We start from the raw sequence: 142,504 nt of genomic DNA, 5'->3' as shown, positions 1-142,504 counted from the left end.
TTCCAGCGTCTGTGGAAGGCTGACACCCACCCCCTCCTCGGGGAGCGTGCACTTGCCGGCACTGGTCTACACCTGCCTCACAGGCCACCGCTTCCCAGTCTCTGGGTGTTTCTCTCCCACCAGGCCCCAGGCTCCCCCGTATCAGCCTTGGGTGAGCTCACCTGCCCTCACCGCGTGCGAGGCCCCCTGTCCTCTGATGGCATTAGTGCCCCAGAGCTGACCGCTTCCTGGGCCCCGGGCTCACATACTCCCTGTCCGCGTGTGATCTCCAGTTCCATCTGTCATGCGTCTCACACTTAGCCTGGCTGTGAGAACAAGTCAGAAGTATCAGGCTCCCCCGCCTTGGACCCCGTCCCCCCCAGGCCTGCCCTTCGCAGGAAACCACCACTCACCCCGCCGTTCAGGCCAGAGACCTCGGAGCTCTTGATTCCCCCTCCCGGAAATCTGGCCTCAGGACGGTTTGCCCGGTCCCCAAATCCGTGACTCTTGCGGGTGCCAAGGGCAGGAGAAGGCGGAGGCTCCTATCCAAGCGGGGAGCAAATTCGCCTTTCGTCTGCCTTCTTGTTCTGGTCACGATGGATGATCGCTCACCTTGGTGCCGTGACCCCCTTTACTCAGTCAGCTGGTCCAAACGTCGTCTCTCCTGAAACACCCTCAAGGACACGCCCGGTGATGTCGTAGAAGCTGGCCGGGCACCCCTTAGCTCAGTCCCACTGACAGAAAACTAAGCATCATGCCCTGCCACGTGCAGTCACAGGAGTCAGGGGTCACCCGTAAGGAGCCACCTGTGCAACGGGGCTATAAAATACTCATGATCATGTTCTTACCGCTTGAATACTGCTTATTCACTGAGACAACATACGAATGGGGGGCCCAGAACGGGGTGTACGACAGGAATGACACGGAAGGAATGACGGAATGTTGGCCCAGCCCACTCCCGGGGGCATGGATAGATTGTGCACACGTGTCAGTGACCGCGAGGGAGGTTCATAAACAAGGCATGTTCAGAGGTGCTGCTGTGATGGAATCTTCCAGGTGAGCGGGCTCCTGCTTCTGACCTAAGCAGGTCCTTCCTTCCTTCTTTCCTTTCCTCCCTCCCTCCCTCCCTCCCTCTCTCTCTCTCTTTCTTTTCTTTCTTTCTTTCTTTCTTTCTTTCTTTCTTTCTTTCTTTCTTTCACAGTATGATCAGAAACCACTAACCAGCTCACAGTTGTGAGCAAGGCAAGTATAAGGAAGAAAGTTATACTTTTCTGGAATTTCTCTGCCCCAGGACCACTGCCGGACACATAATTTATATCATATATGTATAGAGATGTTTGTGTGTGTGTTTATATGTGTATATGTGTGTGTATATATATGTATATATATATATATATATATACCATTACATCATATATTCTATGTATATTTATATATTTATGCTATGTATTTATACTCTATACTATATATTTATACATAGTATATATACTATGTATGCTATCTATACTATATATTTGTGCTATATATTATACTCTATACTGTATACTTACATCTTTATAAATAACATAGATATATTATATATGTATACTATATATCTATATATTTATGCTATATATTTATATATTTACACATAGTGTATATATTTTATATATTTACACTATATATGCTCTATATATTTGCTCTATATATTTATAAATAGTATATATATATACTGTATATTTATAGTATATATACTATATATTTATGCTATATATTTATACTGTTTTTATACTATATATACATAGTATATTATGTAGTATTATAGTAAACTCTATTTTTATATTCTCTCTCTCTCTCTATATATATATATATATATATATATATCTTCACACAATATCAGTTGTGTTGGTATAATAATAAATGAAACAAAAAGGCTTCCAAATAGCATGTCACTTCTAATGTTTGGAAACACATAGATTTACTTGCTCATCACAATATCTACCCCTCCCTCTCACCCTTTCCCTGAACTGACATTAAATTAATAACCTCCTAAGTATCTTTTCATGATTTCCTCTGCTCATATAGTTATTTGCAAGCAAGGATACAGATCTACACATACACATAACACACACGTAATTTCTAAAATTTTTAATGAGCTTTACTTTTGAACAGTTGCACATGCATAAAAAAACGTGCCGTGACAGTTCAGAGGTTCCGCATAAACCCCAGTCCCACTTTGCTCTGAATTAACACGTCCTGTCCGTGGCTCATGTGACATCCCGTCCTCGCGGCTGCTTAGCCTCCGCGCGCTATGACGGTTCTCAGCTTGTGCTGCTTTTGAAAGACTTGATAGTTCTGAGGAGCACTTGTTGGTGTTCTCTAAAATATTCTTCTGTTTGGCTTTGTCTCACTTTTATTTTTCAGGAGTAGACTGGATCAATCTAACGTTAGCCCTGGATCGTTATTCCCATGTTGCCTGTAACTTTTGTGAGGAACGATTGCTAAATTTTACCTTTTAGCATCGACATAATCACATGATTTTTCTGTCTTAATTGAATGCCAAAAGTTTACTATTTTTTAAGTTTATTTATTTATTTATTGAGAGAGAGAATGAGAGAGAGAACGTGCGTGAGGGGGAGAGGCAGAGAGAGAGAGAGAGAAAAAGAGAGAGAATCCCAAGCAGGTTCCACACTGTCAGCACAGAGCCCAACATAGAGCTCGAACTCAGGAACCATGAGATCATGACCTGAGCCGAAGTCAAGAGTTTGATGCTTAACTGACTGAGCCACTCAGGTACCCCAAAAGTTTACTATTTTTGAACCACCCTTCTATAATAGATTGTTCCTGAAGTTATCTTGAATCGCTTTTAAAGATATTTCTGGGCTCGGTTTTGCAGCATTGTATTCATGATCGGGATTAACATGATTCTTTTTGAAATTGTATTAATGTAAATAACTGAGAACACTAGATTCTCTGATAAACTGAGTTACTTTACAAGTTTTTTTTTTTTTAATCCTGTGTCCTAGAATACTTTAAATACCACACCAATAACCAATTATTTAAAGATCAGGTAGAGGGCACCTGAGGGCTCAGTCTGTTGAGCGTCCAACTCTTGATTTTGGCTCAGGTCATGATCCCGGGGTCATGGCATCGAGCCCTGAGTTGGGCTCCGTGCTGGGTGTGGAGCCTGCGTGGGATTCTCATTCTCTCTCTCACTCTCCCCTCCCCTCCCCCCTCTTTCTCAAAAATAATTAAATTAAATTAAGTTAAATTAAATTAAATTAAATTAAATTAAATTAAAATTGTAAAAAGACCAGGTAGCCCTCTGAAGATTGTCTTTTCAAAACTGTGATGAATGTCAATCATATTCTGATCCTTCTATGCCAATTCTTATATTTTCTTCTTCTGATTTGCATTTTGATAGGAAGTTGTCTGTGCATCGCCAACTTTCAGTTCTCCTGGTACCATTTTTTTTATTTCAAATTTATTAATTTCAGCTTCTCTTGTGATGAAATCTCTCCCCTGAGTCATATTTTTCCTCTAATTTTTTATGTCCAGATTTTTATATTCTTTGGATAAGTACTGATTTCCTGTATGTTTAACCGTTTGTTTTTAGTAATGGAGGTGTGTAAGATTATGCACTTTCCCTGGAGTATAGTTTTCACACACTTTGATGTAAAATTTCCCCTTTTATTGCTTTCTGGTCTTTGTGGAGCCTCGGTTCCTTGTGGGACTGTGGATCCCCGTTTGGAAATCCCTGCACATCAGCAGGGACCCAGGAGGGAGAGTCACACACACCCTTAGGAACCAGCAGCTTCTGCAAGGATGTGTTTTGGGCTGATGTGTTTTGGTCCCTGCATTTTAGAGACACTCACCCATTTCCCTTGAATTGATGTTTTCTTTTTTTTTTTTTTAACTCCCTTTCTTTCTTTCTTTCTTTCTTTCTTTCTTTCTAGAGAGAGTACGTGCATGAGCTGGGGAGGGACAGAGGGAGGGAGAGAGGGAGATGATCTCAAGCACGCTCCACACTTAGCTCAGAACCCGATGCGGGGCACGATCCCACGACCCTGGGATCACAATCTGAGCTGAAACCAAGAGTCAGACGCTCAACTGAGACACCCAGGCGCCCCTAAACTCAGACAGTTTTGAATCTCACTCTTGCAAGCTTATGCAAATCGTATCAGAAGAGAACACTCTAAAAGCCAGTCCACAGGGACTGCCTGTCAAAGAACTTCCAGAAAACACGTGTGATAGGAGATTCACTGTACATTTATATTTGCACACCTTGGCGACTGCTACCTCTTTGACTCAAGTAAAGACTCCGTTAAATACAAAGTTAGTTCCTTCTCTATTTTTCCCAAAAGAGACCCGTTTGTATACTCCCTGCATTGTCTCCTTCCTCAGAAGCATTCCTTTAAGGATAACTCAGGGTTTTTTTAACCCCATCACCTAGCAGTTAAGGAAGAAATACTCCCAACTGTTCCATTCTATGTAACTTGAAAAAATAGACTGATGGCAACATCATGTGAGAATTCATGCCGTGTGATACATGACTTACAAAAAATAGCTGCATTAACGATACTGAGCTTTGGGGTGCCAGCCAGTGGAGCGTCTGACTCTCGCTTTCGCTCAGGTCATGATCTCGTGGTTCGTGAGTTCGAGCCCCAAGTCGGGCTCTGTGCCGACAGCACAGCTCCTGCTTGGGATGCTCTCCCCCTCTCTCTCTCTGGCCCTCCCCCGGCCAAATAAATAATTTTTTTTTTTAAATACTGGTTTCAAGAACATATCAGGAGAGGCACGCATCGGTGCTCTCCCTGTTCACTCTCTCACCTACCGTGAAAAGATTCTAACTTGTCTGGATATAGCAAAATATTGGGCAAGAAATTTTCAGCCCACGTCGCTCCTGCCGTGATAAGGAAGTTCGGGCTGCCGCGAACACAGGAATAAGATGACGAAGGGGTGATTAATGAGTTGCCACCCGGCTGTGCGCTGCAAAAAAGATGGTTTCCAGAAACTCCTGAATCTGGCCTGCAGGAGAGGTCTCTAAGGAACAAAGCCGTGGAGCAGGATGCCACAACACATTTATTTAAATGTCACTTATGCAGCGGGTAATGACAAATAAAGGAGTTCCCTTTGAGATAATAAAGCGATTTTTGAGAGAGAAGATGAAGCGATTAATTATTCAAGGGCAAGGATTTCTCCCTCTCTTCATGTCCCCAGCCCACACTCCCGCTTGGCGGCTTGCACAAGAAACAGGCTGCAGGCTGCACCCCGAAGCACCTCCTGAAGTCAGAAGCCCACTGCGCAGCCCCGGACGCGGGGGCCCCCTTGGCCCCGTCCTCTCCCGGAGTCTGGCACGGTCCTCACCGTCCTGAGGGGCTTCCCCGCATGCACGTGACTTCCTCCCCTCAGCTCCCAGCAAACCTAGGGACAAAAATGAATGACTGCCAAGTTCAGTTCCAAGAATCCTCCCTTGCAGCAACGTCTTCCTCAGGAGAATATGCCAAAGCAAGGGATCCTCGGGTGGGACGCGGGCGGGACGCTTCCCTATGCTGAACGGGGGGTTCCGCCCTCGGCCGTTCACTCTGCCCATCCAGCCACCGCCACGGTGCCAGTGGGCCATGTGCCTTCTGCAAAGAGAGATACCTGATGATTTCCATGTCCTCTTTAGTTCCAAACATAGGAGTTGGGGTGATGTGAAAGATAAACCTTTTATTTTTTTTTTAATTTAGGTTTTTATTTGGGGTGATGTGAAAGATAAACCTTTTATTTTTTTATTTAGGTTTTTATTTTAATTTATCTTGAGAGAAAGAGCGTGTGCACGAGCAGAGGAGGGGCAGAGAGAGAGAGAGGGAGAGAGAGAGAGAGAGAGAGAATCCCAAGCAGGCTCCGCACTATCAGCACAGAGCCCAGCTAGGGGCTCGACCCCACAAATCGTGAGATCGTGACCCGAGCCGAAATCAAGAGTCGAACATGCAACCGGCTAAGCTGCCCAGGCGCCCCAAGGTAAGGCTTTGACCTAATAAACAGCTTTTACCCAAACATGTTTTTCTCCTAAAATCTTACGTTATTAGTCAGGGTTCTGCAGAGAACTAGAACCAAAGATGTGTGTGTGTGTGTGTGTGTGTGTGTGTGTGTGTGTGTGTTTATTGTAAGGCATGGGCTCCCGCAATTACGGAGGCTGACAAGTCCCAGGTCTGCGCTATGGGAGTATGAGGCCCAGGATGACCTGAAGGCCGGCAGCCTCTAGACCCAAAAGGACACATTGTTTCTGTTTGAGTCCCAAGGCAGGAAAAAGCTGACGTCCTGATAGGAAGGCAGTCGGGTGAGAGAAATCCCCTTTCTCCAGGGGGCGGGTCATTGACCACGGGAGGACCCCCGGATCAGGTTCAGTGGTCCGCTTTACCCGGTCTACTGAGTCGGATAAGAATCCCATTCAGACACGCCCTCGCCGAAACGCCCAGAACAATCCTTGACCAACTGCCTGGGCCCATGAAATTACCCGCAGTAAGAAAGGACAAAGAGAGAGTGGGGGAGACCAGAGGGCAGGCCGGGAGACGGGCCTGGGTGACCCGGCGCAGACGGGATCCCCAAGGGGGTGGCTGCAGCCCCGAGCCGACCCCTGGGTACGGAGGGAGAGTGGGTGCGCGGAGAACCCCAAACCCAAAGGACGAACTACAAGAGTGAGAAATGCTGTCTGCCGCTGGTCGGAGGGAGGAGACCTGCCCCGTGTTCAGGCAACGTGGAACCACGGGAGGAAAAGGAAGAAACAGCCGCTGAAGAGGCGCAACGCTGTTCCTGGAAGGGGACTGGAGTCGGGGGGCAGGTGCCCCGGGGTAGCCTCCTCCTGGAGTGGGGCCCAGGGTCCGGGAGCCGCACCCAGCTCTGCTCCGCAGGGGAAGCCCACACAGCCCGGAAAACCACAGGAAGTGCCCGCCTTGATCGACCGAGGCTCCCACTAATCAGAACGATGGCTCCGCCAGAAACACGTCTAGACGTCAGCCCAGGAGCACGGGACACTGGGGGATCGCTGTCGGGAGGTGGGTCTCCGCCTGGTGACTGTCCAACTCTGTCCCAGGCACAGATGGCCGCCCACACGCGTCTGCGTGGTGACTCTGGCTGCCGTCACATCACGTCCTGAGAATTCGCTTGTTTCCCGTCTGCTGGGGGGGGAGGGGGGTGTGAGCGTCGGGGCAGGCGCCCGGCTCCTGGTCCTGCTTCCGGGCAGCTCCCCTTTGTATCCTGGCCTTGGCCACGGCCGTCCCTCCCGCCCCTGTCCCTCGGGCTTTTTGTTCCACTTGACCCATCCCGTCGGCCCACCTCATCCTCCTTCCCCGGGGCACCGGTGTGCCTCGACACCCTCTCTGCCTGGGCCACCCGGGGCTCCCTGTGCCTCCTGGGCCACCCGATTTTCAGGCAGGGAGAGGTCTCCTGCCCAGCCCACCAGTCTAACCTCGGCAGTCGAGGCCTAGCTGCAGCCCAGAGCTCAGAAAGCGCTCAGCGTCGGCCGGGCTGGGCGCTGCGTTGTGTACATTCTTTGACTGTCGTATTTGTGCGACGCCCCTGCAACCACACGCAGACAGCTCACGGTTACTTCCGAATAACGCTCCTCTCCCAGCATTTGGATTGCTTCTGTTTACTATCGTTACTTTTTGCCATTTCAAACAAGGACTGTGCGGACATTTGTAATATATGGCACCTTCGGGGAGCCTGGGGGGCTCAGTCGGTTGAGTGTCCGACTTCGGCTCAGGTTATGATCTCACGGTTCATGGGTTCGAGACCCACATCGGGCTCTGTGCTGCCAGCTCAGAGCCTGGAGCCTGCTTCGGATTCTGTGTCTCCCTCTCTCTCTGCCCCTCCCCCGCTAGCGCTCTCTCTCTCTCTCTCTCTCTCTCTCTCAAGAATAAGTAAACATTAAACATTTTTTAAAATATATTGCATTTTCCTAGTTGTTAAGACACTAGGGAAGGCAGTGGATGTTCCGTATTCCTTATTGGTCTGCTGTTCCAGTTAGTAGAAAGGCTCGTGTCTGCCCCCGTCCTGAGTGCCGGCCGATGGCCCAGAGATGCGGCTGCGGCCCGGACAAGAACGTGCTGTCCGCATCAGGGCTTAGGTTAGGGCGCATGGTGGCATTAACTCTCAAGTAACATTCTCATTCTCAGCAATAAAAATCGACCTATCTTCTCGCTGACCGATTTGCTCTACGGAGTCGGGGAAATAGAAATAGACAACCGTGGCCCGATCTCTTCAATGCGAGGGACATTTTCGGTTTGTTTATGGTATATCTGGGAGACTCCTCCTGATGGGCAAGAGTGAGGCCACTTAATAAACAAAACTAGCTCACGCTTTCCACAGGTGACTGCTCTGTGATGCTACGTGTCCCTTCCCTCTGCACCCCTGCCCGGGGGAAATAGACTTAATAGGAGAGTCGTAACAACTGCGAGATGAATCCCTGTATCTCTGGCGTCTTCTGCGCACGTCTTGACCCCCTTGTTCACCGGGCCTCCCTGAGAGGCTCGCTTCTGCTCCCGGACCCTTCGAACTGCCCACAGTTTCCTCGTCTCTTCCCCTGCCTTGCAGCTCACAGGTGCGGGAGGAGCTTAGGGAAACCGATGTTTCTGAAGGCCACTTGTGCCGGAGGAAGATCAAACGTGCTTCGGGGACATCTCCGCACGGCAGTAGGCTCTGTCCCTGGAGAGCCTGGTGGCTCTGGGCAAATTACCCAACCTCTCTGCACCGGGTTTCCTTGTCAATCAACCGGGAGCGGGGTGACAGGGTCCTCCCAGGGCCCTGGAGAACCTGAAATGCGGCGACACAAATGCTTACCACGAGGCGCGTGCAGAGGAGGGGTGGGCAAGACGGCTTTTCTCTTCCCACCGGCCTCCCACCAGCTGCCGCCCATGAAGGATTTTCTGAAGCAGCGACAGTTAGCACGGGACCCTTTCTCCAGGCTCCTCGTCTACTGACCGGGGCGCGGCGTACTTAAGAGGGTCGCTAGTGAGGCCGGATGCCTCTGGGGTGCAGGGAAGGAGGGGGAGGCCGTGGCGGGCGGCCGTCTCTCTTCCGTACCCGAGCACTGCTGAAGGGTATCACCACGGGATGACTGCGTGCTCCCTTAGGCCCGAGAAGGCTCACAAGGCCACCTATTCAGAGACGACTTGGGACCTGAAAAGCCTCAGAACACAAAATGGTCACCACAGGGAAAGGCCAGACGCCGCACGAGTGACCCCCGTGAACAGGAAAACGTGGACGAAACCCAACGTTGGGACGAAACCCACCTTTCCAGGTCCTGGGACCGCTGGCTGGTGCATGCTTTCTGCCAAGGCGACTGCCTGCCACTCGTCAGAGGGCGGCTGGCTTCTGTGATTCAAGGCGTTTCCATGAATGCGGAGTTTCCATGCTAATGAGGTTAAAAAAAAAATTCTTGTTTTTCAAAGCAGAGTTGAAAAAAAAGTGTGAAATCTGGGCTATTAATAAGACGGTCATGAGGCGCTCCTTACTTGTGCAAAACCGCCGACAAAATGTTAACCGAGAAACTCTGAACGCCAAGGGTGGGGCTCTCGGCCGAGGGGTCAAGGGCAGCGGTGTTGACCTTTGTGAGCCCAAGCAGGCTGTGGCTGGGACGTGTGCAGGCGAACAGGAACCTGGCTCCAGAACGCCAGTACTCAGAGCCGGCAAACGTGTCGCACCCCAGAGTCGGCCGCCCCCGGCCAAGACAGCGTCCCCCCCGCCCCCGCTTCCACCAGTGGACATTCTTTCGTTTCAGACCTTTGGTCTTTAAAGCAGTAGCACAGATCACCATCACTGCTGCTCACCCACCAGCGTGGGCTCTCCGGCGACAAACGAGGCCTCACCTCCGTTTATTCCGTGACTGCTACGCGTGTTCTCCGTGCAGAAACTCGGGAAGGAAACGGGGATGCGTGTCGTGGGCCATTAGGACTAAATGAGGGAAAAGCGATCTAATGTGCACGCTTGCAGCCCGGGGGGTTTGTGTGTGCGTGCATGCGTGCGTGTGTGTGTGTCCACTCTGCGTGTGCCTCTTACACAGATCTCTGCACACCCGGCTGGCGATGCCTGCTCCAGCCTACAGGGCAGCACCTTCAGGCAAGCCGCGTCTCTTCCCCTCCCTGGCCTCAGTTTTCTCTTTGCAGAGTAAGAATTGGGTGGATTCTAAGGCCCCTGGAGCCCCCGAGCCCATCTTTGCAAAACCTCCTTCAGGCCCACACATTGCACGAAAGCTGAGACCCACCCCCCCACAGCCACTGGGGAGAGCCACCCCATCTTAAGCCTGTCTGCACTCTAAAGGGCTTCTGGGTTTTTAATGGTTTTATTATTCATTTTTGAGAGTGAGAGACAGAGCGTGAGCAGGGGAGGGGCACAGAGAACGGGGGAGACACAGAATCCGAAGCAGGCTCCAGGCTCCGAGCTGTCAGCACAGAGCCCGACGCGGGGCTCGAACTCACGAACTGCAAGATCATGACCCAGCCGAAGGCAGATGCTTACTGACGAAGCCACCCAGGCTCCCCGAAACGGTTTCTGTATCAAAATCGTAGCTTCGCAGTGCGTTTCCTCTCAGCCAAAGCTTCCCCCCCAAACTGACATGGGTGTTCATGTAGTTTAGCAAAGGATCCCGTCACTGAGGTTTCAATGAGGAGGGGAAGTGACGAGCAAAAGTGACTGAGGCTAGATCCTGGATAACAGAGCGCCCGATGACTCAAACTCACAGGTGGCGGTTTTAAGGCAGAGCCGGGCACCCTGCAGCTGGCCTCAGTTTTCTCCCCTGGAAAGGGTGTAGGCGTGGCCTTCTGACCCGGCCAGTCCCTGGACGACGCCTCTGCTCTGGAACAGGTTGTGGCCCGGGGACCATGCCTGCTTAGTGCCTGGAGAGACATCCATCAGTAAAGTCTTGCTTTACCTGATAAAAGACCACTACCCCTGAGAAGTAGATACGGGAGTTTCCCCGGAACCCTCCCCACCAAACCCAACTCCTTCCATTAAGCCACCAACTTGATTCCTTCCATCGTGAGCCAGCAGCTCCGGCCCAGGGAGGGGACTTCAAATCCCCCGCAGCAGCCATTAGCTTACCCTTCGTGTGTCCGGCTTTCATCCCATGCTCCGTATTCTGTGCGCAAATATCCGCTGAGCGATGAGCCCTCCCGCTTTGCCTTCTTCGCCGTCCTGCCTCGATGGCCACCTTGCTGGCCACCTGCGACCTTGAGCATGGCCGGCTTGTGCGTGTCCGCTCACCCTCGTGCTCTTAGCCTCTGGGGCGTAGACGGCACACGGCTGCTTTGTCTTTCTTACTCGGTTTGAACAATTTTTGAAAGGGAATAGGTTCCCTTTATATTTTATATCTTTATATTTCATTGCATCTATTTTTATTCATTCACCCGACAAGTATGCTTAACGTCAGTCCCACCGTTTCGTGCTACGATTTTTGTCTTCAAGCTTCCACTTCTATGTTTTTGCTGTTTGATCTGTATTTTTTTTTTTTCATAGATGTTTACCTGGGTCTGACTTTCCGAGAACTGGAGTCATCGGTCGGCCGGCCGTCTTTCTCTTGGTTCCCTGGCTACGGTCACAAAACCCATGTCTCAGTTTCTTGAGGGGTCACTCGAGATATGTCTGCTGACTATAAACGATGACAGTTTCTCTCCCCCTCACTTCTGCATTTTCATTAACTCTGGGACGGTTGATGCACGATGCTCTTTTATAACATTTACTTTTCATTCCGTAACCATAGTTTCCACACAATGTAGCCTCAGTCTATTGTCCCAGGCTTTTTGCCAGTCTTTCCTCTTTCCTGTTTATCCCTTGGTTTCCTGGAGCTCCCCTTATCTTCCCCCCCCCACCCCCACCTCAACATTTCACGCTTGCTAGTATTTGAAATTAAAATAAACAAATTATTTAATCTTTATTTTTGAAAGAGAGAGAGAAACAGAGACAGAGCGCCAGGTGGGGTGAGGCAGAGAGAGAGGAGGGCACAGAATCTGAAGCAGGCTCCAGGCTTTGGGGGTGTCAGCACAGAGCCCGATGCGGGGCTCGAACTCATGAACTGTGAGTTCCTGACTTGAGCCGGAGTTGGACGCTTAGCCGGCTGAACCACCCAGGCGCCCCTGAAAAATTTTTTTTAAGTGTATTTATTTATTTTTGAGAGAGGGACAGAGAGAGTGAGCAGGGGAGGGGCAGAGAGAGAGGGAGAGAGAGAATCTCAAGCAGGTTCTGCACTGCCAGTGCAAAGCCCGATGTGGGGCTCAAACTCACAAACCGTGAGATCATGAGATCATGACCAGAGCTGAAACCAAGAGTGGGACATTTAACCGGCTGAGTCACCCAGGCACCCCTGCTTGTTAGTATTTGAATTTTCATCTGTGTAAAAAGTTGGTTTGGGTTATGTGTGTGTGTGTGTGTGTGTGTGTGAGTTAACGACCAGAGATACGGGTAATATTCTCGGTCAAAGTTTTCTTTTCCTAAAACGTGCCAAGAATGTTTCCATCTCCTTATCGGATGTCACTGTGGAGAAAGTTCGCAGCCGACCGAGCTTCACTCCAGGTGATGCCATCCCTCAGGAGGGAGGAGAGCCAGGTGCTAATCGGTCATCACACTCTTTCCGTGTACTGAAAAGGCAGTCAATGTTAAAGTTCACGGTGTGGGCTAGCCATTCTGTGTCTGCCCTTCCCAGGACACACTGTGCTGCTTCAGACTCTTGGCTTCGGAGAAGATGGTTCTCGTGGCATCTTTAATAGTTGTTGCTTTCTGTTCAGTTGTTCTAGGACACGATTACACTCGTGGTGGCGTTCCTTTGCCTGTCTTCCAGACTTGCCCTCTTCTGTCTATAGACTGCTGCACATGCTTTCAGTGGCAAGAGAAAGAAAACCAACAGAAAGTGAGTACGGTAACCCACAGGGGGACCCCGAGCTCTTCAGATCGCATCCACCGCTGTGCCCCGGCTCCCCCTCCCCTTCCCCCCTGTCGCCCCAGCCCCAGTGCCGTCCAGGTCCCGTCCTGCTTTCTCACCCCCCTCCAGTGCAGAGCAGCTGCCAATGGGCTGAGAAACTGAATCTGGAAGGAGAAAGGACTGATCCTGCAGAGACGGACCCTCCCTGTCCACCTCCCGTGTGCACACGGGCACAGCCCAGTGGGTTCTCAGACCCAGGGTAACAGAGGACCGAATGGAACAGAGATTCTCCATTTTTTTTCCCAGGGCTTCTTCTTCCCAAAGCTGGGGAAGCTGATTCTAACAATCGCACCAACTCAAATTATTCAGTCACGTATGGTTATCAAAGCGCCCTTTCTGTGGAATCCTATCCTAGAATTCTGGGTGTATTATCACTTAGAAATAGCCTGAGAAGCATTGTGATTGTAACCCTAGCACGTTATGTAAAATACGTTAAACTGCGAGGGCCATCGCTCAGGTACAAATTGACAAGTTGGACTGGGGCATCACCGACTTAGGAATAAACATTGGCAGCCCATCGATCACATGATGGATACAACCTGCATCTCCAGATACTTAGCAAACCCCTGAACCTTGATTTCAGCAACCGATACAGGCACTGGAGTCACACAAGGTGGATGGCCGATGCTGGCATTTTTCTAAGCACAGTCATGAAGACAGCACCTGGTTTCTAGAACTCTTTTTAAAGTTGATGCTAAGTTTAATCCGGGGTATGCTTGAGCGTTGTCACAACAGCTAAGATTCCTCTTCACAGTCTCTAGAATGTTGTTCAGAAAGAATATATTCAGGCCATTTCCTAGGGAAAACTGATCTTGATCTCAAGTAGCCTTAAGTAAGCACCTACTTACGTTCAGTTTTGCCATTAGACCGGTGCCATGCAGTCCTGGGAATGCTGTCCACTTGGAGGACAGGTGCTATCAGGGAAGGCCCTCTAGCACCTTCCCTCCCCAGCTGCCAGAATTAGAGCCCTCACTTCCAGCCTCCTCTACGTTTCTGATTCTACCTCCTTGTTTCTATCCTTACTTCTCTGCTTCATGAGGTTTTTCAAAAGTCCTTAATGTTAAAAAGTTAAGGGAATTTCCTCAACTTGGTAAAGAATATCTACAAAATCTTACAGCTAATGTCATACATAACAGTGAGAAACTTGAAGCTTTCCCACTAAGGCGAGGATACGCTCTCTCATCACTCCTTTTCAAAACTATGCTAATAGTTCTAGCTAATGCAATAAGATAAGAAAAGGAAATAAAAGGAATACTGATTGGAAATGTGGAAATAAAACTGTCTTTGTTCACTGGTGACGTGATCATCTATGTGGAAGATCTTTTAAAAACTCCTGGAACGAATAAGCAATGACAGCAAGGTTACAGAATACAAGGTTCATATAAAAAGTCGACTGCCTTCTTATATATCAGCAGTGAACGACTGGAATTAGAGATTTAAAACACAATACCTTAAAAGAAAAACAAAGCTGAAGGCATCAAGCTCCCTAATTGCAAATTATATTACAAAGCTATAATAATCAAACCAATGTGGTGTTGGCATAAAAACAGACACACGGGTCAATGGAACAGAATGGAGAGCTGCCCACAGATGAACCCACACATATATGATCAGTTCATGTATGGCAAAGAAGCCAAGAAAACACAATGGGGAAAAGAAATTCTCTTTAATAAGTGGTGCGGAGAAAATGGGCAGCTATACACAAAGGAATGAAACTATACCTTTGTCTTCCACCATACATAAAATGGATTAAAGACTTGAATGTAAGACCTGAAACCAGAAAACTCCTGGAAGAAAGCAGGGGGTAAGCTCTTTGACATCAGCCCTGCTGATGAATTCTTTGACATCGGTCGTGGTGATGAAGTTTTGATTTGATGTGAAGAGCAGAGGCAACAAAGCAAAAATAAATAAGGGAACTACATCACACTGAAAACCTCCTTCACAGCAAAGGCCATCATCGACAAAATGAGAAGAGGAAATAATTGCCAATCATACAGCGAACAAGGAGTTTGTATCCAAAATATACAAAGAAGTCATACAACTCAATAGCCAAAAAAAAAAAAAAATCCAATTAAAATACGGGTAGAAGGTCTGAATAGACTTTTTGTTTCCCAGAAAACACATAGAGATGACCAACAGGTACATGAAAAGATACTCAACATCACGAATCATCAGGGAAACACAAATCAAAACTATAATGAGATATCACCTCACATCTGTTAGAATGGCTATGGTCAGAAAGACAAGAAATAATGAGGGTCGGGGAGGATGTGGAGAAAAGGGGACTGTCCAGTCCTATTGGTGGGAAGGTAACTGGTGCAGCCACTGTGGAAAGCAGTATGGAGTTTCCTCAAAAACCTAAAAATAGAGCTACTGTATAACCCAGGAATTTTCCTTCGGGGTATTTGCCCAAAGAAAACGAACATACTAACTCAAAAGATATGCTCACCATGTTTGCTGCAGCATTATTTGCAATCGCCAAGATATGGGAACAACCTAAGTGTTCGTCATTGGATGAACGGGTAGAGAAAATGTGGCACATATATAAACACATGCAATGGAATATTACTCAACCACAAAAAAGAATGAGATCTTGCCATCGGCAATCACATGGGCGGATCTAGAGGGTATGATGCTAAGTGAACTAAGTCAGATGGAGAAAGACAGACATATGATTTCACCAATATGTGAATCTAAAAAAATAAAACAAATGAACAAACAAAACAAAACAGAAGCAGCCTCATAAAAACAGAGAACAAACTGGCAGTTGCCAGAAGGGAGGGGGGTGAGAAGATGAGTGAAAAAAATAAAGGGGATTAAGAAGTACCAACTCCCAATAACGTTGTTTAAAAAAAAAGGATGAACTCCCAATTATAAAGTCTGTAAGCTCTGGGGATGAAAAATACAGCATAGGGAAAACAGTCATTCACACTGTAATAACTTTACATGGTGACAGATGATAAGTAGGATTATTGTGATAATCATTTAGTGTGTATACAAATGTCAAATCACTGTATGGTACACCTGAAACTAACACAACATTGTAGGCCAACTGTACTTCAATTAAAAAAAAGATCAGCTCGGATTCCTTGGGAACAGAATATGTGTTAACTAACCCTTTGCTAAATGTAATTCGATTCAACTACCTGTCTACTCCACAAGCCAAGTAGTTGGGGAGATATTATGGGCTGAATTGTACAGAAGTCCTAACCCCCTGGTATCTCAGAATGTGACTGGAGATGGGGCCTTTTTTAAAGAGGTGATTAAGTTAAAAGAAGCTTGTGTGTGTGAACCCTAATCTAACATGGCTGATGTCAGGACACAGACAGAAGGAAGACCACACGAAGACACAGAGAGAAGACGGCCACCTGCAAGCCCAGAGGAGCTGACACCTTAGGAGAAATGAATCTTGTCGACACCATAACCTTGAACTTCCAGCCTCCAGAATTGTGGGAAAACAAATGTCTGTTGTATAATCTATTTCAATCCTCCACGGTTCATAATGGTGTATTTCAAATACACATCTTGATTTCAAAGATATGTGCTCTTGAGGGACATGTGTGTATTTCAAAGGCAGAACATTTGAAGAAAATCTGCATTGCAAAGTTGTGAGCTCTATATGTGTGTGTACATGTCAAAAACATGAGCATCGCTTACGTAAATCTTAGGGCACAGTCCAGTAAGAAAGACTGATGGGGGCGCCTGCGTGGCTCTGTTGGTTAAGCATTGGACTTCAGCTCAGGTCAAGATCTCGTGGTTCGCGGGCTCGAGCCCCATGTCAGGTTCTGCACCGGTGTTGGTTCTGCACTGGTCTTGCGGAGCCTGCTTGGGATTTTCGAGGAAGGAAGGAAGGAAGGAAGGAAGGACGGCCGATGAGCCCACAGTTGCTCTGGTGGAAGTAGGTGTAGCAGCCTGGAACTCAGTCCTTCGCACGATGCATCCTCCACCCACAGGGCCAGTGCTCTCACTGAACACCTGTGCTCCTACAGCACTCGAGAGCCATGAATCCACCGAGGTCTTCTCTTTCCCCAGGGATAAACCCCTTTCTCGAAGTCCCCAGGGAGCTTCGCCTTAGCCCTCTGACCACAACCTGGATCTGCCAATGACTAGTTCAGCTTGTCTTTGTGGAGTTGGGTCTTGCAGACTTCTTGTGTTCCAAAGGTCATGGGGTGTCCGGATGGAACTCTCAAGAGTGGATCTGGTGATACAGAAGAGATGCTCAGGAGACAGGTCAGGGCTGAGGCCACATCTGGAAGTCAAAATCGTGCATGTGCCAGTTGAAGTCATGGAGTGATGGGGGAAATGAGCTCTCTGAGGAGATCGAGCACAGCCTGAGGTCTGGATGCTGAATCACCCCCCACATTTAGCGTTGCCATAACGGTGTTAGGAGAAAGGTCACGGTAGGCAAGAGTCATGGAAACCAGACACGAATTGCTTTTCATAGAAAATGCTCAACAACATCCGAAGTGTGTTACCAGTAAGTGGCTGAATGAATCTGATTCCTGGGAGCTGGACTAAAGCTACCTTTGGCGGGATAACAGATTTCTTGGTTTATTCATACAATTGCGTGTGTAACATCGTAGGTAGCGGGTAGCAAGATATTCAGTAGCTCCCTTTCAGGCTCCCTCCTGTGGTTTCCCCTCGAGTTCAAAATCCCAAGATTGGGTTGGTTTTGGACATACTCAGTCCAAAGGGGAGAGAGACCTATGTCCAATGCCAAGTTTGGAGGGAGAACTCAACGCACCCCACCCACCGTCCCTCAGCTTCTGTCACTGCAAATGGCCGTCCCTGCACAGACCCGCAACCCTTGCTCACTGCTGTGGGGTCGTGTTGTCCGAGACCCCAGGCTTAGATTTCAGGTCATGATCTCACAGTTTGTGAGTTCGAGCCCTGTGTTGGGCTCTGCACAGACAGTGCGGAGCCTGCTTGGGATTCTCTCTCGTGCTTTCTGCCCCTCCCCTGGCCACACACACTCTCTCTCTCTCTCTCTCAAAATAAGTAAATAAACCTAAAAACTTAAAAAAGAAAAGAAAAGAATAAAAACAATTTAAAGACACAACAGATACCTGATAGAAGAGACTGTAAGACAGGTGTCACTCTTACTGCTTCCTCTGTCGTCTCCCTTTGAACACCTGCTGTACTTACCCTGTGTCTAAATTACCTTTACAGGACCACCAGCAATAGTCCACCAAGTTAAAGCCCTTGCAGACACACCCACATCTACCTTTAAAAGAAGCCCTTGTGAGCCCCTCTGGGAGTTGACAGGATTCTGAGGAATTCTCTAGTAAACTATTTTTTTTAACGTTTATTTATTTTTGAGACAGAGAGAGACAGAGCATGAATGGGGGAGGGGCAGAGAGAGAGGGAGACACAGAATCGGAAGCAGGCTCCAGGCTCTGAGCCATCAGCCCAGAGCCCGACGCGGGGCTCGAACTCACCGACCGTGAGATCGTGACCTGAGCTGAAGTTGGACGCTTAACCGACTGAGCCACCCAGGCGCCCCAAGTAGTAAACTACTATTTATTCCCTTTAGCAGCCAAGGGAAAACTAAAATTAAGACACAAAAACAAATCCGACAGAGAGGGGATGTATATCAGTCCTGTAACGTTTGCACTAGAGTCGAATTCTTTGAGGAAATAGAAGCATATTATCTTACAAATCTTTACCAAACTAGAAATGCCGCTGGAGAGGCCATTCAAAGTTGACCTATCTCTTTTACCCATCCCCAAACCTCTCCTATTTGTCTCAAAAAGCTTGTCAATGATTGGCCTTAAGAAACCAAAGTCCTTCTCAGAGGAATTCACATTCCTTCCCGGTGCCTTGGAGATAAAAATATTAAAAGCACCAATCTCAGGGAGGTAATTCTTATCAGAAGTTGAACAGAAGGGGGAAAGTTTATTTGAGACGGAGACAAACGAAAAATCTGATATCTTCTCCACAAATATTACTGGAAAAAAATTTAGCCACCTCCACAGGTAACCTTAACTTACTCCATCTGCGAGAAAAATAGGTTGGATCCAACTGTTTTTTTGTGAACCGGTGAGTTTTGCATTATCACATCCATCTCAACGCTGAAATGTTTGAAACAGTAACTGTAAGTCCGATGACACGTTTTTGTACGTTTATTGTAACCTGTGGCACTTTCTACCCCCGGATGGTTATTGCCAAAATTAACGTGTAGAAGAGCTCTGTTCCATGGGCTTAAAGAAAATCAAGTGTTTCTACAAATTTGGCACTTGAGAATAAAAATTCTCAAGAATAAAATAGGAATTTAATCCAAATGAATCCCAGGTTCACATGATCTGGGACATAGTTGGTATTAAAGCTAATTTAAGGTCACTGGTTTGATTGAAATAGGCATGTATGTCTTAGACTCATCAACTTTGAGTATTATGCATACACACACCTTTTGGTTCTACCGGGTTTATTAGCCAAATGAGTTCATGTTCTCTGTATTGCAAAATTTGTCAGCCAAAAAATAACTTAGAATGATGGGTGATTTTGTCTGATGTCTTCTATAGTTTTCGCGAGTAATTCAAATATAATCGCTGGAAGCAAATGGTCTTCATCGACGCACGTGAGGTAAGAGTTTTTAGGTGAACTTTTTAGCAGCGATTATGTTTTGTGGTATGCATCTTTGAAGATAGTCTCCAGGATCTTTTTGGTAATCTTAGCTTTGCTAAGTTAAATGATGGAAATTCGTTCTGTGTCTAGATTATTTCCAAGTAGGATTAAATGAAGAAATGGTAATTACTGAACACAGATTTTTCTACTTTGGGCTTCCTTGTTACAGAGAAACTAAAGATACATTTGGGTCTGTTAGTAAACATTGTTTTGTGCTTTATTGAAAGATTGTGCTAGGAAGAAGCATATGTTTCTAGAAATTAGAAAACGTATTTACAGATTTCCCAGCCTAAGGAATGCTGGTATAAAAGACAGTTCACAACTGCTTACTATTTCATTTTCACTGGGATTAGCTGCTGAGGGTTAAAAATTCTAATTTCTATATGTGGCTAAACTTAATAGAAATAATAAGCGAAACAGCAGTGGACTGGAAGGACTGAAGGAAAATAGGATATGTTTTGGGTCATAAAAGCTACGAGGTATGGAGAGGTTTTATTAACAGAAAAAGGAAATAATGTTGTCCTAGAGAGAGGCTGGTTATTTAAAGAGAGAAAATGGGGGTGGGGGTGGGGTATCCGAATGCAGAAAGAAAAAAAAATGTTGTAGAAGGTTTGTGCAAAAGAAATCTTTGAAAAGAAATTTTTTTTTAACGTTTTATTTATTTTTGAGACAGAGAGAGACAGAGCATGAACGGGGGAGGGGCAGAGAGAGAGGGAGACACAGAATCGGAAACAGGCTCCGGGCTCGGGCTCTGAGCCGTCAGCCCAGAGCCCGACGCGGGGCTCGAACTCACGGACCGCGAGATCGTGACCTGAGCTGAAGTCGGATGCTTAACCGACTGAGCCACCCAGGTGCCCCTGAAAAGAAATTTTAACGGATGGTAAAGTTAGCTAAAATTAAAATGAGTTTATTTAAAAATGAGTTTTAATGTCCAAAGAACATTCATACAAAATTAGAATTTGGCTTTTGTCTCTGCTAAAAGGACAGCGTTTTTTGGATTCATTGGTCAACTCTTGATAAGAAATTGTAAACCAAAATTTTTCTTTACCTTTAATTTAATCTGCATGGAAAGACCAAGATTCTTTTTATGCTATTTAACTTCCTATATTTGCCTGAAAAGTCATTAATTGTCACTTTGGTTAGATGGGTAATGAAGTATCGTGTCACGGCGACCTATGATCCTGTTTAACCAAGTGCTTAAAAAAGGTAGTTTTGACAAACTTTCAAAAACCTGAATTCTAGGGGCGCCTGGGTGGCGCAGTCGGTTAAGCATCCGACTTCAGCCAGGTCACGATCTCGCGGTCCGGGAGTTCGAGCCCCGCGTCGGGCTCTGGGCTGATGATGGCTCAGAGCCTGGAGCCTGTTTCCGATTCTGTGTCTCGCTCTCTCTCTGCCCCTCCCCCGTTCATGCTCTGTCTCTCTCTGTCCCAAAAATAAATAAATGTCGAAAAAAAAAATTTAAAAAAAAAAGAAAAACCTGAATTCTAAATAAAGTCTTTTTGACCCTCAACTTTGAGCTTTTCCAGGGAATTCCTACAGCATTTCAAAGATTTGTTTTGGCTCCTTATAAAAAGGAAGATATTAAACTAGTTAGGCATATTCAATACGTTAAATTACATGGAAAGGATGATCAAATAAGAGGTCATTCTAAGCCTTCTTTGTACTGTGTGTGTATAAGTGTTCCAGAAATCATGAAAGCTTTCTGGGAATCCGATATGTCCTGATAGAACGTCAACACTTGTAATTCTAGGTACGGTCTTAAAATGCGTGTCTCCCAAAATAGCCAAATTTCCTTGTCCATGGCATTATAACGAACTCTCATCAGATCTCTATCCATGTCCATTTTTTAAAGTCTTTTGTCATATCCGGATGGCTATTGTTTTACTCTGATGCTTTCACAGAAGCTTCCTGCAAATGTGTTTCTTTTTTTTTTTTTTAATTTTTTTTTCAACGTTTTTATTTATTTTTGCGACAGAGAGAGACAGAGCATGAACGCGGGAGGGGCAGAGAGAGAGGGAGACACAGAATCGGAAACAGGCTCCAGGCTCCGAGCCATCAGCCCAGAGCCCCACGCGGGGCTCGAACTCACGGACCGCGAGATCGTGACCTGGCTGAAGTCGGACGCTTAACCGACTGCGCCACCCAGGCGCCCCAAGCAAATGTGTTTCATGTTGAGAGAAATCCAGGGAAGGAGTCTGGCATGTACTCTAGAATACAGATGTCTGATACCTGTCAGACCACACAACTGAGCTGGTAAGAGCAAAGACTTCCTGGAGTGTCCCTGGAAGGCACTATACCAGTCCTCCTCACTCACCAGACAGCAGCCAGCCTTGAACCTGACAGCTGAAGGAGGCTGGAGGTCTTCAAGTCAAATTGACGAGGAAGAGACGTAGTTGACATCAAGGTAGATGGCTCTCTCCCCAGACACTGGATCAAGTGTGAAACGTTTTCCTCTTCTCTTCCTTTCTTTTGCCCTGACGTTGGCTTGGAAAATCGATGCCATCACCTGTACCTCCCAGACCATTACTACCAAGGGGGTAACTTGGCCTTTCAGACCCTTGGGTGGCTGTTCAAAAACTCCCATCTGTCCGTGAACAGTGCCACCTAGTGGACGTAGAATGTGTCCCAACAAGGTCTGTCTGTTTGTCATGGTCATCACCCTCCCTTGCACCTTCGAATGCCTAAGGCTGGCACACGACCGGGCAATGCCTCTTACGTTATCTAAGTGTGCCCTTGACTTTTCACAACAGATATAAGACATCTCATTGGCCGAGTCCCCTGGATTTACATCACTGAATTAGAAAAAAATGGAAATGAATGCTGGAAGACATTCACGACTTAGAATCCACTTCCTTTGGCCATACTTCCCTGATGAGAAATAAATAGAAGTAAGGGCACCTGGGTGGCTCAGTCGGTCAAGCGCCCAACTCCATGTCCCTTCAGGTTGTGATCTCGGTCCTGAGATGCAGCCCTACATTGGGCTCTGAGCTAACATGGAGCCTACTTGGGATTCTCTCTCTCTCTCTCTCTCTGCTCTTCCCTTGCTCATTCTCTCCCCCCCCCCCAAAATAAATAAACCTTTAGAAATAAATAGAAATCAGAATGTGACCAGAAACCCCTCTCTAACTCTTAAGGAGACTGCAGAAGTCGCTGCTAAGACCACAGCTGCCCAACAAAGACCTTAGACCCTGGCCAAAGTTGTTCTTAACAACGGGACAGCGCCTGATTACTTTCGAGCCCAGCACGGACATACCTGGGTCCTGGCCAACACCACCTCCTGTGCCTGGATTAACACTTCTGGGAAGGTTGAATCTCAGTTACGTAAGATCACTGAGCGAGCCACCTGGCTCTCAAAAGTGACTCCTTCAGCAAAGTCTTTCTGCCACTGATTCGATTGTGATGGGCTTGGGTCTCGGGGACCATGGCTCCAAAGTGCACCCCAGACGCTGGGGGTTAGCCTGCTTCCAACAATCATAACAATCTCCCTGGGGCACTGTATTTTCTCAAAAGCTTTAAATGCATGTTCGTGGCCACTAACCACCAAGCAGATGACAACCCGGAGACTGGACCGTCAGGAAAAGAACAAAGATGACAGGTAAAACGAACAACTTAACAGTCCGAACCTTAACAGTCCTGAGCGGTGAATATCGCCGGGAGTGAACAAAATGTCCCGTCCTGGGAATGCCACGCAAGGGAAGGACAGAAGCTTCAAGAACCACAGAGCATAGGAGGGAGTGGCACTAATGCCTTAAATCTGATCACCTCTCGGGTAGGCCGACAGTCCGATCACAAGCGGGGATTATTAAAAAGCAAACCGTGGGCCCAGAATAGAGGCACTCATGCCAGAGACAGTCTGGCGGCCTCCCCCCAGAAAGGTGACCTTTAACCAGCCAAGCTGGAATTACCTGCTGGGCCCTGGGAGGTGATCCACTGATCGACCCCTTCTAGTGACCTTGCCCGACACAGTCAGTTCTGTGCTAATAACTTCCTTTGTTCCCACCTCCTCTCCACCTTTGAAAGCCTTCCTTTTTGTACAGCTGGGAGGGGCTCCCCTCTACTGGCCAAGATGGGAGGATGCTGCCCGGTTCGTGAACCATTTAATAAACCCAGTTAGATCTGCAGGTTGACTTGCTTGAATTCTGTGTGTTAACGGTTGTAACTCTTCTCGGTCACACTTCGGGGGAGGCGTCCCACCAACGGATGTCAGGGCACCAGTGGCCGGTGTTAGATGTCCACACGGCAGTGGAAGGTCCACCTACTGTCACTGCGGACACTTCCGTCCCTGGAGCTCTGCTGGGGGTTGTGGGGGGGGGGGGGGACGTTCCCTCTGCTCACCGCACGGAGCACGTCCCTGAGTCCCCGAAGCGATGTGAAGATCATTCAACCAGCCCCTGCTGCCCTGCAAGAATGAGGACGGGGGCCACGAGCCACGGACACCGGCCACTCCTGGAATGACACAGAGACGCCGGAAGGCAATGCCGTCTTGCCCACGCTTGGCTTTCAGCTTTAGTGAGACCCATGTCAGATCTCTGAACTTCAGAACTGTAAGCCCTGCCGGTGCTCATTTAAGCCCCTAAATTTGTAGCAATTTATTGCAGCAGCCGTAGGAAATGAGGGTACCTCATCTTTGCATAATTAAGCGGCTGCAGCACACGGTGTTCCAAAGTGCCCCTCCCCCTCTGCCTCCTCCGACAGAGACTGGAAAGGAGCCCCCGGTCGAAATTTGGATGCCCAGTGGCCACTTTCACCGGCGAACACAGCTTCTGGTTTCCACACAGGGGCACACAGGCTTATGTTGGGATGATCGCATTATTTTTGTGTGTGTGTGTGTGTTTTTTTTTAACGAAGGCTTGAAAAATAAATAAATAAAACAGTTTAGAGATGAAGTCCCCAGATCTTGCTAAAAACCAGAACTGAATTTTGCCTCCGGGGATCGCGTGCTTCTGCTGGACCTGTGTCTCACCGTGACCGCGGCCCCGCCCTTCAGGGAGGGTTTGTTCTGAAACCGGGCCGGCGTGGAGTCCACGGCCAACCTAGGCAACCTAGTCAAGCAGCCTGCGTCTCTGTGAGTCAAATCCTCCCACCAGAGAGGGCGCAGGCAGAGAGGAAGCCTTTACCCGGCCAAAGTGGGAAAACGTTGCACAGTCAAGGGGCAGCAGGCTTCTTATGACCAGAACAGTGTGGATGGTTCTAAGGAGCGTGGAGTGGTGGAGAAGCAGTGTCCGCAGTCTGAAAGGGGCCCTTGCCACGCTCAATACGAGAACTCGGCAGGCTTGGGGGGGGGGGGCGGGGAACAGGAAGTCGCTTCTTACAAGAAATGTAGTTTGCCTGAGACACCGAGGGACTTCTCCCCAAACGTTTTGAGTGCAAAGGGTAATGGACAGCGATGAGTCCCTACCTGAGTTAGAATGCAGGACGTGGGGAACATTGGGGAACATTGGCTGCGGAGGGTATTTCTAGACGCTCTCACGGCGGGGGGGGGGGGCTCTGCTGTGGTTGTTTTATTGGGATAATGATGTTGAGTACAGAGTGATCCGTGTGAGGTCTGGGGAGGGGGGGGGTGGTCAGTGTGCCTGTGTTAGAGTGACGCGCCCAGTCATCTCAGGGAGGACGCATCGGGGAGGAGGGGTAGTGTTGTCGCTGGAGAGAGGGCTGTCTGAGGATGCCGGGAGGAGCTGGACACGTGGGCTCAGGACAGAGGCCCCCTCCTCGGGGAGGCTCCCGGTGTCTTCATCGCCCAGAACAAGGACAGCTTCTAGAGAGAGGAGACATCTGTGAGGGCAAGTCCTTTGCACCCCATGCATGGCTCACCTGTGTGGCTCACCTGCCCCCTGCCCAGCCTGCACTTGGGCGCTTTAAAAGAAAAGGACAAAGAGGTCCCCGATCTGGGGACATCCAAAGGGACAAGGTGATCACCGGGGACCGACAAACAGCATCCTTCCCTCAGAGGCTTTGGAAGTTCCCTTTGTCTTTTTCTCTCCAACCCCGAATTTCTCTCCAACCCCCCGAATTTTCTCTCCAACCCCCGAATTTCTCTTCTTGTGGATTAGAGACCCTCCAGGTGGCCTTAGTCTCTGCCGTAGGGAGGCTGTGGACAAACTGAGTCAGGACTCGGCCTCTGGTCGGCCCAGCCGAGCCCCACTCTTCATTCATGTGACAAGGAACAGCTTGAATTTAAGGTGTTCCCCTACAAAATGGTTTACAGGGTTAAAAGAAGGGACGTACATAAACCGCCCCAGGAGGCTTAGTTCTGGTATAAGTCTCCTGTCATTGCCAAAACAGACTATCACACACAAAATGTATCACCGTAGAGTTCTGGAGGTTGGAGATCTGGCGTGAGTCCCCCAGGGTCCAAAGCAAGGCATCGGCAGGGCTGTGGCCTTCCGGAGCCTCCAGGGAGAGGCTGTTTGCGCCTTTCTGCCTTCTGGAGCCTGCTTGCTGTCCTGGCTTCTGGCCCCATACCACCTGCCCCTCGCTCACGTCTGTCCTTTCCTGCCCCTGAGGGTCCCGCCTCCTCCTTCCCCCATCAGGACCCACGCCCCATCCCACACACGTTCTGAGAATTCACGTGGACGCTGTCGGGGCCACTGTTCTGTCTTCAACAAGGTAAGGAAGTAAAATGCAAGCGTCCTGGGTCTTGATAAAGTGGAAGAAAGGAGGAGTTGGGAGGAAACGGCACGGGATTGAAGGAGCAGGGCTCGGTGCTGCGTGAGGGCAGGGGGCACGTGTGCGGGGCACCTGGGCCACATCTAAACGGACCAAACAAGACCTCTACTGGAACCAGTAGAGGAACTGAAGGATTTCTGTCAAAATGGGAAGGCAGTGAGAACAAGCAAGTAACAGGTTAAAAAAAAGGGGGGGGGGAGCTGAGACACGATTAGGACTGGGCAGTCCGTGGGGTCTGAAGGAACAAAGTGGGGGATTCGAGAAAGAGGGCAAAACGTGTTCAAAGCTATGGACATAACCACTCGCAGATTTTTTTTTAACTATTTATTTGTTTTGAGAGAGAGAGAGAGAGAAAACAAAACCATGAGTTGGGGAGGGGCAGACAGAGACAGAGAGAGAGAGAGAGAGAGAGAGGGAGAATCCCAAGCAGGCTCTACACTGTTAGTACAGAGCACGACGTGGGGGCTCAAACCCACAATACGTGAGATCATGACCCGCACCGAAACCGAGAGCCGGATGCTCAACGGACTGAGGCACCCAGACGGCCCAACCACTGGCAGAATTAAAAATAACCCTCCTGTATCACAAAATCCCTCCCCGCCTCCCTTCCTCCCATCCTGTTTGCGTGTTGGCTTGCTCGCACTTTCCTTCTGCTGGAGGAAAACCTCCAGAGACAGGAGGCATCTTTTCGGGCCACTGCTCCTCGGGAATTACCTTTTCTTTGTCTCTGCCAGAGCCAGGCTGCATCTGTTGGAGACCAGAGAAGCTCCGCTGTGCGGATGACGCTGTCCCGGGGTCCCTGCCGAGCTGTTGGGGGTCCGCCCTTCCCGTCCCCGTCCCGTCAGCAGCGTCTTTGCCCGGAGGCCGTTAGGCACTCGTGCTCAGACACCTGCACTGAACCAGAGGTTCTGGGGGCGCCCCTGTGCACGCCTGCTCGGCTGTCCCGAAACCGAGGGCGTGAACCTTGTGACAGCAGCTGCTGCGGTCACCTCCACGCCCCATACTCTTGGGGAGCGCTCAAGGACCAGCTCAAGGAAGCAGACCCTGAGGCTACGCTTTTAAAAAAAATTGTCACCGTATGCATCGATTGGCTTTTCTAAAACTGTGAGGCACAGGTGTCTTAGTGGAGAAAGAACATGTAAAGGACACTGTCGGTGGTGTTACTGGAAAGGGGTCAAGCGTGAACAAGAAAAGAGGAAGTGGGAGTCTCTTCTGCCTTCTGTAATACTCCAGTCATCGGACGCTGTGACCGAGCAGGTGGCCTGGGAGCCGTCGCGCGCCCCGCGTCCGTGCGTGCGGCCCAGTGGGCACGACACGCGCGGCAATCAGCGGTGAGCAAAGCACTTAGGATGATGCCCGGTGCGCGGGAGACAGCCAGTGCCCCCTGGCAGAGGGACGGCGGCTCGGACTCGGTGAAGGAACTGTCACCTAAACAGCTGTGCGGCCCCGGGGCAGAAAAGTCACCCTGAAGGGAACACGCTTTTCAGTTCTGAATCCAAGCGGGAGGGGCTCTTCCCCCCCAGACTGTGGAACCGTCCCCACACGTCCCCACATCTGGGAACCGTGTCCGGGGTCGGGAAGAGGGGGCCACAGTGGTGAGAACGGGGACGCGTGTGGATCCAGAATCAGGCGCTGACCTTGAAGGTGGGCAAGCCAGGCCGACGACCACAAGGTCCCTAGGGCCTACGGGACAGGGTCCCGAGTGAAGTGACCCGGATCCCCACCCCTATCCACTGCAACAGGGGAGAAAGCACCAGCTTCCCGCCAGCGGCTCCGGAGATGCTGTTTACCCTCTTGGGACTGTTATTTCTACTAGTGCGTGTTTAACTGATGCTAGCTCTCCTTCCAGAAGGTGAATTAAGCATTCCCGACGAGTCCTCTGCCGTCTTCGGAAAGCCCCACGTTACCGTGAGATGCGGAGACGCTTCCAAAGCACATCCAGAGACGAGACCCCGGGGGAGGGGGTCGTCACCAGGCTGTTGATTCCCGGGCGTTCAGACCTCACGGACGTGGACAGGGAGGCCCTCCTGAGGTTTACGACCTGATTCTCGGGCAACGAGGAAAATGCAGGTAGAATCAGGGCAGAGCCCAGAGGCCAGACGGCTGTGTTGGTGACTCTCCAACAGCTTCCGCCACGTTGACATTTCGGGAGCAGCTTCTGGAACCCACCAAAGGCAGGTCCAGGTAAAGACCGTCCCTCCCGGTAGGCGGCCTCGACCAAGCGAGCCTCCGAGGGCTCGCTGTCGCTGACACCGCGGGCAGTGGGAGCAGGGACCGAGAGCCAGGCCCTGCCGGCAGACGGTCTGGGCCTGAGCCCCTGCTCTGCCGCCTACGAGCTCTGTGATCTCCAGCAAGTCACTTAGCATCGCTGGGCCTCACTTTTCCCCTCTATACAATGGGGATGATGCTAACACTTCCCTAGGAAAGCTGTTGTGAGTGTGTCACATGTTCACATAGAGAAAGCACTTAGCGAGCACGCAGACATCTCCTATTCTCACCTTTTGCGAGTTGCTTTGGTTTATAAAGGCTCTGACAGCGTGGGTGCTCAAAGGTGTTAATGATAACGTATTCGCTATAACCAACCAACCAACCAACCAACCGTGGACGGAGGTGTTAGGCTGGGAATGAAAACGGGGCACTCAGGAGCTTGTCTCCGGAGAACCAGGGATGCGCGTGCATGTGTGTGCGTGTACGTGTGTGTGGGGCCCATGAGCTGGCCGTGCAAGCCACTGGTCGCCCAGAGAGCCCCCTCTGACTTTATTCTGATCTCTGACCTTCAGTTCTGAATGCTAGTAGCCTGTAGATACAAATGAAAATAATCTGCACACACACACAAAAATAATAATAAGGTTTGAGAAAACAGCCCGTGACATGCGTAAATTCTTTACATTGGATTCCGAGACATTTGGCCGTGTCTAATGCCTGTGCTCTGTCACTGTGCTGTCCTCGCTCCTGTGATGGCGACCCCCCTTGTATGGCCGGCATGTTAATAACCTCTGTAAACAGAGGTGAAGGGAAGAACAAAACCTTGGCCTTTTTTCATGCATGGAATAAAACAAGAACTCTGGGGTCTTGTTTGTGTGTGTGTGTTTGTGTGTGTGTGTGTGTGTGTGTGTGTGTGTGTTTTAATGTCTTTCTAACGCCTTCTAAGAAACAATGTTCAAATTGTGCCTCCCTCCTAACAAGATGGGATTTCGTCTGAATCCACTGACGGGCACACTTCCATATCCTCTCCAGACTCAGCCCTTTGCAGCTGACGACTGGTTTTTGCTGGAAGCCGTTGGGTTGGATGCTCGCTGTTAAGCGCGGGCGTGAGCCTGCACTGCCCTCTGCTGGACGACAGAGGCCAGGTCAGGCAGGGAAATTCCTCATTCTCTGGGAGTCCGTGAAAAGTATCCAGGAGCTTTGCGTGCAGAGCAAAGTGAGGCTGTTACGAAGTCTCATAGTCTTAAAGGGCAAATGTAGGAGGGCACTGGTGCATTTGGAGCCGGAGGGACCGGAGGGGCTGCAAAGACAGCCAGGTTCCAGCTAGACCAGTCCCAGCTGGGGCACATTGGTCAACCCCTCTAAGTCTCAGGTTCCTCATCTTGGGAAATGGGATAATCCATAAGGAGGCCCCAGGATTGCAGAAGAAAATGCGTGCAGGGTCGTCCGTTACCAGAGTGTTTTTCACTAAACGTTGGTTATCACTCAACCTCCTCTGTAAACAGAAACTTGGAGGACTTGACTGAGGGTCCCAAGGCCCTTTGTCTGCTTAGGGACAGAGGAGGGCGTAATCCAGGCGAGAGCCTCCACCTTCCCCCTGATCTCCAGGCCTGGGCTCCAGTGACCTCTTTTTGTTCCCCAATTGCTGCCTCGGTGGACAGCTGGCCTCGACTCTCTGCCTGAGCAACCCCATCTCCCCAACAAGGAAATGTGGTCTCTCCTCGGCCGAGCAGTGTGCTCGTGGGTGCTACGGGCTACGCAGGGGCCAGTGTGAGGTTAGCACAGCTCTCAAGGGACGGACACAATCCCACGCGCCGAGAGCCGTCGGGTTGGGGCAGTGGGGTCCGAGAGCAGGGACTGAACTTACCGAAGCATACAGAAGGTCATGTATTCACTGTATATTCATTTATTCGCCAGTATTTATATTAACACTCGCCGAGCAAATCTGGGCACTCACGTTGATGGGGCGCCAGATGGCCTCTGGCACGCCCTCGCGCACCTTGGGGGTGGACCGCTTCCCCTTTCGTGTGGTTTGTCACGCCCCCAGGACTGTGTCTGAAACCCCCGCCCCGACATGCTCAGAAGATCTGCAAAGGGAACAGCCCCTCTGTGAATGTGAGCAGGTGTGGGGGTCACGGTGACGTGACGGTGGGCCACCCGAGCTGCCTATGTGCTGGCGGGGGCCATCCGTGCATCGTCCCAACCCCAGGGACACGCTTTCAGCAGATCTCACGGGCACAGACCCCCTGCCCATCAGGACCCCACAACACCCGACGCTTAAACCAGGATGGCTCAAAATCACCACCACTCATGGTTTGGGTTGGAATTTCAGAAATAATCCCAACTGGGCCACCTTCGGTGGAGTTCAGTCTTCCTTGTCTCTGACTTCTCATTGGATCACAAGAACGATAATTTCTATCTTGCCAACTGGTTGAAAGATCTAGAGACAGTAAACTGCAAACTCCTGGCTCCTACCTAGAGTGGGCACTAAGTCAAGGGTAGCCATTGTTTTATTTTTACACCTAAACAAAATACACGTAGGCACCATGTGCACATAAGGTTACATGCACACACTGGCACGGATAAAAATATACGTGTTGGTTTCTGATTTTTTTAAATAAAATATTTTACTGACACCAGAGAAGAGGAAAGAGAATGCACTCCTGAAATTAGAAGGGGTGGCTAAGTTGACTTAGCCAAATGAAAAAACTTAAAAGACACTGCTCTGGGTCGTGAAGTCAGCCGCTTTCTCATCTCTGGAGGGAAGGGAAACATATTTTATGGAAAGAGCTAAGGAGAGAGCCACTAAATAAAAATGAGATTTAAACTCGTTCTAAGGAATGAAATCAGTGTTACTCCTCATTTGCCTTCTTAAATATCTTGAGGAAATAAAAGAGAAGTCTCACCTCTGGGTACGTATTCTAGGCTGACTTACTCACACTTTTGCAATGCAGGAAGTTATAATCGTGCTGTAGAAATGTACTGTTCCCGATGCACTTAGCAGTCCTTGCTCCCCTCCCCCCAAAGAAGGTTCTGTGCAGGCACATCAGCTATTTTCGGACCCACAAGTGAAGGGAGAGAGTCACAGTGAACCACAACTCCATGCATGAGGTCCCAGGGGCAGCCAGCCTATGGTCTCCAGAGCCAGACTGTATGGTTCTAGCATTTCCTAGCTGTCTGACCTTGGGAAAACTGCCCACCAACCTGTGCCTCAGTTTCATCTACTGTAAAATGGATGGAGACAATAACACCCCAACCGTATTTCTTCTTTTATTTATTTTTAAATATTTTTAAAAGTTCATTTATTTTGAGAGAGAGAGAGAGAGAGAGAGAGAGAGAATCCTAAGCAGGGTCCCCGCTGTCACCACAGAGCCTGATGTGGGGCTTGAACTCACAAACCGCAAGATCATGACCTGAGCCAAAATCAAAAGTTAGATGCTTAACCCACTGAGCCACCCACGTTGCCCACACCAACCGTATTTCACAATTGAATCTGTCAGTACCTAGAGAATAGCACATCAATACTGCTGTTTGTGAAATAATGCTTTTGACTTTACTGGTATTTTAAAACCCCTTCAACTCAAAATAGATGCCAGCGCCTCTTGGAGAAGTTACTCCTGACAATAATAAGGAAACTATCTCCATCAAGAACATCTATGGAAAACGTAGCTAACATCATACTTCATGGTAACATAAGGAATGTTTGTCCCCTAACACTAGGAAGGAAACAGGAATGTTCACACTCACCAATTCTATTCACTGTTATATTAGAGGTCGTAAGCATTGCAATAAAGTAGAAAGAAAGGAATAAAATGTATTTTTAAAAAGCATAAAGAAAGAGAAAAATAAAATTGCCTCCGTTTGCACGTGATATAATTGTTTACATCAAAAATCTTAAGGACTCTATAATGAAACTACCATAGCACACAAGTGAATTCACTAAGGTTTCAGGACTCAAAGTAAATGTACAAATTTCAATCATATACCTATATACCATTAACAAAACCCGAGCAATAAAACTTAGAAAACCTATACCATTTTACAATACTACAAAATGCTTAGAAACATATAAAGTTGTGCAAGACCTGTTCATTGAAAACTACATACGCTGCTGAAAGAAATTAAAGAGGAGTAAATTAATAGAAAGATATACCATGTTAATGGATTGGGAGGTTCAATATTGTTAAGGTGTCATTTTTTCCCCATATTGTTCTACAGAGTCATTTCAATACCAATCAAAATCCATGGGGGAAAAACAAGGAAATTTTTTATATTTATATGGAAATGAAAACAACCTAGAGTAAACCAAACAATCTCAAAAAAAGAAAAGAAAAGAAAATCCAAGTGAAGAAATCACAGTACATGCTTTTTTCTTACTGTTATACAGTAAATGTGTAGCATGGTATTTATTTAAGGATAACTAGATCATTAAAACAAAATAGAAAGTCTAGATACATACAGTTAAGTAATTTTTTATGAAGGCATCAAAGCAACTCAAAGGGGAATAAGAAAGTTCTTTCCAGAATGATACTGAAACAACTGAATATTTGCACAGGGGGAAAAAAACTACCTCAACTGCTATTTTATAGCATACACAAAAATTATTTCCAGATGGATCAGAGTTTCATTAAGCCCAAAGCTATAAAGTTTCCATCAAAAAATCTAAGAGAATATCTCATGAGGTCACAGAGTTCTTATACCAAAGAAAGCACTAACCTTAAAATAAGAAAGTTGCCCAATTTGACTTAAAACTAACAGTCTGCTCTTTTAAAAGACAACAATAAGAAGATAAAAGGGGAGAATTTTTGCCACATGTATATATGACAGCAGACTTGAATCCAGAATATATTTAAAAAACTCTCACAAGTCAATAATTTCAAGCTTTAAAAAAATTAAAAATAAAGATGAATATTCTAATGTTTTTAATGGGCAAAATATTGAACAAGCACCTTATAAAAAAATAATGGAAGCATCAATAAGCACCTAAAAGTGTGTTCAACAACCATTGGTGGTCAAAGTGACTAAAATCACAGTGAGATACCCCCACGTCCCCACAGGAATAGTTAAAAGGTAGTCAGATAACATCAACTGTTGGCAAGGATAGGAGGCAAATGGAACGTTGCACAAATCTTGTGCATGAAATGGAACCATCTTGAACCTTTATTGGAAGTTTCCCTTAAAGTTCAACAAATTCTGATCCGGCAATTTCACTCTAGATCCTAGAGATTTACCCATGATGAATAAAAATGTAAGTCCACAAAAAAGACTACAAGAATGCTCGTGGCAGCTTTATTCAGCACAACCCCAAACTGGAAACAACTCAAACATCCATCAGTAAAAAGTGGACAAACAAATATGTAGCTAATAAAGTAAATGGAAAAGCAGCAGGGGCGCAATTTTAAGAATCTGACAGACACTAGGGAAGCAAAGCCAGACACACACGAATATATAAATGTATGATTTTATTTCAATAAAGATCAAAATCAGAATTTTAGTGGACTCTGGGAGAGTGGAGGCTGGCCACAATGGGGCAATTTCTTGGTGATGGAAATTCTCTATGTCCTTATTGTGGTGGCCATTTCCTAACTATACACATTTTCATATGTCTGTCAAAACCAAAGCATACGCATCATGTTTGTGTGTTTATTACATGTGAATTATGCCTTGATTTTTAAAAAATCGTCATTATGGACATATAGCTGATAGAATATTGTATTTATCTCAGGGGCCCGGCATAGTGATTTACAACTCTACACGTTATTCAAAGCTCACCATGGTAAGTGTGCTCACCATCTGTCGCCATATGGCATTAAAACAATATTATGGGCTATATTCCCCACACTGCACTTTTCCAGCTCTGTGACTTACTTATTTTACAACTAGAAGATTATACCTCTTAATCCCCTTCACCCGTTTGGGGTCTTTTGTGACTCCATACAAATTTTAGTATGATTTTTTTCTAGTTCTGTGAAAAATGCTGTTGGTATTTTGGTAGGGATCGCATTGGATCTCTGGATGGGTTTAGACAGTAGCACCTTCTGTTCACAATACACCACGAGCATCGTAGATCTTTCCGTTTGCTTGTGTCCTCTTTAACTTCGTTCATCGATGTCTTTTTTTTTTTTTTTTTTTAAATTTTTTTTTCAACTTTTTTTTTTTTTTATTTATTTTTGGGACAGAGAGAGACAGAGCATGAACGGGGGAGGGGCAGAGAGAGAGGGAGACACAGAATCGGAAACAGGCTCCAGGCTCCGAGCCATCAGCCCAGAGCCTGACGCGGGGCTCGAACTCACGGACGGCGAGATCGTGACCTGGCTGAAGTCGGACGCTTAACCGACTGCGCCACCCAGGCGCCCCGTTCATCGATGTCTTAATGCTTTCCAAAGTATAGGTCTTCACCTACTCCGTTAAATTTTTTCCTAGGAACTTTATTCTTCCTTGGTGCAGTTGCAAATGGGATTTTTTTCCCCCTAAATTTCTCATTCTGCTATTTAGTGTACAGAATGCCAAAGAATTCATAGATTAATTTCGCATCTTACAACTTTACTAAATTCCTCTTTAGCTCTTATAGATTTTGGTGGAGTCTCTGGGGTTTTCTATATATTGTATCATGTCATCTGCAAACAGTGACAGTTTGATTTCTTCCTTCCCAATTTGGATGTCTTTTATTTTTTTCTTGTCTGATTGCTGTGGCTAAGACTTCCAGTTGAATTAACTATGTTAAATAAAAGCAGGGAGAGTAGACACGCTTGTTTTGTTCCTCATCTTAGAGAAGCTCTTAGTTTTTTACCTTTGAGTAGAATGTTGGCTGTGGGTTCATAGGTGGGCTTTATCATGTTGAGGGGAATTCCCTCTAACCCAGATTTGTTGAGAGTTTTTAGCGTGAGCAGATGTTGTATCTGTCAAATGCTTTTTCTGCACCTATTGAGATAATCATATGATTTTATCCTTTCTCTGCTAATGTGATATATATCACATTGGTTGATTTGTGAATATGAAACCACTGTCCTTACCATCCCTGTAATAAATCCCAGCTTGAGGGGCACCTGGGTGGCGCAGTCGCTTAAGTGTCCGACTTCAGCCAGGTCACGATCTCGCGGTCCGTGAGTTCGAGCCCCGTGTCGGGCTCTGGGCTGATGGCTCGGAGCCTGGAGCCTGTTTCCGATTCTGTGTCTCCCTCTCTCTCTGCCCCTCCCCCATTCGTGCTCTGTCTCTCTCTGTCCCAAAAATAAATAAAGGTTGAAAAAAAAAAATTAAAAAAAAAAATCCCAGCTTGATTGCGGTGAAAGATCCTTTGAAAGTATTGTTCAATTCAGTTTGCTAACACCTTGTTGCGGGTTTTCGCGTCAATATTCATCACGGATATTGTGTGTTTGTTTGTTTTTATAGTATCTGTGTCGGGTGTTGATATCAGGGTAATGCTGGCCTTGTGGAATGCATCGGAAAGACACTGGCCTAGGCTGGAGCTGCTTTGGAGAGGCAGAAGTGCCCCAAGTCAGGCAGATCAGATGGGGCGGGCCTGCTGGGGAACACGGGGTGGGCACAGGGCCCAAGTGGGTCAGCACTGGCTCCAGCTATCCAGGCTGGCGTCCAGCTATCAGGCTGGCGGAGGGCGAGAAAAACGACGCCCGCCAGCGACTTTGTTCCCGGAGAAATCTCCCGCAGATCCCCGCCCCTCCATCACACATGCTAAGATTAGTCAATAAATCTGCGTCGTGTTCGTTCCCCATGTGCTTCTCAAACTGCTGCTTCTGCGCTGCGGCTCAGGCCGAGGTATTTAGTGTGCCGGCCTGTTAAGGGCGGGGACTCAGCTCCTACCACCCTCTGGCTCTCCCCATGCTAAGCGCAGCTGGTTTTGAAAGCTCCCAGGGTTAAGTTTCACGGGTTTGCAAAGGCAGACATTATGAGGATTCCTCTTCCCGGTGAGGGTCCCCAGGGTTGGGGCACCTGGTGTGGGGTCTGACCTCGCTGTTATTCTGTGCTCGTGATGTCCCCTCTGCTCGTGGTTAGTGGGGCTGGAGGGTTGGTTCCTGACCACATCCCCGCCGTCCCACCTTGCCCAGGAGGCCTCCTCTCTACCAGCAGCTGTGAAAGGCCGGCTCTGCCAGGACGGCTGCAGAGTGTTGTGTCCGAGGGTCAGGTGAGGTCAGGATCCTTCTACTCTGCCCCCTTCGCTCTCCTCCAAAGATGCCAATTTTACAAGGGGATCAAGGCCAGCCCCGTTGAGATCAGAATTTTATAAGGCTTCCTGGGTCCGACGGTTTAAAAATTAATCAGACGAAGCCCCTCCCCTTATCTAAATCTTCCTACGCTTTCTCCTTGGCTTTACAACAAAATCGTGTTCGCTGTGATTTACACGGTGGGCCTGATCTGGCGTCTGGCCCCTCTACGCTCATCGCCTGCCCCTCACCCTCCCGCTCTCTCTCCATCCTGGACAGCCTGGCTTCGATGTCCCAGGTGCTTGCACGCACACACCCCCAACACACACTTGCCCCACACTGTCCCCCAGATCTGTACCTCACCAGTCTCTTCGGCCGTTCACACCGCAGACGTCTTTGCCTCCAAGATACCTCCTCTTTGCCGCGGTCTATCATTCCCAGAGCCCGAATCTTACCCGAAGTTCAACACTGTGTTTATCAGCTCACTGGCCGCGCGTCCACCTGCCCACGGAACCGTTAGCTTCTGGAGACAGAGACCTTGCTGTCTTGCGCCCCCAGAGCTTAGAACCCGGTAGACGTGGCCTAGACACACGGAACCGTAGATGCCGAGCGTCCGTTCATCTGGGTGGCTGGCGAGGTGCCCCGGAGGCCAGTCGGTGAGCTCATCAAGCGTGCATCAGTAGTAACGCCCCTTGTCGGCAACACCCAGGACGGTCCCAAGGCCGACGTTCTCAGATTTCACAAAGAGCAGTGGTGCTTTCCAATCACAGTCCCAGTGCTTAGTAAGTGGATCCGAAAATGTAATTCCCAGGCGCGAGTCTGAACAGCTGTGTGAAAACAGCCGTGGACTTCCAAGTGTGAACGTGAGCGTTATTCTAATCTGGGTGCGTCTTTGGTCCCACAAGAGGGAGGACAGTGGCCCCACTCGCCTAGACCACCCTGCGCCCCAGGGAGCACTTCTGGTTTGGGACGAGGGGGGTCACCAGCTCTGGACCGGGGCGGCCTGCCCCAGGCGAGAACGGCACCTGCCTGCGGGAGTGACCGCACGGAGGAGGAGCCATCACAGGGGACACTTACCTTTCCTCCCGTGTCTGGGGTTGCAATAGCATCCCTATCACTTGTGGAACTGACACGAAGGGATTAATCTGTGTTTTGAACCGTAAGGACACGTGACAGGTGTACCGGGATGACCGACCGCTCGCTCCGAACGCTGTCCTCCGGGTTGGCATGAACACACTCACGGGCCCCAGGACATTAAGTAACAAAATCGGGAGCAGGAGCTCTGGGTTCGGATCCCGGTCCTCCAACCTCCCGCCTGTGCGGCCTTGGGCACCCCACCCCGCCTCTCCTCTGCGGCATCTTCACCTATAAAACGTTGATAATAACGGTGTCTGCCTCAACAGGCAGCGTGGAAGGAAGGATCACATACCGCGTGCCAAGATTTTACCGAAATGCCCAGACCTTTGAACAATATTTATTTGGTGTCTTTTGGAAGCAAAGGGCCGTGGCCATGCTCCAAGTTCAGCGAGAAGAGGGATGTGCCCTGTCTTGAGTCAAAGAAGCTATAGACGTTGTTACGTATGCTAGAAATAAGGAAGTGGGGGGTATCAACAGAGTTAATATTCATGGATGTCAGGGGCTTACGCACACTATCTCCCTCAGCTTTCACAACAGTGCGACAACAGCATACGGCTCAGGACAGACGCTGCCAGACTACAAGGGATGTCAACCTAGCTCAAAAGGAAGAAAGGGCAGGGAGGGAGAAAGTGAGAGAGAGAGAGAGCCAGAAAGGAGGAAGAGAGAGAGAGGGCGAGAAAGAGAGGGGGAGGGAGAGACAGAGGGAGAGAGGAAGAGGGAGAAAGGGAGGGGAGGTTTGGAATGAGGGGAGAAGGGGGGAGGAGGGAGGGAAAGAGAAGGAGGGGGAGAGGGAGAGATGGAGGGAGGGGGAGGTTTGGAGGGAGAAGGAGGAAGGGAGGGAGAGACACGCGGGGCAGGGGGCGGGGGGGATGAGGTGTTGGCTTCCACAACTGGAACAGCTGCAAGCCCCCAACCTCAGCGCCTGTGAGGGGTCCCCCTCTTCCTCGTGCACCCCAGCTGTATTCTCCCCTCTCCCTCCTGTTTGCTGGCCTCCTTCCCTCCTTCTTCAGCCGGGCTTTCTCTGTGAGCCAGGGAACGGGGTTCTGGAAGCCCAGGGCCGAGTGCGCCCCAGCAGCCCCCGTGGGAGGCGGGGCCCCCGGGTCCGGTCTCCAGGAAGTGCACAGGGGGGGCCTGAGTTATATGCCCACCAGGGGCCCCGCCACCGCACAGGGTGCCCCCGACCAGCCCCAGACAAAGAAGAAAAGAGAGAACAAGTAAATGAAAGAAGAGGTATTAATTGCCACTGAAGCCAAAGACACATAACCAGCAGTGGGGACGCCTCCAGGCCCCGTGTTGCGACAGGGGAGGGTTAGGTCTCAGCCCCAGCAGGGCCCCGGAGGACAGAAGTCTTAGGAAGTGAAAGCGTTCATCAGTGGAAGAAAGAACTCTATACAAATTGGAGTTCCCCCAAACCGGAACAGGGTTCTAGAGCTTCTCAGATTCTGGAAAGTGCTGGATGCACTTCTGCCTGTGTGTGAACCGGCCCCACACAGACACAGGGGGGAGGGTGTCCCCAGAGAGCCCAGGCCAGCCCGGGGGAGCCCTTTGAAGGCAGAGCCGGGGCGGTGTGGGGCTCCCCCCACAGGCACACTGGCATCTCCCCGGACCCTGCGGGGCTGGCTGCCCCCAAGGTCACGGACAGAGTGATGCTTTCCGGAAACTGCATGTGCTGTCTTCAAACCCAGCTTCCCCCCACTGATACAAAAAGGGAAACAATTTTAAATATAAAAGCACATGTTCAATGTGAAGGTTTAGCGGGCACAAGGAAGCTGATGTGTTCTCTGCGGTGTAACGGCCACTTTTTCTGAGAGGTCTTTTTTGGGGGATTTTTTGACAAGCTTTTAGGTTCTGGGATCCCGACTTCAATTTCCAGGCATCTGCGGCTAAACCAGGTCCAATGTTATCCACACTGCGTGAGGCTGATCTGAGCAGAGACGCCCCCAGCCTCAGGCCTCCCTCCGACTCGCACAGCAAGCAGAAGGGTGTCCTGGAGAAGCCAGCCCCCCCCACCACCCCAGACCTCACCGTCTCTCCTGCCACAGCTGGAGACCACCCGCCTGTGGTCCTCGCCCTCTCCTCCGATGGCCACCAAGCTCCCCGCCAGGTCCCTGACCCTCAGGACAGGTCAAGCCACACCCACGATTACATTTTTAATTTTTACCACGGCCACAGAAAGGACTTAATTTGGAATGTAGGAAGAACTTTCCAGTTACAGGAGTTCTGCATCTCTAAGAAAGATAGCTAAGGGTTTCCTTCTGTCGGTATGGGCTGGACGTCCGGCGATCCCTGGTTACTTAAAAGCTCTTTAACATAAGCAGGGGAAATTTTCGTCTCTTTCTCTCATGTAGTCTTTCTGTATTAGAATCAAAGAAAATCAGATTGGAAAGGGAGCTTCAAATGCAGGAGGTCAGTCTTCCTGCTTCAAACCCCAAGCGTGAAGATGCTATTGTCATTGGTGCAGTTGAACATGAAGGGGACTCTGAGTGACCGTGGGGTCCTGCACTGGACGCTGAGACAGGAGAAGAGCATCCGTGGAGAAGCCGGGGACGTCTGAACAAAGGCCGTAGAGTAGTTCACAGAGCTTAGTTACCACGACAACGTTCGGGGATCAAGGCGCCGTGGTTATAAGGGGCTAATGTCAGGGAAAGCCAGGACAAGGAGGCACGGCCATGGTCCAAACGATCTTTGTAACTTTTCCACAAATACAATTATTCCAGAAGGAAAAGTTTATTATAAATAAAGTACAGATGGGCACCTGGCTGGCTCAGCCAGTGGAGCATGTGACTTTTGATCTCTGGGTTGTGAGTTCGAGCCCCACGTTGGGTGCAGAGATTACTTAAAAATAAAATTTTGGGGCGCCTGGGTGGCTTAGTCGGTTAGGCATCCAACTCTTGGTTTTGGCTCACGTCATGATCTCACGATTTGTGAGTCTGAGCCCCACATCGGGCTTTGTGCTAACAGTGCAGAGCCTCCTTGGGATTCTCTCTCTCCCTCTCTCGCTCTCTGCCCCTCCCCTGCTCACACACATTGGGCGCGTGCACGCTCTCTCTCAGAATACATAAACGTTTAAAATGAATAAATAAAATCTTAAAAATAAATAAAGGACGGATTTCCATTTATTTCTGTATTTCTGAGTCAAATTTGTTTTGTGTACTGAGTATTAATGCATTTTTAATCCCTTCGTGTGTACTCAAATCCAGATCCCCGTTCGAGACGCCCAAAGATGAAACAAATCGACAAACCTCCTTCTCATTGCCATCCGTGAGAGAAAATGGACAATTTCAAAACCATTAAAACCTTAACATAATTTTGAGAACTTAAAGTGAGCACCACACATCGAAACTAAGGGTTTGGATGTTTGAACCGAATACCGCTAGGTAAGCACGTAACGTTTTTGAATAGACTCATCCTTTTACAAAGTTCATGTAGTAGCATTCTTTCCAGTGAGAGAAAAATAGAACCGTTTGCCTTTTATGGTTTTTGTTTCCTTCCTTTCATTATTCTATAGAAAAGAGGAAGAGTGGGCAAGGTTGTGACAAATAGCTCATATTTAACCTGAGATTTAATTTTTTTAACGTTTATTCACCTTTGAGAGGCAGAGAGAGACAGAGCATGAGTGGGGAGGGGGCAGAGAGAGGGGGAGGCACAGAATCCGAAGCAGGCTCCAGGCTCCGAGCTGTCAGCACAGAGCCCGACGCGGGGCTCGAACTCACGGACCGCGAGATCATGACCTGAGCCGAAGTCGGACGCTCAACTGACTGAGCCACCCAGGTGCCCCTAACCTGAGATTTAATATAAGCCCAGACCTAATCGCTGGCTGCCCGGAGGAGGTGTGGATGGCAGAAGGTAGCAGGCGTCTGACCGCAGGCAGCCTCAGTGGGCCCTGAGGGTCTGGAGACCCGTATTTCTTTTCCCTAAGACCTGGGTAGCTCAGCTCCCCATAGCTGCTCAGTCCTATGACTCCACCGTGCTTTCCAACCTCCAATCACATCGTTACTATCATTTTCCTTAATGAGGAAGGCTGCACTCTCGTCCTGCTCTGACTTGGCAAGGAATTCAGGTAGAGGACGATGCACGATGCTGGCACTCTTACTTGGTAAGCTCCTTGAATAATGTAGACTTTCTACGACACAGACCAGCACACTTTTTCTGCATGGAAACAGATGCAAAACTGGGAGGTTTGGGGGGCCATGTAGGATTTCTGGAGCACGGCCTACTTTGTTCAGTGTGTGTGTGTGTGTGTGTGTGTGTGTTTAACAACCCTTTGAAAATGTAAAAACAGGGCACCTGGGTGGCTCAGTCAGTTGAGCGTCCGACTTCGGCTCAGGTCATGACCTCACGGTTCGTGGGTTCGAATCCGCATCCGGCTCTGTGCTGACAGCTCGGAGCCTGGGGCCTGCTTCGGATTCTGTCTCCCTCTCTTTCTGCCCCTCCCCTGCTCGCGTTCTCTTTGTCTCTCTCTCAAAAATAAATAAACTTCAAAAAAATGTATAAACTGATAATAATAAAAATGTAAAAGCCATTCTTGCCACGAGAGGTTGGGTAAGGGAGGCCACCGGCCAGATCTGACCTGTACCTGTCTTTTGTCAATCCCGGATGCCGTTGACAGTGTCTTTAAATGTCTAAGAGGAAAAAAAAAATAAGCAAAAGCTCCTGTTAAAAACCTTTCCCTGAGACGACCAAACATTTCTAGATGTGGGGGCCACCTCACGGGGCCGGGCTTGTTCTGACCCAGGCCTCTGAGTTCCGGGGCGGGGAGGCGGCGGGTTTGTGGGGTCGGTACAGACAGCCGGAGGCTCACGCAACCTCTGGTCAAGGCCCAGAGGGAGCCGAGTGCTCTCCGGGCTTTGGGGCTGGAGGACCCACCACCTCCTATCTCAGCTGCTGCTATGAGTCTGCAGGTGCCCATCTGATGCCGGCTCCCCTGAGCCCAACGGCCGGCTGGCCGCCTCCTCATCTCCCTGCCTTTCTTACCACCTCCCCTCTGACCCCCTCCACTCCCGCAGCTGCACACCCAGGAATGGCCTTGGAGCTCTCATTGCCGCTTGTCCGCTGAGACCCACTTGGAGAGCAGAGATGCCGAGGCCGGTGGACAGCAGGGGACCGTCCAGTCCGATGGAAACGTGGCTCTTCTCCCTGATCTCTGATGCTGAGGTATTCTTGTGCTCGGGTGCTCAGGACGTCTTCAGCCCTCCATGCAGCTCTGACAAGTAGGGAGAGTGCAGAATGAGGGACGCCTCTGGGATGTCCCAAACCACACCCTCCTGGTCACCAGGGCTGATGCCCAGGCAGCTCCCAGGAGCAGGGCGGGAACACAGGACACAGATGCACCCTCTGTGTCCTGCCGCCCCAAGCTGCCTGTCCTCCGGGTGCGATCCCGTCTAAATCCTCAAGGGTCCAAGCATGCTGCAAAACGTACCTTCTCTAATACAGAAGGTCAGAGCAGAGAACGTGTTTATACGTTGCCTCGCAAGCCGCGGTCCTCGTAACAGCGGGCAAGGTAAACAGGATCGGTTCCGTGTGGTCGGTGCATCTGTTTCGTTTCACAGAAACGTCGCTCCGATGTACAGTTCCTATCAAGGGGTCTCTAGAATGTCAAACACCGAAAGGAGGAAAGCGAGTGAAATCTGTTACTCAAACGACAACACCCACTGGCCACCGACATAAACACATCCTACGTCACAAATTACGGTTTAACACACTTCTAATACGCACGCGTGCCCAGCAGGGTCTATGCGAAGACGCAGAGTGTAGAGCGGTCTGTCCTCATTGTTCAGCCACACGCCCTCCTGTAGGACCGGAAACATCAGGAAAACGCAACACTCGAAGCAGATCTCCATTAGAGAATGGCGGGGTGTCCACACCGGCCCCACTTCTCTGCTCGACAGCCGTGAACTGGAGGACAACGTCCCTCCCTCACCCTCCTTCGTGTCCTCCATGCCGAACCGGAGAATCTGAGACCTGAGAATCCACGAAGGAAACAGGACAGAAAGGCCAGAAATAGACCCCAGTGTTAATGCAGTGTGATGCTCGATCAACAAGGTATCTTCTTCTCTGTCTGACTTACCTCACTCAACATGACGCCCCCGAGGTCCGTCCATGCCATTGCAAATGGCAAGGTTCCATTATTTTTTATGGCGGAGTAATATTCCTTTCTTTGTACTATCTTGGCCACAGTAAAGCATGCTGCAATAAACAGGGGGTGCACCTATCTTTTCGAGATGGTGTTTTCGTGTGCTTTGGATAGATACCCAGAAGCAGAATTGCAGGATCATAGGGTAGTTCTCCTTTTCATTTTTTGAGGAACCTCTCCAATGTTTTCCAGAGCGGCTGCACCAGTTTGCATTCCCACCAACAGTGCACGAGGGTTCCCCTTTCTCCACCTCCTCGCCGACATCTGTTGTTTCCTGAGTTGTTAATTTTAGCCATTCTGACAGGTGTGTGGTGGTATCTCATCGTGGTTCGATTGACATTTCCCTGGTGACGAGTGATGTTGAGCATCTCTCCGTGTGTCTGTTGGCCATCTGCATAAATGAAAACACGAAAAGTTTTCATTCGTAGCTGAGTTTCAGTGTAGCGACCTCAACCCCAGGTGAGATCTGAAAATACCTATCTGTCAAGTTTTCAAACATTATCAATCAATAGGCTAGACGTACGAGCAAGCAGGGAATGCCCATTCGTGGAGCTGAAACATATTTTGAACTAGAAAATGTCATTTCTGTTGTTTGTTTCTAGGCATATTATTTTCTATTTTCTATTTTCATTAAAATAGATTATGATTCCCAGAGCAGTAATATTTAATAGGATTACGTGCCAACACAGTTAATGCTTTGCATTGGAAGACTATCCTAAAATAATGTCATATTGCTCGAGTTAGTTGCTTTATACTTAACTAAGTTGACTTGCAATTGAGTTCCAATTAAGTAATTATATTTTTAAAGGGTAACCTTTCAGGCAAATACATTGTCACCTGTTGAGATATTTGATCTTTTTCATTTTTTTATTATTTTTAAAGTGTTTACTTAGTTTTGAGAGAGAGAGAAAGAAGGAGCAGGGAGGGGCAGAGAAAGAGGGAGACACAGAATCCAAAGCAGGCTCCAGGCTCTGAGCTGTCAGCACAGAGCCCGACACGGGGCTCGAACTCGCAGACCTCGAGATCATGACCTGAGCCGAAGTCAGTGGCTTAACCAACTGAGCCACCCAGGAGCCCCAAGATATTGATCCTCTTTAATCTCCAGTGCTTAGCATCATGTCTGGCAATAAGAGGCACACAGTAATTGTTTGTTGATTTGAATTTCACTAAAAATAAGAAGTCAGAGGTGCCCAGAGAAGCCACACATATGCCCGGGAAAGCCTCGGAACGATGCCTGTGCTTTCTCGCCCCCACCGGTGTTATCACCACTGTGTATAAACCCACGCAATCCAAGTTCAAGTGCTCTCCTTAGTCCTTAAGTTACTTTTCTCTTTTTTTTAATTATCTTATTATTTATTTATTTCATTATTTCATTATTTTGTTGTTGTTGTTCGAAACCTCACCGACAACAGAATAAAGGAGGAAGCCCGCCATTTGCAGGTAAAAGGTCACTTTCCCACCCCAGTTGAATTGGTGGAGGAAATCCAGCAGGAGGAGGCTTTCTCTCCAGGTTCCGTGGTATTCTCGCTGATAGAGGTGACCAGTGGGGGGCATCCCTGAGATTCAGCAGCGCTGGCCTGTCAAAATTAGCTTGCTTCAAAGGACAAATAGGGTTGGGTTGTTCCCTTTGAAAAAGCTATCCCTACCCTTTAAAACAGTTAAAATGGTGAATTTCGCGTTTTGTGACTTTTATTCCAAGTCAAAATAGTTTGTATCAAAATGCACTAAATGCTGTCCTACCTCTGGAGTTGACTCCTTCCTGTGCCAATAAAATTTTACCATGTCAATAGGTGCAGTTGAATAGTCTTTTTGCTTGCAAGCTAAAGCATCCTGATAGGCGGATCACGCGTAACTTGTGTTTTTTAACTTGAAAGAGATGAAAAATGTGAAGCCTGCATTCTAAATATTAAAACGTACGGTGTATATTCTACACATTCAATACATCTACCTAAAGTTGAAAAATGTGTGTCATTAGGGGCCCCCCGGGGGGGCTCAGTCAGTTAAGCGTCCGACTTCAGCTCAGGTCACGATCTCGCGGTTTGTGGGTTCGAGCCCCGCGTCGGGCTCTGTGCTGACAGCTCAGAGCCTGGAGCCTGCTTCCGATTCTGTGTCTCCCTCTCTCTCTGCCCCTCCTTAGCTCACGCTCGCTCTCTGTGTCAAAAATAAATAAACTTAAAAAAAAAATGTGTGTCATTAAATTCCGGATAAAGGTGGTAAAATCTTCAGGGCCCCACTATCGAGAAAAAGGAAAAAGAAACTTCCCTCTCCCTCTCACGTCTCCCCCTCTCACGTCTCCCCAAGAAAAAGAGGGAGCGGCGGAAAACAAAAATGTAAAAGTTACTAACAGCGACCAAACAAGAAAAGGAGAACCACTCAACGAGATGAACTTGGAAAAGTGCTAGCTCATAAGAAAAACAGAAGTTGGAGAGGATCACGGTGAGGTCAGGCCTCCAGCTCCCAGAAACCGCATCTGGTGAGCCTACAAAATCCTGGCAGTTCTCGCTCAAATCTTGAGAGGATAAAAGGGAGTAATTGCGTGTTTCTTAGTGTTGACCATGGGGCAGTGAAAAGGGCTGAGGTGGGGATGAGGGGTCACAGGGAACCATCAGCATCCGGGCATGGCTTCGTGTCACCAGCGGGAAGCCTCGGGGCCCATGCTGATTGGGGAACGGAGCTGACACCCAATGGCGCTCCAAGGAGTGGGGAAGCTCTTCCCTTTCCCTCTGCCGGGGAGGAGCGGGGCCTCCTGCCTCCGACCCGGGGTCCTGCGGGACAGAGGAGCCCAGCCGGTGCCCCTGACCTTCAGCTAAGCCCACCCCCTGCACCGTGCTCAAAGACGATAGCAAATTAGGCATAAAAGGAACATGAGGCCAGGGAGAAAGGACCTGCTGTAGGAATCCAGGAGCTGTCTCCCGCAGAAGAGCAGAGCGAAACAGAAGTTCCGGAGAAACACTGCCAAATTAGCGCAAGGTGACGGCACTGAAGCAGCCACCCTGCTAAAGACCATAGAGAATCGGAATAAGAAGAAAAAGGGTGAAGGACAAAGGATCAGGATGGCTTGGATTTCTCGACATAAGGACTGAAAGCAGGAAAGCGATAGAACGATGACTTCAAAATTGTAAACAAAAGTCATTTCCGAACCAGAATTCTTTACAGTTCAAACCATCAAACTTGACGGTAGAAACTTTATGGCTACAGAAGTTCTTTATAACACCTACTTCCGGGGCGCCTGGGGGGCTCGGTCAGTTAAGCGTCCGACTTCGGCTCAGGTCATGATCTCGTAGTCCGTGAGTTCGAGCCACTTGTCTGGCTCTGTGCTGATGGCTTGGAGCCTGGAACCTGCCTCAGATTGTGTCCCCCTCTCTCTCTCTCTGCACCTCCCCCACTCATACTCTGTCTCTCTCTCTCTCTCTCTCTCTCTAAATAAAATAAAATAAATAAAATAAAATAAAATAAAATAAAATAAAATAAAATAAAGTAAAGTAAAGTAAAGTAAAATCAAATCAAATCCCTGCTTCCAAGGGCGCCTGGGTGGTTTAGTTGGTTGACTGCCCAATTCCTAATTTCCGCTCGGGTCACGATCTCACAGTTTGGGATGGAGCCCGGAGTCAGGCTCCACACTGACACTACAGAGTCTGCTTGGGACTGTCTCTTGTCTCTCTGTCTCTCCCACACTCTCCCTCCCTCCTTCTCAAAAGAAATAAATAAACACTTAAAAATCTTTCAGAAAAAAACACATACTTCCATATATCTAAGGAAACAAACGGACAGCTGGTTCCACCAAAGCAATGGAATAAACTCCTAAGGAAGGGAAAGCCTCGAAATACTAGCAACACCGACTCCAGGATAGAAGAGAAACAAAAAGAAGCATGGAGCAGAAAGAGAAGATGTGAAGCCTTGAAAACCTGTAAGCAAACAGTGCCCAAATTTCCAGCCCAAATTCCTGTCACCTAGGTGGTCCAGAAGAACCATAAGCTGAGAATTGACCCTAAGTTGTCCAGACCCTAGTTTTACCCTGGGCTTCTGACAGAAACAAAGGTGAATTGTCTCTGAAAGAAAATGTCTTCCTCAACGAATCTCCACAAATCGTTTTTTAAAGACAGTAAGTGGCTGGAGCACCTGGGTGGTTCAGTCAGTTAAGCATCTGGCTCAGGTCATGATCTCATGGTTCGTGGGTTCGAGCCCCGCATCGGGCTCTGTGCTGATGTCTCAGAGCCTGGAGCCTGCTTCGGATTCTGTGTCTCCCTCTCTTTCTGCCCCTCCCCCACTCATGCTGTCTCTCCTCTCTCTCTCTCTCTCCCTCTCTCTCTCTCTCTCTCTCACTTTCTCAAAAATAAACGTTACAAAAATTAAAAAAATAATAAAGACAGTAAGTGGTTCACAGAGATTGCAGCCAAGTGCACTAGGAAGCCTGGTCATGAGCAAGAACAGGTGGAAACATACAAGACGAACAGCTATGGAGACCTCAGATGTCCATTAACACAGCAACACCAGAAAAGGAACACATTTGCTATTCTTAAATTAAAAAAAGAAAGAAAGAAAGAATCTGCAGGGGACAGGAGCCTTTAAACAGTGACTGTGTGGGGAATCCCCGAGACCAACATGGTGAAAAGTTTCACTGGGAGGGCCTCCTGGACCCGGAATATAGTCACAGCTAAGATTTACTACCGTGAAGGGTTAACAGCCAAGTCAGCAAAGGGAGAAGACACTGGGGAAGAAAGAAGAAAGTTCTGGCAGAAATGTGTTGACTTTTATTTATTTAGTCATTTTTAAAGATTTAAAACATATGTGTGTGTGTGTGTGTGTGTGTGTGTGTGTGTGTGTATTTTTTAGTGTTTATTTTTGAGAGAGAGAGAGAGAGAGAGAGAACAATAGCAGGGGAAGGACACAGAGAGAGGGAGACACAGAATCCGAAGCAGGCTCCAGGCTCCGACCTGTCAGCACAGAGCCTGACGTGGGGCTCGAACTTACCAACTGTGAGATCAGGCCCTGATCCGAAGTCTGAGGCTTAACCAAATGAGCAAGCCCCTAAAGATTCTATTTTTAAATTGTCTTTTAGATAGGTTTTTTTCCCTGGAGATTTGTGTGATGATTTTAACATTTTTTTCCAACATCCCTAGAAGCACGCTAATTAACTTTAAAATGACTCAAAGTTGCAGACGACCACAGCAGTGCCAAAGGGAGGCGTGCGGGGACAGACCTAGAACCTCATCTCCACTAACGGCCCCCGAGGACACAGAATCTTAGGAAGCTCGGTGTTTGCTCTCACATACAGATTCAAAGCTGGTCCTCATTGTCCACGTCCAACAACAGCCTGTGCGCTCCGGAAACCTCCCGTCTGCAAGCTGTGCAGACTGTGTTTGGAGAGCGCGACTATTTCATCTGCTGTTGGAAGCAAAACTAATGCGTGACAAATATAGCAAATACGGTAAAAATCCTTCACTGGAGTTACACATTTAATGACAAAAATGTACGGAAGAGAACGTCCAAGTGGGAGAGACTGGGTTCCGGTGAGCGTCTGTTGCTCCTATCACCTTGCGTTTTTCCACGGCAATTATAATCTAACGCACTGTACACTTTATTTTGATTTTATTTATTTTTTTTGGCTCGGGGCACATCCTTTCAAAACACGTACTGCCAACTGCTCTTACCAAGAAGATGAGGACCTGGGAACTGTTTCACAGCAAGGTTTTCCAAGGGGCTGTGCAATAGAAAAAGTGGGGAGAGGGGATGGCGGAGGGAGCGTAGGCAGGTGTTTTTAAAACATGTATTTAAACTACAGCAGATGTTAGACTTAATTTCCTTAGGTCGAGGCCAGAGAGTCGGTCGTGGGTAGAAAGAAGCAAGTTAAACTCACGGTCAAGAACCTTCCAACAATGAGAGCCTTCAGAAAGCGGCCGCGTTGGACGTGCTGGGCCCGTCCAGAGGGGCGCGGTGAAGTCTGCTGCTCATCTACGGACAGCACAAGGCCACCTGGCCGGACGGCGGAGGCCTTGTGCTCTCAGATCAGCAGGAGCGCCCTGGCTTGGTGACCAGGAATGCCTGGTCACTCTTTTTCCCACGCAACGACGAGGCGAACTGGGCGCGCCCCTGAGTGCGGCCGCTGCTTCAAACAGCCAGGTGGCAGGCCAGGCCGGCCAGGTGGCCTGCTGTTGGTAGCGCCCCTGGTCTGCTTAGGAAGGCCCCTAGCGCGGGCCCTTAGTGACTGGATGGCAGGCGCAGGGGCGCCGGGGCACTTGGGGCGCGACCTGGGCCTGGGGGCGCTGGGGCGGGACCGGGCCTGGGGGCCCCAGGGCTCACGGGCGGCGGGGACGCGGGGGGCGCTCGGGGCGGGACCCAGCCATGGGGGCACCGGGGCGCACAGGCGGCCGGGGAAGGGCCGGGAGACGCAGGGGGCGCTCGGGGCGCGACCCGGGCACGGGCGCGCACAGGCGACGGGGAGGGGTCGGGGAAGGGTCGGGGAGCGCGGGGTCGGTCGGGGCGGACTCTCGGGGCGGGCCCCGGGCGCGAAGGCACTGGGCGCACGGGCTGCTGGGCGGGCCCGGGGCGCTGGGGCGCGGCGGCCGGGAGGAAGTGCGGGGCCTGCCCGGGCGCGTTAAGGAAGTTGCCGAAAATGAGGAAGCGCCTCGCGCTGGGCGGCTGAGGCGACTCCAGCGGCCGGAGGAGCGAGGAGGAGCGGGCGGCCCCGCGCTGCGCCCCGAGCCGCCCCGGCCCCGCGCCCCGCGCCCCGCCCTCGGCTCACCTGGCACAGGTAGGTGTGCGGCGCGCTCTGGGCCCGGCGGCGTGGACGCGGCGCCCGCGGGCACCAGCGCGCCGGGGGGGATGCGCTCCTTGCATCCCCACCCCCCCCCCCCCGGGCCGGGGTCTGCGCCCCGGCACCCGGCGGGGCAGGTGCGCGCGGGGGGCCCTCGGCCTTTGAAAATCGAGGGCAGTCCGAATGTTCGCAGTTAAAACGGGCGGGTGCTGAATCCCTACCTCCCCCCGCTCAACCGGGTGCGTCGGGGGCCGGGCGACCGGGGTGCGGAAGCCGCGGGCGCGGGGGACCTGGGCGGGACGCGCACGCTTTCGTTTGGCCGGCTCCGCAGTCACTGGAAAATTCCACCGTGTGTATGTATCCCAGTGCGGATGCTCATATGCCCGCGGGGGGCGGGGGGGGGGGGCCTAACGCATTCGCGGCTTTTCCTACGGAAAGAAAGGGCAGTTGCGTAAAAACATGAAACTTTCTGAGCCACCGCTGAAATTCGGCAGGATCGCGCCTTTCGACACATTTTCATGGTGAAGTAGCTTCCTTAGCCAGGGACTCGGAGAAGGAAAGGAGGTTCTCTGTAGGACAGCTTAGGTTTGCGTTAAACAGGGTCTTGGCAACGTGGCTCCAAAGTCTTAAGCCCTCCGTGACTGCAAAGGGGATTCGGTTCTGGGTGTTTTCGAATGTTGGAGAACCGGAAAGACGGTCATCGGAGAAGGGGCAGTGGGAATCTTTTTCCGTTGCAGGCTGGTGCAAGTTGTGTTTCTGAGTTTGCCTGAATCACCCAAGGTTCCACTGATCCCCCGCAAAACTTCAGCAGAAGTTAGCTGTTCGTTTCCTTGCACCCTGAAAGCCTGCCCCTGAGTAGGAAGGAGTGGGAAATGTCCATTCCTGAATCTTCTAGGGAAAACGGAGTTCATCTTGTGAGGACTTGGAATTCCTGGAAGAAATGGAGACGGTTCTAGCCTCTGAAGTCTTTGTTTTAGTAAGAACAGATCCATTGCTGTTACACAGGCAGCGTGTCAGTGAAATGCAATTAAATTCATTGATGTGCCGCCACCCCCACTCCCACCCCTCCCCCCCAAAAAAGTCCAGACGGTGCATGAATACATTTGTCCTAGAGCTAAAACGTTTAAAAACTTGTAGAGTTATGGGGTGCCCGGGTGGCACCACCGTTGGTTAAGGATGGGACTTCGGCTCAGGTCATGATCTCACGGTTCATGGGTTACAGCCCTGCCTCGGGCTCTGGGCTGACAGCTCGGAACCTGGAGCCTGCTTTGGATTCTGTGTCTCCCTCTCTCTCTCTGCCCCTCCTCTGTTCGTGCTCTGTCTCACTCTGTCTCTCAAAAATAAATAAACGTTCAAAAAAAATTTTTTTTAACTTGTAGAGTTATTAGGTGTTTTAAATGAGAAATCTTGGCTGTTAAAATTACTTTATCAAGTCATGTTCCATCTACATCATACCTTGGGTGTATTCAGAGAAAGGTTGCAGCGAAATAGAAATTGATTTGTATTCTCTGTATGTGGTGTACCTCCATAGGAAGGATTTTATAAGCAGTCTTAATAAGTAGAAAGTTTTTAATGTTGGAAGCTAGGATAAACAATGAGGTGTATATTTTAGGTGTTTACCTTTCCTGAAACGGAATGATGGAAAGATAATTTTATTGCTAGATCTTTGTCTCAGAGACAACTCCCGTTAGCCTTCTCCAGGCTCATATTGAAAAATCTAAGTGCAGGTCTGATTTCTCTGTTTTTTTTAATTTTATATATTTTTTTAAATTTTTTTTAACGTTTATTTATTTTTGAGACAGAGAGAGACAGAGCATGAACGGGGGAAGGGCAGAGAGAGAGGGAGACACAGAATCGGAAGCAGGCTCCAGGCTCCGGGCTATCAGCCCAGAGCCCGATGTGGGGCTTGAACTCACGGACCGCGAGATCGTGACCTGAGCTGAAGTCGGACACTTAACCGACTGAGTCACCCAGGCGCCCCTATTTTATATTTTTTTAATGTTATTTATTTTTGAGAGACAGAGACAGAGCATGAGCAGGGAGGGGCAGACAGGGAGGGAGACACAGAATCCGAAACAGGGCTCCAGGCTCCAAGCTGTCGGCCCAGAGCCCAACACAGGGCTGGAACCCAGGACCATGAGATCATGACCCGAGGTGAAGTCAGATGCTTAGCCGACTAGCTACCCAGGTGCCCCTGATTTCTCTGTTGTTGTTGTTGTTGGGTTTTTTTTTTTTTAATATGTATTTATTTATTTTGAGAGAGAGAGAGCACAAGCAGGGGAGGGGCAGAGACAGAGCCAGAGACAGAGAATGAGAATCTCAAGCAGGCCCCCTACTCAGTGTGAAGTCCGATGCGGGGCTCAAACTCACAAACTGTGAGATCATGACCTGAGCCGAAGTCAAGAGTCAGACACTTAAGCAACTGAGCCACCCAGGCACCTCTGATTTCTCTGTTTTCACACCAGAGACTTCTTTGTAGGGTGTCACTCATGCAGCACACAGCGTGTCCGTAATTAGTCTCCAAAACCCTCGTGCTAAGGTATGTTTTGGAATCCTGGATTTTCCACAGTTTAGAATTCAACTTTGGAATCTCACGGTCAGCACTGAGCAAAAGGTTTCTCCGAATCTAGAAAGGTCTGTGTGCACGCTGCCGCCATGTTGGCGACTCCGCTGGACAGCACCTTGTAATCTTACCCGTTCGGCTGTCTGCACCAACAGACTGACTCGTCTGCCCCAGTGGAATGAACAGACTATAAATAGCCGTGTGTCCGGCTAGGGCAGATGTTGTCACTAAGCGAGCTTCCCTAAAACTTACCTCAAGACCGTGTTTTTCAGAGCGTTTTCGCGTTAGGACTCAGGGACCCTACGAGACTCCTTGGTGCTACTGTTTACTTTTGAAAATAAATTGCATTTCTACTGTCCAGTAACTCACACCTCCTGCAATTCAATGGGCCGTTTCCCCTTTCTGGGAAGTCTGAAACAGCGAGACCGAGCTGAAGTTTTAGCGATAGCACTCACGGTGTAGATCCAAGGGAGAAGAGGACGTTTCAGCCTTGCTGATAAACCGTTCTCCAACAGCAAGTGTTCTGGCAGCCGATGATGTTAGAGCGAGAACACACAGACCGTGTGGCCACCCTGTGTCGCTGAAGTGTGTTTCCTGTTCTCTTCACAGCTGGCTCGCTCTCTGTCCCTTATCTGCGCCTGAAAGATGGCAGGGCGCTTTTACAATCCAAGCTAATTTTTGCTTTCTCAACTGTCACTGTATAGATTTTTTTTTTCCAACGGCCCCAGATCCTCACTTCCCTCCCCCGATCGCAAGTTTCGACATTTTATTCCATTTCTGTTTGTTTGTTTTTTTTAATGTTTATTTTTGAGAGAGAGAGAGAGACAGAGCGTGAGCAGGGAAGGGGCAGGGAGAGAGGGAGACACAGAATCCGAAGCGGGCTCCAGGCTCTGAGCTGTCAGCACAGAGTCCGACTCGGGGCTTGAACCCATGGGCTGAGAGATCATGACCTGAGCTGAAGTCGGACGCTTAACCGACTGAGCCACCCAGGCGCCCTGAGAATTTTTTTTTTAAATGGTCACATGCTGAACTTTTTTTTTTCTCCTTGGACTTGACATTGTCTCAAGTTGATCTTTGTCACTTGGAAAATAGATTTTTGTTTTGTCTTGCTTTTGACCGAGGCATTGTGGGAAGATTAATACAAAACTAGAGAGCGGATATTCAAGGAAAACTTCATTCACTTATTTCGATGACCTAATAGCAGGGACTCGTTCTGTGAGCTTGAAGTTTTGCCTGACAAAGTGTTAGCTTGCGTCCATTGGAAAATCGCTGCCTTTGACCTTTAATTATGTAAGTTTTGCCCAATGAATCTTGAAAGGTGGTTGGATTAGAATCACAGTCACAATTAGCCAAGGCCAAAGATACCAGGAGGAAAAAGACTATTTGGGGTCGTATTACAGTGGGTTTAACAAATCAACAATGACTCTATCTTGATTCTTCCATTTCTGGAAACCACCAGAAATGGTTTCTGGAGGCTACCAAGGGCTGCTGGTGGGAGGAAGAGGTAAGTAGTGAGGGGAGAGCAGTGACGCCCCAGTTACTAAGGAGGGTGGGCAACAGCTTCTGTGACAGATGGTATCTGGTGAGTAGCATCCACTGGCCTGGGGTACCTGCTCTGACACTGGGGTCCTGGCTCCTGAAGCCGGAGAAGGCACCACCCCTCCGTGCTGTGCTGGAGCCCTGGCGGGGGCCTGGGACAGAAGGGCCTGGGGCTCCCTGCTTGGCCCGCTGGATGAGAGAGGCTTCATCTGGACTCAGGCTGAGCCAGCAACAGCGCCCCAAGGCTGGTGTCAGTGAGGCCCAGGCCCAGGCATGGTCAGGACAGTCAGGGGGCGGAGTGGGGAGGGACGGCCGAGGGCCCGGAGCCTAGTTTTGGGAAGAGCCACCATTTAGATATTGGCTTGTTTGTCTATGCTGTGCGTGGGCTGCAAAGGGCATCCGAATGTCCAACATGTGACCTTCACTGTCTCACTACAGCTGTTTGTCAGAACTGGGAAATCTTCATTCTGCTCTGGTCCGTCTGATAATTTCTTAACGCTGTTTCTGCCGACTTGTCACAGTTTAGGTGTGACTAGAGTTGAGTTTGGTTTTTATTAAATTCTCGTTTATAGCAGTACGTTCCCACCCTCTAGTGCTGTTCCCCAAAGCAATCCTTTTCATCTTTTTGGCTATTTCTTCTAGAACTTTCCACCGTGTTTCCTGACAGTAGGCTCATTTGTTCTTTGGTTTTGATGTATCAGTTCTAGACTGTGTCTGCCAACTTCCTGCTGTGAGAAGGGAGCCCTGGGCCTTCCCAGACCACCACCCCTGACAGTCGTGCAGTCATTTGGGGTGAAGAAGCCTATTTGGTATTTATTGTGATGATACTTAACTGCTAAAGCAAGGTGTGCGATATAGTTCCAGTTTATTGCCCTGGGTTGTTTTTCCTGGGCGAACTATTGCTTTTGTGTTCTCCCGGTTGGCTCTGTGCCTGTTACAATGGTCTCCCCAACTCTCCGACACAAAACTCACCGCCCCCTCCCCCCTCGCTTTCTCACTGTGTCAAATATACCAAGCAATCGATCAGTTCCATTTTTCTTTTTTCCTGGAGCCTTTCTCGTTCTCGCCAGAGTCTGATGGTTTTTCTTCAGGCCCGCCACATGCGTATCAGAAGCCTGTGGTGGGAAGGTGGTTGACTAAATACATTTTCTGCAAAGTGTCAGACCTTTGCTCTACCGTTTGGGGTCTTAACACACCTCTTATCATTATCCAGTTGATGAGCATATATATATTTTCCTGGGAATGGGGAGCCCACAGCACTTTTTTCAGATGCCTGGTCTGGATCCCTTCGTCCCGAAGCAGGTGCCATGTGACCTTAAATGGTGTTCCCAGGGAAGCTTTCTTTGCCCAAGTCGTGCGGTGTCGGATGGGATATGGTCGAGCAGGCAGGCCGCTGTTATGGGTGCGGAGCCGTGGTACAGGGGGCGTGTGCAGGGAGGTCACCTGCCGGCACTCTCACACCTCCGTGGCCGTGGGATGCGTTGGTTCCTTGAGCATCCTGGGGATCGGGACTCCTGGGTCCCCTTCGTGAAATGATTGGTAGCCTCCTGCCGCCCCTTTACAAGATCTCAGGCTTTGCATGGGTGGAGGCAGAATGCTGTGGTTATTTTAACCTCAAGTGCTGAGAATGTTTGGATCACTTGATTGCTATGATGCCTCAGAGTCACGGCCACTGAGTATTTTTATCAGCAGCGGTTGAGGGCAGGTAGGGGTCCAAAGTTCCTCTCGGTTCAAGTCTCATTGTTTTTAAGCTTTTGTTTCGATCTCTGTGAATAGAACGACCACAGGGGGGTTCACTGAGATGTACCACGGAGCCACGTGGGTAGCCCCCATACCTGGCCCGCGGTTGGGACTGAGATGACCACCACGGCCACTCCCACGAGGCCAGCTCTAGGAATGTGTTCCTACAGTCTGGGGCAAGACTAATAATAGCACTCCCAAATGGGTCATGGGTGAATAAGCACGATTTCGTTAGTAATTTATTTTTTTATTTGAGAGAGAGCAAGAGAGCAGAGGAGCAGCAGAGGGAGAGAGAGAGAATCCTAAGCAGGCTCCGCACTCGGCATGGAACCCGGTGTGGGGCTCGATCCCGCCACCCCGGGATCATGACCTGAGCCGAAATCAAGAGTCAGACGCTTAACTAACCGAGTCACCCAGGTGCGCCCCCAAATACTATTTCTGAAGTTAGTTTCTCTGACCTCCAAGTTGGGAGAACCTTCTGGCATTTTTAAGTTTCTCTGACCTCCAAGTTGGGAGGACCTTCTAGCGTTTTCTAAGGTGGTAAATGCAGAACGTGCACCGGTATGTGTCCATCAGGGAGAGATTCAGAAAAGACCGGGACCAGTAACCCCTGTGTGACCAGCACCCTCTGTGGGAGGGCAGCCTAGTGTGTTTGCCTCCAGCCTTCGGTCCTCTGCGCGTGCGCGTGTGCGTGTGCGTGGTTCTTAACACCAGTATCATTCTGCAACTTTCTTGTTTTAATCGACAACATGCCGAGGAGTGAAGAGGTCTTCCTATCCGTGATCATTGTGTTTTATTCCACAGATTGGAAAATATGATCATTTACTGATAGACATTTAGGGTTCCCCACCCCTGCTAATTTTTGATATTTGGTTATTAGCACATCGCCTCTAACCAACCGAGCTAGCTGGCCACCTAATTGTTGACATTATAAACAAAGCTGCAGTGACCGCACGTTTTCATTCATGTTTCCCCCCTCTTTTGCCCTTTGAATTGTGTTTCACAGAACCATCAAGTGGCTCGAGAAAGATCTTCGCCCTGTCCATCCAGTTATCAAATCCATCTATCGAAGCTGTTATATTGCAGCAAGCCGGTGGTTAGTTTCCAAGGAATATAGTTAATCCTTTATTTTTTTAATGATACCTTCAGTGTTTGTGGTGTTTCTTACGGGTTCCAGTGTGGACATTCTCTTTTTGCTGTGTGGCCTCTGTCTTCCTTTGGCATGGGCTCATCTGTTGGCTCATTTGGTGCCTTTCCTTTATGCAGGGCGAGCTTTCCTGCTGTGCTTGGTGATCCTAGGATGTGGCTGGTCTTTTTTTTTTTCCCCCCCAAGGTGGCCTAGGAGTTCGTCTTCTGAGTCCGCGTTTGTTCTGTGGCTCTTTCCTAGCCTGTCCCCGTGAGATAGGAGGGGTGAGGTATGCACGGGGCAGGGGGAGGCAGGAACCAGCGTGTGGGGTGCAGGGGCGCTCTGTCCTTCTCGGATGTGGTCGTGCCCTGCCTCTCTGAATGCATGTCTTTCCTGCAGAGACTGCTCAGCAGGGAAGAGGGGCTGGAGGGGGCTGGGCCGCCTGGTTGCTCCGCTCCCCCCCCACCCAAGGCTCTGGCATTCCCGGACACCACGCCCTTGGGCCTTCTCCCAGCTCCCAGCCTGCCCCTGCTCCCTGCCTGCACGTGGACTGTGGTTTCCGCCTTCGGGCTCGGCCCGTCTTGCTCTGTCTCTTGGCCATGGCAGGGGCTTGCCATCTGCCAGCAGCGGGCCGCCTTTACTCCTATCACGGTCATGGACTCAGAGTCTGTGTGACAGTTTTAATGGTGTTTCTTTCCCTCCTCTGCCTTTGTAGCTGCTGCGTCCGCTCAAAGAGGAACTCACCACTTCCTTTTTTTGTTGTTAGCCACCCCAATCAGCTGATGGTCATAGCTGTGTGAGGACGTGACAGCGAGGAGGAGGAAGGAGAGGAGCTCGCCAGGGCAGGGCTGGATGACAGGCCTGGGGCTCCTTCGGTGTGGCCTGTGGCCCTGGGAGCGGGGCCAGGCAGCCTGGAGCTCAGGCAGGGAGTGTGTCCCAGCAGAGGGCTGCGCTGTGGCGTCCATGCCGATTACTGGAACGTGGCCAGCCCGGAAGCGTAACTTTCGCAGACGCACGTTTAAGGATGCACGGGGTGTTAAAATGGAAGGGACCTGGGGGACCATCGGATTCACCTGCTGAGAAGCAGTCAGGCCCAGAGAGCTGACGTGACTTGTCCAGCTGCTCAGGGGTGTTCCTGCATTGCAAAGCCTCAAACGGCTGTGTTGGGAGTCCAGAACTGCGACTGTCACCTGCTGCTCCGACAAGGGATCTGCTGCCGTGCATAGTGAGGGGACGTGGGGTCCTGTCCTGGACACGAGGAGACCCAAGAAGGCAGAGGGAGGGCATGAGCGCAGGGGGCCATGCTGTTTCTATCTTTATAGCTTTGTGTTGGGAAATTAAGCTCACTCAGTAGGAGTTGGACCAAAAAGTCCTGAATCAATGAGGGGTTAATATGCAAACATCTGATGATTTTAGGTCTTGTCTCTTTTCGACACACGGTAAACTCACTTCCAAGTTCACCGTCAGCGTGAACTGGAGCCACGTGGAAGCGTGTCTGAAGGGGCCCGCCAAGCCGCGGTCGATGCCTCAGGCTGCCCCACAAGGGGAAGAATCGCCACGAGCGTGGGGAGGGAAAGCGCGAGGTGTCCCGACGGGTGGAACAGAACAGGCGAGGAAGGACGTTTTCCGGCTCCGTGTTGTCCGATGGTGGCCACATTTGTGACACAGTCGTCTGCCGTGAGAGCGTGCACCCTAGAAGAGAGGCAGAACGTCAGGCAGGGTGCCCGCGAAGGAGCCGCCGGTCTCTGCAAAGACACGGCGGCCAGGTAGTCCTGGCTTATCTCTTCTAAGAAGACTCTGGAAATCGGGTCGGCATCCATCGAGAGAGGAGTGGCGTTCCTTTGCTACGGTTGCCCAAACAGAGGAGGCGAAAGGTGGTGGTTTAAACAGTTCTGGAGGCCGGAGGTCTGAGACCAGAGTGCCTGCAGGGCGGGTTTGTCCCGGGCCTGTCTCTTTGGCTTGTGGATGGTGTCCTCTCCCTGTGTCCTCACACCTTCTTCCCTCTGGGTGTGTGTCTGTGTCTTAATTTCCCCTTTTTATGAGGAAACCAGTCATATTGGATAGGGCCCTCCATAATGGCTTCATGCGAACGTAATCACCCCTGTACGGACTCGGTTTCCAAATAAAGTCTCATTCTGGGTGCTGGGGGTTTAGAACCTCAACATAGGAATCTGTGGGACATGTCGGGTCAGTCATCACAGGAGGTCAAGTGAAGTCTGGCCCCTCATCACGGTGGCCTTGTATGCTGGGGTCAAGAGCACAAGGGGACTCTCCGGGCCTGGCCTCGGAGAGGCGTGGAGGCCACCTGAGGTGCACGTTGCAGACAGATGGTTCCAGAACATTGTGTCCACATGCACCAAACAAAGCTAAGCAAGTTGAAATGCCTGAGTTACCATTTTTCTTCCGCCTTGAGATTCGCAAAAAAAGAAAGAAAGAAAAGAAAAAAAAGAAAAAAAGAAACTTAGGGACACAATGCAAAACAGGGGCGGAAAGGAGAGACAGGAGCCACAGGATGTAAGGGCACAGGTGCAGGGGATAGTGGAGAAGCCAGCCCGAATTACACGTGGGATGGTCCTGGGAGGCACGAGGCACATCTCCCATCCAGGAAGGGGACGTGGGGCATTCGTGTTCTTGGGAAAGCTTTACTTTTTATACCAAAATAAGTTCCAGGCTGAGCAAAGAATAAAAATAGAACAGCAGGAGGGGCGCCTCAGTGACTCAGTCGGTTAAGCATCTGACTTCAGCTCAGGTCATGATCCTCGCGGTTCATGGGTTCGAGCCCCGCGCTGGGCTCTGTGCTGACAACTTGGAGCCTGGAGCCTGCTTTGGATTCTGTCTCTCTCTGTCCTTCCTCTGATCACTTTCTCTCTCTCTCAAAAAAAAAAAAATATATATATAAATATATTATATAAATATCTTCCTGCCATATATATATATAGAGGGAGAAGGACTAAAAGAAAAACTCAGGTGCGTTTTTAAATAATTATGGTGTGAAGAAGGCCTTTCTAAATAGGATAGAAAATACAAAATCAAGAAAAAGGTGAATGAGTATGATTTCCTAAGATTTTAAGCAAGTCCCTATAGGTATGAAAAACTATATAAATACGTGGCAAAAAAAAACAAAACCCTGTGACATAGATTTACATGCAATGCCTGAGGTGTAGGACTGATAGCCTTGATACGCAGTGAGTTCCTTCCAGTCAATGAGGAAAATGAACACAGTCCGGTAGAAACCTCCGTCAAGGAAACAAATAAGCAGTTAAAAAAAAGCAAAGGAAAAGTGCATGGACATGCCCTGCGTGTCTGCAGTGAGTGTTGACTGAAGGGTTAGCTCTGTGACAGGTGTGGGGAGGACAGGACACTGGCACAGGTGAGCACTGGCAGGGTGGCCGGGCATCGTCTTCTGAAACTTAAACTGTGCATGTGCTTTAGCTCAATAGTTTCACTTTTAGGAACTTACTACACATATAAATTGACAGAAGTGAAGCAATGTATATGCATACAGTAATTCGTTGCAACGGTTCATTTTGTAATAGCAAAACAAAAAAAAAACAGGAAAGGAAAAAAAGAAATACGTATCAGGAAGGGGAGCTGGTTGAATAAATGGTGGTCTGTCCCTGCATCGTCATCCCCTGTGGCGGTCTTTTAAAAAATGTGGAATCTTGTGCGAGCCCTGCTCGGACCCTGGAGTCTGTTTCGGATTCTGTGTCTCCGTCTCTATCTGCCCCTCCCCTGCTTGCACTCCGTGTCTCTCTCTCAAAAATAAACATTAAAATAATTCTTTTTTAACTGTGGAATCTTCGTAAACCAAAATAGAAAGATGTCCAAGTTACCGTCGGTGGAAAAGTAGCATGTAGTGTATCACTCTATATTTTTCGCAACACGTTCATGCATGGACGGATGTAGGCGACGGATGTAATTTACTACATACACACACAAGTCTGCCTCTACAAGTGTGTGTGTGTGTGTGTGTGTGTGTGTGTGCGCGCGCGTGCACGTGAAAATATGCTGAGTGTTCTGGAAGCAAAGGCCCCAAACTGTGAGCAGCAGCTGACCTGGGGAGGGCAGTAACATTGGTTTGGAAACAGTGAGATGCACCTTTTGCCTCTGCAGACAGGAGGTTTTGGCATCTATGGCGATCATAATAAAATGAGCAGGTGTGCTTGGGAGAGAGAGCAGTGATAGGACGAGCCTGGAGGAGAGCTCACTCAGAGCAGAACTTCTGCAGGACTGTCTGGACGCCCGTGTCCAAACGAAGAGGGGGACCTGCAGAGGTTGGCCGGATCCCCGCCCTGTGCCGCCGGCCGTGACCCAGGCTCGGCTCACCCGCAGGTGCCCACACGGATTGGTTGGGACGCCGTCTGGCGGGTGACTGTGCCTCTGGACGTTCATGAAAGCTCCCGCCCCTTCCCAGGCAAGTGCAGCAGCCGAGGTTGAGAACCAGTTCGTGGCACTTCATGGCCCACAGGCACGTTGTCAAAGCCTAGTGCACCTGCCATCAAATTAGAGTTTATTGGCGCACCGCGTGTAACGGCAGACCTGTGTGCCTTTGATGGCAGAGACTCTGGGCGCGTTAGAATGGTGTGCCCCTGCGTGTACACGCGTGTGAGAAAGGGAGGGAGGCAGAGGGCCGGAGAGCTCACCCGCTGTCACACCGCGGACACCCCCTCCATTCCGAACTTGCGCCACGAGGTCCGCGCGTCTGGAGTTGGGGGAAAAGGGGTGTGAGCCAGAAAGCCCGTGTGCTCCCTGCACGACTGTCTGGCCTGTAGGAGGTACACACACACGAAGTGATTCTCAGAGAAGGAACGGACGCCCCAGACTGATAGAAAAGCTGGCACTCTCCACGCGAGGGCCTTGCACGGCTTCCATTAAAACAGAGAGAGAGCGGGGGAGGGTCAGAAAGAGAGACACACACAGAGAATCCAAAGCAGGCTCCAGGCTCCGAGCTGTCCACACAGAGCCCGACGCGGGGCTCGAGCTCACGAACTGTGAGATCGTGACCTGAGCCGAAGTCGGACGCTCAACCGACTGAGCCCCCCCAGGCCCCCTGCACGGTTTCCGTTTTCAAGATGACTGGTTAGCATGGTTCTAGAACCCTGTACTTAGTGGGGGTGGTTTTTTCTCATGAGAGCTGGGGCCATGGTTTCTGGGCGTCTGTGGCTTGGCTGTGAGGCCTTGCTGGCTGCAGCCAGACGGTGACGTGGGGGCTGCTCTGGCTGTGGGCCATCTGGGGACAGTCTGCGTCTGTGCCCTTCCGGGTGCTGATTCCGTCCATCTATGCTCACACGTGGGGCACCGTGCTATACTCACCTGGCGGGCCCCCAGGACTCCTCCCGTGCGCCCATGTTTATACTTTCTAATCCAACTTTTAGGACCACGGCGTTGACCCGTAAATGCCCAGTTCCCAGAAGCGCTCCTAGAGCCCCTCTCTGGGAGCAGCGTGGTTGGCAGAAGCGTACCAGGCACGTGGGTCTGGATTCCATCGTTCATGGAAACTTCTTAGGCTCCCGTGAGCTCATCTCCAAAACGAGGCTGAAGTTGCCGTCTCCCGGGGCTCGCGGGGCTCAGAGATGCACCGAGCCAGCACCAGCAGCCTGGCTTGCAGAGAGGAGGCTGCCTGAAACAGGGTGGTGGCTCGGGCCAGGGAAATCATGGAGCCCTCTGTTCGCCTGGGTTGTGGGAAAGGGGTTCTTTCAGGGGCAAAATGATTTTGGAAGACGGTGGGAGGGTCGCAGAAACAAGAGGGGCTCTTACCCAACGGTGGCACTTGACTCCGAAGCAATCCAACGATCCCCTGGTGTCGCGCTTGGGAAGCCTGCTGGGTTTTACCAAGAAACACCCAGGGGGTGTGCTTGTTCTCCGGTGCCGTCGTCGGACAAGGACACCCCCTCCGCACGGGGTCACGGCATCACGCCTACCCCGAAGCGCTAAAACACTCATGGTACCATTTTGGCCCCTGTCATGCTCTTTTCAAGTGTCTGCCTGGAGCCACATCGTGGACATGGTTGCGTGCACGGTGTTTCCAGCATGGACCCTCTCTTCGTGTATGCCGGGCGGGCTCTGACTGTCCCTTACATCTCGACACGTCACATGGGATTTGGGTACAGTCCCTTTTTGATGTTTGGTGTACGTGCTGGGAGTAAAATGTGTCCTGAGTAAGAAGGAACTGGGAGCCCACTTCCCGGAGGTGAATTGTTAAGATGATTCCCGACAGTCCTGTCACTTGCGTCCTGCTCCACCGCTGACACGTGACCCAGGGGAGGACAGAAGGCCTTCCTGCAGCTTCCCTGCCTCGGAGCTAGAGCCGTGCGTTCCCTACACCGCCACCAGCCACGTGTGGCCACGTGCTTCAAGTACCGAGAGGGAAATAAAATGTGAAAATCGGTCCTCAGCCAGACGTTAAGGTCAGTAGCCACACGTGGCTTGTCACTCCGAGTGGGGGGCAGAGTCGAACAGCCCTTCCCTCATGGAAGCGAGGTCTAGAACTCCGAGCTGTTCCTTCCTGGAGTCAGGGGAACACAAGCTTCTACCCCCGCTGCCAGGGCCGCTGCCGTGGGGAGGGGACTGGAACCCTTGCCGCTTTGCCACCTGTGAGCGCGGTGCCTCCCATTTCCTTAAATGGCTCTGACCCTGCGAGGTGACAGCGACCCCAAGACGCCCGCATCCTTCGGATGAGACCCCCGAGTCTTGTCCATAGGATCTGGCCTGGCCCTTTCCTCTGCAATAGTGACATCACCTGCTCAACACAATAGCGTTCACCAAAACACTCATGACACGCGTGCATATAGCACACGCATCGCGCGTGTGCACGTAAGCATACGCACATACGCACGCACCACACGGGCATACACACATGCACACGCCACCCGCACAAGTGCATGCACGCACGCACACACACACACACACACACACACACACACACACAAAACCCTGGAGAAGGTTACTGACTGACGTGTCCTTGGGTTAAGCACTCTTGGTTCGGTATGGGTTCTGGAATAAACTAGTTTCTTATTCAAGAGGATTTTCAGGTAACGGAGAGAACCTTTGTACTTGTTCATTTCCCTGCAGTTAAAAAAAAAAAAAATCCAACATCATTGTCTCAAAATATTTGGAATGCGAGGTTGTGTCCATTTACAAAGAGACGTGTTCCTCCTAAGGCAGGAGGCAGAAAAGGCCGTGTGGATGTTCCGCACGTTGTGGTCTTTGCGATGCCAGGAGCCGAGGTCTTAATTTCCGGGAGCGTGCGCAGTGGGCTCGGCGAGACCAGCTGAGAGGCGGGCATCCTGGGGCGGCGGCTGCGGACCCGGGGACTGCTCAGGTGACCGTGCTGCCCGGTGGGACGGCCCCAGCGGGGCGCCCGCCCCGCCTCCCCCTCCGTCTGGGCAGTTTGTCCATTTCTGGGGTTCCTGTGCTGCTGAACTTGGCCAGAGATAAGGCAGCCTGCGAGCAGCATTTCGGAAGGGTTTGGGAATTCTAGAACTTCCTTTCATGATTCAGCCTGTGGTCAGGAAGCCTAGCAACACACGCTTCCTAAATTTAGCTCGCCGGCCTGGCCACACGCATGCGCACCCAGCCAGGGACGGCCAAGGGCAAGGTGCCTCACCTGAATCGCTGTGTTCACGGGGCCGATGTGGGTGAGATGCTCCTGGCCGCACGCCTTTTCCCGGACGCCGCCTACACATCACCTTGTTAGATTTCGGAGCAAAGTGGATTCTTTCCTCTACCTCCCCAGCCGTGTTACTGCTCTCTCCCATGGCCGGTTCTGTCTGCGTCAGCATGGGGCTCCAGAACCTTCCGTCCAGAGCAGCGATGCCCCTCCACCCCTGCCTGGCCACGCAGGGCACCGGGAAGAGCTTTCAAACAGTCCGGATGTCTGGGCCCCAGCCTTGGAGCTTCTGAGTCATCTGGGGCTAGAACTCCATCACCAGGCACTATTAAAAAAAAAAAAAAAAAATGAACCACTCAGGGTATTCTAAGCTGTAGTCAGGGTGGAGAATCTCGGTTCTGGTCTAGAACTTTCTTTGTTGTGCTAATCCAGCTTGTTCAGGAAGGCAGACCGCGTAGCCTCAGTGCATGAGGACACCCAGGCAGGTCAGGGCTGGTGTCAGGGGGTGGGGGGAGCAGGGCATCTGCACCGCTCGGAAACGCCCGGAGAGATCGCAAAGCAGGTGTCGAGAAGGTGGTGTAGACAGCCCTGCTTGGGCCTTCTGATTCTCGGGGGAGGCGTGCAAAGCTCCCTGCCCACAGCGCGCCAGCCCCCGGCCCGGCTGGCCCGCGTGTCCCTCGGGGTGGGCTCCCATCCTTGGGCCTGGAAGGCGGCCGGGGAGACGGCTGAGATCATCCACCCCTCCTCACTGATAGGCTCCCGGGTGAGAGAGTCCAGGCAGAAGGCCCCCTCGTTTCTGGAAATTTACTTTCGTTAAAGCTCTGAACATGCGTCCCACCCCTTCGGCCAGCATCTCCGCTCCAGGAAGGCTGAGCTTGCGTCTTTGGGGTCTCTGTTGTCCTTCTTCTGCTCTCGTGCTGCATTCCCTCGCGTTTGGTTGATTTGCCTTTTCACCGTCCTCGAGCGACTCCACTCTGTCCATCGCTGTCTTCACAGCTGAGGGCCTGCTCTCTTTCCCGCTTCCCCTGCCTCTGCCGGCTTATCTCTGGCGGCTGTCCCTGCCTCCCCGTCTCCTCCACTAGCTTTCGTGTCTCCGGTTCAAGCCACTGCTTTAACTGCGGGATTATTCCATGAAGTCCTTTGATTCCACAGCCATGCGTGCGGCCATGATGTCGTCAGCCCCTTGGGACGTTCTGGGGAATGTTCTTTATACGCCTGCCCCCCGTCTCTCCTCTTGCTGGTCACCTTTATTGTTTTAAAGTTTATGTATTGGTTTGAGAGAGAGAGATTGAGAGAGAGAGAGAGAGAGAGGAGGAATTGGCTTAATTCAGAATTGGCCATTCAGAATCTCTCCACCCTAAGAAATGGTGGACTCCCCCACTGCTGTGGGGGCCCCAGCTCTCCGGGCTTCGTCTGAGGTCTGTGGTGGGTCCCTTCCTTGACCACCTGCCCTGAGGGCCTTCATGCTCTGGGAATGAGCCTTCACTGCATTGGGCTCTGCTCCCCCCAAGTTGTCGTTTGGGGTTAGAGGGTGTCTGCTAATTCCGTGGCCTTTCTCTTCCTGTTCTTGTTTGGGGTTATTTCAGAGAGGAGGGGGTCATGACCTCTTCAATCTGTCAACGCACAAACTACCTGATGTTTTGATACTTATCTTACGGAGCAACTTAGAGTGTTTGGCATTTTCGTTAAGTTTCTTCAGGAACAGGTAAGAATACACAGACGAGCTATTCTTAATGACCAAAAAAATTCGTGTGGCACTATTGGCTCCTGCCAGCCTCTCCGATCTACATGGCCAAACAGGGCTGTTTGCTTGGCTGACTCTTTGATCCGGTCAGCACATTGATTTATTGGCCACTTGCCACCAGCCAGGAACAGTACTAGGTGCTGGGGCTGTAGCAGTAGCCAAGAGCCTTCCCTGCAGTCAGGTTGTTTCTGGTCAGACTGGAGGAAAGAACGGGAGGGGTGCCTGTGTGGCTCAGTTGGTGAAGGGTCCAACTTTGGCCCAGGTCATGATCTCACGGTTCGTGGGTTAGAGCCCCGCGTTGGGCTCTGTGCTGACAGCTCAGGGCCTGGAGCCTGCTTCAGATTCTGTGTCTCCCTCTCTCTTTCTACCCCTCCCCTGCTCACACTCTGTCTCTCTCTCCCTAAAAGTAAATAAACATTAAAAAGAAAGAAAGAAAGAAAGAAAAGGAGAAAGGAAAGGAAAGGAAAAGAAAGGGGAGGGGAGGGGAGGGGAGGGGAGAGGAGGGGAGGGGAGGGGAGGGGAGGGGAGGGGAGGGGAGGGGAGGGGAGGAAGAACAGGAGCCCCAGGTCTTGATCTGACATGACCTCATTTATTCTTCCTGACAGCCCTCTTTCGGGAAGGAAATTTACAAATACAGACAAGTCCCAACACATTCATAATTAACAAATGTTGCCATTTTTTGCCATTTTACCTATTTTTTTGCCCTTATTTCTCCTAAAAGAACATTCCAAATAAGGTGAAAGCTATGTCCTTTTTGTGGACGGTAATTTGCCCAAGACCAGAGGGCTGGTGAAGGAGCAGCAGGACTGACAAATCAAGCTCGGGTCCCCTTTGGGGCAAAGGCCGTTCATTCTCTTGTTTCCTCTGCTGCACTGATTTATGCACATGATGCTGATCTTTGCCATGTTACCTGGTGGCTCGTCTACAGCAAATATGAACATCTGTTCTAGCAGACCAGACAGACTTGTCGCAGGCCGTGGACTTCTTTTTGATACATGTATGTAAAACCTATGGTTTTGAAGATGCCAGGAAATTTTTTAGAGCCGACAAATACAGCAAGACGGAGTTATCAGGAGCTAAGACTAATTGAGGTATAAATTTTGCACATATTAGTATCTATCTACCGCCGTACTGATTTTTACAATAACCTATACTTTTCTGTCTCATTTGTGACCATGGATGCCCTTGTGAATATTCTGGAAGTCCCTCAACATGGATAAAGGATGAGGGGTGCCTGGGTGGCTCAGTCGGTTAAGCGTCGGACCCCTGATCTCAGCTCAGGTCTTGATCTCATGGTCATGAGTTCAAGCCTTGCGGTGGGTTCCTCTCTCGGTGGGAAGCCTACTTAAAAAAGAAAAGGAAAGGAAAGGAAAGGGAAAGGGAAAGGAAAGAAAAGAAAAGGAAAGAAAAGAAAAAATGGATAAAGGATGAATCTAAGACTTACATATAGCATCTTATAAAAGAACAAGACAGTGCATTGATTAGTTGATGGAAATGTGTGACCACAGACCCCCCGGAACCTAGTCTGTACTTCCCCTAGAAGCAGTGGTTCCTATTCACTAATTCAGTGTTCAGGGTCATTTTTTAGGACATTACCACACACCATGAGAATTGCTGTATTTTGTTTCTTTCTCATATAAATAGGGAAATATTTTTTTTTAATTTTTCTTAATATTTACTTCAGAGAGAGAGACAGACAGCACGAGTGGGGGAGGAGCAGAGAGAGGGAGACACAGAATCTGAAGCAGGCTCCAGGCTCTGACCTATCAGCACAGAGCCCAATGCAGGGCTTGAACTCACAAATCATGAGTTCATGACCTGAGCTCAAGTTGGATTCTTAACTGACTGAGCCACCCAGGTACCCCTAGGGTAATAATTTTTTAAAATCAAGTTGGATTTGACTATTTTTGTGGACGACATGATTTTGAAATAAATGAACTATTTTACAATATAGTGAAAAATTTATTTAAGTAAATAAAAAAAAAATGCACCCAGAACCTTCTCTATAACAGGCTCTTGTCCAGGGAGAAGATCTTGTCACCACTGTGTCCCCATTGAAAAAGAGGGATTCCTCCTACTCCAGTGCGCTCCTGACGTCTTATGTCACCTGAAGGACAAAAAAAAAAAAAAAAAAAAAAATCACACACCCATGGTTAATGGGGATTAGGCTTCAAGTAAATTACTGGAACATAGCAGGCAGGATAGAAAGTGTGGGGCTTGAGAAAAAAAAGAAGCCACACCACTGGAGAAAACACTTGTGCAGATCACAGCCTTATGGCCCTGGCTCAGGGAGAGCCTGAGGGTTAGTGTGCTGTTATGGAATGCTCCCCTTCTTTTTTAAAAAAAAAAATTAAATGTTTATTTATTTTTGAGAGAGAGAGAGAGAGAGAATAAGTGGGGAAGGGCAGAGAGAGGGGGAGACATGGAATCCAAAGCAAGCTCCAGGCTCTGAGCTGTCAGCACAGAGCCTGACACTGGGCTCAAAGCCATGAACCAAGAGACCACGACCTGAGCTGAAGTCAGATGCTCAACTGACTGAGCCCCCCAGGTACCCCAGGAGTACTCCCCTTCCTTCGTGCCTTGCCTCCAGTGGGGTGTGGTACAACTGTGGATGGCGGGCAGAGGAAAGAACTACAGGACATGCACTCTTCTGAGCAGGAGGGCTCAGAGGAAACCCAAAGGCAATGGGGGACACACAAACAGGGCACAGAAGAATGTGAAGTCTGGCACCTGCAGCTACAGAAATTCTAGGATGGTAATGTAAATCCTCACACTACGAGTCCATTCACTTCAGTTCATATTACCTGATTCAACACGTCTAGGTTTTCAACAACCAAAAAAACAGGTTGTCAAAAAAAAATCAAAACACTCCAGGTTTCAGCAAAAAATTACTAGGCATACTAAAAGGGAAGGGAACATGCAGTCACCACAACACAGATCCAGAAAACTCACAGAAAGAAAGAAACTAGAGACAGAGAGAAAATCTTGAAAAAAAGCCAGAGAGGGGTGGAGACCCTAAGCACAGAGGAACAGGGGGTGAGAGTTATTTATAGATTTCCTATCATAAACCGTGCAAACCAGAACTGCCCTTTCGAAATATTTTAAATGTTAAAAAAGAAAAAAAACACAAGTGCCAACCTAGAATTTTATATCCAGCTCAAGTATCCTTCAAATGCAAAAGAGAAATAAGGACTTTCTTGGACAAACAAAAGCTAAGAAAATTTGCCACTAGCTGATTGGCCTTACAAAAAAAAAAATGTAAAAGAAATTTTTCAGCCAGAAGGCAAAAGGTATAGATCTGAAAGTTGGATCTGCCCGAAGAATGGAAGAGCATCAGCAAAGGAAAAAATGAAGGTAAAATAAAATATTTTACTTTTCTTATTCTTCATTGATCTAAAAGGCAGGTGTTTATTTAAAGTAGTACAAGTAACTGTGTACGGAATGATTCTCACGTGTGAGTGAAATGAATGGTGGTATTGTCACAGATGTTCAGAGGGAAGAACAGGAATGCTGTTAGGAGGTAATTCTACTGTATGTGAAGTGGCATAGTGTCATTTGAAAGTTCGATTTAAAATTTAGGTTTTAAATGTATATTATAAACTCCCGGGCAACACTAAAAAGTTTTAAAAGATATGCTGGGAGCATCTACAATGGAATCATGTAAGATCCTTGATTAAAACTGGAGAAAGCAGAAAAAGAGGAGAGTAAAGAGCAAATTCTATGAATAAAAAAGCTACAAACATGTTAGATATCAATCCAATTAAATCAGTAATCGCTTTTAATGCAGATGGTCTAAGTACCCTAGTTAAAGTACAAAGTTTATAACAGTGGATCAAAAAACGTGACCCACCCGTTGCAAAAAAAAAACAAAAACAAACTTACCTTAAATGTAGAGACATATGTGGATTAATACTAAAGGAATGGAGAAAGATAGTCCATGCTAGCACCACTCGAAATAAAGATGGAATAGCTATATTAATTTTCAATAAAACAGGCTTCAGAAAATGGGACCATCAGGGATAAAGAGGAGTGTTACTTAACAATAAAGGAATCACTTATCCAAAGAGATAGAACAATTTTAAACATGTATGCACTTAACAAAGGACATCAAAATACACAAGGCAAACACTGATAGCACCGAAAAGAAAATAGGCAAATCCCTTGTTGTAGTTGGAGATCTCCATCACCTTCTGTCAGTAATTGATAGACTAAGTAGGTAGAGAATCAATAACGGTACACGTGACCTGAGCAGCACCTTGCACCCTGTTGATCTACTCAACATTCGTAAAATATTCAATCCAACAACAGAAAAATACTCATTCTTCTCAAACTCATATGGAACATTCATCAAGATAGAGAGCGTTCTTGGAAAACGTATGGTAACATAAGTTCTTATGTAATGTGTATGAATAAAAAATAATGTGTAATTTATGTGAATATAAAATAATATAAATTGTGTTTTCAGGATACAATGGAATTAACGTAGAAATCAGTAACAGACCTCTGTAAAATCCCCAAATATTTTTAAATTAAACAACAGACTTCTAAATACTTAGTGGGTCAAAGAAGAAGTGTAAAGGGAAATGTAAAAGTGTTCCCCACAGAATAAAAATTAAAATACCCCTTATCAAAATTTGTGGGGTGCAGCCAAAATAGTGCTTAGAAGGAAATTTATAGAGGTAAATGCATCTATTAGATAAAAGGAAGATGTAAAATCAATAACCTGTGCTTCTACCTTGGAAAACTGCAAAATAAAAGAGAAAATAAAGCCTAAAGCAAGAAGAAGAAAGGAAATAATTAAAACAAGAGCAGAAATCCTTGAAATTGAAAACAGGAAAACAATAGAAAAGACACAGATTACCGGTATCAGAAATAAAAGAGACATCATCACTGCTAATTCTGTGCACATCAAAGAGACAATAACCAAATACTGGGGAAAGTTCTGTCCTCACAAATGTGGCGGTGTATATGAAAGAGGCTAATTCTTGGAAGTTGCAAACTCTTTCCAAGTTAAGTCAATAATTAATAGCCTCCTCCCTACCTGAAAAACAAAAAGCACCATGCTCCTGTGGTTTCATTGACGAAATATATCATACATTTAAGGAGGAAATTATATCAGTTTTCAACAATTTTCTCTTTCAGAAAGTGGAAGCAGAGGGATGGAGATAACAGTAGGACTTGATGTTTAGGTTAACATAGATACAGATGGATATATAGAGAGAAATACTTCAGATGTGTGTACATATACAGGTTAGGTATACTTATATGTATCCTTTCTCTGTCATCTGAGAGGGTCTAGAGACAGTGACGTCCTAGTAGCAGTGAGCACACTTTGTGCCCAGATCTTGGTTTCGAATACCACTCTCAATCCCAAGGAAGAGAGAAATGATGACCTAGGAGTGGAGTAGGCAACATACTAGAGACACCTGTGGTATCTTTAATGCCAGAAATAAGGAAATGTCCCCCAACAAAGCAAAAAACCACAATGATAGAGCCATTTGAAAAGGACAAAGGTGCCAGCTGGAAGGGTACTCAGTGGCCATGCCAGAACAGTGTGAGCAACAGAATAAAGTAGTTTTGGATACACAACTAAATAAATACAAGGGGGGTGGGGGGAATAGACAAGTCTACCCTGCAGAAGAAGTCCAAACAACTTATGAAGATACTCTGCCCTCAAGGAGGTGGAACGTACCTCCCCTCTCCCGAAGTGTGGGCTGCACAGAGTTTCTTCCTTCCAAAAGGAGTGGGATGGAAGGGATGGGGTGGGGGAACAATTTTACAGTGGAGAAACCCAACAGGCACCCCTCTTCCAGATGGTAAAGATTAACATTAACGGTGACAGGTGATGTTGAGAGCATGTACCCTCCATCTGATGGGTCAGATGGCACTTTCCCCTGTGGGGTCTCTCTCCCCAAAACACCCAACTGCGATCTAACCATGGGAGAAACATCAGACAACTCAGGTGAGGAACGTTCTACAAACTACCTGAGCAGTATTCCTTGAAACTGTCCAGGTCACTTAAAACAAGGAAGGTCTGAGAACATGTCACAGTCCACAGATGCCTGAGCAGGCATCAGGACTAAATACAGAGTGGTGTCTTGGGTGGGGTCCTGGCACATAAAAAAGAAGGCATTAGGTAAAAACGAAGGAAACCCAAAGAAGGGAATGAAGTATGAGCTTTAGTTAACAATAATGTGTCACTGTTGGTTCACTAGTGAGAGATGTACCGTAGGCATATGAGATGTTAGCAGGAGAAAGGTGGGGTATATGGACACTCTGTACTATCTTTGCGATTTTTCTGTAAATCTAAACACATCCTAAAATTTAAAGTTTATTTAAAAAGTGGAAGAAGGGGCGCCTGGGTGGCTAAGGCAAATTAAGCATCCAGCTCTTGGTTTTGGCTCGGGTCATGATCGCGGGGTTTCGTGGGTTTGGGCCCTGAATTGGGCTCTGCGCTGGCAGCACGGAGCCTGCTTTGGGATTCTCTCTCTCTCTCTCTGCCTCTGTCTGCCCCTCCCCGCTCGTGCTGTCTGTCTCTAAGAAATGAACTTAAAACAATTTTTTTTAATTTAAAAAACAAAAGAGACGTATAGATACCATCTCTGCCCTCAGGGAGGCAGGCATTCATCCAGTACTCATGCTCGGATATGAAGTCAGGACTGTGGTCAGCGCTGTGAAAGAAAGGCATGGGGTTTACCTTGAGGGGGATTGGCTGGTCTGGGAGCATCTGAGGGTTCTGCACTGAGAGAGCCCAGTGGGAGCGATGGGGGGGCCAGCTGGTCGGTCCTGAGATGAGAGGGTGGATGGCGGTGGACCAACAGCAGAGAAGTGGAGGGCTCAGGTTTTGTTGGAAAGGTGGGCGTGTTTGGAAGGGTGGCCGGTGAAATGGGAAGACTGACTGATGTGTTGCTGGAGAAGAGAGGGTACTGCCCGGACTTCGATGTTTGTCTCGTGCAGCTATGTGGATGGCGTTGCTGGGCTGGAGTTCTCAGACCTGAGCTTGTGGAATCACAGACTCGCTGGGCCCCAGCCCCCACAGCTGTGATTCGGCAAGTCCCAGTGGGGCCTTGACTTTTCCATTTGTATCTCTTTTTTGTGTTTTCCAAAATTTTTTTTTTTTTAATTTTTATCGTAGTTCGTTAACAGGGAGTGCAATATTGGTTTCAGGAGTAGAATTCAGGGATTCATCACTTGTATACAACATCAGTGCTCATCACAAGTGCCCTCCTTAGTCCCCATCCCCCATCCAGCCCATCCCCCACCCACCTCCCTCCGTCAACCCTCAGTTTGGTCTCTGTCTTTCAGAGGGCCTCCAAGGGCTGCAGCTAAGGAAGGGCTGGCCTCCAGCCTGGCTCTACCGTGACTACCTGTGTGTCCTTTGGGAGGGCATTGACCTCCGGAGCCCGATGCCAGGTCTGTGAACTTGGGCACCACTACCTTTCGTGATGCGGGCAGGTCAGCCGACGCCCCGCGAGCGAGTGCTTGCGAGCCTCCCCTTGCTATCCTGCCATCTGGGTCACTGTCCCTCTCACGGCACGCATGGTGCACACCCAGGCTCTTTGCGGCTCAATCGGGTCGATCCTCTGTGGCATGCCGATGCTTCTTGCGCAGAGCTGTCCCTCCTGTAGGTCTGGGGCGCAGTCGGCTTCGGTTAATTTTGCAGACACATCCCTGTGAGTCTCCTGGCCGCACCTAAGTAAACCGTCCACCGACTCCTTCCGGCTCCAGGTGTCGGGACAGGGTGTCTCTCCATGGTGGGTGTTCCGGGAGACAGCACAGCCTTGAGTGTGAAATCCAAAGTCGTGCTCACGACACAGAGGCGTGAGTGCGCAGCAGATGCGTGTCGCAACCCGAGACAGGTGGAAAGTTATGTCTCCCGCCGGTGCGCGATGGCCGTCTGCCAGGAGACCTGGGACAGGGCCCAAGGAGAGCTGGCGCCCGCACCCTGACCCTGCACACTGGCCCTACTGACCTGGAGACTGTATCTGCTCAGCCTTGCCAGCCCCCTGCCGGTAATTGCATCCTGCTAAGATTCCTCTAGCGTTTCTCTCCTACGTGGTCCGGCCTCGTAGGGGAATTAGACACTTAAAATAGCTTAGGGTTGGGGGGCGCCTGGATGGCTCAGCTGGTGAAGCATCCAACTTCGGCTCAGGTCATGATCTCGTGGCTCGTGAGTTCAAGGCCTGCATTGGGCTCTGTGCTGATGGCTCGCAGCCTGGAGCCTGCTTCGGATTCTGAGTCTCCCTCCCTCTCTCTGCCCCTCCTCTGCTCGTTCTCAGTATCTTTCTCTCTTTCAAAAATAAGTAAACATTTAAAAAAGAAAAGAAAACAGTGATAGTGATTTTGGGTATACTGAGAAGCACTTGCCGTAGATGTCTTAGCCCACGTTAGCGGGTCCCGGTGGGTTGAAATCACATGGTCCGGGTTCTCCGGCAGCTGCAGGGTCCCTGCAGTTTGTGTGAATGAGGTTCGGGGACAGGAACATAAGAAAGAGTGTCCAGAGGCTGAAAGCCTCAGCCAGGCCCTTGCGGACGGGACAGGAGAAGCCACGTGTCTGTGGGGTGACCAGGGTCTCCCTGCGCATCACCTGGGGCGGGACCACAGAAAACCGTGGCTGTTTTCCGGCCGGTCCTGCTTCCCTGTGTGGTCTGCCCTGCGGAGAGGCCGGGGACAGCTGCCAGCCACATCCAGGGTGCCTTTGGGCCACGGTGGCTGGGCCGGGACATCCCAGGACCTGCTGGCTGCAACCCCACCCTCTCCCTCCTCAGGAGAGCAGGGCGGGACATGACCCGGTGACACCTTGGATGTCATCCTGTGTTGATGGATTCTTGGCTAAGCGCCAGCTCACCTGTGAACAAGCAAGCGTCCTCATGCAGGAGCCCCGCCCGTGAGGTGCACGTCTGCGTGTGCCCGGAGCCCCTGAGGACAGGCCGCAGGGGTAGCCCTTGCTCCCCGGGGAAGATGGAGCGGGTTTTCTGGGCCCGGCATCGGCAGGCTCGGCACAGGGTTCTGACTGTCCTCTGCGGCTCCTTTCTCTTTCTCCCTCTCAAAATAAATAAATACACCTTCAGTGATTTCTGTTTTGATGTTAAATCGTTTGAGGTGGGCTGGTCACTTAGTTGCAACCACGAATGTCGAGAGTTAACCTGTATGTTGACATGAGGGCCTAATAGCTGCGATTTGTGCGGCCGCGTCAGCGGAGAAGCATCGGGATGGCCCAGAGCGAGGTTCTCTCGTGGGGCCCGAGAAGCCGGGTGCTGGGTGAGCCACGTCGTCCTCTCCCTGATGGGCCGTTAGTGGCTTCCAGCTCTAGACGCGTGGCCAGAGAACTCTGGTTTGAAGGTCTGGATGATATTTTCCAGTGTTGACCCTTCTCCTTGCCTGTAGACATTAGCAAAAAGTCACTCTGTCCAGACAGCCTTAGACTTATGTTTTATTTCTGAAACGTGTGCCTCTATTCTAAGAAATGTGCTTTCCTGCAAACCCAGATCGGGGAATGATTGGCAGAGATCGATCTGTGTGGTTCTGTCTCAGACGAGCAGTGGTGTGGCCGGACGGCAGGCCCCGGGGAGGCTGGGGACAGCACCATGGGGCGGTCTCGCCGAGGGCAGGCTGGTGGGCACAGGGCTGACTCCGGCCGGGAGCCACAGCGTCTGTGTCCACGCATCGCCTTCCACGTGGCCAGATCCTGCATGCAGAAGGCACCACCCATGGCTCCCTGCAGACCCGCCAAGGGTGGTCATCTGTGGGGACTTCGGGGGCGGCCCCGCTGTGCCCGCCCCAGCCTGGCCGTCTCTTGTGACTAATCGGCCAGCCCCTGCCCAGCCCCCAGGAAGCCCTGTTGTCCCTGAAGGCTGGACTCTTTCCTCTTATGCAAATTCACCGAACTGTGAGGTTGTTCCTTTTACTCAAGCCCCACACTTAATTCTCTCAGCTTGAAGCCACAGAGGAAATTCCCAGGCAAATCTCTATCACGGCTGCTTTGCATCGAGGCGGCCGTGTGCCTCTGAGTGTGATACGCCAGGGTCTTTTGTTACTTTTCTGCCATCTTTCTGATTTTGTTCCCCTCTGTGGCGGGGCTATAGCAGAAATTGTCCGCAAATGTCTCCCCAGAGCGCCATTGATCTCTGCCGCTGTCGCCTCCGTTCATGTGATATGGGGAGGCTCTGGGGCCCAGTGATGCGAAACCCACCCCCTCAGCATGCTAAGTGCTGTTGGAGATGTTCTCTGCAGGAAGTGGAAGGAGACGCACCCTGTGGTCGAACGAAGGTTCAGCACCTGTAGGAGCCACGGCTCAGTGGGTCTTAAGAAAAGCAGACGTCCTGAAGCACTTGTCCGGGCTTCTGACACCCAGGACAGATGGGGCTTAAGAAAAACAAAGGTACAGAGACACAGGCCACCTCTTCTGTTCCTACGCCAAGGTTCAAAGCACTGAAATGAACATGGGTTTAGGGAACAAGAATAACAAGTTTAAGAACATAGACTTTTTTTTTGAGAGAGAGAGAGAGAGAGGGAGAGAGAATGAGCAGGGGAGGGATGGAAAGAGAAGGACAGAGGGTCCAAAGCGGGCTCTGCACTGCCAGCACAGAGCCCGATACAGAGCTCGAACTCGCGAGCCATGAGATCATGACCTGAGCCAAAGTTGGACACTCAACCACCTGAGCCACCCAGGCGCCCCTGAGAACATAGTCTTATCCCAAGGCAACAGTGTGCATCTCTGGCCACAAGGATGGGCCTTTGCAGTGGAGGTGAGGAGTGAGAGATCCCGTAGTCAGTCCTCATTATTCACAGATTCCACGTTGATGATTCGTCTCCTCGCTGGAACCCAGTTGCAGCCCCCAGCCTACGCTCTCCGTGTCTGTGTGGTCATTTGTGGGCACGCGCAGGGCGGTGAAAGATGTGAGCGTCCTGACACCCCGTTCCCAGCTGAGGCTTGATAAGGCGACGCCTTGCCTCCTTGTCTGGCCTCACGCTCCACACGAGGGTGCTTCTGGTGGTCTCTGTAGGGCCATGTTTTTGCGTTTCTTTGCGCCTCTGGTTGGTGATTGTGCCGGGAACGGCCCAAGCTTAGCGCCGCGGTGCTGAGTCATGTGCCGAAGTGCCGGCAAGCTAGGTCCCTGGGCTCCTTTACGTCCACGGACTCCACTCTCTTCCGGCATGCCCTGCCCTGCCCTTTGCTCACGGTGATGGTGCTAGGGAACCACACAAGGGGAGATGTGAACATCGGACGTACGGGCGACGATGCTAATGGAACGGAAGGAACAGGTCACGTTTGTGAGCAGGCCAAAACCGCGAACACGGTGGTCTCCCGTCGGGGGACCCAGGGAACATTGCCGCCAGGGAACATTTGGAAACGCCTAGAGACGGTTGGGGTTGTCGCACTTGGGGAACTGGGGTGTACTACTGTCAGCGAGTGGAGGCCAGCCTGTCATGGACAGGACAGCCCCCGGAACAGAAGGGTCCAGCCCAAACGTTGGGAAACCCTGAGCTGCTGGGTGACAGATAGATGGGAGGAACCAACAGGAGGGTAAGGAGTAAAGGGCAGTGTTGGTGTGTGCGTCGAGGGTGGGGACACGTGAAGGGGACCGCTGTTGTTAGCCAGAAGCCCAACGTGAATACCGGCGTGCTAAGGCCGGCCGCATCACACCGGGATACCGAGGGCAGATCCAGGAGTGGCCCGAACCCCCGCATGTGTCGACCCCTGCGCTGGCAGCCTCCGAGCTGGCCACACTTTGAAGAGGGTCTTGGGGGAAGTGGAATCGCGTGGGCAAAGTGACCAGGAGGGCGGACGCCCTGGAAGTAACGTCAAGGGCGTGAGGACGGTGAACCGGGAGCGGAGCCGCGAGCGAGCACTGGACGGGCATCTGGGGGAGCAGGACCAGAAGTATTCTGGGTGTCCTGCGGGCAGACGGGGGGTCCGGGCTGCAGGAGGAGAGGCAGGGGGTCCGCTGCGAGACCCTGTTCTAGCAGACCCGTCCAGAGAGCAAAGCGGCAGCTGCACGTGGGGAGTCTGTGTTGTGCACAGTGTGCGTTCCCCGCGGAAACTCCACAAACAGGAGAGACCAGCACGTTTCTGTTTAACAGGCATTTTGGGAGCCCCCAGGAAGGCACAGTGTGACCTTGGAGCTCCCGTGTGAGGGCAGGAAGAGCTGGTTGGTGGTGCATGCGATGAAGGAGACAAACCCTTCATGGGATAAAGATGAATGGGGGCGTGTCATCAGCACAGACCTCTCGGAGGAGGTGACGTGGGCCGAGAAGACCAGCCAGGGGGACGTGCAGCAGCCGGGGACAGGAAAGGCCCCGGCACATCAGGACAGGGCTGCGTGGCCCGACGTGGCGAGCACGGGTGCAAGGGGGCAAGATGAGGAGAGGCTCGGGCCAAACCAGGGAAGAGTTTGGGATGTGATGGGGGACAGGGAGATGGCTTGCCGACATCAGAGCAGACCAGGAGCAGGGCAGGTGGGGGGAGACCCATCGATGTGCGTGGGAGGCGGTGGCTGCCACCAGGGTGGTCTGGGGAAATGGTGAGAAGTCGTGGCTTTGGGATGTATGGAAAGGAAAGCTGATGGGAGCTCCCTGGAGACCCGGCCCCGCCTCGTGCACGGAGCTCACTGCTTCCTTACGGGACGGACGCACCCGAGAGCGAGCACGCCATCTTCTGGATCAGTGTAGGTCAGTGCGCCATGACAGGGAGGGGTCTGGGCACTCTAGGGTCTCATCCTCAGCAGCTGCTTAGGGTCGGCGTCATTTCCCCAGGAGGACAGGATGCTCCCCAAGTCCCCTCGGGGGCACGTGAAGGTTGGTCGCCTGTCGGACACTCGGGAGGACACGTCAGGTGAGCAGTTCAGGTCAGGAGCTTGGGGGACACAGGTGGCCATGCCGACGGCGGGGGGTGGGGAGGAGGCCGTGCAGGGAGAGATGCGGTTGGAGACCCAGCCCCGGCCCTGGGTTGCAGATTAATAAGCAGATAAGGAGCCACGGCATCAGGGGTCAGCGAAGAATATAGAGACCGACCCCCTGAAGTCGAGGCACTGGGCCCGGTCCAGTGCTGCCTGAAGCTCAAGCCAGAGAGGGCCGGGGGGGGGGGGGTGACCTTGGGTTTGGCCACGTGGTGACGTTAGCAAGGGCGTGGGAGTACAGGCCAGGCCGAGGACGTCGGCGGGAGAGCAGAGGACGGCGTGGGGGTTTGGACCGAGGAGAGAGGGGCACAGCCACCCACCGACCTCCCAGCCACTCCTGGCGCGTACATGTTACCCGTGTGTGTGCCCATGAGCTTTCGAAGACAAAACGAGATCGCTCTGCACTCACTGTCTTGAAATCTGCTCATATTAATCAACCAGTATTTCTGGCCACCTGCCATGTGCCCGGAACAGTTCCAGACACCCAGATGGGGCCGTGAACACCGGTCTCCACCTCGGTCCCAAAGCCAGCACACTGGTGTGGGGACGAAACAGGGATCACCCTCAGCGGGAAGTCATGGTGTGTTGACTGAGCCTCGCCTGTGCAGATGAGCCATGGCGGGGTGGGGTAGGGAGGGATGAGATTGTCTCCTGTGCAGATGAGCCATGGGTGGGAGGGAGAGGGATTGTCATCTATGCAGATGAGCCATGGGGGGGGAGGGATTGTCACCTGTGCAGATGAGCCATGGGGGGGGAGGGATTGTCACCTGTACAGATGAGCCACGGGGGGGGAGGGATTGTCACCTGTGCAGATGAGCCATTGTGGGGGGGGGAGGGATTGTCACCTGTGCAGATGAGCCATGGGGTGGGGGAGGGATTGTCCCCTGTGCAGATGAACCATAGGGGGCAGGAATTAATCAGCAAAGGGGGAGGTGCTGCCGCAGGCATCACAAAATAGGATTTCGTGTCATGAAACATTATTCTATTATGAAATGCATGTTGAACCCGTGTCACAAATTGGCCCCAGAGGAGCAAGTGATGCTGTTGTGTTTTGAGAAGCTGGCCACACAACACCCTGAAGCCTCACCTCCCTGGAAGGTACCTGCGTAGGTGCTCAGGCCGAGGTCAGGGGGGCTTAGGGGGTCCGGTGTGGGCCACCCAAAGGCCCTCTTTGTTTCTCAGTTTTGAGCTTTTGAATAAAGTGGTTTTGCACGTGTAGAGAAAGAACTGGGAACATTGAACTAGCAACCATTAGGTAGCGTTTCTTTTTTTTTTTTCTTTTTTTTAATGTTTATTTATTTTTGAGACAGAGAGAGACAGAGCATGAATGGGGGAGGGGCAGAGAGAGAGACACACACAGAATCGGAAGCAGGCTCCAGGCTCTGAGCCATCAGCCCAGAGCCCGACGCGGGGCTCGAACTCACGGACCGCGAGATCGTGACCTGAGCTGAAGTCGGACGCTTAACCGACTGAGCCACCCAGGCGCCCCATTAGGTAGCGTTTCTAGGCACTGTTGAGAAAACTATCCTGATGGGCGTTAAACACAGTTTGAGCTACAGACTTTCCCTGGGGTCAGAAGAAAAGGCAGATTTAGCCTGGAAGCAGGTGCTGGGTGGTGGGGAAGGGGGGCTGTGTCGATGGGCACACGGAAGAAGGTGCACGGCGGGAAGTCACCGCGGGTACCTGGTTCGGCGGTGGGAGCAGCCCGGACGAGGGCCGAGTGAAGACGCACAACCTTTGGGGTTTGCCAAGTGAGCCAGAGCTGGTGTCCGAAAAGCAGGGCCGAGAACAGCCGTGTGGCCGTGAGCTCATGGGGACAATGGCTGGAGCCAGGCAGCCTGTGTTGTGCAGAGGAGGCTGGAGATCAGGAGAAGGCCCTGGGTGGGTGGTGGGGGCACAGGAACAGGGCATCACAGACACTGTTCGTTCCGCAAATTAAATAGTCCGAGAATGTGCCCTAAGCTGACCTTGCATGAGCCATCTCTGCTGTCAGAACCCCGCACCACCACCACCGGCCAAATGTGTCGACCCTGAGGTCCCCAGGAAGGGTCCCCTATGGCAAATCACACCCCCAGAAAAAGGCTGCTCCGCCCAGGGGGCGGGGGATGGGGACTGCTAACGCTGAGCACAGCCAGGCCTCCAGGCCACCCCCTCTGCCCCTGAAAGCTGCAAGGAGCCACCTGCTGGGAGATGAATGTGTAGGACCCTCACCTGGGGGAGAGGCCAGCAGGTGCCTTGCCCCGTCCTGTCTTGTTCTGATTCCTTCCAAGGGCCCTACAGGCCAGAGAGCCAGCACCCATGTCCAAAGCAACAAATGACGAATTTTGAAAATGGTTGTTATGTTGTTGGGATTTAGGTAAATTACAAAGTGTTTGTTCACATTTAAAGTATGGTGCTTGAGGGGCGCCTGGGGGCTCAGTCGGTTGAGCGTCCGACTCCGGCTCAGGTCATGATCTCACGATTTGTGAGTTCGAGCCCCGCGTCGGGCTCTGTGCGGACAGCTCGGAGCCCAGAGCCTGCTTCGGATTCTGTGTCTCCCTCTCTCTCTGTCCCTCCCCAACTTGTGCTCTCTCTCTCTCTCTCTCTCTCTCTCTCTGTCAAAAATAAATAAACTTTAAAAAAAATAGGAAAAGAAATAATTGCTTCCAAAAGACATCTTCCCCGAGGTGTTTTTTGTTCATGGCATCCTTAGACCACGTGCAACTCTAGGCTGTATGTAACAAAGCAAACTGTCGACGAAGAAAAACTGATCGTTAACAGTCCAGTGCTGACGAGGAAGCCAGACGACTATTTAATCCTTAAATTATAATAAAACTGATGTCTTTTGCGGGGCTCACTCGGGAGATTGGGCAGCATCGCCTGGAGAAAATCGTTCCCTCCGTCAGGCATGTATTCTCTTTTTTTTTTTTTTTAAGTTTATTTATTTTGTGGGGAGGGGCAGCGAGAGTGAGAGAGAGGATCCCAAGCAGGCTCTGCGCTGTCAGCACGGAGCCTGACGAGGGGCTTGAACCTGCAAACCGTGAGGTCACGACCCGAGCCGATACCAAGAGTCGGGCTCTGCCCAACCGCCTGAGCCCCCCAGGCACCCCGGGCAGCAGTCACTCTGATGCTTTAGATGCTTTAGATACTTCTCCTAGATACTTTGCCTAGATACTTCTCCATGCGTGACAGGCCCTTTTGGTTAAAATACACACTGCTTTGGGTATCTGGGGATTGGCAACGCGTAGACCCTTCTCTTCTCCAGCATCCACTCCATTCCTGAAGTGCGTGTGTCTGTTCAGTGCCGCCTTGGTGACGGATGTCCTTGTCAAATGTGGAACCCGCACTGTTTCTTTAGTATCCTGGATTCTTTAGTGCCTGGATGTGGTCTGGAGAAGGACAGGGAGGGGACAGCGTGGCGTCCGAGGCCAGGGGCCCTGACAGGTTGTCTGTCTTCAGGCCCCAGGGCAGCGGCTGGCCCTCCCCCTGCCCAGGCCGAAGGCCCGTGAGCCGAGGTGCGTGCGGCCTTGGTGCTACGTGTGTGAATGTGGCTGCTCCTTGAGCCGAATGGTGTCCGTCTACCAGACGAGACGCAGTAGACCCAGCGCCCAGGTCTGCGTTGCACCGCGTGACCGTCATGACTGTCCCCGTCTGGAGAGGGTGCCGGGCCGGGCACCTGCGGGCCATTGGGCCAGCGCCTGAGCCGTCTTGCAACGAGACTTCCCGTTGTAGCGTGTCCTTAGACTTCTCTGTCCCGACCGGAAGAGGAAGTTAGTGGGGTCACCTTTGTCCCGTGCTGTGTTTTGGGGCTCGGCGCCGAGAGGGCGCCTTTGGAAGGAGGACCCCCAGGCCCCTGGAGGGAAGAGCTCTCGGCCCCATCGGGAGGGCCTGGCCCGGGCTCCAGAGGGTCCGTGGTTCCGCGACCGTCCTTGCCGCTCGCGTCCTGACCGATGTCCCGTCTTCTCTTGCCAGGAGGACCCCCGCGTGCGCCCGCGGCCCGTGGCGGGGAGGCGCCGGCATGGCGGGAGGCGTGGCGGCCGACAACGCCAACCACCTGCCCTTCTTCTTTGGCAACATCACCCGGGAGGAGGCGGAGGACTACCTGGTGCAGGGGGGCATGAGCGACGGGCTGTACCTGCTGCGCCAGAGCCGCAATTACCTGGGCGGCTTCGCGCTGTCCGTGGCGCACGGGAGGAAGGCGCACCACTACACCATCGAGCGCGAGCTCAACGGCACGTACGCCATCGCGGGCGGCAGGGCTCACGGCAGCCCCGCCGAGCTGTGCCACTACCACTCCCAGGAGTGCGACGGCCTCGTCTGCCTCCTCAAGAAGCCCTTCCACCGGCCGCCCGGCGTGCAGCCCAAGACCGGCCCGTTCGAGGACCTGAAGGAGAGCCTCATCCGGGAGTACGTGAGGCAGACCTGGAACCTGCAGGTGAGCGCCCGTGCCCGGCCGCTGGGGGACAGCGCCCCTCCTCGGGGGGCACCCCGCCTGCCGGTGATGTCGGTCGCCGGTCACCGGCTCCCTCGGGGCCCCTCCAGACGGTCGCCGTGTGCGCGGACCTGACGGGGTCGTTCTGCGCACACGGATGGGCTCACGGAGCACACGGGGGCTCCGTCGCAGAATGTTCCGGACGAGCAGAGCCGGAGCTCCAGCAGCCCGGGCTTGGCCCCTGACGCCGGCTCCCATGCCCCGCAATTTACGTCCCCGGTGCCCTGGGGACGGGCACGTAATCCGCCAGTGATGTGCCCCTGCCCATCTTTGTCAGCCTCTAGGCGGGTGACCCTGAGCTCGTTGGTGTGGCCGCAGGGAAGGGTGCATGTGTTCAATTCACATATATCGACAGATTGTCATCCGGAAAGGCCCCAGGGGCTGGGACCGCCGGGTCCCAGCCTCACTGTCAACAGCACCCGATGTCAGGAGCCACCGGGCTGGTTGACGGTCTCCTGCTCGGCCCGTGCGTTCGGCCCTTTCTCCCTTGTTCCCCGGATGTGCGCGTCCTGCATTGGGGGTGCCATCCCCTGCACACGGACGTGTGCGGCACAGCCTTTCTGAGGGTCGTGTGCAGTGACTGCTTTCTGCCCTTGAATACAACCTGTGCCGAAGTCACCTTGCACGCAGGGAGCAGTACTCTGTGGGCGGTCGTTGTCATGAGCGTGGAGTGGACGTGCCCCAGGCCATCTGACTTACTTTTTTTTTTTTTGCAAAGTCAGATGCAGCAGATCTGTGGACTGGTCATTCAGGCACAGTAACATGAACCTTGTCAGACGTACATTTCTAGGGTTTTGACCAACACCCCGCACCGTGTGGGTCCCACCCCAATCAGGGTCTGCTGCCCCCTCCCCCGGCCGGCCCCCAGCAGCCCCCCACCAGCCATCTGTCCCACAGTGTAGCCTTTTCCAGAATATCACCTGTGAGGGGACTCACGCAGCCGGTACCCTTCCGGGCCGCCTTCTTCCTGCGCCCAGACCTCGACTGGCGGTGTTTGGGACGCCGCTGTGGGATGCACCCTCTCACGCAGAGCTGCTGCTTCTCAGGCCATCTGTGCAGTCTGACCCACTTTGCATCTCAGCTCCCGCCTATCTTCCCACCTCCCTTCCACCCCCTAGTTTGGGTTCATTATATATTTTTTTATTTTTTTAATGTTTATTTATTTTTGAGAGAGAGAGTGTGAGCAGGGGAGGGGCAAAGAGAGAGAGAGAGGGAGACACAGAATCGGAAGTAGGCTCTAGGCTCCGAGCTATCAGCACAGAGCCCCACTCGGGGCTTGAACTCACAGACTGCGAGATCCTGACCTGAGCCCAAGGCAGACGCTTAACCGACTGAGCCACCCAGGCGCCCCTGGGTTCATTATACTGTTATTTTTACTTCTTCTGGTCTTCTTTCTAATTTCCAGTAATCCACGCTGGGGTCTTCGTTTATGGCTGCGGAGAAACCTCTCCCCGCCCACTGAGCACGGTGGGGAAGGGAACCCACCCAGCCGTCGGCCCCCTCCCGTTTTTGTTTTCCACTGTTGTCATGGTCCCACGCCCTGTGGGTCCTCCACGCCCTGTGGCCACATGTCCTGCAGGTACAGACAGAGAGTGAGAGCTCAGAGGAGACAGGAAAACCACGTCTCCCTTGTGGTTCGCATCCCAGGGCTTCTGAGGTGTCGGGCAGGGCCGGGCTGTGACGCAGAACCACAGGGTCAGTGCTGGGCTGCGATCCATGGAGGGCAGGAGGCCTGTCCTCTGCACCTCACGGATGATGCCGGACGGTTTCTGAAGCCCCATCCGGCTTTAAAAGGCCAGCCTCTAAAATCTGCGTTGTCACTTACATACTTGAAGGTATTTAAATCCTATACAAGGATCTTACTGGTTTTATGTGGTGAATGAACGAATGAGCACGTCAGAACTTAAGACGGATCGGAAATGATCTCTGACACTCTTACATGTTTTTGCTCAGTACCTCTCTGCCCCCTTTTCCTCGCGGCAGGGCCAGGCTCTGGAGCAGGCCATTATCAGCCAGAAACCACAGCTAGAGAAACTGATCGCCACCACGGCCCACGAGAAGATGCCCTGGTTCCACGGCAAAATCTCACGGGTCGAATCGGAGCAGATTGTCCTGATCGGATCCAAGACAAATGGAAAATTTTTGTAAGTACGGTCTTCTTCCCTGTCACCTCCTACCGACGGGCCCGCTTGGACTGTTGGGGTAACTTGGCTTCCCCCTTCCTGGAGCCCACACGGCCCCGGGGAGGGCTCGCACACCGTCACAGGGCACCACCCACGCGGCCCCGCCATGAAGACGTTCCCAGACAGAGATGCCGCTCGTGACCCAGCATTTGTCAGCCAGTCCGAGCCCAAAGTGAACACTCTTCTCGGGCACAGGGGTACGTGAGTTAGAGAAATGGTATCAGCCACAGAACTTACTTTATGTGCCAGGATAGGGCGCGTGACGATCGTGGGCGTCCATCTGAAATAAAAACACCGTGTTCGTTCACTCAGTGCCCCAAGGTCTCAGACTTGACGTCTCTCTTTCCTTGGAACTACATGGCGCCACTGAGGCAGAGAATCGAAGAGAATTTGTTGGGAGTTTGAACGGTTTCCTTGTTAACCTTAGCGACCGATGGGCCTCAGTACTCGGGATCCTGGAGACTCAGGCCACCTTGGGGCGGGGTCAGGGGTCAAGGACAGCACCGCGCTGTCTTGGGCAGGTGTCGGCCTTATTCCCAGAGGAGCTGTGGCCGGGGACGTGCCCACCTGTTTGTCACTGCTCAGGTGCTAAGCGGGTTCCTCAGGGGACAGTCATTCGGTCTCACCTTGGACCCTTACAGATGGCACTTGGCCCCGTGGTCAGGCACGTACACTCACTCACACCCAGCTGACTTTTAACTGTTCCTAGAACTAGGGGTGTTTTTGGTGAGTATACATCTATTAAGAATTTTTTATTCAGATTTTGCCATAATAGCTCTTATTTGAAAAACGATCTTAAACGCAAAACTCTTCTTTGGAAAATGATTCTGAAAACAAGAGCGGGTGCTGGAATGCTGATTTAGCAGCCTCCGTAGCAGCCTCCAGCAGAAATCGTGTGCGGGAGATATTTGTTCCTCGGGTGGCCCCTGTCAGCTCATTTCCCCCTGAGGTTTGGACTTTCACCGTCTTCTTCGGAATCATTTCCAGCACAAATGTCATGGGCCTGCGTGAAGTCAGCCCCGAGTGATGTAATCCGAAGAGTGAGCGAGGCCTCTCTCCTCGCGGGTCCAGCACCTGATCCCAGGCTCGCTGGAGAACAGCTGTGGTCAGAGACGGCGGCCTGCTCCCCGCTCAGACAAGGGGCCCCGCCCTGGGACAGCCGAGGGCCCAGCCAGCTGCCGCTCCCTTCCCCAGGGGTCTTCTCCTGCCTGGTCCAGGTTTTCCTATAGAACGTCTTTCCTGCTGCTTTCCAGTCATTTCGGTTGACTTACCTCCCGCGAACCAGCATTCACTAGAATCCGTAGCTGTGGAGGCACTGAATGCCGACGCCACTCGGCACGTTAGAGACGGAGGTGTGAGCACCCCACCGTCTGCCTCCCGAGCCACACATCTCAGTGGGAGAAACAGGCACTGAACCGTAGAACAGGAGCCGTGGAACAGGTGGCTGTGCAGAAGGAAAGGGACAGAGCACGCGTGTGGGTGCCCTGGGCGGGTGGACGTGTGCCGCGGGGCCGGGCCTGGGAGGACTGGCGGGCGCTAGAAGGGGGGTGCTGTCCACCTTCAGGAGGGTGTCAGGGCGGGTTCAGCTCTGGTTCGGTGGGACCCGTCTGGCTGGGTGTAGAAAAGAGACCATGCAGAGATGCAGGAGTACGGACACTCAGAGGCCACACTGTGTGGTTGGTGTGTGCTTGACCCAAGTGCGGTGTTCGTTATTCTCCAGACGTCAGGGCTTTTGCGTTCTGGTGCCTGAACGCAGGAACCCTGTGGATGCTTGTTGGACACAGGGACGTGGGTGCTGGTGCGTGGCCCTGCCCCGTGGCTCTGTGCTGTGCTCTGTGCACCCTGGTCAGGGCCGGGGCTCTGTGTCTCTTCTGGGTACACGTGCTCTTCTCGTGAGCACGGTTCCTCTGTGTCCGCTGGGGACCACGGCACGTGTTTCCGTGAGGCAGAAGGCGGGATTTCAGGATGGACACTGCCGCGTCCGTCACCCTTCTGTTCCCCCGATGTTTACGGTTCCTTGTCCGGCCTCGTCTTGCTGCCGGACTTGCCCCACGCGGGGCTGGCCGTCTGGCTCTGCATTGCTGCTGTCCTACACGGGTCTGTTCCCAGCCCTTCTAGGACACGGTCTGGCTCCAGTCAGCGGCCTGCCGGGTGCTTCCCACACCCCCACCCCCTCCGCACGGCCTCGCTCGGGGCACTTGTTTCCTTCATGACCCCGTCTTTGACCCCAAGGCCAGCCTGCCCTCCCTGGGACCTCCCGGCAGCACCTGGCGGAATTGACAAGAGTCTAAGAGGCTCTCAGATCCAGAAACAGAACGTAATTTTTGTGGCTCTTAATAATGGGCATCGTGAACTTGATTTAAGATAAGTTGGCGCATGTCAGTGTGCTGTGTGTAATGCCTAGCGCTTGGTAGGAGTGTAATAAATACAGATCTCCTCTACTGATGATGAGGTTATGTCCCGATAAACCCTTCGTAGGTGGAAAATACAGTAAGTGGAAAATGCATTTAATATACCTACGCTACTGAACAGACACCGTAGCTGGGCCTGGCCCGCCGTGGGCACACTCAGAACACATAACGTGAACATACCGTTGGGCTAAGTCATCGACTGAAGCCGATCTCATAGTCAAGTGTTGGCAGTCTGGTGTGGTCTCTGGAGCACTGGGCCGAAGGGGACACACAGAACCTATCAACGTTGTCAGTGCTGAACGCGTCGTTCGCCATCTTGACGGCGTGGATGCCTGGGGGCCGTGGCGCCCTCCCCAGCATCACAGAGAGAACCCTGCCTCACATCCCCAGCCCGGGAAGAGATGCACCTTCAAACTCTGAAGTATGGTTTCTACCAGACGACTGTCACTCTGTGTCCATCGTAAAGCTGAAAACTCACAAGTGGAACCATCGCGACTTGGGGACTGCGCGTACAAGCTGATTTTGAGTCTTGAGCGGCCACAGGCGGCAGGGGCCAAGGGGCACCTGTGGGAAATCCCAAATGCTTGCAGTTTCGGCTTAAGTAATAACATGGGGAGTCAAATGGGGAAGTGAGAGAGTTCATTCTAGAACCTCCGATTTACATGACGGCTCAACGTGGCCAGACCCCTCTCCTGGGAAAACACATGCCCTGTGCCACCCCTAGAAAACGCGGAGGAAGAGGCAGAAGTGTTTCGAAAAGGCCTACATGAGGTCGTGAATCTTTGCCATGACGGTTTAAGATGCAGAAGTTAAGTCTTGGGAACTGCTAACCACCAAGAGAGGCCGTATCTGGGGGACACTGGCCAACTGAGATCCAATTTTCTCTCCTCACGAATGACAGTGGGAAGTCCATTTGTGGGGGCGGAATACTTGAGCCAGAAGGGACCTCACTGCCATGAGTGTAAGTCCTTGGTTTTCAAAGGGGGACTGAGGCACGAGGGAGCCTACCCCAGGTGGTCAGGCGAGTGGGAGTTGAGAGCCAGGCTCCAGGGTCCTGATGGCTCTGGGCTGAGAGTCCAGGGACCCCACCACCAGCAGCTGTGTCCTAACCCCGCGCTCTCCGTGCAAGGCATGGCTCCAGGGCGCGTCCACGGGACATGTCAGCCTTTCCCCTGTCCTGTGTCCTGTCCACACAGCCTACCCGGGACCACGCGGGTCTCGAGGGTGGACCATGATGGGATTGGTGCCCTTTTAGGAAAAGGAGACTGGAGTTCTCTGTGCATGCACACATAAGGGCAAGGCCATGTGAGCACCCAGCCACGGTCCTGCGGCTTGGGGGTCAGGGCTCTGCCTTCTGGGGACACCAGGGCCCAAGGGCTTCGCGAGGGTGCAGCCCCTCGGATCTCTGAAACCTCACATGATGACAAGGCTTGCCGTTTTGAGTAATTAGTCACAGCCCAGGTCTCCCTGAAAAATGAATTTGTTCGAAAAGGTAAACAAAACTTCTTTTGCAAAATTTGTGTCCCCCCTTCCCCCAAAGGAAGGACCCAGGATTGGTGGGGTCCAAAGCGTATACGGTTCGAAGATCTTCTTTCCTTTTTATTTTTTTTTTGAGTTTTTTTTTTAATGTTTATTTATTGGTGAGAGACAGAGAAAGACAGAGCATGAGTCGGGGAGGGGCAGAGACAGAGGGAGACACAGAATCCGAAGGAGGCTCCAGGCTCCGAGCTGTCAGCGCAGAGCCCGACGCGGGACTCGAACTCACGAACGCGAGATCATGACCTGAGCCGAAGTCGGACGCTTAACCAATTGAGCCACCCAGGCGCCCCTGGAGATCCTTGTTTAAAAAAAAAAATACAAAATCTATTTTTAGAATAAGAAAAAAATTGCAAGAAATTACACTTTTCAAAGCGGGAAATGCGGTAAACATACAAAACCTAGAAAACCGTAACATAACTTTTTACTCAACTGCCTGACACATCTCAATAGTACCTTTTATTTTCTACATTTTTTCAACTGTGCAATGCTTGATCGCCTCCTCCATGGACAATAGTTTAGTAATATTATTTCCCACATGTGGAAAAAAGAAAACATGCAGTCCTTCCTCTGGGTTTACAACTCATTATTAGTAAGGCATGCACATTTTCGGGATCGTTGTCGACTTTGGGAAAGGATGTTGGAATGGAGGAAGAGTGCTCTTCTCTGGTCATAGTTAAGTATCGTTTATACATCGTACAAAACCCTGAGGCTGTGCGGTCACGTTGCTGCGCCCTGCTTGGGCTGGATGCTCCCCAGCTCGTGGTCCAGGCAGCATGGAGCCCGGGCACCCGCACGCGTCCCCCAGGTACACATCACAGGGGCCCAAATGTAATGTGCGACGCCCTTCATTTCATCACGTAAAGTATCTTAGAAAGAAAACACTCCAAAAGTTCCATTTCCTGCAAAAGGAAGAAAGTAGAATTCTCGCTTTCCTTGTGTTTAGTAGGCGGATAAATATTTGATCATTTGTGGCTTAAGGTCCTGTTAGTTCTTACAGAGCCGAGAGCAACTTCAGGGCGACCTTTAAAATACACAGATGAGGGGCGCCTGGGTGGCTCAGTTGGTTGGGCATCCGGCTTCAGCTCAGGTCATGATCTCACAGTTCATGGGTTTGACCCCCTGTGGGGCTCTGTGCCGCCAGCTCGGAGCCTGGAACCTGCTTCGGATTCTGTGTCTCCCTCTCTCTCTCTGCCCCTCCCCTGCTCCCACTCTGTCTGTCTGTCTCTCTCTCTGTCTCAAAAATAAACACTGAAAAAAATCTTTAAATAAATAAAATGCACAGATGGTGGCTCCCTAAATAGTTGAATTAATGTTACAAAGAACAAATAGTATTTCAGATTTGTCAGGGGACTCAGCAAGCCAGGAAATCACCACCGCATTTAGAAGCGTGCTCTTCAGAAAGAAGCTACGGAAATCGTCATCCTTGCACCAGAATGTTCCTGCATTCCGCCAGGTACGTGCCAGGCACTGTGACAGGGGCCATGGAGACTGACCAACAAGACTGATTCCGGCCCCGCCCTCGCCACGACCTCCGAAGATGTCACACTGAGAAAGACGGACATGCCGCAAAGGGTGTGGGGCTCCATCGGTCACGGTCGCCCCGTGTAACCGAATGGCGCTGCTGACACCCAGTATGTTCTTCATTTTATTTCTGTGCACCTGTCCATTGCGCCTCAGTCGCACCTGTTCTAACGCCGTTAGTGCAGGGATGGCCCGCCCCCATCGTCACGGGTGCAGTGCTCACAGCAGGGTCTCAGCGAGCCCCGTCTTCCTGGGGAAAAAGGCATTGAAAAGTGCCCTGAACAGTGAGGAGAAGGGAGTTAGGGCAGAAAGGGAAAAAACTGCCGAGTCTCAACACTGTGACCTGGGCGTGGCCTGGCCCAGACCAGAGACGGGAGTGACAGCCAGTCAGAGAGACAAGGAGCCCCTCCTGATCCAAAGGGGGGCCTCTGAGCAGGTGCAGAGTAGAGGTGCGGCTTGCCCTTTCCAGCCCCCTCAGAACCACTGATCCCCCTGAGTGCCTCGCATCTGAAATTCAGGTGGCCCCTCACAGTCCTCCCCTGTCCCCTCCAAGGAGAAACACACAGTTTACTCAGAATCATCCTCATGTTACCAGCTATTTCCAGGCAGAGTGTGATGCTTCCATTATTTTCTCCCTTCCCTTCCCTCCCCCCCATATCCTCCCATCACACCCTTCCCATCCTGCTTGTCCCTCCCTTAGGCACACACGCACGCCCCCTCGTGCCTCTCACGTTCACGGCTCCGTGGGAGTCCCTGCGGAGAAAGCAGTCAGCAACGTGCATAGAGGGTCCAGCGAAGGCTCACCACATTCTGTGCACAACTGGGGACGAGGAGGTTCAGTGACAGTGGCCGTCTGAAGAAGAGACTTGCGTCCGGCCAGAATCGGCTGTGCCGCTCAGAGCTGAGTGGCCTTTGTCTAGTACGGACCCAGGCTTGGGGATGCCAGATGGCGGGCCTGTCGCCCTTGAATATTAGATGATACCTTGACCAGTGCCGTGCGGTCTCCCAGCGAGGTGGAGGCCTCGCTTTGGAAATAGGAATCAGTGATGCTTTTATTGTTTTTTTACATTTTTTTTTTTAATGTTTATTTATTTTTGAGAGAGAGAGAGACAGAGCACGAGGAGGGCAGGGGCAGGAAGGGAGGGAGACACAGAATCCCAAGCAGGATCCAGGCTCCGAGCTGTCAGCTCGAACCCATGAACCGCGAGATCATGACCTGAGCCAAAGCTGGACGTTTAACCGACTGAGCCACCCGGATGCCCCATTAGTGATGCTTTTCTTTTTTTTTTTTTTTTTTTTAATTTTTTTTTTCAACGTTTATTTATTTTTGGGACAGAGAGAGACAGAGCATGAACGGGGAAGGGGCAGAGAGAGAGGGAGACACAGAATCGGAAACAGGCTCCAGGCTCCGAGCCATCAGCCCAGAGCCCGACGCGGGGCTCGAACTCCCGGACCGCGAGATCGTGACCTGGCTGAAGTCGGACGCTTAACCGACTGCGCCACCCAGGCGCCCCTAGTGATGCTTTTCAATGCAATTACGACTCATTGCGATTCAAGAAATACACAGTCACAATATGGCACGTTCGTCAGAGACACTGAGATGGCTTATAAGGATGCACGCTTGTATTCCCTGTGAACAAGGAACAAATGTGATTTAATTTGCCTCCCGGGCCTCAGATTGCTCAATGACACAATGGGGAAGGAAACTGATGTTTTGTCTGAGTTGTTACGGAGACGAACAAGGTGCCGTGCACGGAGTTAAGCCGGTGGTCGCCATGTGGCTGCTCCCTACAACCCTGGAGTCTTTTCTTCCATCGGTTCCGGAAAATACTCAGCCAGTTTTTCCTCAACTGCTACTCTCTTTCTTTCTTACCATTCATTCCTTCAGAGGCTCCTGTTAAACATCTCATAGACCTTCTGGATTCATCCTGTGTACCGTTTCTCACGTTCTGTCGTCTTTTCTCCGTGTGCTGGCCTGTGTCATGTCTTTGCGTCCGTCCTTCCAGTTCACTAAATGGCACTTTATGTGTCTAATCTGCTTTTAAACTGAACCACTGTTTATTTATCCCCCCACCAATGACATTTTTTTTTTTTTAATTTCTAGCAGTTCTCTCTGTTGTGGTGGTGGTTTCTCTAACATCCCTGGGCATGTGTAGAGTATTTTATTGCTTGGTCATATTTGCAATTCCGTCTTTTTTTATTCTTTATTTTTAGAGAGAGAGGGAGAGAGAGAAAGAGAGTGAGAGTGGGGAGGGGCAAGAGGGAGAGAGAGAGAGAATCTCAAGCAGGCTCCATCCTCAGTCCTGAGAGCCTGATGCGGGACTCAGTCTCACAACCCTGAGATCATTACCTGGGCTGAAATCAAGAATGGGACGCGCAACGGACCGAGCCCCCCGGGCGCCCCACGATTGCCCCTCCTGTTTCCTTGAACACTTCGTACACAGGGAGCTCAACCTTCCAGTGACCGGTGACTCCACTATGAAAGTCCTTAAGGGTTCAAACCTCTGTGTCCTCCGCTCTCCTTCCCTCCCTGCCCTCGATCTCCTAATTCACGTGTCCTTGTGTCTTCGTGATCTTTTCGAGCTCAGTTTGATCGCCGTGCGCCAGTGGGAATCCTGAGCCTCCTGTGTCGGGACTGCTGTCTCCCAGAGCCTGGGAGGATCTCTTCTTCGGGTCCGGCGGCCCCGCTGCCCTGTCCGCGGCAGGGCCATACTCGTATTTGCCCTTACACCAAACCCACATTTTTTTGTGTCACTCTTCATATTTACTGCCCCCTTTCCCCAGCTCAAGCTGCAACTCCCTTCTTGTTATATACTTAAGTTTGAGAAGCAGGGTGTGGGTTTAGGAAAGCCCTTGCCCTTGTCTGCTGATGAGTGAGATCGGGTGTGGCTGGCCCCCAGCCCCACGTGCTGCAGTGACCGTCCGGTGCCCCCGTCAGCGGTCAGGGGACACCACGTTGTTTGACACGTGTGGCTCTGTGGGTCCGGGTCAGCGTCACGGCACGGCCTGTCTAAAGCAAAACGTTCAAGGGGCTGTGGGCTGATGGCAGTAGCAGCCCGTTGATCCGACCAAGGCGCCCGTGAAGCTGAGAGGAGGGGCATGACCCGGTTCCACGGGCCGGGGGAGAGACGGAGGCGTCAGATGCGGACCCGCGTTCCGTGCCGGTCCTGCTTTGCAGGGAGCGTACATGTGCCTCCTTTCGCTATGATGCAAGGCGGCGGTGCCCGGAAGGTGCATTTCCGTGCGTCTCTTGCGGACCGGGAGGGCGCCAACCCTCCAGCTCTCCTCTTCCGTGGACGGTTGGCCCGAGGTCCCGCCCAGCACATCACTACCCTGGACGGGAGGGGCGAGCCCTCCCGGTCCGTCCGGACAGCCCGCCCCAGCCACGGCCATCGTCGGGTACACACGGCCACCCCGGCCCTCCTCCCCTCCAAGCCAGCCACGCTCTGTGGCTCTGTGGCCACGCAGGAGGCTGTGCCCTGCTGTCCTGTTCTGTCTGCCGCAGACATGGCACAACGTGTCAGGACCTGGGTGGCAGAGAGGGAGGTGGTCCTCCCTCCCTGCCACTGCCTGGGCATTGCCAGCACACATCCTCTCTGATCTAGGAGGCGTCGGAGGGTGGACAAGGGGGCAGCTGCTCCAGGCCTCCACCCCCCCCCCCCACCCCTCCTGGGCCAAGGGCTTCGGCATCTGGGAGGGGCAAGGCCAGCCCAGCCCAGAGCCTGAGACACGCAGCCTGGGAGGCGGGGGGCTCTCCTGCCCTCTGCTGCCCTCCGACCAAGGAGAGTCGCAGCGCGACAGCTTTGCGGCCCGGCTGCAGTTCCCAGCACCGTGATAGCAAAACACGAATGTGTTGTCGGCTTGCTTCTTCCAAGAGACCCACAGGGGAAGAGACATTCTGGGGCTTCCGCGAACGTGCCTGACGCTGGCTGGCCCCTAGCGCAGGAGAGGAGCTGGGAGCTGAGCCTTTGCTCCCCCTCTTTGCGGGGGAGGGGTCAGTGCCACAAACCTGGTGGGGGTGCTGGGGCAGAGCGAGCTTTCTGGGGGAGCAGGAGGGGCCGCTCCGGCTTCCAAACCAGTTTTCCGCGTGCATCAGATTAAAAATAGCCCAGCCCAGGATCTGCCTGAAGCCAGCAGATACCTCACAGCTGCCGGCCGTTAGCGTCACTGGGCCTCTGGTCCTCGCCACCTACAGAAGTTGGGCCTGTGGGTTTCCTTCTCTGCCCTCATTTCCTGCCAGCTGCCATGGGGGGCGGGGGGGGGCTGTCAAGCAGCTTGTCTGCTGCCCGGCTGGCTGTCGCTGCCGGGATCCCCGTGAGCTGGCCACAGGCTGCCTGGCTGGAGCTCCGGGACAGAGGGACTCTGCTTCAGGACCTGTGCCCTGGGGCTGGGGGTGGGGGGCGGTGCCGATAGGGGGTGGGAGGGGGCCGAAGGAGGTGTGTGCTTTTGCAGAAATCCCTCGTCCAAAAGCAAGACCCGCCGTGTCTCCTCCTCACGCCAGGTCTCTCTTTATACTGTTTTTCTCACGAGACAGAAAACACGCGAATGGGTGCATCGCCGTGTTGAGGTGCAGATCCGTGAATACTCACAAAGCAAACACCGCCAGGGGAGAGAAGGAAAACCAATGTGGCGGGGGGGCCCGCCCCGCTCACAGCTCGAGGACACCACTTCCTGGATTCTGGTGTCCGACGTACCCTCAAATTTTTTTCTTCTTCTTCTTCTTTGGTTTTATCACCTCGGATCTAGGTGTGCACCTCCAAACAAACCGTTTGCTCTTGCCTGTTTGGGAACCCGTGCACATGGAATCGTGGCGTGTGTTTTATGCTCCTGGGAGTCCCCTGTGGTCTGTGCCATTGCCATTTGGCCGTCGGATTGTTCTGCGATGTTGCGGCGTGCGAATACCCCAGAGTTTACCTGCTCATTCTGTCCGCAGTCAGTGGACCTGTTATTTAGGTCGTTTACGGTTTGGGACAATCACCGATAAAGCTGCTGTAAACGCACCCGCATACTTTCCGGGCACAGGGGGCATCAGTTTTTTTTACCTAGGAGTGTGGATTTCTGCTTCCCAAGGACTGAACAGGTTTGAGATCCATAGAGAGTTCCAAGCTGTCTCCCAAAAGTAGATGATCAGAATCATACTCCACCCAGCAGCATGGAGGGCACCTGCTACCCTGTTCTTAGGCAGCACTTGGTATTATCAGCCTTTCTCATTTTGGCCAGTCTGAAGGGTGCCCAGGGGTGTTTCCACCATGGTCTTACTCTGCGTTTCCCGGATTATTCTGGTCCCAGCATCCCCCCTGGGCAATCTGCCATCCCCCGTCTCAATTTTAACAAGAAAATTTCAATCCGGGCATCGGGCAAGATGGAGTGCTGGAATTTAGGCACGAATTCAGAAAACCAGAGTTTGGATCCCTTTTCTTGCTTCCAGGACCCTGAGGTCAATGATCTAAAAGGCTGTAAGTCAAGGAGAGTGCTGTTTTGGAGCCGCCCATGGACATTGTCCCCCCGCGGTCCCCTTTGGTCTGCGCATGTGTCAATTTCTCACGCTCAGGGTTCATTTCACCGAGTTCTTCATCCCTCCAAACCACCCTTTTTGTTGGCCGCGGGTGCTTATGGAGTAAAATATGAGCAGTCCCGCATTCCACATTATAAAAGAGCTTCTTATAAAGAAGACTCCGTTCTCCTCCCGTGTGAAAATAGGTCTTACCCCTTCTGTGTGGTGGTTTTTTGTTTTGACAATGACGAACAGGCCTTAGCCGGCCGTGGGGCTGTGAAGACAGGTTCACGCCTGGGGTGCTGGTGGCGTGGCTGGGTTGGGAGGAAGGAGCTGTTCTGAAGGTGCAGAAGGTTTCAGAAGGGGGGTCTGGGTGTGTCCCTGAACCCGCACCAGCTGCCCGGAGCAGCGGGGTGTGGAGGCCGCCCGGCCAACATGCACAACCAAGTGTCACTCCGTGAGAAATGTATTCTTAGAGCAAACGTCCAGCCCCACCCGGCACACAGCTCGGCTGTCTGTGTCCACTTACCTTTGGGGATGAGTCCACAGGCGGGAGAGGGCGACCACACGTGTTTCCAACGCCCGTCTCGGGGGCGTGACCTCTTGCAACCGGAAGGAGGCGTCCGAAATTTTCCCAAAGCACGGAAATCCCACGCAGCGTGGCACAGTCACTCGAGCTCTTCCCAAAATACGGTGCCCTGGGGCACGCTGCGAAACGTTTTGGGGGCTTAGTTTCCTCATCGTGGAAAATGGCAGGGCCCCAAAGGCCCTGGGAAGAGGGGGTCCTCGCCCCCTCCATCTGTGGTCGGGAAGTTTCCGACGTGAGATGCTTCCCAGGCACGTCCACGCTGCACCCGGGGCCGGGCCGGCCGGCGGTGCTGCGGCTTCTGGGACTGTGCCCCAGACGCAGACCTCGGGGAAGAGAGGCCAGCGCAGAGACTCTCCCTGTGCCGTGGGTGCCCTGTGCTGGTGGCCTGCCTGGGCGGCTCCCCCAGGTGGACGGAGACTCGCCCCCAGAACCCAGGCTCCCCCTGCTGCCCACCCAAGGGTCCGGCCGGGCCTCTCTATGCGCGGGGGCCAAGCCCCGGAGCCCAGGTCGGGCACTGCAGGCGGCACATGGGGCAGGTGTGGGTTTGACGCGCCGCCTCCTGTCTTGCAGGATCCGGGACAGGAACGACAACGGGTCTTACGCCCTGTGCCTGCTGCACGAGGGGAAGGTACTGCACTACCGCATCGATAAGGACAAAACGGGGAAGCTCTCCATCCCCGACGGGAAGAAGTTCGACACGCTCTGGCAGGTACGGGCCGTCCTCACGAGGGAGAAAGCCCACCTGGGTCCCCGTAGGGGCTCCTTTCAACCCTCAGGTGCCCGGAAGCCCGGGCCAGAGGTGGGGATGTCAGGTGCACGAGGCTCCAGAATCCAGAAGTTCTGGGCACCATGGAGGGCCCCCCCCCCCCCCCGCCCCCGCCGGCCACCCCGGAGAGCTGTGCTCAGAGGTGAACAGGAGGCCATGCCTCGGGGACTGGGAGCACTTCTCACTCTATATAAAGCATCGGGTGCTTGCTTGCTGCAGAAGGAAGCTCTGGAAACGAAGGAGACTCAGAAAGGGCAGCGCTCCCTGGGTGATTCAGGATTTTTCAGCTCTGGTCTGAAGAGGGATTCTTTTTCACCCAACCTCTAGTAAACCCCAATATGGCTCATAATTCGGGAGACACACAGGGACCAAGGAGCAGGGAATCGGCCCTGGCCATGGCCGTGGCCGTGCTGCACACATCACTTCATCCAGGCACCCTGTAATCTCCTGGGTCCAGCAGCAGAGAAACCCGAGGGACTCTGCTGGCCCGAGTGGCCACCACACGGAGCTTTCGTGGGTGAGGAACGCAATGAGGGTTGTGTCCACGTGCCCACACCCCAAACCTCACCGGTGCCGATAGCAGGAAAGGGCTCCACTCAAAATCCATCTGTTTGAAAACCGGCAGAAAGGATTCTCATTCCTTGAAAGCACAGTAACCACCACCTCATGTATTCTGGTTCCTAATGCTGTGGCTGGAAAAGAAATACCTCTTTTCTGAATGCCGGGCGTTGGGGTATTTATTCACATCGGTCGTAACACCCGCATCGTCTGCCGTGTGGCTCGCTAGTGACCACGGGCTCTGCTTTAACTCACCAGCACCAGTTTGAGAGAGCGTTCAGCCTACCAGATACGAGTGCCCAATGCAGCTCAGAGATGAGTAGGGGACGTTGCTGGTGTATTAATTCCCACCAGCGTTTCTCACCTCCTACAAGAATTGTGGATGGTGTGCACATAAGGGCCCCGGGTCTGTCCTCCAGCACGACTGCTCGGGGGCCCCGGTGTCATGACCAGGACACGGCCACAGAGCCGTTGGACTTCTCCGGGATGACCATTTCCTTTGTGTGAGTTCACGCACAGTGCCAAGGTCAGCACACTGGCTCATCCCAGCCTTCCATTTTGACAGGTGTGATTTCAGTGTTTTTTTTTCTTGAGAGCCACGTGAGGGGCCGCTGTTCATGAACCCCCCCCCCCCAGGAGCCCCGAGCTGTTTCCCTGGGAGTTGGGAATTGCTACACTTGGCTGGACTGGCTTACTTTGGGGACGGAGTCAACAAACCAGGACCTAATCTGGCCCTTGGCCTGTTTTTGTATAGTTATGGAAGAAGTGGTTTTTATACTTCAAAGTGCTTTTGTGTTTTTTTTTTTAAGAAAGGAGTGTATGACAGGGAAAGTGGCCTGAAAAAAGCCTAAACTATCTCTGTCCAGCCTCTTGTAGAGGAACTTTGCTGACCCCTGCCCGGGAGGGAAACGCTCATGTGCAAGCCCACCGTCCAGGCACCCTTGTCGGTACAGTGTCAGAAAACACAAGATATTTGAATGACACTGGAAAGATGGACAGGCACCTCACTGCTGGAGGGACCTCGATACTGTCAGCCAAGGACACGCTGTTACATTCAATGGAGCGGACAGAGCCTCTGTGTCTATTTCAGAAGCGTGTTAGGGCTGGTCTCGTTGAAACGCCTGCTTAGAGGTAGATCTTACCACAATAAAAGACGACGTAAAAAGAGAGTGCTTCCTGGAAGGGTAAAATATATTCGTTCAGGGGCGCCTGACTGGCTCCTTCGGTAGAGCATACCACTCTTGATCTTGTAGTCGTGAGTTCAGGCCCCACCTTGGGCATGGAGCCTACTTAAAAAAAATTACAGATACAAACATTCACCCAAGCAAGTAAGTTTCGAGAGGAGATTCAAGAGCAGGGTCCTTAACTGGAAAAGGTACCAATAAACAGAGAAGGAACAGATACCAGATATGAAGATTCTAGGTTGTCTGAAGAGATGTCTGTTTGAGAGAAGAAAATATGCAATACCAAGGCTGTCTTCTTATTGTGTAATTTTGATGAGATACAAATAAATCTACTTGTCATTAATTAATTTTTTAATGGGCCAATTGGACATCATGAGTCATGGTTTTCTGGGAGCTGTTAGCCAAGGATGGCCACATTCTGTCAACATAAGGTCATTCTCTAGAAGACCCTGTCCTGATGACCCAGCTCTGACATCTTCTCCCTGAAACTTTTGGGCTGAATGACTTGGTACCTCCAAAGCCTTTGCCCACAGCCCTTGTACAGCATTAACCGATGACTAATAGTATATTGTGATTCCTTCACCTGTCTCTCCATCAAGAGAGGAAGCAATTCAGGAAAAGGAAATATGCCTCATTCATCTTAGTTTGCCTTTGGTCCTGCCTTGGGGCTTAGCATGAATGACTGAATAAAGGAAGAAATGTTAGCATGCTGAATTTGTTTTTATAACATCATACGGATGTAGGAGAAATAAATAAATGGAGCTTGCTATTGAAAAAGGAAGGGAAGGAGGGCTGATGGAATGGATGGTTGGATGGATGGGTGAATGAATGGATGGATGGGTGGGTAGATGGGTGGGTGGGTGAGTGGATGGATGGGTGGGAGGATGAGTGGGTGGGTGGATGGATGGGTGGGTGGGTGGATGAGTGGATGGATGGGTGGGTGGGTGGATGGATGGATGGATGGATGGATGGTTGGATGAGTGGCTGGCTGGCTGGGTGGGTGGGTGGATGGGTGGATGGATGAGTGGCTGGATGGGTGGATGGATGGATGGATGGATGGATGGATGGATGGATGGATGAGTGGCTGGCTGGCTGGATGGGTGGGTGGATGGGTGGATGGGTGGGTGGGTGGATGGATGGATGAATGGCTGGATGGGTGGATGGATGGATGGAGGGATGGATGAGTGGCTGGCTGGCTGCGTGGGTGGGTAGATGGATGGATGGATGGATGGATGAGTGGATGGATGGATGGGTGGGTGGATGGATGAGTGGCTGGCTGGCTGGATGGGTGGGTGGGTGGATGGATGGATGGATGGATGAGTGGATGGATGAATGGGTGGGTGGATGGGTGGATGCAAGGGTGTGGGGAGAGTGAGGTCAAGTCCAGATGGGAGGTGGCACGTGGACTTCAGTCCAGAATCTGAGGCCGGGGGGAGGGGCCATGGGAAGGGAGCAGGATGAGCTCCCAAGGAAGCACGTTTTATTGTCCTCGAGCCACATTTAAGGTCTGAAAGGGGAGTCGGCTGCCCCAGGTGGGATTTCTCCATTTCCTGCCTCCGTTATGCATGGCTCTTACTTTCTTCTTTTTCAGCTAGTGGAGCATTATTCTTATAAAGCAGATGGGCTGTTAAGAGTTCTTACAGTTCCGTGTCAGAAAATTGGCGGGCAGACAGGTGAGTCCCTGATGTTGGAACCTCCGTGTCTCAGATATTGACAACAGTCAGCCTCGTGTTCCTTTTGGCCTGTCCCAGGTTCAGGTGGGATGAGGACTGACTTTTACAGATCAATAAAAAATGTCGGATCAGTCCCATTAATCAAAATGTAGCCAATAACTTTAACCTTAGAAAACGGACTGATTCCAACTGCGTGGGTAAGAAAGGCGAGTGAAGAGAAGACATCGAAAAAAAATGGCGCCCCAGGCAGGACAGTTGGACAGTCAGGCTGAGTGATCTGTGGGGGGCAGGGAGGCGTGTTGCGGGTTTCCCGGGACTTAGCCCTAACCGACCGTGCTCTTTCCACCCAGGAAATATCAACTTCGGAGCCCGGGCGCCCCTCCCAGGTCCACATCCTGCAGTAAGTGTTACCAGAACTGCCCCTTGGGTGCAGAGGCCATATGTTAGTGCAAGGTTTAGCACTCAAGGGTAGAGGTGACTGTTGCTTTTGTCACCTTGGTAAACTGCGACCGGGGGGTGTCAGCTAGAATCAGCCTACTTTTAGTTCCAGGCCGGTGGAGGCTATTTGTAGGTTAGGCTGGGACACCCAGTGTTAAATCAGAAGTACGCCCCCTAGTGGATTCGGGAGTGCTAGCCTCCAGCTCTGGCCCAGCCCCGAGCCATCTGTGTGGAGCCGTGTGCACGATCCATGAGATCGTGTGCTTGGTCGCTGTAGTGAGTCTGGGGTGCGAGATGTCTCACTGAGCCCGCCCCCCCCCCCCCCCGCCAGCTCTCTTGGTTAAATCATCGTTCTCAGAAGACTCGACCTTTCGGGAGAGCTGGTCTGGCAGTAGCTTAGCGGAGGAGGTTTGGGGAGGGGCTGGGATGCTCAGCTGCATCAGACGAGGAGAAGCCCCTAGAGAAGGCAGGTACTGGCCTTTCCCTCCATGTCAGTAGGAGGTGAGAATGTCACCTGTCCCCATGTCTCCACGTGGGCTTGCCCAGCACACGCCCCTAAAGAGAGAATCCTGCCAGTCTCCTACCTCCCGACTGTTCCAAGCTGACACACAGGTTTATACTCAAGACAGGACTCGGTCCTGCTCCTTTTGGGGGACCTCGGTGTGCACCTTCGGTGTCCTTTAAAGTATAAAATTCCCCCATCCTGAGTTGTGTGCTCCACGTCTCCCGATTGGCCTGTTAACCCTTAAAAAACAAAATCCACAGAGAATAAACGTTCTGCCCCGGGTAAGGCCCGTTGACGGCTCAGAGGCTGTGTCTGTGTTGAAGCAGCGAGGCTCTCTGGGGCCAGTAGCCACCACTGGATGGGGGCGATTGGGAATTTGCTAAAGTACCAGTGAACTTTGGCCCCAGCGTCTAAAATATAGCACCTCTGTGGAGTGATCATTTTATTTTACGCTTTACGCGGCTCCTGGGCCTGGAGAGTCTACTGGAACATGTGTGTTCCATGAAACAGATTTCTCTTCCTCTGAGATGGGTGAGGGCTCAGGGCTGAGAGCTCATCAAAGAACATCAAGCCTGTATGTAGCCACGCATCAGCCAATACCTTCAGGACGTTAGCTATTCTGGAAAACCTTGTTATTAACTGGTGAGACACATACAGGGAAAAAAAATAAATACATGCCCCACGTGTCCTAATCTGGAATTTCCACAAACACCTTAGAACCAACACCCCAAAGATGTAACAGAATTGGGCACCATCTGATTTATTCTTTAGAATGATTTGCCTCGAGTTTGTGATTCAGTAGTCTATATGATACAGGAGCTATTTAACGTAACAGCCCTGATCTTATAGCTCTCCATGGAAACTGTTACCAAAATATTTTTCCCGATCCTTCTGCTCACGTGCTGGGCTTCTCCTGAAGCCTCCCCAGTGACCCAGTGTTGCTGGTGCTGAGTCTCCTAGCGGAACGTGGAGGGGGCTGGCGGTGATCATTGTAAAGCAAGTCGAAATAGTATGTCATGTAAGGTAGCCCGTGTGTGTCTCCTGAAACATTTACTATTCCTCTTTGCCGTTATGGTTTCTAGACATGGTCAGCGGGTGGAATTATCTCAAGAATCAAATCATACTCCTTCCCAAAGCCTGGCCACAGAAAGGTGCTAAAGCGTCCCCTGCTTGCGGTCCTTGACTGAGTGGTAGGACTGTCCCGTACGCGGCACCCCCCGCTCCGGTGACCGCTGGCCTCCGCGTGTGCTGCCCTGACCACCCCCCCCCCCCCGCCCCGTCCCGCTGCTCCGCTCTCCTGTCTGCCGTGTGCAGCCCCGGTCGGCAGCCCCCTCCCGGGCCTCCTGTGCTTTCCTTGTGGGTCCTGGTCACTGCCACCAAGTCCACGCCGCGAGCGTGCCCTCTCTGCTGAATGTGCGCTTGAAAGTCAATTTGGGTCGACGGGGAAAGTGGGAGCCTCGTGTCGGAAAATCGTTTCAAAGCGAGCCGCGTGACTTTGTTGCCAGAATCCTGTGTTGCAGGAATGGGAGCCGGTCGCACAAATCACACGCTGCCGGGAGGAATGCCAGGGTTTAGCGCCTAAGACGGTTTATTTTGTGGACGCCAAGTGCGACAGTACCTGCGTTACGGCTGTCGGCTTCCAGCACGGAACTGGAGGTAGAACATGCATGAAGACAGACGTGGACACTTGAGGATTAGAAATACCTGTTTTCTTTATGGGGCAGTAAGGTTGACATAGGAAGGGGTTTTCTATTTGGCTGTGTGGTTGGATTAGGAGGAAAGAAGCCGAATTATTTTAATGATTTTTATTTATAAGGAATCGTCTCCATATATATATATGTGTGTGTGTGTGTGTGTGTGTGTGTGTAGATACACAGACGTATATTATGTATGGATTGTTTTTTGTGCTTTTATCATTGGTGGTAGAAAATTCTTTCATTACTAATTCTCTCCACGTTCACATCAATTGGCATTTTCCCAGACATACAGTTGGACATCAACACAGCATACAAGTTGGCTACAGTACTTGCTAGAAACTACAGAAACGAAAAAGCATAAAAGTCCTGAGATTTCATTTAGGAGGAATGTTCCAAGCGAGCCGTCCTACTGAAGGCGTTCTCAGTCGTGCTGACGGCAGGCCAGAGAGGGGAGTTGAGCGTGACGTTTGATGAGCTGAATGAAACGGAATGGCTGTCTGAATGTCAAGGGCCCAGGAAGCGTGGGTCAGCCCGCAGGAAGGCTCAGCTAGGAGGGGGCAGTGCTTTGGGTTGGGGGGGGTGGTGCTACATTCGAGGCTGCCTTTGCTAAGGGTGGCATTTTAGGAGTCGGGGACCAGGTTGTCAAGGTGACACATTCTCTGTGTCCAGTGCCCACTTTGCCACACCGCTTGGCGTTTGCTAGAAGGTCCCAGGACCGGCATGTGATTGAGGCTGTGGCCCTGAAGAGGTCAGCGTCCCCCATGCTCCCCAGCACAGCTCTCCCACTGCCGCCTGCTGGCCCGCGTGGCCTCGGCATTCGCCCCTTCCCTTGGGAGAGGGCTCCGCCTGGGGGCTCACAGGCCCGGGGTCCAGCAGTGTTTCCTGCTGAAGGGGCCAGATGGCACCCATCAACCGAGGTGACGCAAAGCGGATTCTGCTTCGAGGTGCGTGTTCATAATCACAAGCTGTCAGCTTTTCAAGGCTGTAATTACAATGTAGTTCAACTTTGCGAACTTGCTACCGGGGTTTGATGGTCGAACACAAGATTCAGGAGTTTGTAATTGGACGCCGCCCCCCGACAGAGCTGTGTAAAAGAGCTCGGGGCAGGATGCGTGGCATGCATGGTGCCCAGACCCCTTGCTCGCTGGCTTCCGTGGCCCCTCCACGCACAGGGCCTGCCTGTCTGCCATGGGGGATCCCCTGTAGACGTGGGCCACACGGCCGGTTGCCACGATTTCTTTATTCATGATCCCCTGTATGGTGGCCCAACCCTATGTGCCAACACACAGCCCCCCAACCCCCGTGCAGCCCCGGGGATGGGCGGTTTCACTGTAGACAGCGTTCCATGCGTATCTTTGTTACGTGGTTCCTAAGTGCACCACGCGGGGTTCAGCCAAGGGAGCGTGACCAGCTGGAGATTTGTGTACAAAACAGACACACACACGCGTACATACATATTTACATACACACACATCTCTACACGCGTGCACTCACATATGAGTATAGGTTTGTCACAAGGACTCGCCTTATGCTATTATGGGGGCTGTATATGTGGGTCCCGTGTCTGTAGGGCAGACCGTCCGTCAGGAAGGGAACTTCAGGAGCAGGACGGACCTCTTCGGAGATGCTTAAAGTTGTCGTCCGCAGCCGGGGGTCAGTCCGCCCTCCACCTTTCTTTTTTTCTCTCTTGGCAAAGCCTCAACTCTCCCCAAAGGACTCTCAGCTGATTAACCCAGGCCCACCCATGATAATCTTAAATTAATGAATTAGGGATTTCTTTTTTTTTTTTAATTTTTTTAATGTTTATTTATTTTTGAGACAGAGAGAGACAGAGCATGAGCAGGGGAGGGGCAGAGAGAGAGGGAGACACAGAATGGGAAGCAGGCTCCGGGCTCTGAGCTGTCAGCACAGAGCCCGACGCGGGGCTCGAACTCACAGACTGTGAGATCGTGACCTGAGCTGAAGTCAGAGGCTTAAATGACTGAGCCACCCAGGCGCCCCATAGGGATTTCAGTTACATCTGCAGAATCCCTCCATAGCAGTATCAAGATGATAATTTGATTCAATAATGAAGATTACAGCTCAGAGTAGCCACACTGACACATCAATAAGCCATCACCCCAGGAAACAGCAGCCCAGCCCTGGGAGGAGACAACTCACCCCCACCCCATCCCTGTCCCAAGCAGGCTGAAGCCGGCTTAGTCACTCACGGTGAATAAGGAGAGATCTAGAAAAGACGAAATAGATCTTTACACTAAAGGAATGTGTCCCCTCTTTTTTTTTTTTAAGTTTTTATTAATTTATTTTGAGAGAGAGAGAGAGAGAGAGCAGGAGGGAAGAGACAGAGAGAGAGAGGATGCCAAGCAGTTTCTGGTATCTGGTGCAGAGCCCGACGGTCAGTGCAGAACCCGACTCAGGACTCGAACTCACGAAATCGGAGACTATGACCTGAACTGAAACCAAGAGTTGGACACTTAACCAAAAGTTGGAGCCACCCAGGCACCCCAAACATGTCTCCTCTTCTTAAACTATCAATATATATCACTAAGACTACCTAAAATATCTGTAAGGCTACCTAAAAATAAACACACGCATGGATAAGGAACATAATATCATCAAAGGAAATAAAAAACTGGGAGTAAGTATTGGTAATGACACACGTGTAAGGCTAAGATCTTTAATACATAGAAATTCTGTAAGTAAGAGTTTTAACTAACAGGCTAACGGCAGAGGATGTCAGCAGGCAGTTGTTAGTAAAGCAAATGTATTTGTATTTCTCTTATAGGGAAAACATAGGAAAATGTAAACATAGGGGAAGCCGCTCCATTTCATAACGAGAGATACGCAAGTTGAACCTCTGGTGCCCCGTTATGTCCATCTGTGAAATGGGCCCAAGTAAAAAGCTTGATGGCATGGTGTGGGAGGAGGCTAATAAGGTCTTCTACACTTTGCTGGAAGCGATACAGCCTCGAAAAAAAGGTCGTTTCATAACATCCACCAGAAATAAAAGCACACATGACTTCTTGCCTGCAATGTTATCTCTAGGTGTGTAATATTGTTACATGCATGCACAACCACGTACATGTGAAGGTGTTCACTCCAGCACCGTATAACTGACAAAGTCTGGAAACCATTTAAAAGTCTATCACTGGGAAAGAAACCAGTTACAATAAAACTCACACTGTGGGAGACAGCTGAGATCTACAATTGTTTCCAAAATACAGCGTTAGTTGCAAGTGACGAATATGTGCTGATAGAATATAGAATGTTCTGGAAGAAATACAGTAATAACGACACCGGTAAAAGCAGTTGCTGTGGGAGTACGAGACAGGGCTGTCAAGGAGAGTCCTGTTTCGTTGTAAACCCTGCCGTGCCTTTTAAAATCTTTACCTTTTGAATTTATTTAATAATAGTTTTAAAAAGGGAAATTAGAATTTCTAATTAGAATTAGGATTAGGAGCTAATTAATCTGGGGCGCCCGGGTGGCTCAGATGGTTGAGCGTCTGACTTCGGCTCAGGTCATGATCTCACAGTTTGTGAGTTCGAGCCCAAGTCGGGCTCTGTGCTGACAATTCAGAGCCTGGAGCCTCTTCAGATTCTGTGTCTCCCTCTCTCTGACCCTCCCTTGCCCACCCTCTCTTTCTCGAAAATAAATAAGCATTTTTAAAAAAGAAACTAATCTGATTAATACTATGAAGATACGTCTCTGGCAAAAAAAAAAAAAAGGCTATTGCCTATTTAAATTTATAACATTTTTGAAATATGCATTGATTTTCCCTAGATGCCAAAGATATCAGTAAAGAAGCATTGTGTGATTTAAGTTATGGATTAAATGTATTTTAATCGCTATTCAGAAATATGTTAGGAGAGCTGGTATTTATGTTTTTGTAAATAGAAGAGGAATTTTCTATTCGTGAGGCAGTCAGGAGGAAGCATTTAGGGGAATTATGTCAGATACCCCGTCTGGTTAGCTAAGGTGCAAATGACGCTCTCGAGTTTGTTAATTTGACCAACATACATAGTTGTTTTTAATGATTCAGGCACAAAAAGTACATGTCAGAACTTGAATTAATTCTAGCATGTGGGTGGTTAATGAAAAGTGTGTTTTGACTTGAAAAAGCTTGTTAATCAGATATTAGAGATGTCCTAATAAAAACTTAGGAGCAGGGATATTTTAAAATTTTCCTTAGAGGTTAGGAACATCTTCACACCTAAACACGGAAACAAAGTCAAATTACGAATGCAAGTATGATTCACCCTCTCCCCACCCCTCCACACACTTGCTTTGAAGACTGGAAATCCTTAAATGAACGAAGCCCCTCCCACTACCAGATGCCAGAATGTTCCTCGTGCTTCGCTAAGCACACAAACGGAGAACCAGCAGTCTGAACAGCAGCATTTAAAATTTTTTTTTCAACGTTTTTTATTTATTTTTGGGACAGAGAGAGACAGAGCATGAACAGGGGAGGGGCAGAGAGAGAGAGGGAGACACAGAATCGGAAACAGGCTCCAGGCTCCGAGCCATCAGCCCAGAGCCCGACGCGGGGCTCGAACTCCCGGACCGTGAGATCGTGACCTGGCTGAAGTCGGACGCTTAACCGACTGCGCCACCCAGGCGCCCCGGAACAGCAGCATTTTAAAAGACAGCACCCCAGCCTCGTGTCACCAAGGCGCGTGCCCTCAAAGCGCCACACAGCAGGGACGTTTACCTCGGTGGAAACGTGTTCCAGAATTTCACATTGAAACCCGTGTTTCGTGCCAACCTCTGCACTGGTGACTGGGGTATTTTTAAGGCTCATATTTAAATACACAGTTCTCCGGGGCTGAGTTGCAAGAGGGAAGGAAAGGAAAGAGGGGTTGTGGAGTCATACCCACTTACACGGTAACGCCGAAGCGGTGCCCCAGACCCTTGAGAAAACGTGTTTCCACGTCACTGTCAAGGGCCACGTTGTGGACCTCTGCTCCGAAGGTGAGAGAGGATCAATCGTGAGGTTCAGGTGTCGGTTGGCGTGAATTTGAAGCAGACTCGGTATCGTTCCGTGCCCTGGCCGAGGAAGTGTGCCTTCGACCGCGGGTCCCTGCTCCCCACTGGGACCACGGTCACGCCACCAGAGACCGGAGCCCCATCCGCAATGGCTCTGAGGCCCACAGCCCCTTCTTAGTCCCTGCAACGGTGACACATATGGGGCCACCTTCATTACTGCTGTGCCTGACTGCAAAATGTCTGTCAAGGAGTCTAAAAATTAAGGTCTAGAAATGGATGTGAGGACACAGCTGCAGACACACAGGTCAGGAAGCTGGGTTACCTGTCGGCGCGGTGAGGACAGTGTATTTTTTACTCGTCTGTTCACTTCTGAATCCCCAGCTTCACATCGGCTCCCAGAGAATATTACGCTTGCGGTCAAGCCCGGCCAGTGAGAGATAGGGGATTCGAATTTCAGACCTAATCTGGTCTTATTTTTATTGTTGTGGAGTGACCTGTTTTCACCTCCGTGCGTTAAAACTGGAAGAAAAGGCGCAAGTTGGTCTTTGGGACGCAGAACACGCAGGGACCTGGCGCCATCTAGTGGTGGCCGGCGGGCCTGAGCTCTGTTTGGAACGTCCGCAAACACGGGGAAAACGCACCTGCCAGCATTTCGTTTACACCTTGTTCTCTATGCAGACAGGGCGCTGATGTTGATTAGGGCGGAATAAACCACCGACACAAATCAGAAAGAATAATGATAAATGATATAATAGGCCCGCAGTATGTTTTTCACTAAATTAAAATGTCATTAAGTTGTAATACTCATCAATACTTTTATAACTTAGCATCCTGCCTCAGAGCCCATTCTGTACAAAGCTTTGAATTCTTTTCAGCTGTGAACCCTCGATCCCAGAGGGTGTTGGGCGTTGTCCTACTAAGTGGCGTATCCATCGAACACTTCCGGAGACAGGAAACTCGTTTCACGTCTTTACTTTCGTCACAGTGTCACTGCCGCCCTGGTAACTGACACGACAGAAAATCTCCCATTTCTTCCAAAGAACATTCTCCAGAGTGTCGTCCCCTGCCCTCCCCCCCCCCCCCAGTGAGGATGAGGAGGACCTGGGGGCGCAGCCAGGGAGCAGATGTGGTTAGTAAGCGTCCTGTGGGGCTCGGTGAGGCCGTGAAGGCTCGTAACAGAGTGGTGGTCCACACGGCCTCCTCGGCTGAAAACGGGGGCCTGCCTGACCTTCTGAGGGAGACCCTAACCCGGCTCCTCACTCCGAGGCAGACGGGGAGTGAGCACCACCCTGCCGATGTCACTGTGGCCGTCACTGGTGGTTCCCACCTGCTCTTGGTGCCCTGGCATCCCTGTCACTTACACACCCCCACCTCTGCTGTCCAAGCCTTCCCTATGGGATTCACTTGTCGGGTCACTGCCTTCTGCCTTTAATTTGTGAAGTCCACTGCTCTGAAGAACATTCGCTCAGGGTGAAGCAGTTATAGCCCCAGGATACTGCTCTAAGGGTCACAGGGCAGGTCTCAAGGTCAGGAGAAGGGGTGCTGGTGCCCTCCCCTTGCCCAGGACGGCGGGTCCTCGTGTCAAAGTTTTGTCTTTGGATCTCTGTTTCCCACCTGCAGCCAAGATCAGAGACGTTGAAAGGATAGTAAATGTAAACCTAAAATAAGCTTTTTTTTTTTTAATTTTTTAATGTTTATTTTTAAGAGAGAGAGAGAGAGAGTACAAGCAGGGGAGGGGCAGAGAGAGAGGGAGACACAGAATCTGAAGCAGGCTCCAGGCCCCGAGCCATTAGCACAGAGCCCAATGCAGGGCTCGAACTCACAGACCATGAGATCATGACCTGAGCCGAAGTCGGACGCTCAACCGACGGAGCCACCCAGGTGCCCCTAAATCGTTTTTATTTTTTTTTATTTAAAAAAAATTTTTTTTTAACGTTTTATTTATTTTTGGGACAGAGAGAGACAGAGCATGAACGGGGAAGGGGCAGAGAGAGAGGGAGACACAGAATCGGAAGCAGGCTCCAGGCTCTGAGCCATCAGCCCAGAGCCTGACGCGGGGCTCGAACTCACGGACCGCGAGATCGTGACCTGGCTGAAGTCGGACGCTTAACCGACTGCGCCACCCAGGCGCCCCGCCCCTAAATCGTTTTTAAATCACACTGACTCATTCTTCACATCTCCTAGCTTTGAGGCATTATCTTCGTTCATTCATTCATTCACTCACTCATTCACTCACTCATTCATTCACTCGTTGGTGCGTGTTTGGCACATTTTTATGGAGCACCAGTGGTGGGCAAGACGAAGCTCGGGTGTAGCGAATGCACGACTGTGCCTTACACCGTTTGCACCCTCGACACGTGGTGCCTCTCCTGTGAGTGCGGCGGGAACGCTCAGGTAGTCGGAGGAGAACGTGGAGCCAGGACCACCGGTTGACACGTGAGAGCGGGCGTCCGTAGCCTGGTCACCTGGGCCTTTGCCACTGCGAGCAGTGGGCCCGTGGCGCTCGGTAGTCGGCCTGAACAAGGAGGTCAAGGTTTTGGAGACAAGGGGCCGAGGCGTGGCCGTGGTGCCTTGTGACTCTATTATCGTACTTGTGGTTCCGGGTCCTGTGATGTCAGGAGGGCGGGTGAGGACGCATTGTGTGGCTCAAAACAAGTGGCAATGTAAAATTAAGCTTGATGTCTCCGTTTCTTTAAATTTCTCCAAAGTCTGGCAGTATTTCACTTCTTCGTGGCCGGTGTTTGGGCGCCGATGAGGTTCATGGGTATGTAAACCCCTATTCAAGTCACACCAAAACCAAAAACAGAGTTTGAATTGTGATTTTTTTTTTCCACGAACCAAATTGACCAATTGACCCTTGTTTTCAGTTGAGGGGGTGGAGGTGGCCAGGAAGACTCAAGATGGAGACTTTCAGGAGGGAAAGTTTATAGGGACGTAAGGAGTAGGTCGTCCCCACACCCTCTTATTTCATAATGCAAATTAACGCACATCAAATAAATAATGAGACTCGTTGCCGTTAATAACGGCCAGCAAACCGTTTTCCGTTACCTGCTCGGAGTACTGGGCAGATTTCTTTTCCTTTGGGTTCGGAAAACAGGTTCCCCCCCCCCTGCACGGGGTCTGTGATTATTGTCATTATTAGCAGCACTGGGCTCTGGCCAGCGGCAGCCACGTCTCCATGGGACCGATAGCTCACTGGCCGGTGCCCCCCCTCTGGCATCTCCCCCACACGTAGCTAGATCTCCGTGGAGGGTAAGATACAGGCAGAAACTAGGACTGTGTAGACGCTTTGGAGTCAGGGAGGGCGTGGAAGCAGCTAGTAGATATTCACAGTTTCTTCTTTTTTAATGTTTATTTATTTTTGAGTGGGGGAGGGGCAGAGAGAGAGGGAGACACAGAATCCGAAGCAGCTCCAGGCCCTGAGCTGTCAGCACAGAGTCCGACACGGGGCTCGAACCCACGAACCGTGAGATCGTGACCTGAGCTCAAGTCGAACGCTTAACTGACTGAGCCACCCAGGCGCCCCTCAGTGTTTCTTCTTAAATAACTTTAATAGGACATAAAAGTGAAAAGAAAGAGTTGAGCCAGGAAGACAAATCCAAGGGATCTTTTGATAGGCGGAAACGGGATTGAAAAGGGTCTGTGAGCGGGGACCCCCTGCGCGAGCTCTGTTTAGCCTTCGCGGGGTCCAAACAGCTGCCCGAAGAATGAGATAAGCCACGTGGTTTTTTTGTCTCTCTTCCTGATTCTTTCCTTTGTCTTCTCTGCGTAAGTTCAAATGTGATTCTTTGAAACTACAAGTAACTGTGCAGATCAGTCCGACAGAGCACCCGTGAAGGAAAGTGACCTGCTGTCGTCTGTGTGCTTCAGGCCTCCACATCCCAAGGGAGCCGGCCAGAGAGCGCCGTGACCTTCAATCCGTACGAGCCGGACCGCGGGCCCTGGCCCACGGACAGAGGTGAGAAACGCACTCGTGGGTCGCCGGCCATTCACCGCACCGCAGTCGCGCCGGCCCGACTTAGCGGTGGCTCAGCGTGGGTGACGCTGCTGGCCGGTGGCCGGTGGCGGGTGTCACCTGCCTGGGACCAATGGTGTTCTGGGGCATGAAGAGGTCTCCGAGGCCTCCCTGTCGGGGACACGGCCTCACGGAAAGCGTTCTTCCATGCTGCTGCTCCAGAAGGGCTCTTCCGGTAACCCCGCCAGTTCACGGCTGTAGGACCGCGTCCTTGGAAGGGTGTGTGTGTCCGTCTACCGCCAACACGCTTCAGCAGAAGGGGCGGTGACGCGGGGCTGCTCCAGACGGAAGGGATGTCTGGGTGGCTGGAATTCTCCCCGCACTGAGGGAAGTGCAGGGGCCCTGAGGCCACAGGAGGGCCCAGTTCACGAGGGCGCACCACACCCTCCGTGAAGCCCGCAGCCCTCGGCCAGACTGGTCGTCACAAGTGGGAACCCTTTCCGGGTTCTCCGTGTGACTCTGGGTTACATTTTTATCGGTGAGCTTGGTCAGTCCGTGCATTGCTGCAGAAACGAGCCCCAAACTTAGCAGCTTAAAATGACCGCGGTTGTCGAAGGGTCTCCTGCGGGTCAGGGGTTTGGGCACGCCGGGCAGGGGGGAGGCCGGGGCGAGGCTGGAGCACGGGGGCCGGCCGGCATCTCGCCCCTGCTTCGTCCAGGGGCCTCCGCGGCCGTCTCCTGGCGGGGGCTGGCGTGGGCTTGCTCACAGCGTGGAAAGCGTCCGGACGGCCCGACGCCTCGCGTGGTGTCTGAAGCTCGAGAGCCATGTTTCCAGCCAACAGTGCAGATGGTTCCTGGTCCTTTACAACCTCGCCCGAGTGTATACAGACGTCCCTTCCCATACATTCTGTTGGTTGACGTTGACACAGTTACAAAAGCCACTGGGGGCCGAGGGGGCATGACACAGACCTCACCCCTCAGTAGAAGGCGTGTCAGAATTTTTACATGCGGTTGGAAGGCCTCCCTCCGTCTTTGCCCCCGGCATCGAAAGACCCTTTCTCTATGCACATTCGTGCGAGAATGGGGTCGGGCCCGGCGGGGAAGAGGGGCTTTTCACTGCCCCCCCCCCAACAAACTGGGAGAGACTGTGCTCACTGGCGCCGTAACCGCACGAGGTGACCAAGGTCTGGAAAGGGGAGGTGGGGGGGGGGCAGGAGGCCGGGGGCGGGAGACGATGGGAGTTTCACCGGGGGTCGGGCCCCAAGCTCGTGTCTTCCGGACCGCCCTGCAGATGCCCAGAGAGAGGCCTTGCCCATGGACACCGAGGTGTATGAAAGCCCGTATGCGGACCCCGAGGAGATCAGGCCCAAGGAAGTCTACCTGGACCGCAAGCTGCTGACCCTGGAGGACAACGAACTGGGCTCTGGTAACTTCGGGACCGTGAAGAAGGGCTACTACCAGATGAAAAAGTAAGTCATGGCTGCAACACCGCCCCGCACGTCCTCCCGCGAGCGGACCTTCTGGGCACCACCTGCAAATGCACATCCCAAACACAAGTACAACCCGGCACAGCTGAATCTTTGTTAGCAAGTCCATTCGTGTTCATTTCTGGTACAGTGACAATGCGAGCATCCATTGCATATGGGAACTACGTAAATACTAATAACCTGTGTTAGGGTGGCGTGAGCGTGCCTTTTAGAGAATTAGAGGGTAGAAACAAGCAAAATGTGATAAATGTAGAACATCGTATTTATGCCCCCCAGATACCACTACTGTTAACTAACAACAGTGTGCGTGTGTGCGTGTTCAGTTATTTTATCTTATTTATTAAATTATGTCCTATTTCTCTTACCCATAAAATTCCTGATTACAAACATCATGAGTGAAATGACTTATTTGCTTTTTCCTACATTTTCAAATAACAGCACATGTCATAGGATAAATAGAATTGCTGGGTCACTGAGATCGCCGTACGTGACTTGCTCTTTAGAAGGCGTCCCACAGAGACGGTGCAGGAAAGATACTGGTCTGTATGGTCTTTCCAGACACACCATATCTCTGAACGTGCGTGTTGGCACTAGCGTGTTAACTGATAATCGGGTTTAGCTGTTAGATATTATTTTAAATTGAAGACATTTTATCAATGTTTTTTCTTACGTAAGTAGATCTACATTATTCAAGCGTCAAGAATCTTCAAGTGCGAAAGCACGCACGGAAACTCTTGCTTTCAATATCGTTTTGCTGGGTGTGTGTAATCGACTGATATGCTCATTTGAAGATACATGTACACATATCACAGTTATTTGTGAAATGAATATAAATTACCCTGTATTAAGGCATAAATTTTCTTCACTAGTTTGTGACACTTACATTCCTTGCTTAATCAAATACACGAATTAACATAGGCATAACTATAGAGACGTAATTTCAGCTAGAGGATTTGGGGAGAGGAGAGGCCAGGTAGGTCAATTTAGGGCAAAATGATGTCTTCACAATAGTGAGTCTTCCAATCAATAAACATAACCCATTTTTCCACTTATGTGGCTCTTGACTTCTCAGGTTTCTCTCAAGTAGGGTTGTTTCATTTTCTATACAGAGTGTAATTTTCTGTGTAGAGTGTTGTTTCCTGTGTAGGGTGTTGTTTCCTGTGTTGGGTGTAGTTTCTGTGTTGGGTGTAGTTTCCTCTATAGGGTGTTGTTTCCTGTGTATAGCTTCTTGTATAGAGTGTAGCTTCCTGTGTGGGTTGTAGTTTTCTGTGTAGGGTGTAGTTTCTGTGTAGGGTGTAGTTTCCTTTGTAGCAGTCTTGGATTTCTTCTTGGATTCATTTGGAGGTATTTAGTATTTTAGATGTTAATATATATGCTATAGTTTTTAGAATTTCATTGGCTAATCTCCAGTGTTGCTTGGATATGGAAATAGAACCAGTTTCACCTCTTGACTTGATCATCAGCATCCTTGACTGAATTCATCCGTTACCCCTCAAATCATTTCTAGTCATTTATCGGTGTATTCTTTGACCTGAAATGTGTCATCTGTGAATAAAGACAGTTTTATTTCATCCTGTCTAATCCTTATGCTTTGATATTTCTTTCTTGCCTTGTTGTATTAGCCCAGAATTGTGGCTCAATGTTGAATAAAACTGGAAGTAACCTCATTTCTCATTCTTGATTTTGTGAAGGGGGATACTTTAAATATCTCACTATTAGGTTTGTAGCTGCTCTTTATCAGATTAGGAAAGTTTCCATCGGTTCTTACTCTCTGAGAGATTTATTTTTAATCATGAATGTATATTACAGTTTACTGAGTACTTGTTTTCCTCTGCTGAGATGACCTTATGGTTTTTCTCCTTTATTGTGTTTACATGGTGAAGTACACTGATTGATTTTCAAATGTTAAAGCCACCTCTCATTCAGATGTTAAAACCAACAAGATGTGGAACACACACATCTTGTTTGTGAATTACATACTCATTCTACCTTTTTCATAACTCAGTGAATTTAATTTACTAATACTTCTCTTAGAATATTTGCATTTATGTTCATGAGAGATTTCAGTAGCTTATTTTCTTGGAATTTCTTTGCCTGGTTTTGGCATCAGGGTAATGCTGGCCTCATAAGATGAGTTGGGGGCTTCCTTCCTCTTTTCTTTTCTTGAGGGGACTGTGGGTGTTTTTTCTTCCTTAAGAAAGGACGGGTTGGGAAGAATCAAGAGATTTTTGCTCTTCATTTTGATCCCTACCTCACGTCGTATGCAAACCCAGTTCCACACGGATGGTGGACTGAAATGTGGAAAGGTACAATGATAAAACTATCTAGAAATAACATAGGGAAATATGTCCATGATTGCAGAAGGGCGAGGGATGCTCTTGGGGTGCTGGGGGTGTGTTTGTGTAGGAACTACAGTGTGTGTTCAGTGTGGAAACACTTGTTAAGATCTGCACAGAAGGTGTCTGTGTCTTTCTGAACGTATGTTAGTTAGACTTACTCTGTTACTCTCTTATTCTACCTGTTTTGTGGGACAGACCTATTTTTATTCTCCCACTTGGGGGTTCAACCAACGAGGTGTAATTCCTGTGTGGGAATTGTATCATAGAGAAATGCATTTTTCTAAATCCTCCACAGTTAAGTTCCACCCATTTATTTCAGTCCCATTATATCAGAATATTTTCAGGAGGTCAAATGTGACCTATGTGATGTTGTTATGAGAAAATGAAAAACAGTTAATTTTTTACAAACTTGTTGAAGCTTGCTTAAAAGCATCGGTGCCCAGTTTTAAAAAGTGTTTTGTAAACAATGAGCCTGAACAGTGTGTGCTTTTCAATTCTGCATCCAGAAATTCATTTTAAACATATATCAAAGGAACATTGTATTCACATACATCACAGATCACCTGTAGATGGTATAGGAACTCATGCATGTCATGGTTTGTAAGGTTTATTTGAAAGCTACTCATATTCTATAATATTTAGGCTCTGCTTGCTCGGACTGTTCTTCAGCTCCCCCCTTTAACTAATGAAGGGCGACTCTCTTTGTCTATAAAGCAGAGAGAATGTGGTTGCAGCTGTTTCCAGAACCCCATTTCTAGCAGAGCAGTTACGCCCCGCGGAAGGCAATTACCTAAACCCTAGCCACTTTGAAAACTTTCTTTCTTATGTGTTACGATTTCTTTCGCAGAGTCGTGAAAACGGTGGCTGTGAAGATTCTGAAGAACGAGGCTAACGACCCCGCTCTTAAAGATGAGTTATTAGCGGAAGCCAATGTCATGCAGCAGCTCGATAACCCTTACATCGTGCGCATGATCGGCATCTGTGAAGCCGAGTCCTGGATGCTGGTGATGGAGATGGCGGAACTGGGTCCGCTCAACAAGTATTTACAACAGAACAGGTAACTTTGCGTAGGCCGGAAGCTTACACTGTGCTGGGGCAAAACTCACCAGCCCAGTGTACGTCATAGCCCGATTTCTCTGGGAAGCTTTGTCTCCTCCCATGCCTTCCCAGTGTTGGCCTACCCTTACGGGGCCTTGAGGGAGGAGGGAAAAGAGCTGTAGTCTTCCGATCAAATGTTCTTTTTGCACTTGTTGTGCTAAGAAAACCTCCAGTCCAACAATTTCGTCTTCTTCATGGTCCTTTGCTCACTCCCAATTGCCCAGTGATAGAATCCGCCATAGAAGAAGGCTCCCCTCGCTGGCAGAGCATGCCCTGCCTAGTGAGAGAAATATTGAACATTCATTTTTATTTTTTTAAGTGTATTTACTTTAAGTGATTGGGGGAGGGGCGGGGGGGGGGGGGAGAGAGAGAATCCCAGGGAAGCTCCGTGCTGTCAGTGCAGAGCCCAACGTGGGGCTCAAACCCACCAACTGTGAGATCATGACCTGAGCCAAAGTTGGACGCTTAACTGACGGAGCCACCCAGGCGCCCCCAAAATCAACATTTTTAAAGGGGAGATAGTGATGTCTTATGTGTCTGGCTGACCTCTACATTCCTACAAGTAATTCTGAAAATATCTGTTGCTATCAATGGGTTACAACTGTTGGTGGGGTATTCCTGCTGGGCTCATCTACAGCCATTGTTGAGAGGGAGGAACTCCCATGGAGTAAGTCGTACGAACAGCCACCGACTACTTTGTCCCGTTGGCTACATTGCGTTTGTATTCTACTCAGATTGTGTCTTTAATCTGCAGAGAAGGGAGGCGCCATTAACCTCACTCCACAGGTAAGAAACGGAGACTCAGTTGGTGTTGTTACCTGTCCCATTTTGGAACAAGGGTTCCAACCGAAGCCCGGCCCTCCGTGAGTGGGGGCTGCCCATGCCATTGTGCAACTTCTCACGCAGTTCAAAGCACACCTTGAAAAGCGTACCGGTTCGAGACCAGGACAATGGTGCTCGGCTTTGGGCAGCCATAGATCAACAAGGTTTTTGTCACCAGTTGTTACTCTGACGGACAATAGGCAATGCGTGGACCCCTCTGCCTACCTGAGGAGCATACTTGAACTACAGTTTGCTATCACTCATGACACATCTGTAACTTTCAGGCACGTCAAGGATAAGAACATCATAGAGCTGGTTCATCAGGTTTCTATGGGAATGAAGTATCTGGAGGAGAGCAATTTTGTGCACAGAGATCTGGCGGCAAGAAACGTCTTGCTGGTTACTCAACACTATGCCAAGATCAGTGATTTTGGACTTTCCAAAGCGCTCCGTGCTGATGAAAACTACTACAAGGTAGGAATAACTTAGCCAGTATTCAAAGCAGCAGGTACTGAGAATCTGAAATGCAAATGTCTGTGTTCCGGGGGTACGTGGGCAGCTCAGTCCGTTGAGCGTCCCACTCTTGATTTCAGTTCAGGTCGTGATTCCCCAGGTCGTGGGATCGAGCTCTGCATCTTAAGCCCTGCTTAAGATTCTCTCTCTGTCTCTGTCTCTCTTTCTCCCTCTCTTTTCCCTTCCCTCACTCACACACTCTCACCCTCTCCCTCTGCCCTTCCCTCACTCATGCTGTCTCTCTCTCTCTGTCATCCTCCCTCTCAAAAAAAAATAGCTATAGCTACAACAATTTGTTAGTGGATGCACAATATTAAAAGATATAACTTATGACACCAAAAAACACAAAATATGATGGGGAGGGACGAAAGGGCAGAATTGTTTTACATTTATAAGATGTTTTGTGTAAGCCTCAATATAATGACAAAGAGCTGAGTTGTGCACATAAGACAGAAGAGAATCTAAGCACACCGCGACGAGAAACCATCCAATCACAAAGGAAGACAACAAGAGAGGAAGGAAAGAACTACAAAACAGCTGGAAAACAGTAAGATGGCATTCGTAAGTTCCTAACCTGTCAATAATTATTTTAATGTAAATGGATTAAATTCTCCAATCAAAAATAGAGAGTCGCAGAATAAATTTAAAAAACCTACAAGACTCAACTGCATGCTGCCTACAAGAGAGTCCCTTCAGCTTTAAGGACACACATAAACTCAAGGTGAAGGGATGGGAAAGAGACCCCATGAAAATGGAGACCAAAAAGTAGCAGAAGTAGCTATATCAGACAGAACGGACTTTAGGCCAAACACCATACCAAGAAACAAAGAAGGGCATCACGTGATAATGGTGAAGTTGACTCTTTACGAGGATACAACAACTTTAAATATGTATGCGTGCGACATTGGAGAACCATCTGAATACAACCTGAATGAACAAATACTAAAAGACCTGGAGGGACAAATAGACAATAGCACAATAACAGTAGGGGGTTTTAATACCCCACTTTTAATGATGGATAGGTCATCCACGCAGAAAATCAATAAGGAAACATTGGACTTGAACTATACTTTAGGCCAAATGGACCCAACAGTAGTCACAGGTGAATTCTACCAAACATTTAAAGGAGAATTATTAATACCAGTCCTTCTCAAACTCATTTTACAAGGCCAACATTACCCTGATCCCAAGGTACCACAAACAAAACTATAGGCCAAAGTCCCTGATGAACACGCACGCAGAAATTGTCTGTAAAATACTCGCAAACTGAGTTCAACAACCCATTGAAAGAATCCTACACCATGGACAAGTGGTAATTATCCTTGGATGCAAGAATGGCTTAACATCTGCAAAACAATAAATGTGATATACTGCATTAATAGAACGAAGGCTAAAAATCCTATGGTCATCTCAATAGATGCAGGAAAAGCATTTGACAAAATTCGGTGGCCTTTCATGATACTTTCAACAAAGTGGGGATGGAAGGAATATGCCTCAACACAGTGAAGGCCACATATCACAGGCGCGCAGCTAACATCAGTCTCAATGGAAAAAGGTTGAGAGCTTTCCCTCTAAGATCAGGAACAAGACAAGAGTGTCTGCTCACAGCACTCCTATCCAACATAGTAGTGGAAGTCCTAGCCAGAGCGATCAGGCAAGGAAAATAAATAAAAGCCATCTATACCTAAAAGGTAGAATAGAATTGTCTTTATTTGCAGTTGATGTGATCTTACATAGAGAAAACACTGAAGATTCTACCAAGAAACCATTACAACCCATCAATCCGGTAAAGTACAAGATGCAAAACCAACTTGCAGAAATCAGTTGCATCTCGACGCACCAACAATACACTGTCTGAAAAAGAAATAAAAGCTCATTTACCATTGTATCAAAATGATAAAATACTTAGGAATGAATTTCAATAAGGAAGTAAAAGATCTAAACACTGAAAATTGTAAAATACTGGAAAGAAATGGAAGAAGAAGACAAATAAAATGAAAAGATATCCTCCACTCATGGATTGAGAGCTAATATTGTCCATACTACTCAAAGCCATCTATATGTTTAATGCAAATCCCTATCAGGATTCCAATGGCATTTTTTTTCAGAGATAGAAAACAAATTCTGAAATTCATATGGAACCCAAAAGGCCCCAAGTAGCCAAAGCAATCTTGAGAAAAACAAAGCTGCAGTCATCATGCTCCCTGGTTTCAAACCACACTACAAAGCTATAGTGATCAAAGCAGTATGGTACTGATGTAAATAAAGACACATGGGCCAGTGGGACAGAACCAAGAGCCCAGAAATAACCCTAAAATAATAGCCAACTGATAATACTTGACAAGGGAGCCAAGAATGCTCAGGAAAGGACAGTCTCTTCAGTAATAAATGGTGCCGGTAAAACTGGATGTTCGCACGCAAAAGGAGGAAATTGGACCCCTATATCGTACCACTCACAAAAATTAACTCAAAATGGATGAAGGACTCAAACATAAGACCTGAAACCACAAAAGTCCTAGAAGAAAACATATGAAAAATGCTCCTCGACATTGGTCTTGGCAATGAAGATTGCCAATTTTTTGGATATGACACCAAAAGTCCAAGCGACAAAAGCAGAAATCAACTAATGAGATTATGTCAATTTAAAAAGTTGTTGTACAGGGGCGCCTGGGCGGCTCCGTTGGTTAAGCGTCCGACTTCGGCTCAGGTCATGATCTCGCAGTCCATGAGTTCGAGTCCCGTGTCAGGCTCTGTGCTGACAGCTCGGAGCCTGGAGCCTGCTTCAGATTCTGTCTCCCTCTCTCTCTGACCCTCCCCCATTCATGCTCTGTCTCTCTCTGTCTCAAAAGTAAATAAACATTAAAAAATTTTTTTTTAAGTTGTACAACAAAAGAAACAACAGAGTGAAAGTCAACCAATGGAATGAGAGAAAATATTTGCAAACCAAGGCGTAAATATTGAAAATCTATAAGGAATTCATACAATCAATAGCAAAAAAGTACAATAAAATAAAAATCATATTTTAAAATGCACAAAGGACCTGAATAAACATTTTCTATTCTTTTTCTGTATTTCTGTAACCAAAGAGGACATACAAATGGCCAACAGGTACATCTAAAGGATCACAAATCATCAGGGAAATGCAAATCACTGAGATACCACCTTACACCTGTCAGAATGGATATTATCAAAAAAATAAAAAATAACAGGTGTTGGTAAGGATGTGGAGAAAAGGGAACCCTCTTGCACTGTTGGTAGGAATGTCAGTTGGTGCAGCCAGTATGGAAAACAGCATGGGGAGCCCTTAAAAAATTAAGAATAGGACTCCCATGTGATCCAACAATCTCACTTCTGTGCATTTATCTGAAAGAAATGAAATCACCATCTAGCAGAGATATCTACACACTCTCATATTTATTGCAGTCATTACATACAGTAGGCAAGATAAAGAAGCAACCTAAATATCGAACAATGGATGAATGGATCAAGAAGACGTGATGTGGTGTGTGTGTGTGTGTGTGTGTGTGTGTGTGTGTTGGTTTAAAATACAGACAACCACATGGGATACGTCAACCATAACAAAAGGAGGAAATCTATTTGCAACAACACGGATGGTCCTCGAGGGCATTATGCTGACTGATAAGCCAAACAGAGAAAGAGAAATACTGCATGCTTTCACTTATATGTGGAATTTAAAAGCCAAACTCACAGAAACAGTAGATTCTGGTTGTCCGGGACTGAGGGGTAGAGGAGATGAGAAGATGGTAGTCTCAGAACGTAAACTTTTAGTTATCAGAGGAATAAATTCTGGGGGTCTGTGTTTGGTATGGTGCCTGCAGCCTATAGGACCGTGCTATATATATACGTGGAAGTTGCTACGAGAACAGATCTCGCATGTTCTCCCCACAACAACGAGCAATGGTAATTTTGTCAGATGAAGGATGTGCTAAGTAACCTTACTCTGGTAAACATCTTGCGATATCTGTGTGGCTCAGTCACCGTAGCGTGCATGTTAGAAGCGACACGGAGATCACGCACTCCTGAAAAGACGGAGACATGGACCATTTCTTTGAGAAGACAGGGTGAAATGGAACAGAATCGAGAGCTACACAGCATTACAGAGAAATGATACTAATGGAAGCACATCTGTGCGTGACAACGTGACCTTGCGCCGAACACAAATGCCCTTTGATCCTGCAGCTCTGCCCTGCACGGGGCACAGATACACACGGCCAGTAATGTTCGTTCTAGAGTGACGTGTAATAGCAAACATCAGGAAACTGCCTCATGGTCTCTCGGTGGGAGGCTGATTACATCAGTCGTACTAGATTTATAGGAGGCATGCAATTAACTCTTCTAAAAGTGACTATTTGCGCGTGCTGATGTGGAAATATATCTACAACACGTGCTTGAGCAGCACCATTAAAAAATGAAGTGCAAAGCATACGCTCCTAGCTTTTCCACCTCCAAAAACATATATATTCCCTCTCTGTACTCGTATATAGATTTTTCTGGAAAGATTCAGGACAAACTACCAAACACGGCCGTCTCCGTGGATGAGGATTTGGAGTTGGTGGAGAGAGATTTACCTTTTTGATGTATATAGGATTTGTCAAAGGGTTACCTTTGTATCACCTCAAAATTAAAATTAAAACCAAAATGACACACGAGTATATTGTTCACAACGTTTGAAGTCAGAATCTAAAAATAATGCATAACATGATTGAGATGGAAGTGTAATCAGTGTGTCGTTTAGAGACGGGCCATGGTATCTGTGCTCTCAGGCCGATGTTCCCGGGCTGTCCCCTCTCAACCCACCACCTCCCTCCCCACGAGGGTGCTTGTGACGGTTCCGTCCACAGGACGTAGCAGAACTTACGTGCACCAGACTCCAAGCCTTAAAGGGTTTCGCGGGGCACGATTCTGATCTCTTTACTACCGCTTGCTTTTTTATTTTATTTTTTTTTATTGTTTATTTTTGAGAGAGAGAGAGTGTGTGTGTGTAAGCAGGGGAGGGACAGAGAGAGAGGGAGACACAGAATCCGAAGCAGGCTCCAGGCTCTGAGCTGTCAGCACAGAGCCCGATGTATGGCTTGAACTCATGAGCCTTGAGATCATGACCTGAGTCGAAGTCGGACGCTTAGCCGACTGAGCCACCCAAGTGCCCCTACCACTTGCTTTTTGAAATTAGAAAGTTTAAAGCATTTTGGGGGCGCCTGGCTGGCTTAGTCAGTGGACCATGCAACTCTTGATATCAGGCTTATGAGTTCGAGCCCCACGTTGGGTGTAGAGATTACTTAAAAATGAAATCTTTTTTTAAAAAAAGTTTAAAACAGATTTTAAGCAATACTTGCAATCTGTAACAAAATAATTAATGTTGGCTTAAAATCACGGACAAAAACACAGTGATAGTTAAAGATGCTACAGCCTAGTATTTCTTGGAGCGTGACCATGGGATCTTGATGCTTGACTCTTTGCATGTTGCAACAAGCTCCATGAAATATGAGTCACTCAGGAAGAGGTGAGAGAAAAAAGACAAAAAGGTACAAGAAATACGGTCTGAATCTTAAAAATATGTACTTAAATCTAGGGGCGCTTGGGTGGTTCAGTCAGTTAAGTGTCTGACTTCGGTTCAGGTCATGATCTCCCTGTTCGTGGGTTCGAGCCCCGCGTCGGGCTCTTTGCTGACAGCTCAGAGCCTGGAGCCTGCCTCGGATTCTGTGTCTCCCCCTCTCTCTGCCCCTCCCCTGCTCGTGCTCTCTCTCTCTCTCTGTCACAAAAATAAACATTAAAAAAATTAATATTTATTTAAATCTTAAAAATTTAAGATTTAGTCATAGTTTTAAGATTCAGACCAAATACATACATGCAAACATGCACACGACATTTGGGGAGTCATTTTCTTCTTTTCTTCTTTCTTTTTCTTTCTTTCCTTCCTTCCTTCCTTTGTTCTTTCCTTCCTTCCTTTCTGAGAGAGACAGAGCATGAGCAGGGGAGGGGCAGAGAGAAAGAGAGAGAGACAGACAGAATCTGAAGCAGGTTCCAGGCTCTGAGCTGTCAGCACAGACCCTGACGGGGAGCTTGAACTCACGAACCACGAGACCATGACCTGAGCTTAACTGACTGAGCCACCCAGGCGCCCTATTCTTGTTTTTCTTAACGGTGGTTAATACACATAACCTAAATTTGACCATCGTAACCGTTTTTAAGTGTAATGTTAAGCACATTCCCTGCGGTTACAACCTGTGTCCAGAATTCTCATCTTCCCAGACTGAAACTCGGTCCTCATTAGGCCCTGGCCACAGTTACTGCACTTTCTGTCTGTGACTGGGAGCCCTCTAGGGGCCTCAGGGGGGTGCTTTCACGCAGTATTTGCACCTTAGTGACTTGGCCGGGCTTGTTTTACTGAGGATAATGTCCTCGGGGTCCATCCCTGTTGTAACATGTGCTAGAATTCCCTTCCTTTTTAAGGTCCGGTGACTTTCCACCATAGGAATATCGACATGTCGTTTATCCGTTCCTCCGGCGGTGGACCCCGGGCGGGCTCCCGCCTTTTGCTGCCGTGAACGGGGGCGCCCGCGATCCTGTCATTAACGGAGTGCCCCCGTCTGCTTTGCCCGCAGGCCCAGACCCACGGGAAGTGGCCGGTCAAGTGGTACGCCCCCGAGTGCATCAACTACTACAAGTTCTCCAGCAAGAGTGACGTCTGGAGCTTCGGCGTGTTGATGTGGGAGGCGTTCTCCTACGGGCAGAAGCCGTACCGGGTGAGCCGCCGCGGCTGCACTGAGCCATCACAACAGATCAGACAGATCAGCCACACGCTATTGCCACGGGACCCCTTTGGAAAATCATAAAATCCGGGCACCCTTTCTGAGTCTTGCACGGCCTTTTTGCCAGTGAGCCATTAACAGGACCTCAGTTTTGTTCTAAGTTGAAGAGGCAGTATTTGATAATAACTGAACAGTGTATGTTTTTTTCATGACGCGTTACGCCTGGCGGTGTGCATAAGACAGACCCAAATCAACATTCATTAGAGTTGAAATAGAAATGATGGAAATTTCCATGACTACATTTGCAGTCCAGTTAAATATTTTAGTTGTTGTCTTTTGGTTGTTTTTTGTTTTTTTTTTAATCCGAATGGATACATCTCAAAAAGGGCCCATGTGCTGGAACACAGCTTGATGAATTTTCACAAATGGGATGTGCTCATGAAACCAGAGCCCAGGCGATCAAAACAGAACAGAACCCCCCCACCCCCCGGTTCCCCTTGCACATACAAGCTGTCCCCCAAGGGTCACCCCGTCTGATGTCTAGATCCCGGGTTAGGAGCTCCTGTTTTTTGTACTTTTTCCAAGTGAAATCGCGCAGTGTGTACTTTTGTTTCTCTGGGGCGGGGGTAGGTCCTACCTGCTGTTTTGTTGTAGTCAACACCACGTTCACCAAGCTCGGGTATGTTCTGCGTGTTTCAGGGCATGAAGGGAAGCGAGGTTTCGGCCATGCTGGAGAAAGGAGAGAGAATGGGGTGCCCCACGGGGTGTCCGAGGGAGATGTACGAGCTGATGAAACTGTGCTGGACGTATGAGTGAGTACTCGCACGCCCTGTGGTTTGTGCAAATGCCCTGGGGCAAATGGGAGGCACCGAAAAGAAGCACCGCCTCCCTTCTGAAATTAGAAATGACTCCTCATCGGTCTTTGATTGCTTTTCCAACAAAGCTGTGTTTCTGAAGGTTGGAGTGTTTCTATCAGTGACTTGAAACAGGGCAGGGGGTGGGGGTGGGGGCAGGCGATGATCAGAGGCTCGGTCTGAATGTCAGCAGTCCCACGATGCACCACTGAACGGAAAGGCACCGTTTCCTTGGGCGTGGCTCCAGGAGCGGGTCTGGCTACCCCCGGGGAGAACCCTGCCCCCGGCCGCCAGCATCTCTGTTCACCTGGCTGTCCCCTGGGCTCCATGGTGTGTCTGGGGTGGGGAACCGAACCCTGAGTAGGCGGACATCCCCCCCTAGCCCTCCCGCTTTGCAGAGGGGACTGGGGTGCTCAGAGAGGTACCTGCAGAGGTCACGCTGGGGGCCTGGGTGCACTGTGGAACCCAGGGAGGACACACGGGGACCGGGGCTGGGGGCTTCAGCTAGAAGGGTTTCACAGACTCCTTGCAGGTCCTGTACGTAGAGATGCCAGGGGAAAAGGCCTGGTGAATCGGGAGAAGTTGGGGCTCTTCACGCTGAAAAACAGGGCGGCGGCCTAATGGAGAAAGGCCTGGGACATTTAGGATGTCTGAGGTCGGGAATGATCTAGATGGAGCCCCAAGTGCTGCTTAAAGATCAGCAAACAGGAGCAACAGGGCGACATTGCCCGGACCATCCTTGTCCCTGGTCCCGGCTCTGCTCAGGGCCAAGTCCATTCCCTCTGAGTGCCCCCTCCCCTGAGAGCCCCCTCCCCAAAGAGTCCCCTCCCCTGAGTGCCCCCTCCCCTGAGAGTCCCCTCCCCTGAGAGCCCCCTCCTCTGAGCGCCCCCTCCAGAGCCCCTCTCCCCTGAGATTCCTCTCCCCTGAGAGTCCCCTCCCCTGAGGGTCTCCTCCCCTGACAGCCCCCTCCTCTGAGCGCCCCCTCCCCTGAAAGCCCCCCTCCCCCGAGCACCCAGGTGTTCACGTGGCCACTCTCCCCACTGGGGGTGCCGTGTGCAAGCCTCCATCCCAGCACCAGGCAGGGGGTCAGCAGGCCTCAGGGAAAGCCCAGCCCCTGCTGGAGCCTGCAGTTGAAGAGAGGGGCGAACAGGCCACAGGTAAGGCACGAAATTAGTGCATTCTGTTGTGTGTTCGCAGAAGGGGAGGAGTCCGATGGCCTTTCAGGGCTGAGGACACGGCCCAGGGGACCACACAGGGGACACATGTGGGCGGGTGCTTACTCATAGAAGGAGCAGGTGCTTGGAGGCACAGAGGCTCACGGAGCTTCCAGAACTTGGTGGAGTCAGTGAAGTGAATACAAACGAGCCCTGTACATTCTCCAGGCTTTTTGAGGCTTTTTTGTTTTCATTCTTTCCTCTGTTCTAAACAGTCAGCTACCTTCACCAGTGTGGCTGATAGACTTGTAGATAGATAGATAGACAGATAGATAGACAGATAGATAGATAAATAGATAGATGATAGATACATAGATGATATATGGATAGATACATACATACATGCATACATACGTGATAGAAAGATCTAGATGGATGGATGGATGTTGGAGGGATGGACAGATTGATGATGGACAAGGATGACTGATAGAAAATGAGTCAATCAGTACATGACAGATGGATAGAGATGGGTAGGTAGAGAGGACACTTGTATATATTTGTACACGCTTGGACACTTATCACTGACACACCTATGACCCCCCTCCACGTACACACCGGCTGACACTTTCCGGGGTGGTTACTACTCTGGGCCGGGGGGAGCACGGGCTGTCGCGAGGCAGACAAGCCACAAATCCACCCCATGGGAGCATGTGGTTGCGTATTTGATAGGTGCCGTGCGGCCCCCGTGGGAGGTTGTGGGACCATCTTTCTGCTAGAGATCCACCGTGGCCTCTGTTAGGGAGTGGAGTTCTGGACGGCAGGATGAGGGGCAGGGGCGCAGGCCACGAGGAAAGAGGGGCCCCCGGCACGAGGGCCCGAGTACAGAAAGCACCCCGAGGCCTGGGGAAGCAGATGCGGGCAGGCGGGGACAGACGGGAAGCTGGCACACGTACAGGACGCTTGGCCACACTCGCTGAAGCCCCACATCATCCTTACTCCTTGGGGCGGCCTCTCCCACAGTGTAGAGGAGAGATCTACAGCCCGAGCAGGTGTCTGCGGAGGGCCAGCCTGTAGCCCTGCATCGCTTCCTTCGCTTGGTGCCCGGCTGCTGGGTGGATGAAACCCCCAGAGAAAGATTCAAAGGGGGCTCTGTGCATCTGGGCCCCCATACTTGCAGCGGAATGTTCTGTTTTGCAAAGGTGATGAGGTTGTGCTCTTAGACCGTAGGAGGAGGGAGGCTGTCTGTCCGTCTAGACACAGGTCTCACACATGCTCCTGCACCCGGGCTTGGCCACCACCCCATCTTGAACACAGCCTGGTGGCCAGAGGCATGACCCCCACCATGAAGCCCGAGATGGCCTGTGTCCCCAGCCATGACCACAGACTGCTGATAAGTCCCAGCAGGTCATTATGGTTTTTCCTGGCTCTTAAAAGCTGCAAGCGAAACCATTTATGTTGATGCCGTTTGACAAAACCCGTTTCGGTTCTGTAGAAACCGCTCTCCCTACAGTGGAGAGTGATTCTGGGTCCCCGTGAGCCTGCCCCCCGGCCCCTGTCGGACCTGGAGCAAGTGACAGTTTCAATGTGGACACTTCACCCCGTTTAACCTCAAGCTCTGTTTCCCTTACCGGGCAAACTTACCCGCTGGCATTATAGCCAAAAATCTTGCGATACAAGCAAAATCAGTTCCACAGCGGGATAGATTCTCAAGAGTTTTGAGAACTACTTGCTTCCGGCTGATCCTGTCATATTGGAGAAAGCGGAGGCGTCTCTACACGTTTGTCATATTGGAGAAAGCAGAGGAGAAGTTACAAATGGTTAGCTCGTCGTTTATTGAGGTCATTTCCCACCCTCAGCAGTGACAGAGAAGTTCGCCTTGTGGGTTTGTGACCGTCAGTGCCCGCGTCTTTGGCTTTGAGTTTAATATGAACCCATATCATCCCACGGTCCCAGAAAGCCCAGAGCCATCCGATGGGGGCAGGGGGAGAGCTTAAATTGTGTCCATTTAGCAAGATTATGAGTCCAACTTGAAATATAGCCCATTGACCCACTAAGTATTTTTAGGCACGTCCTATTTTGCTGGATCACAGGTCTCTGAACTGGGGGCGAAAGATCTCGGCTCCCCGTGCAAAACGTCTCCAACTTGAAGGCGGACACGAGTCACCTGGGGATCGGGTCCTGCAGGCCACGTGGGCCTGACTGTATTCCGCCAGGGGCTCCTGGCCCCCGGGCACGGGGAGCAGGGACGCGCAGGCTCTGGAGGAACCAGCAGGGGGCGCAGCCACCTCCGCTCCACCTGCCGGAGGGGCTTTTGCCACAGCGCGTGGACGGACAATAATGTGCGTCTTCCCTTTCCAGGGTGGAGAGCAGGCCCGGATTCGCAGCCGTGGAACTGCGTCTACGCAATTATTACTACGACGTGGTCAACTAACGGCCCCACGCCCTCCGTGGCCGCCTTGGGAGCAGACGAGGGGTCACAGCAAAGCCAGCCCAGTGCGTGGGTTTCGAGAGTTTGCACCTGCGTCTGCTGCCAGGGGAGCCGGCCTCGTGTGGAGCACGCCTGTGACCGTTGTCCCCAAAGCCTGTCCCAGAACACACCCTCCACAAAGCAGCCCCTGCCGGGAGAGCCCGGGCAGAAGGACAGCAGGGTCAGAGGGCCCGGGGAAGGATCCCTTTGTGTTTCTTGTCTGCGCGGTGTGATTTCGTGGCAGGTTCCGTTCAGGATCTGTTTCTGCATCAGAAGATCTGGCAGCCTGGAGGCGTCCCGTGTGCCGTTCTCCGCGGCCAGGGGTGCGGCTGGCCTTGCCGTCTGCGGTGGAGGGAAGGGGAGCAGAGGGGAGCTGGCTGCCTCCAGAACTTGGCTCCGACCGGTCGAAGGATGGACGGAGCCCTGCCACCGAAAAGCTGCCCTGGTGACACAAGTCCTTTGAGGCTGAAAAAACAAAATCCAAGCATGTAGCCAGTTAAAGGGGATAAAAAGTTTGGAGACGGCATTTGCTCTGTGTGATCTCACAGAAGACGCACACCTGCGTGGACAAGGGGGCTCTCGGCACGGACCGGCTTGGCTTCCTTTCCCCTGAAACAGCCTCTCTCCCGCATACTCTCCCAAGACCGTGCTTTCAGGGGACTAGTAAATAAAAGTCGTGCAGGCGGTGGAGGGCCGTGATGTCTGTCACCGCGGGCCTGAGCGAGGACAGACAGCAGGACGCCACGGGTCCTCATCTCCTGAGTGAGGTCCGAGCTCCCCTCCGCCAGAGAGAGGGTGTCGCCAGAGTTCCCCAGCCCTTTCTGTGTTCACAGCAGGGGGGACAAGCTGGTGGCCAAGGCCCTCTAAACGCGAGCCTCCTAAGAGTGTGTTAATTCCTAATAAAGCCGCAGACCCTGACCCTCACCGCAAGTATGCCTGAGTGTGACTTGGGGTTGAAGGTGCGAGACGAGGAATTCTCTGCTAGTTCCCTAGGCGTAGTGAACCCCCGAGCAGGGCTTGGGCTTACACGAGTCACTGGCCCACATATACCAGGAAAGTTAGGATTAGCTGTCATGGGCGGGATGACGCGGGGTGACATCTGGACCAGAGGCCCCGGCGCTGAGCTGCGGGTACCCTTCTGGTGCCGGAGCGTGTCTGTCGCGGGGCCGCACGTGGAAGGCTCGGTGACGTGAGCTAAGTCTGGAGGGGAAGGACTACTCACCGCGCGTCTGCCCTGCCACAGGGTCACGCGCACTCCCTGTGCCTTTACCTGGGGGCTCTTGTTTAGCGGGAACAGAGGGGCCTCACGGAGGGAGGACAGACAGCCTGTTCTGGCCAGAACCATTTGTCTGCTGACGCCGTGGACACCGCGTTCCCCCACGGCGGGACTGAGGTTTCCGGAAACGATTACTCGTTTCTCCTCTGAGCGTGTCCCCACACGGGCTGTCACCAGCCTTGGTGGCGACTTCACTTCGTCCCCTGCCCGGCGGCCGCCGCTCCGTCTGGATCTGCACGTGTGGAGGTGCCTGCTGGGCTCTCGGGCCCCGTCGCCCCGCAGAGCACACTCGACCGGATCATCAGTATTCTTCCTCCATCTCAAGAACTGCTTTTTGTCACTGGACTTTTTAACTGTGATTTTTTTTTTTTAATAAAAGTTTTAAATTGGTTTGATGATTCTTTTCGTGGATGTTACTGGAATGTGGTAGGATGCACTCTCAAATAAACTGTTAAACAGCAACTGTGTGTGTGTGTGTGTGTGCGCGCGTTTTCTCGTGAAGTTCCCAGTTGCGTCCCAGAAGGATGGACACACACAGAATCCTCGGACGGGTCCGTGAGCTTGAGCTGCAGATGCCTGCCAAGGGGGCCCTGGCCAGCCATGACCATGCTCGTGGGTTCCACACACGGAGGGCTTGACCCTGACGGAAGAGGGCCTGACCCTGACCCAGAAGTCCCGGTGGCTGCCAAAGCAGCGCTCCGGGGTCGCAAGCTCTATCTTTGTGAAGATTGCTTAGGGAGCACCGGGGGAGCCGAGGAGGGGATTCCGGAGCCCTCATCTCCCCCTGTTTTCTCCAGGGTGCCACACGCTCACACACTCCCGTACACAAGCATGCACACCACATACACGCCTACACGCTGCTCACATTACATGTGGGCACACTCATACGTGCACGTGCACACCATGTACACACCTACACACAGCTCACGTTACACGTGCACGTGCCTCATACGTGCACATGCACACCACGTACGTGTCCACACACCGCTCACATGTACACAGCACACGCCTCCTATGTGCACATGCACGCCTTGTACACGCCTACACACCACTCAAGTGTACACACGCACATGCACACCACGCACACACCTAGACACCGCTCACTTGCACACACCACATATACACACCCGTGCACCACGTACACGCCTACACACCGCTCGCGCGTACATGTGCACACCCCTTGCACACACCACATACACGCCTACACGCCGCACACATGTCCACGGGCACACGTGTGCCCACCATATACACGCCTACACACCTCTCACGTGTACATGTGCACACCCCTTGCACACGCATGCATGCCACGTACACACCTGCACTCCTCTCACGTGTACACGTGCACACACCTTGCACACACACACCAGATACACGCCTACACGCTGCTCACATGTCCACGGGCACACGTGTGCCCACCATATACACGCCTACACACCTGTCACGTGTACACATGCACACCCCTTGCACACGCATGCATGCCACGTACACACCTGCACTCCTCTCACGTGTACATGTGCATACACCTTGCACACACACACCACATACACGTCTACACGCCGCTCACATGTCCACGGGCACACGTGTACCCAGCATATACATGCCTGCACACCGCTCACGTGCACACCCCTTGCACACGGATGCATGCCACGTACACACCTGCACACCTCTCACGTGTACACGTGCACACACCTTGCACACGCATGCATGCCACGTACACACCTGCACACCTCTCACGTGTACACGTGCACACACCATGCACACACACACCACATACACGCCTACACGCCGCTCACATGTCCACGGGCACACGGGTGCCCACCATATACACGCCTGCACACCGCTCGTGTGTACAGGCACACACACCACACACTGAACCGCACCCCACGTGACCCCTTCGCCGCCAGCGTGGGGCAGTTGTCCCGCCTCGGGATGCGCCGGCGGCTGTTTTCGTCTCGGCCTCTCCTGGCCACCAGCCTTCCCCCCGGTCCCAGTGACGGTCCCGTGCTCCGGCAGGCAGAGGTTGGGGGGCCTGGGTGGGCTGGCCTCACACTCCCTTGGTGGCCCTGGGAGCGGGACAGCCACGAGAGCGGAAGGGCGGACTGCCAAATGGCCCGGGGCCTGCTGCTCCGGAAGCAGTACGTGCCCAAGACGTGGCAACAGAGAACAAAACAGACAGCTGGTCCCCGGCACCAACCACGGTGGGGCCCGAAACTCGGATGAGGCTCGCCCGCCCTCCCGCGCCGACACCCATGAGCGCATAGACGCAGGCCCGTCGGCAGTTGCGGAACCCGTCGCTGCTTCGGGGTCAGCGGGTCCCCCTGAGTCACCGCGCTTCCTCAGGCGACGTGAGCCAGGCGGAGGTGAGGCCCCAGCCCTGCCCCCTCCTGCCCCCCTGCGCGCCCCCAGAGAGGCCGAGGAAGCACCCCCATGGGGCTTCCTGCACCTGTGAGCCTGTGCTGTGCGACCAGAACTTTCCCTGATGGAACAGCTGGGACGCCCGGCTCAGCCCTCCCCGCGTAAGGGGCCCGGGGCCCGGGGCCCGGTGGCCCACTCAGACTTCGAGGACTTTGCCACAAAGACCTTTTCACACGTTCTGGCCCGCTCAGCATTTTCCCGGCTCCTTTGACCACAGACCCACTGTTGTGCTCAGCGTCTGTTAGCAAGACGGGGCCGGTGTTCTTCGCACACGCTGGGAGACTGCACAACGGAGGCATCGCACGGGGACCCTCAGCGCGTGTCCTTGAGCTCAGTTATCCGAGTTATTAGCTGAAGAACCAGCCCCGTCCTGATCTCTAATGTTGGTTGTTTACACACCATGTTGTCTCTCTCTCTCCACACACACACACACACACACACACGCAGCCCAGAACACACATAATCAATCACCCCTTCCCAGAAAAGAAAATCTTGATCACCTGGAGGGCCCAGGCCACATAACGTGGTGTTTCATTACATAGAGCTCTTATTATTTTGGAGTTTTGCAAAACTCGCCCAGAGGGAAAAGCACACTTTTCCGGAGACGCCACCACCCAATCCAGTAAGATCGCCCGGGCTCCCAGCACACCCTGCGCCGAGCCCACCCGTCTGTGCTGGTCTCAAGTCCGTCTCACTGGCCGGGGGCTGCTGGTCATCGCCCCCTGGCGGGGCGTCAGCTGAGCAGGTGACGCTCTCTGCCCACATGCCACTCAGCCGGGAAGGTTCCGGGAGCTATTTTTTTAGCTAGGCGTTATTTTACCAAAGCCATGAGTCATAAGACATGATGCCTCTGCAGCCTTTGAGGTCTGGAGATGACTCAGTTTTCCACGACTATCGTTAAACGGTGGGACAGTGAGGGAAAAACACAAATTGTCCGTAAACGACTCTTCCTCGTTCACCACGATAAAGAGCCGGCGGGTGTCTGTATCAGAGGACATCGTGAATTTCCAGAGGCCGTTGACGATGCCAGAATGTGCCGGAATGCAGTGCTGTAAACACTCCCTGCTTGGGACTAGCTGCTGGGAGCCCTTCCCCTCCTGACGTGGGGCCGAGGGGAGGTGGAAGGGAGGCCACAGCCTCACCGCCAGTGGACACCTGCCCCGGGATGGGCAGGATCACACCGGGGAGATTCCCCCCGAAGAAAAGCAGTGCCCAGTGAAAGCCTGGGGGGAACACGTAGCCTTTTTAATTGACTTTATTTCTGCCACCAAAACACCTAGACCCGTGTTCGCTCTGGGACTCTCTTCCCTTAAAAGTAAGATACCCCCCGCCCCATTCCGTAACAGTCTGCCTCCAGGTCTTTCCTGGGCGCTCTTGTGCACGAGCGGTGGTCTCCCACGGCTGCTTTCTGATGTAGGGTGGGGGAGTCAGTCCATCTGGAGCCCCCATTTCTCTCTATCTCTGTCTGCAAATACGGGGCCCAGAGTCGGCCAGTGGGGCCCGCGTCGTTTTGCAACGTCCCCCCAGGACCGTGCGGGTGTGACTGTGATAAACTGGTATCTTTTTGTTCCTGAGCTTCTTGGGCTCCTAATGCTCCTTTTAGCATGAAAATCACTTTCTGTTATTAACCCACTCGGTCGCTGGTCCCAGGGATGCAGAAGGGGTCTCCCCTCCCGCCCCCCAAGTGAGCCCCCGTCCCACACAACCCCCAACGTCTGGACCGTCCCTTTTCAGTCTGCGATGAAAGGCCTGCTTCTCCTGACCCCACTCTGGCTCCCGGGACGCTGGCCGGGTGCCCAGCACAGAGGCCCGAGAACAGGGGCCCGTTCTCTGCAGACCTGCCGGCATTTTCTCCGTGGAATTGGACATTTGCAACGACTGTCGGTCCTCCCGCCCCTGAGAAACCAGACCAACCGGCAGAGCGGACTTCACGACAGATATGTTTTCCCTCACGTGGGCCCCTGGGGCCACAGTGGGTCTTAGAAGCAACGCCCCGCACTGCTGGTGGACAGGGAGGGATGCCTCCCCGGCCTGGGCACACAGCGTAGGCCACCGGGTGGCTCTCGGAAGCGTCGCCGGGAGAGAAAGCAGGTAGACACCGCGTCCGTCCATGGCACTCGAGAGTGGCGTTGGACTCCGTGGGTGTTCTCGTCTCCCCTCTCCCCGCTTCTGGCTTTGGGAAAACATCAAGGTCAGCCCTCAAGGGTCAGAAGGGTGAACACCTAAGCGATGATGCCCTACGGCACCTCTGGGCACTGACAGACCAGCGCACAGAGGGCTTCGTGGTAAGAACGCCGAATGAGGCGTGAACGCCTGAGCGTTGTCCGCGTGGGCAAACGTGCGAGCTGGCCTGGGACACTAGTTTGGGACGCAGGGCTCTGTCATAGATACTCCATCGGTACTTTTCACAGGTGGCAAATGCTTTCAGGCGTACCTTCTAGTTCAAGGCTAAAAACAACCAACTTCTGAGACAGCTGTCATCATTAATCTCTCATTTCACAAATGAAAGGCCATGACTCGGAAAAGAGGCTGACTCAGCTTTCTTGATCTAACACCCCTGTTCCTTAGGCCTGACTGCACCATAGAGTTCTTTTAGATGTATATTTACTTATTTTGATAGACAGCATGAGTCGGGTGGGGGGGGGGGGGTGGGCAGAGAGAGAGGGAGAGAGAGAATCCCAAGCAGACTCCGCAACGTCAGCGCAGAGCCCGACGGAGGGGCTCGATCCCATGAATCGTGAGATCACGACCTAGGCTGACATCAAGAGTCAGACGCTTTACCGATGGAGCCACCCAGGCACCTCTGCCCTGTAGAGTCTTCAAAGGAGCCTTAAAACTGCAGTGCCCTGCCTCTATTCCCAGAGCTCAGCTCCACCGGTCTGGAAGGGGCCCAGGGCCACGGGCATTGACAGTGTCTCTGGGTGCACCGGGAGGTAGGTCTGTGACTCACCACTCTGTGTGACCCGGGAAACACGGAACCACTGGGGACCTGGGACAGGAAGATGAGGATCAGAGCCAGACCCGAGTTCCAGAAGGTTGGGTTCCTCTGTTCGAGGCCAGGTGGTGTCGACCCAGTGTTCTCAGGATGGCTCATGGGGTGGTCGCCAGCAGAATGCCGTAAGGGGCCCCAGAGCGTCCACAGTGGCTCAGTGATCGGCCCAGGATGACGCAGAGGAACACGTGGGATCCAGGCCTTGCTCGGGAGAAGAATCCAGGAGAGCCCAGCCTCGAATGCCACAACCAGAACCTGTGTCCCCAGCTGGCGTGGGGGGTGCCCAGCAGTGAACAGAGCCCAGGGTAGTTTGCGCCCGAAGCCATATTCCCTTACACAGATACCAGGGACGTCCTGGAAACCTCGGATGACTGACTCCCTTGAGTGGGGAACTAAATATCTTCAGAGGCTTTCCCCCGGGGCCAGGCCAGATTCAGCCCGCGGGTCTGCAGCTCACACACACGATGTGCCCAGCCGGCTCCGAGAAAGCACACTTCATCAGGACCACCGTTGCCGCCTCTGGCCGAGGCGCGCACGGAGCCAGAGCGGGGCCCGGCGTGTCGCGAGATGCAAAACGTGCGACGCCACCGGCAGACGGTCCTGACTGTGGGATGGCTACAGGTTTGGCTCAAGAAAACGGCGATTCTGGCAAATTCCATTCTGTGGGATTTCCGTCGACAAGGAAAAGCCACAGCAGCGCGCACCTCTGATTGCGTAACCTTTGCTGTGCAGGCGCGTGGCCGCCAGGGGGACCCTCCTCCAGACGGGTGGTCTCCCCGCTCCCCCACGACGCAGCTTCCATGGGCCCGCGCCCGCTCTGTTCCTCCTGCACATCCGTATCCCCAGAGCTGGCACAAGGGGACACTCCACCTTCTGTCTATCATCAGTCACCTGTCCATCATTTCTATCCATCTATCCATCATCTATTATCTGTCTCATGTATCACCAGTCATCTATTCATCTAGCCATCTATCATCTACTATCTATATATCTATCATTTATTTATTATTATCTATGTATCCATCATCTATCTATCTATCTATCTATCTATCTATCTATCTATCTATCTATCATCTCCCGCCACCTTCCCATCTCAAGCTCAGTAAAGTGGGTGGTGGTCCAGCTGGAGGGAGCTGAAGAATGCTCTGGAGACACAGGAGGCCAGGTAGACGCATCCCCGGGGCTGTCCACAGCCCCAGCACAGCTTTCCTTCCCAGAATCTTAGCAGTCCTCCCCGGGGGACGCGGAGGGAAGGAGACAGCTGTCTTGAGAGACGGCAGATACGGTCTCTTCCTTTGGGGCATTTTATGTAAACAACGTGACTGTGTTGTTAGATCCTCTTCCAGGATCTTGGGGGAGCCCATTCGAACCCTGGGCACTGAGGACTATACTTGCTAGCTTTCTGGTGAATCGTCTCTGCCAACGGCCAATAGGATAGCAAGAACCTGAGTAGAGAGAAAGAGAGAGGGAGAGAGAGAGGGGCCAGGAGGAGCCAGGAGGGGGAAGGCGGAGGAGAAGGGTAGACTTGGATGGAGGTCGTGTGAGCAGAGGCGAACGGGAAGTGCCCCAAAAGAGGAGCTTCGTGGCCTAAGCTGGGACTCCTGCAAGAGGCCGGGATGGTCCCGATGGACACAGGGTTGTGCCTGTCTGGCCATTGCCGCCCTGCTGGGCCCTGCTGGGCCCTGCCGGCCCCAGAGCCCCTGCGGGGACACTGCTGGGCACCTTCCTTTGTCCAGTCCCGACACACACGCTCCCTCGGTGACAGACACCCGCTCCTAGACTCCCCCTCTGGGTCAGCATCCCGGAAAACCACCTGCCTGGAGGTCCTTTCCAAAGAACCCGGTGCACAGGGAGCCTTCACTCAGGTGTGTCCCATGTCGTGGTGAGTGTGCACAGCAGCAGGGCAGAAGCCACTTGCATTTGGATCCTGAGAGCTGTTGCCCGGTTGTACCCAGGACACCACCATTGGCCACTGAGGGGGTCTGATCTGTCCCCTCCTGCTCTTTCCCACGCTTGGGGGCTTCCAGAAGCCTGAGCAAACAGAAGAAAGGACACTGTCCCTACAGAGCCCCCGAGTCTGGAAGGGTCAGGGTCAGGGTCAAGTGTGGGGGGGCAGCATCCCACCCACACCACAAAGGATGCCGCCCACCCCTGTGTCCCAGTGTCCCGCTCAGGGTCGGCTCAGGCACAGTGCTGTGTGATGGGACATTTGCCGGCCCAGGACCCCCCCCCCCCCCAAGCAAGTATAGTCCCCCCTCTGCCACTCTGTCCCACCCAAGTCTTCCTGGATTACCCACGTGTGCCTCGGGGCTGGCACAGGCCGGGGTTGCCGGCCACCGCACATGCCCCCCGGGGGTGTGCGGGGCCCTGGCAGGTCACAGCACGGGCAGCACGTGCCTGTGTGTTCTGCCCCTCTGCGCCCTTCACCCCTCCACGGTGGCCTCTCGGCTCAGAAATGCTCGTCTTTGACGAATATTCGAACTCAGAAAATCTCCGATTCAGCGTGTGTGTAAACAGATCACTTTTACCAGGAGCTGTTGCTCGAAGAGTCTGGCGGGGCACGTCGGTCCTGCCCCCCAGGACGCCCCAGGCCCCGGGCTTCCAGGACTGAGTGCTGCGGGCCCTCTAAGGCGCTGACCTTCTGGCGTCTGGGTTTAACAACCTAGGCACCCCGCTCACAGTCTGCGGCCCTCCCTCGGGGACCCGCCCGGGACAGCAGGCGCCGCTGAGAGTGGGGGCCGGTGCCACCCGGACAAGGAGGGGGCTCTGCTAGAATCCAGGGTGCTTCCCTGCTTCTCCAGGTCTGCCCCACACCACGGGCTTTTAGCGGCAGGACCAGCTGTCCACGTGGAGACACGGAGCCACCACCGGGCAGAGGGGAGGCCCGCGTGGGAGCCAGGCCCCGGGTGCGAACGCGCCCAGACGGTGATGCCTAACCTTGCTGCGCTTACCAGGGGGTGGTCGGCACGGGCCGTCAAGGTGGGAGCGGACAGGAGAAGGCCCTGGAAGGTGTTTCCTGAGGTCCCCGCACACCTGGAAGAAGGAACAATGGCAGGTCAGACAGTCAGCTCCTCCGGCCGTGTCCCCACACGCCGTGGCTCCCTGGCGGTCGTCACCGTCTCTCCGCAGGGTCTGTCCAGCCAGGTCTGTGGGGCAATCGTGTCCCACACGGGTGGCACGTTCTGGCTTTGCTCTCTGGCCCTGCAAGGCCCCCCGAAACCCGAGGTCATTAGCTCTAACCCCAACATGCAGGCCCCTGCTATCAGCCGGCTCCTCCCAGGGGGATATGGCCCAAAGGCGCTGGAGGTCAAAGGCCAGTGTGACCCTACCCTGGGAGGGCTGACAGGTAGGTTTAATGTGGGGATTTTCCATCCTGGGATTCAGTCCTCCGTGTGTGAGAGAGAGAGAGAGAGAGGGAGGCAGAGACAGAGACAGAGACAGAGAGGCAGAGGACTACAGAAGAGAGAAGAAAAAACCAGCAGGAAGTTTCTGGAGCCCAGAGAGGGCCCAGAAGCATCTCTGCAGGAGCGTCGCAGGTGGTGCTTGGCCAGAGTGAGGGCGAGTCCCACCCCGGAGGGAGGGCCGGACGTGGAAATGGGAGCCCACGGCCTGCCCGTGGCTTGTGGAGCGGGTTCCCACGCCCCCCCTCCCCCCACCCAGGGCGCTCATTTCTTGGGGGAGCCCTTTCAGACCTGGCCTGACCACGGGCTCGCTGTGTCCCTCCCCGAGCGCCCACCAGGGGGCAGTCTGCGCCCAGGCAGGAGCTCGCCAGGCCCGGCCACGCATCTAGGTTCTGCCTATTTTCACAGGCGCATGAGAGCCGCCAACTGGATGCGCTACTGGAAATCACATCTCGACAGGTGTAAAAAGATGTAGTCAGTGATTTATTTTCAAAGGAAGTGGCTGGCAGCTGGCGACTCTATTCGGGGAAGCGATTTCTAATCCACGCCATGAGGTGCTGGCCGGTCAAGGGAATGGGAAAGGTTTCTTTATGTCCTCCTGTTACAGTCTGCCTGGCACGCGTTCGCTCCCACCAGCCTGACTTTGAAGCGTGCTCACTTGTCGTGGGGAGCCGCGTGTTTGAGCTGGAAGGGCCCCTCAGGAATCATAGTACAAGGCCCGCTCCTGCCTTCTCTGGATTCCCGGACAAGAAGCGAAGTCAAGGTTGATCCAGCCCCGACACACCCAGGGAAACATGCGAGAAAGGTCAAGGTTGCTGAAATCTATGTTTTTTTTTTTCCCTCCAGCTGACAAGTCACGGACGCACCGCTTGGAGGGAGGCACGCAGACCCCAAATGTGTTTTGTCGGCACCTCTGCCTGCTGCCGGGCACACCACCGGGGTGTGTTCCAAGCCACCCACTCAAGAGCCGAGTTCCAACCCTCATGCTTCCCAGCAAAGTCCCCGTCCACGCACGGGGAGGTTCGGTGCAGGACTTTAGCTCGTGTCCTGGATAGTGCCTCCCACCTCACCATAGTTTCTGCAGCATGAGGGATAGCAGTTAGAGCTCCTGTGTCCGGCCGAGGCAGGTGGAGAG

General features: G+C 51.3%; 1 protein-coding gene and 2 long non-coding RNA genes across 6 annotated transcripts; 2 read left to right on the top strand and 1 right to left on the bottom strand.

Annotated features, from left to right (window-relative positions):
* The first annotated feature begins 27,131 nt into the window (after nt 1–27,131).
* LOC125151001 (uncharacterized) lies at nt 27,132–42,828 on the top strand. The gene is made up of 3 exons (XR_007146569.1): nt 27,132–28,390; nt 40,908–41,084; nt 42,714–42,828. It is a non-coding gene; the product is annotated as an uncharacterized LOC125151001 (long non-coding RNA).
* LOC125151000 (uncharacterized) lies at nt 42,157–44,075 on the bottom strand. Its single transcript, XR_007146568.1, has 3 exons — nt 43,775–44,075; nt 42,722–43,668; nt 42,157–42,329 (listed from the first exon to the last, which is right to left on the bottom strand). It is a non-coding gene; the product is annotated as an uncharacterized LOC125151000 (long non-coding RNA).
* A 6,343-nt stretch (nt 44,076–50,418) lies between these two features.
* Nucleotides 50,419–133,023, top strand: SYK (spleen associated tyrosine kinase). Of its 4 annotated transcripts, XM_047828970.1 has the most exons (15): nt 75,039–75,043; nt 78,175–78,180; nt 83,766–84,228; nt 86,269–86,429; nt 98,593–98,731; nt 102,122–102,203; nt 102,554–102,603; nt 104,229–104,297; nt 113,698–113,785; nt 115,073–115,250; nt 118,455–118,664; nt 119,812–120,001; nt 126,664–126,804; nt 127,510–127,622; nt 131,177–133,023. In XM_047828970.1, exons 3-15 carry the CDS (start codon nt 83,812–83,814, stop codon nt 131,247–131,249), a joined length of 1,911 nt encoding a protein of 636 aa, XP_047684926.1. In that variant the 5' UTR covers nt 75,039–75,043; nt 78,175–78,180; nt 83,766–83,811; the 3' UTR covers nt 131,250–133,023. The 4 variants fall into 4 exon arrangements, with proteins under 4 accessions (XP_047684925.1, XP_047684927.1, XP_047684926.1 ...); XM_047828969.1 differs by lacking the exons at nt 75,039–75,043; nt 78,175–78,180 and adding an exon at nt 50,419–50,591; XM_047828971.1 differs by lacking the exons at nt 75,039–75,043; nt 78,175–78,180; nt 104,229–104,297 and adding an exon at nt 50,419–50,591.
* Nucleotides 133,024–142,504: the final 9,481 nt, after the last annotated feature.

The sequence above is a fragment of the Prionailurus viverrinus genome, chromosome D4, assembly GCF_022837055.1.
Source record: "Prionailurus viverrinus isolate Anna chromosome D4, UM_Priviv_1.0, whole genome shotgun sequence".
NCBI classification, from domain to species: domain Eukaryota; kingdom Metazoa; phylum Chordata; class Mammalia; order Carnivora; family Felidae; genus Prionailurus; species Prionailurus viverrinus.
The sequence above is the reverse complement of the archived record's forward strand: the minus strand, read 5'-3'. Positions and strand labels throughout refer to the sequence as shown.

What these genes read in the sequence shown, in the direction of transcription:
- SYK (XM_047828969.1), top strand. Translation starts at nt 83,812, where the DNA reads ATGGCGGGAGGCGTGGCGGCCGACAACGCCAACCACCTGCCCTTCTTC. An exon ending in AAGACAAATGGAAAATTTTT is followed by an intron (nt 86,430 to 98,592) that starts GTAAGTACGGTC and finishes CCTGTCTTGCAG; the next exon opens with GATCCGGGACAGGAACGACA. An exon ending in AAACTGTGCTGGACGTATGA is followed by an intron (nt 127,623 to 131,176) that starts GTGAGTACTCGC and finishes TTCCCTTTCCAG; the next exon opens with GGTGGAGAGCAGGCCCGGAT.